Consider the following 144,179-nt stretch of genomic DNA (forward strand, 5'->3'; position numbering starts at 1 on the left):
AAATTCAGTATGGAGCGGAACACCCACGATACCTAAATACAATGAATTTCTAATTATCATGTTGTAAGTAGTGGGCCCGCCTTTAGGTCTCTAATTATACTGCTTGACACACCCTCATAACATTCTCAGGTGTGTCAGATCAATTTAAGTGGTAATGTCATAGACATTCATAAATATGATAGATGATGATCTTTCGAAAATAAATACGCTTTGTCCGGTACATACGGTTTCATACCCTATCTAACAACAAAGCGGCTTTCCATTGCAATCACCGGCGCGGCAGCTCATGATTAAGGACTCCGGTTGGGTCTCAAACTAGTCAAGGCACTCCCGATAAATACGCGTGAGTAAACCGTGGTATCATTTAATTACAAAGGGGTTTGACCTATTATCTAATAAGTTTTATAGAAGTTTCGACAAACTTCCGAAAGTAATTAGATTATTCATATAACTTAATAATACCTAATTATTACCAAAATCATTAAGTTTTACGTAAACAACTAATGATTTTAAATTGAATTATTAATTTATGTAGGTTTTAACACTCTCAATCACTTTACTAAATGTCCACTTAATACAGTCAATAAGTTACACATCTCCTCGCTAACGATGACGAGTCACTCAAATGTATTGAACTGACAAGTCAAAGGGAAATTGAATATCATTTTTTTTTTATTTTACCAGCTGTTTCACCCGCGTAGTATTTTTTCCTTTTTTTTTTCTTTGCCGCCATTTTTCCATATTTTCTCACCCTTTAAACCTTCCCTGGACTGGTACGAATATTTAAGACTAAATTAGCCAAATCCGTTCAGCCATTCTAGAGTTTTAGCGAGACTAACGAACAGCAATTCAATTTTATAAATAAGAGAAAAGAAGAAGAATGCTTGTTCGACGCGGGGACCGAACCTGCGACAAGTCGCGTTAAGTGTTTTTGGCGTGGTAACCTCAACCACTCGGCTATCCGTGCAGTCATTTCTATGTATTTGAAGTTTTCATTCAGTCTATTAGTCGCTTTATAATAATATATCGCATTCATAAAGTCAGTTTTTTTTTAATTAAAACGTATTTTTCTATAAGCGAAAACGTCATCATCATCATCACCTAAATAACTTTTATTTACATTAAATGTGACGTCAATAGATTTTAGGCTTTACCAAAAAAAAAAACCCGAAAGAAACCGTATTATTTAAATAAAGTAGACTAAACTTGTTTTCGTGTTTAACGGCATTTATCATAATTAATTTGAAAAGCTAGCTTTGGTGATCAATGCTCGTTCTCTGTATGAGAGGCCTGCAGTGGGACAGTTACAGGCTGGTGTTATTAACAGCTTCGGTAATGGCGCCCCACCGTGGGGCAGCTCACAAGCGTGGTGATCAATGCTCGTTCTCTGTATGAGAGGCCTGCAGTGGGACAGTTACAGGCTGGTGTTATTAACAGCTTCGGTAATGGCGCCCCACCGTGGGGCAGCTCACAAGTGTGCTGATCAATGCTCGTTCTCCGCATGAGAGGCCTGCAGTGGGACAGTTACAGGCTGGTGTTATTAACGGCTTCGGTACTCCAAACATGCGCCTTCTCCCCTCCATTATACCACCACTATAGGCGGCAGAAGCAAACACTACTCACATATCCTAACTTAGTAGGTACATTTATAATAAGAAATCATAAAACAATTTACAGGCAATCTGTAGTTACCTCCTTTTACTATTAAATACGAATAATAAACAAATAAAATCTCAACCACTTCGCACTTTCCAAGGTCTAACTCAAGCCTTAATCAGACTGTCAGCCATCGCGTCTTAATGTAACAATATGTTTGTGTGAGCGGGACAGAGCTATACACTTCATATAGCGCCATCTCTTTTATACACCCGCTATATATAATGTTGCTTAGATACGTGGTGGTAGACACCCTGTACCTTAAACCGAGTCAATTTTTATTATTTTTTAAAACAAAATGTGGTTTTCAAAACTGGATTGCTTTGTAAAAAGTAAAAGAAAATGCTTAGTAATATGAGTATCTTATTATTTCTGTTTCGCTCAAATGAATATTATGTTTTTTTTTGTGTAGCCTGCATTAGATCCCACTGCTGGGCAAAGGCTTCCCCCGTTCTCTTCCACACCTCTCTATTTTGTGCAAGTTCCGGCCACGTGCGCCCCGCGTATTTGACTAGATCGTCACACCACCTTCGTCGTGGTTAAATGTTAATTATGTTTAAGGTCCGAAAATATTACATTAATGTGTTAGGTTAGTTGGATAGAAAATTAAAAACGACCTCATGCAGTATCAACTAACTACAATAGCAATACAAAAAAAAATCAGAAAAAAACTCAAGTTTTAGAAACTAATCTGTACAAATATGTAAAGCTGAAGAGTTTGTTTGATCGCGCTAATTTCAGGAACTACTGGTTCAAATTGAAAAAATATTTTTGTGTCGAATAGACCATTCATCGGGGAAGGTTTTAGGCTATAAACCATCACACTGCTGCACTGCGACTAATAGGAGCTAAGAGACAATGGAAAATGTGGAAAAAACAGGGCGGGTATAAATTATAACTTATATCTTAACAGCTAGTTTTAATATAATCGGTAGCCAGACCGACAGAGATACTTTCGCATTTATAATATTAGATTGGATAGATCGCCACGAAATATGCCTAATCACTATAGTTTTTTGGGCTAAACCCAAAGCGTAAGAACGGAATCCTATTACAGAGGGAAAATTAAAAGATAATATGTTTCTTTTTTCGCTATAAAATAAAAAAAAAACAAAACAACGGAAAGTAAATATATTTAAAAGTAACTGTTTCCATCGAACAACAACTTACCTGAGTCCCATACATTAAAATAACTCATAAGGTTCTTTTTTGTCGCTTTATAATTTGGGATTCCCCGGGGTTTCGCGCGAGTCTGAATCGTACGTGGCCAGTTATAAAAATAATCGTTTACAAAGTAGATGCCAGTATATATACACTTAGGTTAAGTACTTTGAAACAAAAATAATAATTGAAATAAAGCATCAAAAAAATTATCGAAATTGATCGTCTGAAAGTGTGCTCAAAAATTTGTAATATCATTAGTTATAGTTGTATATTTGTACAAACAAATTATATATAAATAGGTAAATTAAATAAATCACTCATATATTAAAAAGTAATCGTGTATTTCTCACATTCCTTAAATCTATTTATCGTATAACAAAATTGGACAATCCCTAATTAGTCTTTGTGTATCATTGATTAACCTCCGTATACAAGTTACATGTCTCCTCGCTAACGCTGACGAATCCCTCAAATGTATTGAACTGACAAGTCAAAGTCACGTCACTTGACGAAGAGGAATGTCATTCACATACAATTGAGGTTTTCTATTCGTGTTTGTCGTTGCAGTTTTATCCAAAGACTTGTGAGCGAGGAGCAGGTTTGATCCCAACGCAAGCATATGTATGTATATGCATATATATGTATGTACTTTCGTATTCTGACACCATTGATATACGGTGAAGAAGAACATCGTGAGGAAACCTGGATTCCAAATATTGGAATCTTAAATGGCCCACAAGGAGCTAGCGTGGTGATCATAACTCCAGCTATCCCCAAAAACAGGCCGTTGCTCAGCAGTGGGATGTAAATAGGCTGTTATTACAATCATTCTATGCTAATGCGATGTTACATTGTCTAGACACAATTTACTCACAAGAAACTAATAATTGGATTAAAAACCTATAAGAAACCATACTCATGAATAATCTGGGTTTTACCAATTTTATGACGCATTTCAAGATTGACTAAAAACAACTAACAGTGGAAAAATCTTGGTATAAACAAGGAACAGGTTAAAACAGATTGCTGACATGGCCTTTCTATCAAAGGACTTGGATGTGGGAGGTAACAGGTTCTATCCCAACGCTGGCAATAAAAGGAAAAAAGTTATTTTTTGTTTTGTCTTGAAACGCTAATCATCTTTAACGACTTCAAAAAACCCACGTCGAGGGCATAGGCTGTAGCGATATGTCGGATTTCCAGTGACCAATATCACCAAGGGACACTTCTATTGCCTACGTCAGAATAACGGGATCTTTCGCACGTGCTGTGCGCGATTCTGGCTGGGAACATTTATAATAAAAAATTGTATAGAGTCAGTGTCCAATATCTTAAGCTAGCTTAAGAACTATACCGCTATTTCGTCGAAAATGAAGAAGAAGAAGAAGACGAAAAGAAGATACAATTAGTTAAAATTTCGTGTGACGTCAATTATCAGTACAGTGTTTACAAACAAGTGACGTCATTAGCCTTGACTTTCATTTTCATCGCCATCTTTTTTGTGTTTTATTTTCGTAATCCCAAAAAAAACGTTTCATATATTTTGAAATGCAATTATAAATAAAATCACCACTTTTACAAGTATTTTTTGAGAACGCTCGAGTCCACATTTCCTATCTGTCTACCCTTAGGAATGTCGAAACAAACTCAATCGTCTCTTTCCTCTCAGGAGCCCATTAGGGCTGATGCCTGCCGGGGCAGCGGGATTGTCCGATAGAGTTACCGTGGCTCCGGTACACGAAGAGGAAAGGAAGGAACATGGGTTTTAGTCAGTAGAAGACTGACACTCTCTTCTGCTCAACCCAAAGCTAAAAGAGTCATTTGATGATCTCCCATCCGAAAAAAGGAGTATCTTATAAGTCAATACAGTTTAAGTAATTGTGATTTAAATGCGAGTATAAGTGCATTATAAAGGAATGCAGATATTTTTTTAGACTGAGACCTTTATAAAGCTATCTGATGGGCTAATTAAATTAATTTTAATTGGTATAATAAACCTATTGTTATGATTTTAACAACGCATACAGACATGTATGGAAAATCCCATCAAAATATGTCGTTTGAGTATTGACGTATAAAATTGATTGCAACTAATAGAATAATAGGTTTTTAATAAACTGATACGTTAAGTATTTAGTCATAGTCATAATGTTGTTTTAATGTTTGTTTTTGAATAAATGTTTACTGTTTCTAATGGTTTTAACTATTAAAATGTTTGTGGTGTTATTAGTAACAAAATAGGTACTACCGATCATACCGATCCCGTAATCTCCAGGGGTTTGACGTCCCTTCCACCCTATATATTCTGAAAAATATTTTTTTTTATATTGTTTATTTTCCGTTTAAATGTGTCTCGTTAAGACAATACCATGAAAACACCGCTGAACAAAGATGGCGATTACTTGATCTATTAAAAACCTGCTTGCTTGAAGAAACATCTAATTGACGACATCGGTAAACACCAGATACAACCTTTTTAGTTGTAGATACAGTATTGTAAGAAATATGCTCCTCGGTGGTTAAAAATATGCACCTCGATGGTGTTGTGCCTTATAGCTACCTTTCAGCTTAAGACCATATATTATTTATTGCCATAAATACATTCAAAATTTCAGCTCAAACCAAAATCGAAATCAATAACTTGCAAGATTTGATCACAAACAAAGGGACAGGCAAAAAAATAAAACAAATAGAAATCATCTAACATTTATACAAAAAAGCGAAACAAATAACAAGCCATAGACAATATCGTTGACAGAACAAACCATAGACCATAACCATAGACTACAAGAAATACCATATTAGCTAAACATAACAATTTTTGTTTATTCTCACTTTTAACAGTATCCTTCAAATCATGCTTCAAAATGTATCTTCTTAAACCTATACACCAGACCTGCGCGTGCGCATCGGTGTCAACAGTACTGAGATTACAATTGAATATCGCTCCGTCGTTTTCTGTCATTCGGGAGATCATTGCTTTGACATTATCGTCCCTGAATATCCAGGAATTAGTCAGGAAGTATTTGTAAGCTTCCAGTTTTTTATCTATCCTCTGATATGCTTTCACGAATCTGAAAAGAGATTTTAATGAAAGGTTATTAAAAATGTATGTATGTTTGTTCGATACGGGGTGCTCTCTGTACAAAATTAATATATTAAAAACATCTAAAAATCCACTTTTTTAAATGTCCTAAAAATTACAGCTTATCGGGAACTGCCTCGAAAGCGACTGCAATAACATTTTGTCAAAATCGGTCCAACCCGGTTTTATAGTTTTAAATTGCTTCGTCATCGGGTTTGAAGCTACATTGAAAATTTCAGCTTGCTAGCTTATCGGGAAGTTCCTCAAAATTGCAAAAATCCAACTGGAATGACAAATAAACAAACAAACAAAAAAAGGTGTATAAAATCGTGTATAAATAAAAACTCACGACGGGATTCCTTTCGGTCTCCTCCCAATGACAGCACATACACCATCCATGACATAAGCCGGTATGTAATGCAATAGCCAGCTCAACAAATGGTAGACGAAGATATTTTTAGTCTCTATCAAGTAGCAGTACCACAGAGCTATGGGCAAAGACAAACCAGGTCTATATAGTGTGCCCATAAACTTACTGTAATCTCCTGAAAAGTAAATAAACGTTGTTGTTTAATGTCGCGGTGGATATGAGGTATGGATTTGTATGCAAGGGGTGCAGGATCGATCCTCGCACACAAGTTGTAATGTCGTTAAGAAATAATTATTATTGTTCCATAACTTTTAAACAACGCCATCTAGTTTAAAAGTAAGTGTTTAAAAGTTGTGTTATGAGTCAACTGATAAACACTAACTTACCACTCTCCTTTTATACAACCTGACACAGAATAAGTATTCGTGTCCATCACACAAAAAGTTGTCTTGGGTGGGAATCGAACCCTCGACCTTCTCAATAGCATTCTGAGTCTACTTTATCGATCTATCTACTACTAACCACTAGGCCAACAGGCCAGTTAGTCAGCCAATTTGAATTTATCAATTGCCTAGTACTTATAATACAAACTTTGCTTACTTTGACACTAGATGGCGTTATGTGAAAATTGCAGAACATAAAAGAAATGTGAAAAGACCGGATAAGATATAACTTTAATTAATTAAGGAAGCAAATTACTCCATTTTCGCAGCGTTTCTTCGTTTGAAACTATATAAATAGGTATTTCTTTATTTCCTTCTTTCTCCCTCTCGGTCGAGTCCCAAGCAGCTCCAATGATTGCGTTGTTAACATATTCAAGTGGTACACCGGCAAATTTGTTTTCTAAATCGACGAAAAATACGCGTAGCACACCCATACTAGCCCCTAAAGCCATCTGTAAGAGATAACAAAAATTCAATTTGCAAAATAGGCTCCGAAGATTCGCTTATCACTAGATACTTAAATTTGCCCAAATTTTGCCGCTTCCTAAGTAGGTTCCTACTTAGATGTGGGAAAAACGGCTCAAGAAACTATATATCCATCCGGTGTCCTTCTGTTTACAATCATCATCATCATCATAATCATCCACAGCCTTTATGGTTCCACTGCTGGGCATAGGCCTCCCCTTTCTCATCATAATTTCTACGGTCCAATCATAACACAATAAAATAAGTTTATACCATGCCAACAATTGAAGTCTATGCAAACCACTAGGAAAAGAAACTATTAACTACTTAGGCCCTGGTTAGAAGACCGACCAGCCACTGCAAAAGCTAATATAAGTTTTACTTACCCCGGATATGCCTCCTAAACATGACTTCTCCAGCCACCCAGGATGAGGCTCGTATAAAGCATGAAGAACTGGAACAAAAGAGCATTATGTCCGGGAGAAACTCTACAACATGCTGCTACTATTGTTGCATCATTTCTTCTCCATAGATTGAGCTATCTGGCTGTTCTCACAGCTGCCCAGCCCCTCCAGCCAAGTGATATAATCTACAATTCTACGTTTCGATAGGAGGAGCTCATAGGCTAAGGGTCGATAGGCTAAGCTAAAACTGCACCAGTTGATCGATGAGGTTCAATTACCCTTGATACGGTCATCCCGTAGATGGGTGATCATCTTTGTCATAACGAGTTCGGTTTGTCGTTACGGGCTAGAAGTTAGAAGCTAGACAGTCCTATAACCAGTCAATTGGTGTCGTGTTGCCCAGGGAACTGGGTTGAGGAGGTCAGATATGCAGTCGCTCCTTGTAAAACATTGGTAGTTAGTTGTATCCGGTTAGATTGGAAGCTGACTTCAACATACTTGGGAAAAGGCTAATGTGACTGAAGTAACTTGACTTTGATCTGTCATCTCCATATTTGTTGATTGTTGAGATAAATAATAAAATAAATGCGGACAACATCACATACATTGTTCTGAACCCAAAGTAAGTTGCTAGAGCACTTGTGTTATGGAATTCAGATACAACGAAGGTACCACAAACACCCAGACCCAAAACAATGCAGAAATAAGAATTTTTACATTGACCCGACCGGGGATCGAACCCGGGACCTCAGAGCTAGCGACACCTTGAAACCGGTGCGTACGCCACTCGACCACGGAGGTCGTCATAGATATTACTTGGTTAGTTTTGCTGGTCATGTGGTTCAGTGTGAGTTACCTATGGGTGGCTTCACGACACAAACAGGCAGGTCAACGCCAGCATCGCGGACCACGTGCTCAGCTAGCGCCTTCGTGAATGTGTAGGTGTTCGGCCAGCCCTTGATCAACCTACGGATTAGACTAAATTAGAAATCATTACTGCTACTAGGGACATTATGTAGCCTTTAAATTACAACAGCGATTTCTAAGTTTAAAATGACAATTTCTTGTTAATTATTTCAACACACCTTGTCAAACGGTGAAAGCAAAACGTCGTGAGGAAATCTGGATCCCTAATATTGAAATATGGAAAATTTGCAGGGAGTTACGATGGCCATCAATTGACCAAAAAACTTTCAGCCCATGGGAGAAGGCTCTTGTCTTTATTAAGTGTATGGTTTTCCAATCAATCAATAAACCTTGGATATTGTGGCCCACAGCTGGACATAGGGCTCCCCTTAGTTGCGTGGTAACACCCAATCCTCCCGCGTTGAGTTCGCGTTCGAGCCGACAGCCCTTTCGGGACATCGCTTCGTCTGTTATAGTTTCCAAACACTTACCCTGGTGTTATACCATTCAGGCGTCTCTCATCCAAGGTGTCGACCAGGTCCATGAACAGTTCTGGACTCATGGGGCACGGGTAGAACTGTTCCTTCACTTCTTTGCCGACCCTCTCTCTGGTAGCATGAGTGTATGCGGTTGACACGTGGATAAATTGCCTGTTGGAATGAGAAACAATCACTTAGGTACATCTTTTCAAGTGAGTAGCTGAGCGGAAAGTGGTAATCAAGTGGTATAACTATTGGATTGCAAAGCCAAAGGTAGTTCCAATGTCTTTTTGAATTTTTATTACCAAAAAAATGTTCACATGAAAATTGTGAGGAAATTGACTTTAGATAATGCTTCGAAGATGTTTTAAGTCACGTCAGGAGACTAGGGGCGGCTTAAACTGTGACACCAGGTTGTACGTCATCCATACGGTAAAAAGAAGAATGATACAAATCTAGAGTCACCTAGGAAATATTCTGGAAGCTTCTTCACTCTAGATTTTAATCTGATAGTCGTTTCAATCTTCAGTGAATATTCTTACTTGAGTTTGGTGCAGCTCTTGGCTAACTCCACAGCTTTAAGAGTCCCCCCCACGTTGATCTTGGCTGCCACTTTGAGCGGTTCATCGAATCGGACTGTCGCCGCCATATGAAATATTATGTCAACCTGTAAACATATGAAACTATATTTTGTGTACTATTACTACCTTTCATTTCCAGTATCAAATCAGCTACATCATCACAATAACAAATTTTGGCGGAATATGTATCAAGTTGACAGGTGAAACTAAGTGAAAAGCGTGTAAAACAGCTGGTTTTAAAAATGGTCTCACTATCACCACGAGGTCACAACATCAAACACACGATGCGCAAATTGTCGCGGTTTCGATTCCCGGTTGGACAAGCATTTGTATAATCTACGAATGATTCTCCTGCGCCTGCGTGTCTTTGTATACACACAAGGATTAAATTCCTCATTGCGAGAGTTGTTTTTTTTTAAAAGAATGCTAATGTCATACTCAATAGCATACCTCCTTAGTGAGTGTGCTCCAGTCTTTATAAGACAGCCCCAGTCTGGGCTCAGCCGCGTCTCCGGACACCGGCACGATGCGCCCCGCAAACCTGGGCTTCCCTCTCACCAGGTCAAACACCTGACAATAATTACAATATTAACAACGAATTATATACATAGTTACTAGCTGTCGTCCCCGTCCTCCGGCAACCAATCAAAAACTATCCTTATTGTTAATCCTAGTTTAAACTATTTGGATACCAAGTTTCGTCTAAATCCGTTCAGTGGTTTTTGTAAGAAAGAGGAACTTACATGTGTATGCATGTAAGTTCCTCTTTCGCATTTATATTAATTACTAGCTGTTGCCAGCGTCTTCGTCCGCGTGGTTAGAACATATAAGTTGGGAATTTTTGAGCGGAAGCCCTCGAAGATGAATATATTTCCCCGTTTTTGCCACATTTTCCATTGTATCTTCGCTCCTGTTAGTCGCAGAGTGATGGTTTATAGCCTAAAGCCTTCCTCGATAAATGGTCTATTAAACACAAAAATATTTTTTCAATTTGGACCAGGAGTTCCTGAGATTAGCGCGTTCAAACAAGCAAACAAACTCTTCAGCTTTATATATTAGTATAAGTATATAGAAGTATAGATAAGTAGGATTAGGTATTTTTATAAAAAGTCAAATCGAAATTGTTTCCCTATTTTTTACGGTCCTAAACAAATGTAGTATTTTATTTAAAAATACTCACAGGATCTTGCAGAACCTCTTCTAGCCTTTCCTGAACATTTTTGCCCTTCTTAGATCTCAACAGTAAGAATATTTTCTTGATTCTACAGGCCCTGAAAACAAAACCAGCTTATTTAAATATTTTTGACATTACCACACGGCTTCTTATGTTTCAGGCTAATTGCTCAGGTCGTGGGATCGATTCCCATCCAAGGGAAAAGTTTGTGTAATGAGCATATTATATGTATTTATTTAGAAATATCTAAGTACGTGAATGAGTTACCGTACTTGTAAGCTTTGCTTTGTTTGACACTAGATGGCGTTGTTTGATCATTGTGGAATGTAATAATAGAAGTAGGTGAATAAAGATTAATTAATGATTAATGAAAGAAAGAAAGAAAGAAAGAAAATATATTTATTTGTGCTAAAAAAGTGACGCATACACACAAAAACAAATAAATTAAAATAGAAAATAAAAGGGGGAAAATATGCGTCATATTAACACAAAACGGCCGATGCTCAGCATAATGCTGAGACCCTACACAAGTCAGAGCCCCAGCGCTGATTTTCAGCACCAGCCGATGCTGACGTATAACGGCTATAGCCGGCTAACGGTGACATCACTAATTAATAAAAATAAGAAAAAGCTGGAATATAATTATATACACACTAATTATAAAATTAAAATGTTTGTAGTGTAAAAAAAATAAATAAATAAACAGTGGTGACATTCTAAATCCAAAATATTTACTAAATTATCAATTTTTTTTTTTTATCTGTACCACTTATCTGTCATAACATGAGTTGTCATGCCAAATTTAATTTATGGTCTGGTGATGCAATCAAATGAGTAAGATGGCGGCGCTTGTTATTATAAATTATTGTGTAATGTGGATTAGCGATTAAAATGACAACTTTAAGAGTTAAAAATGCTAGTTAGTCATTACACTAAATAATTCATTGTTTTAATTACAATATTTTAGTTATTCCAAAGTACAAACGGTACCGCAATTAAATACATACCTAAATTGGTTCTGACCTTTTAACCTGTGGAATATATTACATACAAGTTATGTAAATATCACAGCTTCCGTGTGTTTTTTAAACGTCTCCCGCATTAATTAATTTTTTTATTGTATCGTGAGAGGTATCACAAACATTCAAGTCACTTGCATAAAGACACCCAGACTCAGGACAAGCTTTCGTGAATCAACACTTGACCCACGCGGGGATCGAACCCGCGACACGTTGCGCATAGTGGGTTTGGTGAAGTGACCTTAGCCACTCGGCTATCCGTGCATTCATAATATGTGTTTTGCTTGTGATCTCTCCCCGGTCGTGTCCATCGCGCTGTGAGAGTGCGGAAACAGAGAGTGCAGCTGTGTTAGCACACGCGCGTGTACTTTAATATGTCCTATAGGTATCAGGTGTCCAGTCACACTAACTGCCGTCTACGACCTCGCTCTTGACTTAAACTATGAACTTAAGCAGAAGCAGAACTATTGCCTATTGGGTGTTCAGGTGTTTAGATTTTTCAAGTGCGATTCGGACTTGCTTGACCATAGGATGAAATAAGCTTAATACAGTCTCTTATAGTCCTTCTTAATAGTACTGCTCCAGTCAATCGCAGTGACAGTTCTTAATCGGAATCCATTTGGATATTCAAAACTATTCCCATAAGTGTTTATCCCTTACCTGAAGAGTTTCTCCACGAGAGCCTTCCCGAGGAATCCGGAGCCCCCCGTGATGAAGACGGTGGTATCCTCATAATACTTCTGGACGGGAGAGGTGCCCAGCTCTATCACAGCATTCATCGGCTCCTGCAGCCGACGCGCTCTCAACTCTATTTCTACTGCCGGATCCATGATCTAGAGGATTATGTATAAATATTGAATCAAGATTTCGGTCTTAAATACTGTTTTTACATCCATATGAACCAGTTTCCTTTGTCTAAACAGCGCTTGAGAATGTATTAGTCGTTGTTCTTGTCTATTAAGAAATTGGCAGTCATGAATATCTCGACAATGATTGCTCAGTCTACCCCCCAAATATCGACAACCTCGTGAGCCAAATCCGAATAAAACTAATTATAAAACTCCAAAACTGGCAGTTAAACTGAAGTGAAACTAGACTGGTCACATCTGCCTTATGACAAATGAGTTCTGGACAAATACTGGGCAGTAAGGGACAAGAGGAGACCTTGCGGCAGAAACAGAAGATGTCTAGACAAACTCGATTGTTTCACACGAAACTAGCCTCGGTTAGTAAGAAGCTGAATAAACACTGGTACTTAGCTGAATCCGGTTAGACTGGAAGCCGACCCCAACATAGTTGGGAAAAGGCTAGGATGATGACGATTGCTACTGGTGATAATAGATCGATCCCAGTACAGTATAACATGACCACTTTTGAGAAGTGGGTCGGGAACATACCTATAGTACGGCACCTCAGATTCCACAAGTTTGTACTTCAGAGCAAGCTGCTGATGGATAATCCACTGGCCACTTGGAAGACGAGAACAGCCCGAATTATTTCCTTTTGCTAATAATGAAAACACACACTGGACTGTCTTGTATATTGAAATTTCACGTGGTAATTTTACAAGGTTTGTAAAATTACGCTAAGGTAACAATGCCTAATTTTAATAAGTCTTATGTACAGCATGTTTTACAAAATAATCCTTCCTAATGGATGTATGTATGTTTGTTTATCTTCCACGCAATAACTACTGAACGGGTTTAGACGAAAATTGGTACACATATCCTAACTAATATTATAAATGTGAATGTTACTCTGTCTGTCTGTCTGTTACGCTTTTACGTTTAAACCACTGAACTGATTTTAATGAAATTTGGTACAGAGATAGAATTGACCTTGAGAAAGAACATGGGTTAGTTTTTATCCCGGAATTTTGAAGATTTCTCTTGGAAACGCGATATAACCGACCTCGACGCGCGCGAAGCCGCGGGCGAAATGCTAGTATTTCAAAATCAGGATTTACACAAAGCATAGTTTTTAGCCCGAGTTTATGACTCGCGACACTAAGGGTTCCATACAAATAGGCCAAAGAAATAATATTGTTTTTACAAATAATACATACGATCGACTTCATTGAGCCAAACTTGATGAAATACGCCAACTGTAAACATTTAAACTAATATATAGATATAGATTTTATTGATTCGTACCCAGATCTGCTTTGTTTTTGCTTAAGCCTTGTTGTACTGGGCCCTCGGCGTCTCGATTCTAACCCGCACAAACTTCTCTTTTTTTAATGTACTTACAATAAATGTAATAAAAAAAACACCCTCTACATCATCTTATGTCAATGGGTCAGTAATTTTGAGTCAGTAAAATATATTAATTGAATAGAAATCATCATAAAGACAATTCAATCAATTCCAGATTTGTAAGATCTGTTAAGGATCATAATATTCCACTGTCTCATATATGCATTGACAATTTCAGCTTAAACGAAAGTGGGGGAAAATTAATATCTAATAAAATAAATTCTCTTGTATGAATCGGTGTGCAATCAGTCAATGCCTAGTTTTGACAACTTTTCGAATTAATATAGTTGATGGTATATTAGCATTGCCTCTTGAAATTCAGTTTAATTCTGGGTAGAAAATATTAACGCCTTATAGTTAAACAAAAGCAAAGCATAATGAGTAACTTTTCTCAGGTTAAACAACCAGGCGCCACAGTTGAAAATAAAATTAAACAATATTCAATAGCAAACCATGGTCAGTGGATTTGCTCATATTAAACATCCAGGTGCTACTACCAAAATATATTTAAAGTTCCCCTTCTCTTTAGGAACATCAAAATAAATTCCACTGCACAAATGATGGAAATTCCTACTTAAACTAAATTTAGTTAAGGAGTTGATGGCGGAATTAGCTCGACTCCTACAAAATAGAATGAGAAAAACTTGTCCTAGAAAAGGAAAAATGGAAAGAGAAGGTCAAAGTCTTACCTAGAATAATTACTTTCATTCTATCAAAATGCTGGCTAAACGGACGGACGACTCTTGATCTGTAATTGGCGTTGGTTTGCAGTTGACAGAGCCGGAGGTGATAACTTATTTTGAGGAAAATAATTAACATAATAAATTATATGTTGCGTGATGAACAGGCCAACGGGTGGTATTATTTTCTTTGTATTTTAAACATCTCCCGCAGTAAAAAATTCAATCATTGTTTCGAGGAGGATTTCACAGACAATCAAATCACATGGACAAAGATCCCTAGACTTATTTAAGTCTCGACACGCCGCGCATAATAGTTTTTCAAAGGTTTAAATGCAATAACAAATACTTCATCTCATCATCAACCAAATAATATTATTAATATTCCACAACATTTCACACAACGCCATCTAGTCTCAAATAAAGCACGAACATTTGTCCTGGGTGGGAATCGAATCCACGACCTCCGGTATAGCAGTCAGGGTCACTAACAAATAGACCAACATTTCAGTTACATGTTAAGAGGAAGTTGTTCTCAATCGTCATTGTCCCTAACATGCACTTTCATTATAAACCAACACAATAAATTAAAATAATTATTAAAGGTCAATATATGCGCGACCTGCCTTCATGGACAGTCATAATGCATTTCGTTTTATAAATTAGAAATCAATAAAACAAATGACAAAAAGGTTTTCTGTCAATAGTGTTGTTGCACTCCCAGTTGTAACGGTCGACTAATAATTTTATGACATGACAGGAGCTCGTGGCTAAGCTATAACCACATAAGTGAATCGATCACAGGTTAAGCTACGCTTGACACTGCTGGTCCGTAAATATGTGACCATCTTTGTCATAACGAGTTCCTCACGGAAGGCTCGTTAAATTATGGGTCCCAGTAGTTACAGGTAGTCAGAAGCTTAAAAGTCTGACAACCAGTCTAACAAAGAGGTATCGTGTTGCCCAGGTAACTGGGTTGAGGAGGTCAGATAGGCAGTCGCTCCTTGTAAAACACTGGTACTTAGCTGAATCCGGTTAGACTGGAAGCTGACCCCAACATAGTTGGGAAAAGGCTAGGATGATGATGAGTTATGGCCTACATAGTTCTTTTAGATGTAGCTTACAGGCCCAAAGGGTTGATACACTAGAACAATACAGCGAGCGGCTCGTCGTACCGTTACAAGTTTAGTATATCAACACCATTATACGAGCAAACTGCATTACCATTCAAGAATAATAGATTTCCCTTATAAATACTGAAAATTCATTTGTTATTTATTTATATTATTTGCATTCGAATAACGTGTTGCATTGTTTTATTATTAGCCCTTTTATATTTAAAAAAGTGTGTTACAACTTAAAATTAAAGAGAAGTTTAACATTTTTGGGTAAGTAATATACTTATAATGCAAGGATATATATGTCCCACTGCTGGGCACAGGCTATCCACATAGGGAAGGTTTAAACATTGATCACCACGCTAGCTCACTGCGGGCGATTTCAGATTCCAATATTTGGAATCCAAGTTTCCTCACGATGTTTTTTTTCACCGTTTGTCAGTGGTGGCTTAGAATAATTAAAAAAGTAAATATGACTTTGAAAAACTACAATGGTACTTTGTCTGCGTTGGGATCGAACATGTACCTCATGCATAAAACTTCACTGCTGGTTCGTTCACAGTTATCAGCTAATGCAAAAAACAAGATTCCTGTTGAGATTCGAACCTAGGACCTGTGACTTGGCAGACCACCGAACATACCACTAATCTTACACTACTTTATAATCTTAATTAATTAACAGGAAAAGCCAAAATATGGATGCAGCGGCAATAGTTATTCAGAACGCTATAGATCGCCAGAAACCTGCGCAAGAGTTGATTCTTCATCACACATCACCAGTACAGCAATTTTATGATGGAAGCACAATATTCATCACTGGAGGCTCAGGGTTCCTCGGCAAGCAGCTGTTGGAGAAACTCCTCAGGTGAGGAACAAGCTTCAGACCACCGCCTCCTTAGTCACGTGACATGTATGGAGTTGACAGACAAAATCACGAGAGTAAACGGAAGGGCATAGCCGAGTGGTTGAGGTCACCACGCCATCATACTGTGTGCGACGTGTCGCAGTTTCGATCCCCGCGTTGGACAAGCATTTGTGTGACCCACGAATGCTTGTTCTGAGCCTATGTGTCTTTGTGCATGAGATTTGTATGTTTATGAAAACCTCTTGCAACACAAAGATTAAATTATTAACTGCGGGAGTCGTTTAAAAAATATATACACTAGAAACTACAATCGCCCGATACAAATCGGGAATTGTCCCGAGGAAAGATAAAATGTTGATAAAAAACTATCCTTCATGTCAATACTGGTTATAAACTATCTGTGTACCAAGTTTTGTCTAAATCTGTTCAGTGGTTTTTGCTTGTTGAAACAGGAACAAACATCCATACATACAAACTTTTGCGTTTATAATATTAGTAGGAAGTAGGATGCTTGCAATACATTCGTTTCATTGATTCATTAACATAATTGGCATTATCGGCCTAACCTTTTCCCAACTATGTTAGGTTCAGCTACCAGTCCAACCGGTTTCAGCTAAGTACCAGTGTTTTACAAGGAGCGACTGACTATCTGACCTCCTCAACCCAGTTACCTGGGCAACACTATACCCCTTAGTTAGACTGGTTGTCAGACTTTCAAGGTTCTGACTACCTGTAACGACTTTCAAAGATATATGAATAACAGCGGGGACTCACAATTTAACGTGCCTTCCGAAACACAGAGGAACTCGTTATGACAAAAATGGTCACCCGTACGAAAATGGTAACGTAGCTTAACCTGCGATTTACATCACTTTATAATACAGTCATATAATATTTTCCCTTGCAGATCCTGTAAAATAAAAAAAGTAATCATGCTGTTGCGACCGAAAAAGGATAAAACGGTGGAAGAGAGATTGAAATACATTCTAAAAGATGCTGTAAGTAGCAGAGCATAGAACAGAATTTTCTTTAGACTCGCTACGTTGTCACTAGTTCATTTCCCCAATTCTGCTATTTACAATGGCCGATGAATTAATGGAAGCAGGATAAAAATGACAATATTCGTATTCTCCAAAATTTTTTTCGAAACAGAATTTGGAAAATCTCTGTATTCCGCCCCGTACTGAATTTCCAACTATTGTGTCAATAGATAAATTATTCCGAGGATTTTCATATTCTCCTGGATAAAACTCAACTTATAAACGACTTAAGTTAAATTTATCTTAAATCTATAAAACTACATACCTAAGAAATTTAACTTGTTTCAGCTATATGACACATTGAGAGAAGAACAACCGAACTTTGATGAGAAAATAACTCCGATAGTGGGTGACGTAGCAGAAGCTGACCTTGGAATATCGGAGGAAGAGAGACAGCAAATCATTGAAGAGGTTAGTATTATTTCAGGCGCGAAAAAGATAGCAATATTTTTTTTTTATAAATAAATGCGGACAACATCACATACATTGTTCTGAACCCAAAGTAAGTTGCTTAAGCACTTGTGTTATGGAATTCAGACACAACGAAGGTACCACAAACACCCAGACCCGAGACAATGTAGAAATGTGAATTTTTACATTGACCCGACCGGGGATCGAACCCGGGACCTCAGAGCTAGCGACACCTTGAAACCGGTATGTACGCCACTCGACCACGGAGGTCGTCATATTATGAGCCCTTGAGGCACTAATTTCATATATGGTGGTTAGAGCTGCAAAATCATGACTCTACTTTAACGAAGTCGGATTACCTACGCTATGTGTTAATCCAAGGTGCAAGCTACTACCAAAGCGGCAGCACCTATATATCACGGTTCGTGAGATACAGCTTGGTGACTGATGGGCGAACAGACAACACAGCTTTGGCTCTGTCAATGCGGAACCGTTTTTCGAAAGTTCGAAATCCGAAATGTATTTTAATAAATAATATAAATAAATTTTAATAAATGCGGACAACATCACATACATTGTTCTGAACCCAAAGTAAGTTGCTGAAGCACTTGTGTTATGGAATTCAGATACAACGAAGGTACCACAAACACCCAGACCCGAGACAATGTAGAAATGTGAATTTTTACATTGACCCGACCGGGGATCGAACCCGGGACCTCAGAGCTAGCGACACCTTGAAACCGGTGCGTATGCCACTCGACCACGGAGGTCGTCAATTAATTAGATATCATAAATAGGTAATGTACATCAATTACATAAAAGTATGTAATCTGTTTGCTAGTGCTCATGGCACGAGCTTTGCTTAGTTTGACACTAGATGGCGCTGTGTGCAGCTGTGGAAAATAGGGATGACGACAAATTTTTTTGCAGTGTCCGTCTTGTATTTCTTTGTGTAATAATGGATACGTATTTTTTAATTTGTCCCGCAAACATTAATTGACCAAATTACAGTGAATGTAACTTACGCGTGACGTCACGATTGTGTATAAATTTTACCATATCGTTACGTCACAAGCCCCCTCTCCTAAACTTTAAAACAGTTAATCTTTGTCAATTCTAGTATTTCTGAAAAATGGAAAAAATACGTGTCTAATACTTTTCAATTATCTAACTGAGGGACTAATGAGATTTTTTCTTTTTATACCTAGTCGTCATCCCTATTGTTTCAAACGTCACTAACCTAGGTTATTCCTCTTTATACCTTTATATTATATTATACCTTTCCAGGTTGATATTATATTTCATGTGGCAGCTACTATTGCCTTTCAAGCGCCTCTCCGATCAGCCACTATTACCAACATTAGAGGCACCAGGGATCTTGTCAAATTAGCGAAGCAGTGCAAGAAAATAAGGTCAGTAATTTTGGTGTAGTGGTATGTCACCCTGACTGCTATAACAGAGGTTGTGGTTTCGATTCCTACCAGAACAAGTGTTTTTATGATGAGTATGATCATTTGTTTTGCGTGTGGGTGTAATTTATCTAAATTATGTAGGTATGTATTTAGTTATATCAGTACTATTACTATGGCTACAGGCTATTACTCATAATACAAGCTTTGCTTAGCTTGAGACTATATGGCGTTGTGTGAAAGTTTGGGAATATTACTTGTATTATTATTTATTATAATTAAATTAAAGCAAGAAAGTCTGACGACCAATCTTGCAGAGAGGTGTCGTGTTGGTGTTGCCTAGGTAACTGGGTTGAGGAGGTTAGATTGGAGGTAACTCTGCAATACTCAGTGCTCAGACGCAGATGTTAGACTGGAAGCCAACCACAACATAGTTGGGAAAAGGCTAGGATGATGATGCTGAAATTTTGCTGTTAGCCTATGGGCAGGCTTTGTCTTCTTCACTGTACTCATTGGCGGTAGTTTATCTATTATCCAGCTTAACTATAGATGCAAAAACTACGTCAATAACTATCTCTAAGGGTACTCTCCGGTGTTCTTGCCTATTGATGAACCCAAGTTACAGTATGGCGTTTATTTTTAGCGTATTCCCATATAATATGTAATGTGTATGTTCTTGCCAGACGTTTCGTCCATTTTTCAACTGCATACTCCCACGCCACGTATAGCCGGCGTGGTGGTGAGGTTCTGGAGCAGTTCTACCCCTGCCCCATGTCTCCAGACCTCATGATAGAGCTGGCCGAGACCCTGGACGAAAAGAGACTGAATGATATTACTGATGGGTTAGTTTTTCCTTATTTATCACTCTTCAGAGGTAGCTCGGTTTAGATTGACGTCACAGACTGGTAAAAGATACAACGGTTTTCTGTCGCTTATTTATATCGAGATGGACTTTTTCGACTGACTAGACCAGAATTTACTAGTTTCGCACCAAACCTGAGTCATCAGCTCATGAGCATGAGTACCGAAACTAGTCGGGCAATCTCGATAAAAACGCTAAAGTAAACCGTTACATCGTTTTATAATGAATATTTCTCACGACTGTTACCATAAAAATATATTTTTGCTTACTTCCCGTTTCTGTACCCCAAGGCCCAAGGATTGAAAGGAACCCTATCACTTTGGGCTTTGCTGTCTCAGGCTGAATAGATCTGACATAACAGACTGGCTAGACAGTTCAGATATTCTCTTAGGCCGAGGTGATCGGCGTTCTTCATAGCTTATCTTGACCGCCTTTTCCTTATGATTCCAGGTTAATAAAAGACTGGCCAAACACGTATTCCTTCACGAAAGCGCTGGCTGAGGAACTGCTCAGGTCCAAGGCTGGGGACCTGCCTGTCAGCATCATTAGACCCAGTGTCGGTATGTCTTCACATATCATGATATCTCCAATCATCCTACTAATATTATAAACGCGAAAGTTTGTACGTATGGATGTTTGTTGCTCTTTCAAGCAAAAACCACTAAACGGATTTAGACGAAACTCGGTACACAGATAGTTTATAGTCACGATTAACATATAGGATAGTTTTTATTTCGACTTTATGTTCCCGTGGGATCATATACATCTATTTGTTTTATAATATCTAACTTTAAAATCTTGGCATCTCATACTTCTTTACTCTCATAATATTTAACGTTTTGATAGTGACCTAAAAAGCCTTTTTTCATTGTATCACACTAATTATAAATGTGTAAGTTACCTTTTCTCGTTCAATTTTCCTTTGCATATTCTGTTGTGTATTTAGGTAGTTATTCTGTTACAAGTAAATGAATACTTTTCCACTAATGTAATTATCCTAATCTTTGTATTTTCCAGTAATATGTGCTAGAAGAGAACCGTATGCTGGCTGGATTGATAGAAGCAGTATTATGGGACCTAACGGAGTGAGTTCTAGATATAACCTCTCTTTTTAACGTAGGGATAGCCTAGTGGTTAGACCGTTGGATTGTAATATCAAAGTTAGGTTAGAATTCCGACTTACAATAAAATCTTTACGAATTCAAGTATTTATCACTTTTACAAAACAATACAAAACCTGGGGAAGCTTTTATATCTCACACCAAAAGCATTTAGGAAGCAGTGAAGAGAGAGAGAGACATTCAAAAGAAGCTAATTAGTGGAACTTAGTAGCCTCATTTGAATAAATGACTTGATTTTAATGAAAAAGATCAAACTTCAGGTAGGACCTGAATCAGCGACTGATAGTCATACTACTCGCTCTACTTACTAAATCCACCTAGACCTTTTTTTTTGCTAAGTGGGGAATCCTCATAGATTCCCGCTCCTGGAGAGAGAACAGGTAGTGTCAGACTCTTTCTGACTAAACCTGACCGCCGGTTGACCTAGACCTAACCTTTCTGTATAATTTCCAGATGATCTTAGGTTGCATGACGGGTATCATTCACGCCTTACACACAGACTTGAAGATAAAAATAGATTTCATTCCGGTTGACTACGTAACGAACGCGGCGATAGCTGCAGCCACCACCAGTGACCCTGAACCCAAGATCTACACGGTCGGGAGTAGCTCCAGGAATGATATTACATGGGGTAAGGCATCTGAAGACGGACTTGAATTTTGTACCATCTTCTTTAAAACTCGTGAAGTCGTACTTGAGACTTTGAGGGTTCCAGACAAATAGGCAAAAGGATTTTTTTTAATTTCGTTATTAATATGCTATCAGACAAATTCATATTCTTTATTGCAAATCAGCAATGTAAGATAAGATGGTAATACAATTATGATGGAAGCGATCGTGGACCCTGATGGGCTCAGCAAATGGTAAGTTAGAAGAAAGGAAGGCATTTGATAATGTTTGTCGTGGTCTTGTGGTTCTATGCATGTATTTGATTGCATGATTTGCAGGTTCGATCCCAACGCTGGCAAAGTATCAATTCAAGGTGACTTTACTACACTACAGGTTGAGGTTATCCAACCGATCCCCGTGTACGACAAGCGTTTGTGTGATCCACGAATGCTTGTCCTGAGTCTGGGTGTCTTTGTCCCCAAAGCCCCGCCCCCCACACAAGGTCCTTACTGCGGGAAACGTTTTTGCATCATCTTGCATTGTCATGTGATCAATGCTCAAACCTTTCCTTTACAGGAAGAAGGCTTTGCCCAGCAGTGGGACCTATATAGGCTGATATTATTCATTTATTTTTGTTGCAGGACGTTTAACGGTTGTTTTAAAGACAGTAGCGAGGAAGACAGTTGTGTCTCCGAAGGCCATATCATACTGTTTTGTACTTCAATCTAATAACTTTTATTTATATTCAATATACGTTCTTTTGCTACATACCATCCCGGCCTATATAGTAGATGGCATTGCTGTGGTCCTTAATAAAAAACCTAGGTAAGTCTAAATATTTTAAAAAGCCATAGCGAATCAGATTTGTAGGAAAAACGGTATCTGCGGATGCATCATGTGTGAAAATTTCAACTGGGTGACTAGTATCATGATTTTTGAGATGGTCTGATGACAGATGGACGGACAGACAGCGTAACCTTTAATACCAGCACGAAACTATTTTGTTGAGTTGCAAGACTGTTTTGCTGTCAATGTTATTAAGGTAAACTGTCATCGCTAAGGTCAGCCACAAGATGGGTACGATCCGCTAAGATTAACTGCATAAAGTCGTAAAACCAATGGCGGTAGTATCTATCTGGAAAAAGCTTTGTATTTAATAATTATTTACAATTAAGCATAAATATTTTGTACTTTTAACTAAGCTGAGAGTCAAATTACTAAAAAAAAATGTTTAATTTTCACAGATTAAAGAAAATCTACGACAAAATTAACAAAATGGGTACCGTAGTAGCTTACTACACGAACAACGATTGGACATTTGATGACACCAACACTTTTAATTTACATAAAAACTTAACGGAAGCTGATAAAACTATTTTCCATTGTGATATATCAGATGTGGGATGGCAAGAACAAATCTTATTATGGACCACAGGCCTTAGGAAGTACATAATAAAAGATGGATTGAAAGGCACTGCGTGGGCATTAAAAAAACAACTGCTTTTCAAGATGGCGGCCTATTTTCTATGCGTAGTTTATGTTTACGCATTATTCTATAGTTTTCGGTGGTTTTTAAACTGTGTATTTGTGTTTTTAAAGTTTGTTTTTAATTAAATATGTTTTTTTGTGTGTTTGCTTGTTTGATTTGGTTGTAGTACTTGTAGTAATTGTAGTTGGAATATTCTAGGTTTGACCGAAGCATGAGCTAATGTGACATTACAAAAATAAAATCTCTAGAAATATTATGATTGATAATTTTGTCGTATTATAGTAAGATTCAAGGTGTAAAAGTCAAAATGAAAGATTTCAAGTATGTAAACCGTTTCCCAATAATGACTTTAGGTGCACGGTTCCAATATGACACTCTTATGGAGAAGAACTGGCTAGCAACTCTATAAGTTATTCTTTAAAAAATATATATAGGCACAAATAGTACATCATACATTATTATTTATTATAAAAACATTACTTAGTAGTTGCAATATTTATGAACTACTAGCTGTTGCCCGCGACTTCGCCCGCGTGGTTAGAAGATATAAGTTAAGAATTTTTGAACGGAAGCCCTCGAAGATTTACATTTTTCACCGTTTTTGCCACATTTTCCATTGTATCTTCGCTCCTATTAGTTGCAACGTGATGTTATATAGCCTAAAACCTTCCTCGATTAATTCTATTGAACACAAAAATATTTTTTTCAATTTGAACCAGTAGTTCCTGAGATTAGCGCGTTCAAACAAACAAACTCTTCAGCTATATATATTAGTAGTAAGTAGTATAGATAAAGATTATGCATATTTCTGAGGGTAGAAACAACTATTGACTATCATAAACAATACAACAAACTTATCTTTACCAACGACCGTGGCGCTAGCAGCGCTGTCTATTACTACAAAAGCTGTCAAATTTTGTTTGTGTTAATTTTAGTTCCAATTTCTGCCACCAGCAAAACTAATATTGTAAATATTGTAATGTAAGTTTGTATTTTTAGTTATTGAAATATTTAAATTGAATATTTGTTTTAATGGATTTTGAAGGGCAAGTGTAAAAAAAAAGTGTGTGTTTTGTTTTCAAACTATCGTAATAAACATTGTGTAAATAATCGATTGCGTGGAAAAGTTATATTATGATGACATGGAGCTGATCTGATGCTGGAGCTGGAAGGTGTTTTTGTTTGATTGAGGAGTACCTTCTCTGGCCCTAAAGCAAGCTAAAAAGCCAGTTTGAAAGAAAGTTATATAGGAATACGTAAGTATGTTTTTTCTTCTTTTTTCTCGCAGGACAAAATGTGTTAAGGGTTGAGCACGGTTATTTGACTGTTGTGACTTGAATGACATTAATCGACACGTTTAATAAAAGAGAAAAAAATACTGTGTTGAAGACAGCGGTACACCCCTTGAACGGAATTTAACTAAGATTCTACTACCCCATGCATTTCATAAAGAGTTATTATCTAAGAGAGATGCCATGTACGCCGTGTAGTGCCCTATCCTGCTCACACCTATAACATTCTCCAAGTAGTGGTATCAGGTAAGCCCTGTTCAAGGTGACCAACTTATATATAAATACAACCTGTCTCACATCAAAGCTGAACTTGAGACATCTGCCTGTACTCTCTTAATAACAGGATTGGTGCAAGTAGAGGTCGGTACAGTAAGCTACAGAATTAATGAAGTATTTTTTACCATTTTTTTTTTGTTAAGGCGGGGTAGTCCTCGTGGACACCCACTCCCTCGGAGGAGGAAATGGGTTTTATACCTAAGGCTTTTACCGACTAAGCCTGAACCGCCGTGCTACGTCATCCGCGTTGTTGTGTCGGTGTATGGCAATGCGTTGCAATTCTTCATACAAAATATTTTTTACCTACCCCAACCCCGCAGTTAAGTCTCTTATACCCATAACATTAAATGTATAGAATTTTAATTTAACATGTCTTAGAAAACTTGCACATATGCACATAAAATGAATGACCATCACCATAATCGTCATCAGCCCATATTCGTCCACTGCTGGACATAGGCCTCTCCAATTGCACGCCATCGAGATCTATCTTCGGCTGCTCGCATCCAGCTCCTGCCATCTTGCGCAGATCATCACTCCAGCGTGCTTAAGAACCATAAAAAATATAAAAACTGTTAATTAGACTGATTTTCGTTTTAATTATTTGTTGTTATAACAGAAATTCATCATCTGTGAAAATTTCAACGGGTTTCAAATTTTGGGTACGGAAATCCTTACACAAAAAAATATACAGTATCTGCTAACAAAAATATGTTTATTTCTTTAATAAGACTCTCGGATTCACAAACACATACAGATTCAGGAAATACATTGTGAACTAGCTGTTGCCCGCGACTTCGTCCGCGTGGTTAGAAGATATAAGTTAGGAATTTTTGAACGGAAGCCCTCGAAGATGAATATTTTTCCCCGTTTTTACCACATTTTCCATTGTATCTTCGTTCCTATTGATTGCAGCGTGATGTTATATAGCCTAAAGCCTTCCTCAACGAATATGGTCTATTGAACACAAAAAGATTCTTTCAATTGAAACCGATAGTTCCTGCGATAAGCGCGTTCAAACAAACAAACTCTTCAGCTTTATAATATTAGTATAGATTCCACAAACGCTTGTCCTACGCGGGGATCGAACCCGCGACACATCACGCACACAAGCTACCGTGGTGACCTTAACCACTCCCCTATCCGTCTAATCTTTAACACAAAATATAAAATAATACTTCACACCAATATTGTCGACTAAACATATTTCTTGCAGTGCAACATTTTTTCTGCTGACTATACTTGTCACACGGCTACTTAAATGGTCACCCATCCAAAATGCACAACGTTGCTTACTCGGTCAAGGCTCGATCACTTTTGAAACAAATATCATAGTGTTAAGACGAAAGTTGGGTAGGCAGATATATTCAAATTAATAATAATAAAAAATTGTGGCAAAAGTTTGAAAAATGAAGTGTTCTGTTTAACCGGTTTCAAAAAAGTGGGAGGTTTTCTTATTCTGCTGAACTTTTTGTGATATATTTAAAGGTTTATGTTTCTACATATATTTTTTATAGGTAAGTTTTAAGTATTTTTAATACTTATATTGCGTACTAGCGTTCGCTCGCGGTTCCGTTCGCGTGGGATAGTGCTGTGAAGCATAATCCTGGTTTTTTAAGTTATTTAAAACCCTTTGTTGCTTTGAATCCCTCTAAGAATATGTGTGCAAAGTTTCATGACGATCGGTTAAGTATTTGTCGCGTAAATGCGTAACAAACGGAATATTTTAAGATGTTAAAATTATGAATGTCATAAAAAAAAACATATATGTACTCGACATCAGAAAAGTAAAGTCTTAAATTACAATAATCTACATTTTAGCCACGACAGCTTTTCAAATTGTATTTGGAAACTCAACGTAATAAACGCTAACTACTTGAATCTTTGCGAGGAAATTAATGCGCCATTTCTGCCTTAATAATATTAATTAAGTATATTATATAAATCGCGAAAGTTGGTATGTATGGATGTTTGTTTCTCTCTCACGCAAAACTCACTGAACGGATTTAGACTGGTACACAGATAGTTTATATAAAATCATATAATATAAAATCAGTTTATTTCATCTCCACAAATTACAACAAGTTATAGAGTTGACGAGACAAATTGTCGGAAAATTAGTAGTTTATAACCAAGATTAACGCATAGGATAGTTTTAATCCCGATTTTTGTATTCCCATGGGATCATTGTCGATTTCCAGTGGGCGAATCCGTGGGAAGAAAACTTAGAATAAAAAAATATTATAACGCATGGGATACGGTTTTAACTTAAATACAGCGATTTTCGGCGGGCCCACGGTTAACAGCTAGTAAAAAAATACTTTCAATTAAAAAAGTGATTATAACCTAAAATTACATTACCATCGTAAAAGGCATAATAACTGAATTTAAAATAAATGATTATATAATCGATAATGCAGGTTTTAATTTATACAGCCATACTCGCTTTAAGGTTGACATGACCTTAAAATACCGATTTTTAAGGTCACGACCAGCGAAAGGTGAAATCACAATATAAAAAACAATTTAAACTTGGTCATGTCACGCATATTTAATACTTTATGAATTTACATTACTAAATATTACATATCTTTAGCGATGTCGGGTAAAAATAGCTTATGCAAAGTACCTATTTCTGTAACAAATTTCATCAAATTCGGTTTAGTAGTTTAGACGTTGAGCGTTAAAAAACATGTACACATACACACACACTCACATATTTTCGTATATTGTATTTGTATATTGTGAACTAGTGGTTGCCCGCGGGTCCGCCCGGTGCAAATACGAAAATTATCCCACGGGAACATAAAATCTTTGCTTGAAAGAGTACCTAACAAACATCTATACATACAACCTTCGCATTTTAAATATATTACGATTAATACACAGTTACTAACATAGCTATGTGATATTATGTTACCCAGTAACATATGTAGTGTTGTCAGATAGACATACAACCCCTAGACCCCTCCCACCACTCGCCCGATGTCTGTCACCACATCACCCTCACAACTCTCACACAGGTCGCTCGTCACTCGTCACTCAACTATTTCTAATTAGTTTCGTCCAGTACCGTGAGGAAACACTTCCGCGTTAACGTTGACCTTGAGAGGTCCAATCAGAATGCTGTACCCCGCTTCGTCCACCTCAGATAGTTGACAAAAACTTATAAAATAATTAACAGCTATGTTGGTGTCGGCTTCCAGTCTCACCGACAGCTGAGCCCCGTATGTTACAGAGCGACTGTCTATCTGACAACACAACACATGTTACTGTAACACAGTATCACATAGTAAGACTGCGTCACAACTGTAATTAGTTACATTTTAATGAATATTTCATTCGGTACTTAAGTACGGGTGTTTATGATTAATAAACAAACACATTTTTTTATAAACAATTAGACAAACTCTTACTAAACAAAATTACTGGTTAAGTGTGAGTCGTATTTACGAGTTAGTTCTGTAGAATAGACTAATGAAAAACAATTCGGTCGCAATACAAAATTTAAGGATCAAAATTTATTGACAAGCCTGTTGGGTTAGTTGTTAGTGAACATGACTGCTATACCGGAGGTCGTGGGTTCGATTCCCGCCCAGGACAAATGTTGTGTGATGAGCATGATCATTTGTTCTGGTGTCTGGGTGTAATTTATCTATATTATGTATGTATTTAGAAATATATAAGTAAGTTTATCAGTTGTCTGGTTACCATAACACAAGCTCTGCTTAGCTTGGGATCAGATAACCGTGTGTGAGTTGTCCCAGGATTTATTTATTTATTATTTATCACCTCACAAATATATCACCTTAACAAGTAAAACTTAACCTCTATTTTTGATTTAACTGCCTATCTATAACAGTTTTTGATAAATCTCAAAAACGTTGCTTGATGACAAACGACCGGATGGATCGACAGATACCGTCTATCGATGCCTCAGAAATAAGTTTACAGTTTTAACATTTAATTACCGAATCCTAAAATAAACTCATGTTTCATTTGATGAAATAATAACTTATCCTAATTATAGTTTTCAAACAAGAACTTGTTAAAGACACCTTTAGATGACATTTAGTTAAACCTACCGCATGTTACTTTAATTGTTAAGATTCCGTACCTCAAGGGTACCTGTATTCGCTATATCTCATGAACCCTGACTGCAAGACAGTTGAAATTATCTATTACTGCAATATTTTTTAATAACAAAAACGTACAAACGACTTTAAATAAAAAGCTAATAAATTGATAATTTAAATAGGACCAAATGACGGCTATTTCACGTTAAATGAAAAAAAGAAATAACAAAATGGCTACATCTAGTCCAAAGTTCTGATTATATAATAAAATTAATTGAATTAGATAATAAAAAATAAAGTAAAAATGCGGACATCACATACATTGTTCTGAACCCAAAGTAAGTTGCTAAAGCAATTGTGTTATGGAATTCAGATACAACGAAGGTACCACAAACACCCAGACCCGAGACAATGTAGTGATGTCAATTTTTACATTGACCCGACCGGGGATCGAACCCGGGACCTCAGAGCTAGCGACACCTTGAAACCGGTGCGTACGCCACTCGACCACGGAAGTCGACAAGCATTATGGTAAATGGTTACTATAATAAAGAGTATGAGTGATAAATTAATATGTGAGTAATTACGACCAGACAGCGATGCCTCAGTAATAGGGTTCGGTAATTAGAGCAGAGAGCCCTAATTACCCAAGAAAATGAATGCAAATTAATGTAAAATGATACCAAAGTAAAAAATTGGGTTGTTTATTTTTAAAATGATAATCTTTTATTAAAATTAGGCCGCTGGTAAAATATGCGCACACGAGTTTTATAAAAAAAATATTCTGAATTAAAAAAAGCCTTGAATTATTCATTATCTGTGCTCAGACGCAGTCGGGTTAAAAAATATTAAATCCCTATATATATAAGTATTGTTCTTGCATTATAATTCAGTATTGTTTTGTGAACACGGCGTTTATATCATGTAAGTCATTTTAATTATAATAACCATTTTTTCTCTGGACGTAAAAATAATTAGGTATAAACTTTTGTATAATATAAATTTGTGACCTGCGTGTCTGCGTGTCCTGTGGCATCATAGCTCTCGGAGCGTTGAAGCCATTTTTTTTTGTTTAAAAAGCTTTTTTTTTCTCCCGGGTGAAAAAGTAATGACTTCAAACCCAGCCGAAGGGATATGTCGGACTCTTACCTACTAAAACCACCCCTGATTTGGGTAAGGCCTTTGCCCAGCTGTGGGGAAAAGTGGGCAAGAAAAAATTTATTAAGGAATAATAGGATGAACAGACAGATAATTTCAATTTTTATATCTATATTAATATAGATAGCGAGTTATAAATACATGAGTGCACGTGATTTGAACGTGGTTTTCGCTGACTTGCAGACATTGTTTAACATTCTGCCTAATGATAAGTCTTAGTTTTATCAATAAATCATTAGAAATCACAGTTTTGTAAGATACCCCAGATAGTGATAAATGTATCTTAGATTTAATTATTTTTAATTTCATTTGACTGTGTTCGTCTTACTGCAAAGTACCATCTTCTAAAATTATTAAGGAGAAAATTTGTGAGTATGTGTTTGTTATTTTTACACGTAAACTGCTTGACCAATTTTAATGCGATTTGTGTCTGGAGTTAGTTTACATCGTTAGTATAGATAGACTTTCTCCGACGGCAGAAAGTATTTGAATCTTAAAGCAATATTCACGCGAATGAAGCCGCGGGTAAAAGTTAGTTAAATTTAGACCTAAGTCGTTGTGTATTGATAATATCGTGTAGTATACGTAACCAAGTGCTAAATTAAAGGTCTCAAGTTCAATCCAAGCAAGCTCCAATTTCTTGAGTTATTTTAGAATTTAATATCACAGTTTTCAAAATGGAGAACCTGTGCTCAATTCGTTGGTATCTTGTTAATGTTTATAACCTTAGAACTTCAGAAAGATGCACCGAAGTTGATTCTAATTTATTAAACGAAAACTATCTTTAAAAATTATCAAGTTATGCCCAAAAGTTTTTATTTAAAATCGTTTGTATTGCGTTTTTCTTGTGTCTCCTGCTTGTGATCTCTCCCCGGTTGTGTCCATCTCGCTAAGAGAGTGCGGGAACAGAGAGTGCAGCTGTGTTAGCACACGCGCGTCTACTATAATATGCAGATGGCTGGTGTGCGTAACTAGACAAGCATATTTTGATCTTGAAACGTTTGATCTAAGTCTGGGTGTCTTGAATGATTTAATGAATTCATGACCTTAGGCAATAAGTACCCTCATGATTTTAGGTTTATTTTTAGCCTATCTTGTATCTATGCGATGGAAATAAAAAATGAAGCAGTTAAAGTAATTTTCATTTTTGAGAGCATTAATTAGCATTGCCATTCAACGTGGCAATGCTGCCAGCCTTTTGGGCACACTCCCAGCCGGCAACGATGCCGATGAAGTTTTTATGCCTTGTTTTAATTATTGTTTTTTAGTGTGTTAATTTATTTAAGTGTATATATATAGATTATAAGTTAGTTGTAAATAAAAAAAAATATATATAATATATTTTTTAAGAAAAAGTCCTAAAAGCGTTGCACACCCTTTTCTACATCCTAATCTTTGAATGTCTAAAAAACCCTACTTGATAGGTAGGTTTCATAAATTTCACTCAGTATAATCAAAATATCTTCTTATATTCTTCCAGGGCATACAAAACAGAGATGGACCCTGCTCTGGCTGTGGAGCATGCAGCTCTCTCTCGCCAGAAGACCATGAATGATGCACTGGATATCGGAGACTCTCCTGTGCAGCGGTTCTATGAAGGGAAGACTATATTCATCACTGGAGGATCTGGCTTCCTTGGGAAACAACTCATTGAGAAGCTGTTCAGGTTTGCTATTTTCTTCTTCACCTTGCTCTACTTATGGTTGTAAAATAATACTGGCCTTGGAGTAGATATGTTTCTTTCTTTCTATTAGCATTAATTTATAGAACTAGTGGCTATAGCTATGTGTCTTTCTCTTGAAGAATTATCGGCAAAAAACACTATAGGTCATTTTTTAAATAAAATTGTCAGTGGGATTGTCCAAAAGGATTACCGTGGTACACAAAAGGGCAAATGGGTTTTATTCAGTACAAGTTTAACACATGGCCAGAAATCGCAAAAGATAGAAAGATCTGGAAGAAAGACAAGAGAAAAAGGCTATATAAAAATGAAAAGTCTGTCACTCTCTTCCGCTCAACCCAAAGCGGAAAGATTCATTTGATGATTTTCCATCTAAAAAAAGAACTGGTTATTCAAAAACTAAACTTTTTCTTTATATTTTTAGGGCGTGCAATATCCACAAAATGTTTGTTTTGCTCAGACCGAAGAAAGGAAAAGAGATAGGAGAGAGACTGCAGGAGATGTTTAAAGACCCGGTGAGTACAAGGGGCACATGTTGGGAGAGGCTTAAGTCAAGCAGTGGACCTCGGTAGGCTGAATTGAAGAACTACTGACTGAACGATTTTGGTGTGATCAAACTGGTCTGGAGAATCTCGTCGCTAACCGATAACAGGTTAAGCTACGCCTGACGAGGTTGGTCCGTAGATGGGTGACCATCTTTGTCATAACGAGTTTCTCCGTGTTTCGGAAAGCACGCTAAAGTGGGTCTCGGCTGTTATTAATATCTTTGACAGTCGTTACAAGGTAGTCAGAAGCTTGAAAGTCTGACAACCAGTCTAACCAAGGGGTATCGTGTTGCCCAGGTAACTGGGTTGAGGAAGTCAGATAGGCAGTCGCTCCTTGTAAAACACTGGTACTTAGCTGAGTCCGGTTAGACTGGAAGCCGAGCATAACATAGTTGGGAAAAGGCTAGAAAAATGATGATGAGCTTTGGTGTAATCATGACTATTGACATAACCAAAATATTTTCAGGTTTTTGACATGGTTAAGGAGCGAAAGCCGTTGTTTGCTGAAAGGATTGTCCCAATAGAAGGGGACGTGTCGGAATTGAAGCTTGGACTTAGCGAGAAAAACTGGAATATTATCACCAAGGAGGTATAATGATTAAAATATATTCTTGTAATAAAACAGGTCTATGTAGGAGCATCCACAGGGCAGCTTGTGGCGAGCTGTTTGTGAGTAGCGCCACAATGGAACCTGAATGCCTCAGGGAGTCACTCTTCAAGGACACTCCCAGCTCTTTCTTGCCTTAACTGGCTGGCTAGAGAGCGGTCGCTAGAGCTACGAGTATATGCTCGGGGGTCGAAGTGTCGCACCTCTCGGACTGGTGTTGCCCATCTGCTGCCTATCGTGGTGCTATTAAACCTAATTAAATGAATCCAGCAGTTTCATCGTAAAGAAGTAACAAATAAACGTTGCATATTGCATTTATAAATTGTCTGGACTTTAAAAGAGACTGCGACCCCTGAGTTTCTTTCGACATTTCTTCTCAGGGTAGTCAGACAGGAAATGTCGACTCCAGCGCTCTCAAAAACGACATATAAAAGTGTTGATATATTCTACCTGCAGAATAAATGATTTCATTTCATTTCACATTCGCATACTTTCAATATTTTCAATCGTTCTTTTATACACTCCCTTGTTTGTTAGTCGTTCCGGTTGGATTTTTGCAACTCAGTTTTTAAGCACTTCCCGAGTAGCTAGCAGACTGTAATTTTCATTGTAGCTTCAAACCCAATGACAATGCAATTCACAACAATCAAAACAACTCGACCGATTTTGATATTTTTTTATGGAGTGACATTTAAGAACATGGTTTTTTAGATATTGTAAATCTATTATTTTTTTTCAGACTGAAGTTATTTTCCACATGGCAGCTACGACACGTTTTGATGAGCCTGTCAATGTGGCGACCATGATTAATATTCGAGGAACCAGGGAAGCGATACTACTTGGCAAAGAATGTCAGAAGATCAAGTGAGTAAAGTTACTTTTAATATATAATCTAATATATAAAATTCCCGTGTCACGATGTTAGTTACCGTACTCCTCCGAAACGGTTCGACCGATTCTTATGAAATTTTGTATACGTATTGGGTAGGGCTGAGAATAGAACAACATCTATTTTTCATACCCCTAAGTGACAAGGGTTGCCCACACTATAATTTATTTTTTGGACGAATTTGTTTGTTTCCTTTTTTTATAATTTTGCATTAAAAATACATACAACTAGAAAAAAACATCGGCAAAACCACGTTTGCTGGGTCAGCTAGTATTATATATAGGTTTTTGAGATCCGACTATCGAAACGAATTGATCTAACATTCCACAACTTGCATTATTTGCATACAACGCCATCTAGTGTCAAACGAAGTAAAGCTTGTATTATGACTTGATAACTGATAAACATACCTATATATTACACCCAAACATGGATAATATGATCATGTCCATCAAACAAACATTTCACATGCTTGGGAATCGAACCCAAGACCTCAGATATAGCAGTCTGGGCCACTTACCACTAGACCGACAGGCCTGTCATACTTATCTCTATTATGTATGTATTTAATCTTGTACTCATAACCCAAACTTTACTTAGTTCGACACTAGATGGCGTTGTATGAAAGTCGTTCAAAATTATACTACATCACAAATCATTACAGGTCCTTCGTATATGTATCCACGACGTACACAAACGCGACGGACTCCAACCTTCACACGGAGGTGCTGGAGAAGTTCTACCCGAGCCCCGTGGATCCGGACCTGATGATCCTGATGGCGGAGACCATGGAACCAGAGAGACTGAACGCCATAGAGGCGCAGTGAGTTGTACCTAGATAACGTTTCGCTTTTCACGGGATAACTTTATGGGAAGAGACCCGGTCCTTTTTTCCACGTTTTTATAAACTCACTTTCTTGTTTTTTTTATCGTTCCGGTTGGATTTTTGCAATTCAATTTTGAGGCACTTCCCGATAAGCTAGCAGGCTGAAATTTTCGGAAGCTGACAAAATTTGATAAAATTTTACATTAAAAACGTGGGTACTTAGATTTTTTTATTCTATTAATTTTAAGTCGAGCACGGGGACACAGGTCCACAGGTCCTTATGGTATTTAATTCAATAGGCGTTCCTACCTACGAGTAACCTGGCAAACGGTTTAGTGAGTGATTCACACAATTTTCAAAAGATATTTTCTCTTTCGCAGGCTTATTAAAGGCTACAAAAACACGTACACATTCGCGAAGGCTGTCGCGGAGGACATTGTCAAGACACTATCAGGGGACCTGCCTATTTGCATCGTCAGACCTGCAGTAGGTAAGAAAAACCAGCCGTAGTCATTCCCATTATACGTATAGTTCCCTGAAATAGAAATCATGGGCATAGATAATGTTTATCGCATTGGAATGGACCTTGGGAACTTGGGAATTACTTTTTCGACAGTAGACTTGAATGTGATTTGTCAGTTTCACAAAATACATAGGTTAATCTATATATCTATATCTATACTCTATACTAATATATAAAGCTGAAGAGTTTGTTTGTTTGTTTGTTTGTTTGAACGCGCTAATCTCGGGAACCACTGGTTCGATTTGAAAAATTCTTTTTGTGTTGAATAGACCATTTATCGAGGAAGGCTATAGGCTATATAACATCACGCTGCGACTAATAGGAGCGAAGATACAATGGAAAATGGGGAAAATTCTAACCACGTGGACGAAGTCGCGGGCAACAGCTAGTTAGGTTATATTATTACCCAATTGTGTTAGAATGGGGGTTATGTTTTCAACTGACTGTCAACTGAATATAGGTAATATGTCTATTGCTTGGTATGCACAACAGACTAAATGATGGGGCGTGTGGTGGTAAATAATATAAAAATTATACAAACACAAACTTTGAGGAGCTCGTGGCTAAGCTATAACCGCATAAGTGATTCTATCACAGGTTAAGCTATGCTTGACGCGGTTGGTCCGTAGATGGGTGACCATCTTTGTCATAGCGAGTTCCTCCGTGTTTCGGAAGGCACGTTAAATTGTGGGTCCCGGCTGTTATTCTTACATCTTTGACAGTCGTTACAGGTAGTCAGAAGCTTGAAAAGTCTGACAGCCAGTCTAACCAAGGGGTGTCGTGTTGCCCACGTAACTGGGTTGAGGAGGTCAGATGGGCAGTCGCTCCTTGTAAAACACTGGTACTCAGCTGAAACCGGTTAGACTGGTAGCCGACCCCAAAATAGTTGGGAAAAGGCTAGGCTGATGATGATACAAACACAAACTTTCAAAATGGCTTAAAAATGCCAAAAAAAGATTCACAGGTTTTTCGTCTCATACTAGTGATATATATGGGCATCATGTCAAGCCAGTAAAATACTAGGAAAAAATATTATATTTATGTATCGTTTATATTAGTTGCCAAGTATGCTTTTTTATTGTTAATTGAGACACTGCTATTTACTATATTTTATGGGAACTATCGTGCGTCTGATTCATTGTTAAGTAATGCAACGGTACGTACGCGATCCCGCCGCGTCAGCTCATGATAAAGGAGGTTGGGTCCGAATCTAGTCGAGCGATACCGATAAATACGCGTGAGTAAACCGTTACATCGTTTAATAATTGCTTTTTACTTTTTTCAGTAATATCATCGTATAGAGAACCTATGCCTGGTTGGACAGACATGAGCTGTACATACGGAGCCAGTGGGGTAAGATCAGTGGGATCAGTATTTTTTTTTGACAAAAATTGTTGATTTTGACACTAGTTTTAGAGGCTGCTTTTATTTTAGAAATTGTTTGATTTTTACAAACACGATGAAGATTTATTGTGCTACGTATGTTATTAATAATCAATTAAAATTTGAAAGAAACAATTAATTATGCACTAGGACGTTCAATACAGAATTGAACAAAAAAAAAATTGATAAAAACCAAGCGGATAAAGTCGTTGGTACAGCTAGCCCTTTATTTTTAACTGCTAAATATTATTTTGCAGATGATCTTAGGTCCAGCGACAGGACTCATCCACGCCACCTACACAAACAACAGCGCAGCATACAGTTTAGTACCGGTTGACTACGTGAACAATGCCGTACTAGTGGCAGGGTACCACACTGGCACTAAAACTGACAAGGATATCAAGATTTATGCCGTCTCAAGTGCTAGGCAAATGTTCGTCTGGCGTAAGTTGATCTTTTAAATTGGAAGTGTGATTTTGTATAAAATATTGTATCAACGCCATCTATTATATTTTATGTGAATTATTAAGTAATTTAATGGTATTACAGACAGCGCCATCTATTGATAAGATTTTGAATTAAATTAAAATCAATTCTTTGTTTTTGTTAACTTTTTTATATAATTATATCAAATAATGTCTTCTAAAGATACATATCGCATTTGTTTGCATTCTTTCAGGTCCAGTCTATACAAAACTAAGAGAGCTTGGAAGAGTTCTGCCCAGTCCTTTGGCCGTCTGGTACGTGTACACAGTAAACACTGGAAACAAACACTTGTTTCTATTACTAACATGGCTGCTGCACTTCATCCCTGGGTTAATAATGGACGCAGCTTGTTTACTCATTAGAAAACCGCCTATGTAAGTACCTGAACATACTTTATTTTTGATCCTTTTGACCGCAAATACTCCATTTATTATTTATTTATTTATTTATTTATTCAAAACAAAGGCATACAATTATAGGTAGTCAAAAAAATCGCCAAACTGTATAACAGTTTGTTGGCGATAATAAATTTAGTTAAAACTAAGTTGCTTAAGGTAATATTGACGAACTAAAAAAATTCTAAACAGACAAATAGTTCACTTATTATAAAATACCTACTAAAATTAAGTTTAGACCGAAAACAAGATAGCATTTGTTTTAAAACGCCTAATCGTTTTGAAATACAATCGTATGGCCTGTGTTATTGCTATTCAAAATTGGCAGGCGTTTATAAAAATACGCACCAAAATAATATCATTATTTTTTGCACGCCTTTTTTTAATGATGCATGCTAATAACTTATTAATACTTTTAAATTAATTACAGGTTCACAAAAATATATAGGAAAGTCTACAAATCGTCACTGGCACTCTCATATTTCACGACGCACACTTGGGTTTTTGATGACGCGAACGCTGATAAACTGTACCTAAGTTTGACACCAAATGACAAACTGATATTCAATTTTGACACAACAAATATTGATCAAATGGAATACGTTACTTTATGGTGCGTTGGTATTCGCAAGTATTTGATCAAAGATGGTATTAAGAACACAAATTACGCGATCAGAAAGCAGTTCTGGTTGCACAAATTGCATTGTTTGGCTACGATAATATATGTTTATTTTATTTTTAAGTTTTTGAGTATTGTTAGCTATTTTATTTTGAGTATTTTTAGTTGATAAGTTATGTTATTATAATATATTTAACTGATGTGCTTTTTGTTTTATTTACAATTTTATTACAAACTTTTTTAAGCTTCACGGTTTGCCTAACCTTGATTTTTAGGGTTCCGTACGTCTGAATACAAAAACGGGACCCTTACTTACTTACTTACGGATCACTCGTGTGTCTGTCCGTCCGTCGCTTACTGTCAATTATCTCCGAATCTATTAGACCGATTAACTTGAAATTTGGTACACATATCCATTCCTGTGACCCAAACACAGAGGTGTGACGTGAGCAGATGAAATCTGTATATGGGGGGTCATTTTTGGGGGGGAAGGGGAAAATTAAAAAAAAAAATCTGAAAACTGCATCGTGTGGCATATCAAATGAAAGGTTTTATTGAGAAGATCTTAAATGTATTTTTTTGTAATTTTAAAATAAATAATTTCAAATTTATTCAAGAAAATAGACGAAAATTGACTATTCCCCCCCCCCCCTTTATCTCCGAAACTACTGAACCTAAAATTTTGAAAAAAATACAGAAATTAGTTTTCTCCTTATAGATTATAGGAAAACCTATAAGAAGTCCATGATATTAAAATAACATGGTAAATCACTCAATGTTGTGCGTACCACCTTACATTTGCAGGTGGAATGTGTGGGAGAACATATTTTTTAACTAGAAAAACATGATAGGTAACATCGTACGGAACCCTCTTCACGCGAGTTCAACTCGCACTTGTCCCCTTTTATTTATTAGCAACAACAGAATAACATGAGACATTGAGTCACCACGCCAAACACACTATGCGCGAAGTGATGCGGGTGCGATCCCCGCGTCGACAAGTATTTGTGTGATCCACGAATGCTTGTCTTGAGTCTGGGTGTCTTTGTGCATGTGGCTTGAATGTTTGTGAAAACCTCCGCATCATAATTTCGTTCTTCGCTCAAAGTCGAAAGCAACTGAACAAATTTAAGTCTTTAAATATTCATAGAAGTCCAGGTAAGGTGTCTAGCTCCACTTCAGCCTCGTTATTGTGTCACCGTCGTCTCGAGCTTTGGTTCGTTTTCGGATACCCACATTACGGACTTGGTCTTGGAGTTTAATGCCTCTCATAGCATCCCATGGCTCTCTGTACCACTTTAATCTTATGGTATTTTTCGGCATATATATGTTAACATTGGGGGAATTGAGCCGGTCGCGCTGGAGACAATATGCAGAGGCCTATGCCCAGCAGTGGACAGCTACAGGCTGGAATGATGATGGTGATGATGATATGCTAGCATTTAACATTTCAAAATCAGTAATTTGATGATAGCTAAGTGGCGCTACAATCGCGCCTGAGAATTGTAATTAAAAGAATTTAATATTCTATTAAAATTTAAAAGGGCGTATAATTGGCCTCTAGGATTTTGTATACAATTGATTTATGTAACAAAAAAAGTATTTGATATTTATGTACAGTATGTTGTTTTATATTAAGTTTTTATTAAGTTCCTCGTGTAAATTTGGCGGTAATCAAATCTCGCAAGTTAAAGACCCACTTCCCGGTTTCCGATTGAGATGACATTTTGCATGTTTATGTATATTGTGTGACGATGTGATATTATGATGACATGGAGCTGATCTGATGCTGGGAAATGGTCGCTATAAGTTCGCTATAAAACGAATTTAGAGTCGATGGAATACCGTATTTGACTAAATCTTCTTATATATGTGTCAGTTTAGTCCGTCAGATAAATTTCCAAAAATACTTTATATGTATTTTTCATTTTATCACATCAGTAAGGAAGATTTAAAGCTTATGATGATGAAATGTATCTACGGTAGTCCGGATAATCCGGATAATAGTTAAGTAGAGCAAACGGACAGTTGCAAACCCTTTTACATACAAAATCGATTATTAACCCCACCATCTATTTATATCTTTGAAATATGTAAATTTGTAAGAAAAAATACAATCTCGACCTGTTAGACACAAAAACATGTTAATGCTTCCTTCCTCACACTTGTCACTCCATACTAACAGTCCTTATGTAATGTCGATTAAAATATATAACAAATTACGGTTTGCTTAACCTTGATTTTTATTTATAAGCAACTAAAGAATAACATGAGACATTGAGTCACCACGCCAAACACACTATGCGCGAAGTGATGCGTGAGGGTTCGATCCCCGCGTAGACAAGTATTTGTGTGATCCACGAAAACAAGCGAAACAAAATTCATACACGCACTTAAAGACATTTTCATCAATAACGCCTATTACTCAATAAATGAATACATGAATGATAATAATATAGTACATAACATACCAAAAATTACATAAAACACTTCACACATCCCGATCTCCAAAAATATATATTTTAGTAAAATTATTTTATGTTTTTTATACTGATAATACCTGTTTATTTACTGTATAGATTAAGTCCTATAATATGTTCCTGTTTATTTTTAAGTAAGATACCTATTTAAATAATTTTAGTTTTTATTGTTTAAATAATTTTAGATATAAGATTAATTTGCTGTACCCTACAGGGTTCAAAAATGCTCTAACCCATTTTGTAACATTGTGGAATGCAAATAAATAATATGAATAAATTTAACATCACTTGCTAGTAAAGAGCGTACTGGTAAGTGACGTCACAAGCTATTTGAAATCACTGTGTCCTCTAAATTTTGTGTTTATGAGATAAAAGAAAGAATACCTATCCAATACTTTTTGGAAATCTCTCTCTTTACTTACCGTACGATCAAGCAAGCAACTGGTAATTAAAACTCTAGTTTTTTTAATTAATTTGCATTAAAATATTACTACACAATGTTTTTATTTTTACTAAAACCTAGTGCCCTTAAAAAGGAAGGTTTAAATGTTGTTTTTTTTTATTACAATCCTACTACTATTATAAAGGCGAAAGTTTGTAAGTATGGATGTATGGATGTTTGTTACTCTTTCACGTAAAAACTACTAAACGGATTTGAATGAAACTTTTTAACACATTTTTTGCGCTTACACTACAAACGCTGACTGAATCCTACAAGATAGATAGAAGGCAGATACATAGAAAGAAGGCAGGTATAAATAATAACTTATATCTTCTAACCACGCGGACGAAGTCGCGGGCAACAGCTAGTACAGAATAACTCGGTCAAGTGTTAGTCAGACTCGTGACACCGAGGGTTCCATACAAATAGGACAAATAAAATACTGTTGCACCTATTCCAACCAGCTACCCATCTACCCACCTTTTCCAGTGACCCAAAGGTTGGCTCGCAGCATTAATGCTTCCGCGTTATGTACCACAATATTTTACGTAAAACTTTAATAAATAAATAAAATACAAGAAAAATCACCACCAAATGGTCACCCATCAAATTAATGATTGAACAAGAATTGTTTAACTACGATTTTTATTTTTAGTACTTTTATCATCTGTGTAAATCTCAACTGTCTTGCTGTCAAGGTTCTTGAGATACAGCCGGGTGACGAACGGGAGCCTCAGAAATAGGGTTCCCTTTGAATACGAAATGTTAAACACACTCTAATCCCGTGACTTACTTGTCATATAAGAACTTCTCAATTCTTATGACATGAAATAAATTAATGAACGAATAAAAAAATAATTTTGATTTAATTAATTTACTCGATCTAAACCATTGTATCATATAACCCAGGACAGAGAATTTGCCCAGCAGTGGGAGTCAGTAGGCTTAGTAAAAAAAATGAAGAATATGTTATTTATTTTTTGTACATTTTTCTCTAATTGAATTCGAAAAACATCCTGTACAACATCGTAAGACTTATTTAAATTGGGGCAATTGCAAATTTTGAAAAATTTTGAAAATTCCAGTCCGTATTGTATTTATTCTCATGAATAACGAACAATAGCTAGAGTACTATAATTTAGGTTGTTCTCGTCTAATAACGAATACTTGCAGAAATAACCAAGTGGCCAGGATTATCCATCAGCAGCTTGCTCTGAAGTACAAACTTATGGAATCTGAGGTGCCGTACTATAGGTATGTTCCCCACCCAGTTCTCGAAAATGGTCATGTCACATTGTACTGGGATCCATCTATCATCACTGGCAGGACTCATCATCATCTTCATCTTAAATTTTCCTAACTATGTTGCGGTCAGATTTCAGTCTATCTGGATGCAGCTAAGTTAGTTTGGCCACCTCAAACCAAATCCCTGGGCACGATACCCCTTAGTTAGAGAGGGTGACAGAGTTTCTTACTTCTGACGGTAAATACTTTCAAAGATGTACAACATGTACAACACTTACACAACCATAAATCTTGAAGACGTGGTGAAAGACCGTCTGGTACCAGACGAACGGACAGACTGACAGACAGCGTTGCCTCACTAATCTTGTTACATTTTTACCCTTAGAGTACAGAATACTACAAACAAATTATATGCACATCTGGATTTAGCTCATGAGGCTGTCGACTTGCTGGAGTTGGACTCGGCAATCATTCATGACTGCCAATGTCTTAATAACCAAAAGCAATGACCAATACCATCTAAAGCGCTGTTTGGACAAAAGAAATTTGATCATATGGATGTACAACTGCATTATTTAAGCTCAATATTTATTAATAATATACTTTCCCATAACCCTCCAGATCATGGATTCAGCATTAGAAATAGAGTTGAGAGCGCGTCGGCTGCAGGAGCCGATGAATGCTGTGATAGACCTGGGCACCTCTCCCGTCCAGAAGTACTATGAGGATACCACCGTCTTCATCACTGGAGGCTATGGTTTCCTTGGGAAAGCACTTGTTGAGAAACTCTTCAGGTAAGGACCAATACGTGGGAGATGGACCAATTGGGGAAAGTGCCTCCTTTGACGTGGTACATTAGTTGCAAATTGTAAGTGTTCTTGATAAAAATAAAAAAAGTTAAGAAGCTGTTTAGAAGTTGAGTTGGTGAACCACTCGTATTTATTTTTTGACGACTTCCGCAGTAAGGAATTTAGTCCTTGTTTGCCAAGAGGTTATTCAAACATTCAAGTCACTTGCAAAAAGACACCCAGACTCAGGACAAGCATTCGTGGATCACATAAATGCTTCTCTTACGTACTATAGAAGATGTGCGTAAGAAGATCATATTATATCCTATCAGAGTCAAAAGGTTATATGGTTTTTCAGGGCCTGTAAAATTAAGAAAATATACTTACTGATGAGATCTAAGAAGGGCAAGACTATTCAGGAGAGGTTAGAAGAGGTTCTGCAAGATCCTGTGAGTGTAAATTTTCATAACACCTTTACCAAGAATTTTGACATGCACGAGCTGGTGTTTATCTATACTAATATATAAAGCTAACGAGCTTTTTTGTTTGAACGCGCTAATCTCAGAAACTACTGGTTTAAATTGAAAAAATATTTTTGAGTCATCGATGAAGGTTTTACGCTATATACCATCACGCTGTGACTAAAAGGAGCGAAGATACAATGGAAAATGTGGAAAAATCAGGGAAAATTATGTTCCGTTCGAAAATTTCTAACTTTAGCTTCTAACCACGCGGACGAAGTCGCGGGCAACAACTAGTATACTATGATACCAGCTTTATATGTCCCACTGATGGGCATAGGCCTCTTCCCGTATAAGGAAGGTTTTGAGCATTGATCATCACGATAGTTTACTGCAGACGATTTCAGATCCCAATATTAGGAATCTAGGTTTCCTCACGATGTTTTCGTTCACCGTTTCTCAGTAGTGTCATAGATTAATTAAAAAAAGGACTTAAATATAACTTTGAACAAGTCACATTGGTACTTTGCCAGGGGGCAAGGACGAGGCTATGTTATTAAAAATGAATGGTCAATATTATAATAAATTACTGTCAGGTGTTTGAACTGGTGAGAGAGAAGCAGCCCAGGTTCGCGGAGCGCATCGTGCCGGTGTCCGGGGACGTGGCTGAGCCCAGACTGGGGCTGTCTGATAAGGACTGGAACACACTCACTAAGGAGGTATGTTATGAACAGAAGGTTCCAAAATTGGTCAACCATCAATTGAATGACCGAAAATTTACGTACCATTTATGACTGAACTGGATTTTTATTCTATTTTTTGTTGTAACAAAGGCTACTAAAGTGCTTGAGATAAAGCGTTATGAAAGACATGATAGATGATATATTCAGATGATAGATAGGCAGCCAGACAAACAGACAGATAGCGGAGCCTTAACAATATGGTTTCGTTTTTACTTATTGGATACAGCACCCTAAAAATCTTTGTGTTTCATATTGTTTTACAGTTGTCCGAGAAACCCTAACTGTGTGTCCCTGCGGCTTTTTCAAAGAGCTGTGAATCTAGTCTCAATTATGGTTTTTGGGTTCCAAAAGCAAAACTTGGTATGGTATCTTAAGGTCAAGAGTCCGACTCGTCAAGACTGGTGTTTTATGTTTACAGGTTGACATAATATTTCATATGGCGGCTACAGTACGATTCGATGAACCGCTCAAAGTGGCAGCCAAGATCAACGTGGGGGGGACTCTTAGAGCTGTGGAGTTAGCCAAGAACTGCACCAAACTCAAGTAAGAATATTCACTGAAGATTGAAACTACAATCAGATTGAAATCTAGTATGAAGTAGCTCCTAGAACATTAGCTAGCACATCATGGGACGGACTTTGGATTCGCTGATTCTTCTTCTTATCGTATGGTTGATGTACAACCTGGTGTCAGAGTGTATCACGCCCGTAGTCCTCTGACGTGACGCAACACACCCTTGAAAAATTCTCAGGTGTGTCGCGCCTCACGATGTTTCCCTTCATCGTTTTTAGCAAGTGATAATTGCTTATAATCAAAAAGATACTGGAGCGTGTTATTCCGTCCTTTGACTTGTCAGTTCTACCACTATCATTGCTTATCATAATATTTACCTTCCTGATTGCTCCTCCAACAGGCAGTTTATCCACGTGTCAACCGCATACACTCATGCTACCAGAGAGAGGGTCGGCAAAGAAGTGAAGGAGCAGTTCTACCCGTGCCCCATGAGTCCAGACCTGTTCATGGAAGTGGTCGACACCTTGGATGAGAGACGCCTGAATGGTATAACACCAGGGTAAGTATTTGGAGACAATAACAGATGAAAGCGATGTCCCAAAATGGCTGCTGGCTCAGACTAAATTTGGAGGATCCACTGCTGGACATAGGCCTCCCCAATTGCACGCCATCGAGATCTATCTTCGGCTGCTCGCATCCAGCTCCTGTCGTCTTGATCAGATCTTCACTCCACCGTGCCTGAGGATGCCTACAGTACTGCCTACACTTCGTTTTTCAGACGCGGAGTTTTGGTTGTTCTGACGAAATTAAAGGGAGGCCTATGTCCAACTGTGGGCCACAATAGGCAAGGTGCATTGATTGATTGGTCGAAAACCCTACCATTAATAAAGGCAGAGGCTTTCTCCCATAGGCTGAAAATTTGAGAATTTGTGACCATCCTATCTCTCTGCGAATCGTACATATTTCAATATTTGGAATTCAAGTGTGTTGAAGTAATTAAAAAGAAATATTTCATTTTAAACTGAGAATTCTCTGTCGTATTTTGAAGGCTACATAATATTCCTGCCAGCTGCAATAATTTCTCACTTGTTTTATTTCGCAGGTTGATCAAGGGCTGGCCGAACACGTACACATTCACGAAGGCGCTAGCTGAGCACGTGGTCCGCGATGCTGGCGCTGACCTGCCTGTTTGTGTCGTGAAGCCTCCCATTGGTAACACTTACTGAACCACATGACCTGCCAAGCTAGCCAAGCAAAATCTCAACAATATCTAACGCCAGTAGGAAACACTCAAATATATATAGTAAATGAAGGTTATAGATGAAAGTCACGTTTTACTCATCACTGTACTAGCCTCTTCCCAACTATGTTGGGGTCGGCTTCCAGTCTAACTGGTTTCAGCTAAGTACCAGTGTTTTACACGGAGCAACTGCCTATCTGACCTCCTCAACCCAGTTACCTGGGCAACACAATACCAATTAGACTTCCTAGGTTCTGACTACCCGTAACGATAAACCAAACTCGTTATGACAAAGATTTTCACCCATCTAGGGAACGACCGTGTCAAGCGTATCTTAGCCTGTGATCGAGCGACTTGTGTTACAGCAACAGTTAAAGCTTAGCCATGAGCTCCTCTTATCCAAACGAAATGTCTTTTCCATACAACGATTGACGTTAAAGATATTTCACTTGTCTAGAGGGGCTGGGCAGCTGTGAGACCAGCTTGATAGCTCCACCTATGGAGATGTAACATCAGTAGCAACAGGTTGAAGAGTTTCTCCCGGACATAATGCTCTTTTGTTCCAGTTCTTCATGCCTTGTACGAGCCACACCCTGGGTGGATGGAGAAGTCATGTTTAGGTGGACCTATTGGTGTGAGTATAACTTTCCCTTGCCTAATTAAAATATAATCTACTTCAACCTAAAAAGCTATCGGGATTTTTTCTCCTCGGCAACATGTCTTTTTTTCAATTTTTTTCCCGCAGTTGAGTACGTATCTTGGTGTATCCTTGTGTCTCGGGTTTCACGAACATTCTTAACCACATGCACAAAGACACCAAGACTCAGGACAAGCATTCGTGGGTCATACAAATGTTTGTCCTACGCGGGCATCGAACCATTATTTACTAATGGTTATATTTCTTTCAGATTTCCGTGGGAGTGGGTTTGGGTGTGGTACACGTGTTTTTCGTCGACGTAGAAAACAAACTGGCAACTGTACCACTTGAATATGTTAACAACGCAATCATTGGAGCTGCGTGGGACTCGACCGAGCGGCAGAAAGAAGGAAATAAAGAAGTACCTTTGTATATAATTGCGAACGAAGAAGGACTTGTTAAATGGAGTAAGTTTTTACTTAATTTAAAACGTATCTTTGCCCCGCGGTTTCACGCCTTTGAAAACGTAGGTCCCTCTCCCGGTGCCTTTATATTATTCGGGGCGGAGATCATCATCATCATCTCAGCCTATCGCCGTCCACTGCTGAACGTAGGCCTCCCCCAAAGAGCGCCAACCATCCCGATCCTGGGCAGCCCGCATCCATCCGCTGCCAGCTACCTGGGCGGAGATGGATCCAACAAATCACAATCGTAACAAAAGTCAGGATTACTTACATCACATTAGTTAAGAGATAAAAGAAATATGTAGCCAGGTGCCAAACTAATAGGCAGTGTTAGCAATAGGATTGGCCCTTGACTGTCCCGTCGGTTTAATGGTCGCCTGACAGCCATACCGGAGGTTGTGGATGCGATTCCCACCCATAACAAATATTATTTTGTGTGATGAGCACAATCATTTATTCTGTACCCGGATTTAATTTATCAATATTATGTATTTAGAAATATACAAGTATATTTATCACTTGCTTTTTCTACTCATAATACAAGCTTTGCTCATTTTAAAACTAGATGGCGTTGTTTGAAAGTTTCGATCTAATATTATTATTTCTTTTTCAGAGGATTACAGTAAATGTTTGTCCGAAGTCTGCGACCCTGCAGGAGTACCTTCACCTGTCTCCCTATGGTACTGCTATTTGTTAGAGACCAAAAATATCTTCGTCTACCATTTGTTGAGCTGGCTTTTGCATTACATACCGGCATACATCATGGATGGTGTCTGCGCTGTCATTGGGAAGAGACCGAAAGGAATTCCGTTGTAAGATTTGTTTTTTACAAGCCTTTTTTCACCTGTCCTTTTGTCTGTCAAATCTGGCTAGTTAAAAACATCGAATAAGAAATTTAAACCTTGTGTCGCGGGGGGTTTTCTCAAGCATTTAAGACACATGCACAAAGACACCCAGACTCAGGACAAGCATTCGTGGATATCACAAATGTTTGTTCCAAGCGAGGAACGAGCCTGTGACACGGCGCGCGCTCAGTGGGTTTGGCGTGGTGACCTCAACCGCTCGGCTATCCGTGCACTCGATTGAGTTGAAACTTTGCCTGTATATTTGATAATGTAGTATTATGATAACGTATGTACTTACCATGCAACCCAGCGCTGTGTGGGTGTAAAGTCACTAGCATTTTACCTGAAGAAACAAACAAAAGGCTATGACAGTTTGAACCTTGTGACATTAGTGATTTAACTATCCTGTTGGTCTAGTGGTTAGTGACCCTGACTGCTATTCCGGAGGTCGTGGGTTCGATTCTTAACCAGAACAAATGTTTGCGTGATAAATCTATTTCTTTTGCTGTATTTGGGTGAAAAATAAATTAATTTACTTGTTCTTTTTCTGGATGTCAATTATCTTAATTATGTATGTATTTAGAAATACATTTATAGGTTGTCTAGTACTCATAATACAAGCCTAATTTGAAACTAGGTGGCGTTGAGTGAAAGTTACATAAAAAAACTATAACAAAATCTCTTTTCTTTCAGATTCGTTCAAGTTTTTGAGAGGATAGACAAAAAGGCCGATGCCTACACATACTTTTTGACAAATTCCTGGAAATTCAGGGATCATAACGTCAAAGCAATGATCTCCCGAATGACAGAAAACGACAGAGCGATATTTAATTGTAATATTAATACAGTTGATATTGATACACATGGCGTTGTTTGGGGAACAGGCTTGAGAAGATATATCGTCAAAGATGGCTTAAAAGGCACGGTTCAAGCAGCGAAAAAACAAAAATGGCTGAAGTATGCAAATATGGTTTTTATTGCAGTCTATGTTTACGGTCTATGGTTTGTTGTGTCAACGTTATTGTCTCTGGTTTCTTATTTTTTTAGTTTCTTTCTTTAAATGATATTTTTTACGGTTTTTGTCCTTTTGTTAACAAAACCTTGAGTTTACGATTGACTGGCCTTGTGGTCTAGTGGTTAGTGACCCTGACTGCTATACCCGAGGTTGTGGGTTCGATTCCCACCCAGGACAAATGTTTGTGTGCTAAGCACGATCATTTGTTCTGTGGCTGAGTGTTATTTATCTATAATATGAAGGTATGTTTTTAGATAAATACTTAGAACATTTTCTTAAAAATATTAAATTTTAAGCAAAAACGTTGTTAAGTTCGCGAATAAGAATAAGAATCATTTTTAACTTTGACCAATTTAGTTAAAAAGGATAACTAGATGTTGAATATTTGCAGCCATTTTAAATTAAAAAGCTAGTTTATTTATTGAAGGTCTTGCAACAATTTTTTATCATTAATTATATATTGTCATGGAATGAAAATTCATATGTTTATTTATGAACGTGTGAATGCAACGCCTGACGTTTATCTTTGAGCAAAGACGCCAGTACTGCAACAGTTGCTGTGGTTAAGATTAAAGGTTCCATGCAGGGATTTGCATACATGAGGTGCAGGTTCGATCCCAACCCAGGCAAAATACCAATGTGACGTTTACAAAGTTATACATACATTTTAAATTAATCTAAATCACTGCTCAAATAGTGAAGAAAAACATCGTGAGGAAGCCCGAAATCGCTTGCAGTGCATAAGTTTGATGATCAGTGCTCAAATCTTTACATGGGAATAGGACATAATTTATACAAATGTTGGCTGGGTGTAATTTATTTATAATATTTACGTGTTTAAAAATACATAAGTAAGTAATTTTGCTTCGCTTAGTTTGAGACTAGATGGCGTTGTATGGAAGTTCTGGAAAATATAACGCTTTCTACATAATACATGACGTGTCACGATTTTAAGCAAATTTACTCTCCGTTTGCAATTTGGTCAAACTAACGATAGGACAGCTATCAATTTATAATCACAAAATTATTACAATTATTAATCGAGGTTGTACGCGGTAGGTCAGCTTGTAAATTATAAAGATAATGTTTGTTAGATTGTGGCTAAACTATAACTGTATAAGTGGAGCGATCGCAGGTTAAGCCACGCTTTACGCGGTTGGTCCGTAGATGGGTGACTATGGTGGAATATATCTTTGTCATAACGAGTTTCTCCGTGTTTCGGAAGGAACGTTAAATTGTTGGTCCCGGCTGTTATTCCTACATCTTTGACAGTCGTTACAGGTTGTCAGAAACTTGAAAGTCTGACAACCGTTCTGACTGAGGGGTATCGTGTTGCCCAGGTAACTGGGTTGAAGAGGTTAGATAGGCAGTCGCTCTTTGTGAAACACTTATACTTAGCTATATCTATTTATACTGGAAGCCTTTTCCCATTAGTTGGGAAAAGGCTAGGATGATGATGATGAGTTTGTGATCTTGTAGGCCATCTCACGATCTGTTAAACTAATTTTAGAAATATACCTATAACTAATAGAATGGCCTGTTATTTGTTAATGTGATAGGCTTCTGGCTTATACAATATGTTAAAAAATCTGTTAGATAAATTAAGGGGTTGCAGTGTAGGGTAAAATGATTATGTATGGTCTATTGGTGTAGTGGTTAGTGACCCTGACTGCTATACCGAAGGTCGTGGTTTCGATTCCCACCCAGGACAAATGTTTTTGTGATAAGCACAAAAAAATGGTCTGTATCTGAAAAAAATATTGGTGTCATAAGTTTGTTGCGTCTGTCTATCAATCTGTGTTACAAGTTTGTCGTGTCATTATCATAGCCAGGGCCGGATCTAGGGGCCCGCTTGGTTCAAGTTATTTTCATTCAGTGAAAAATTTATCGAGCTTTTTTTTGGTGGGACCCTGGTCATAGTGGGCCCCTAGGCACTGGCCTAAAGTGCCTTATGGATAATACGGCACTGATCATAGCTTCCTAAAGGATTGAGCGATTTCAATTTAATTTGTTTGTTATAAGGGTGAATTATGTGCGACTGAACTTCATCATATTTGATGAATATCTGATTCGAGTAGGGAATCAAATGAAAGCGCAATAAATTAAAATATTGGCTTTGTAGTCGATTCGCCCGAATTTCAGAAAAATTAGTACAATAATAGTTTCGGGCGAATAGTGCATTACAAAATTTTGGTGTACCGGATTCGCCAACTGTTAAATGTGTCTCGGGCGAATCTGCCCCTAAAAAATATTCAAAAATTAAAAGCAGTCGATTCGCCCGATTCGGGAGAGTTAAATTCGGGCGAATCGACTACTAACCCAAAATATTGATGACTTTATCAAGAGAGTTCTTAGCTAATAGCTTCTTACGATATATCGAATATTACAAATCATAATTTTCACAGCAATAATTATGAAAATTTTCTACTATAAGATCTTTTAAGTAATATTTAAGCAGTGCCGTTTTTTAATCATGTGGTGAGGAAGGCGTTAAGCATGGATGTGGATGGATATAGGGGAAGAGGACGACCAAAGAAACGATGGATGGATTGTGTGAAAGACGATATTGCTGCAAAGAGTGTTCCTTGTGAGATGACGGCCGATAGGAAGGTATGGAAGAAGATGACATGTTGCGCCGACCCCGAATAAAATAATTGGGATAAGGGCAGGGGAATGATGACTTAAGCAGTGCCGTCAACAGACAATAAATTATTCATAACTTCACTTTCACTTGTTTTTTTATTTATTTTACTTGGAAAAGTACCTGCAATGTTTATAAATAACTAACAATGTATCTAATGTTTATTCTAAAGCCGGGGCTACACAAGTACCGAACTTCATGATGTTTAGTTTAGATATGAAACGGATAATGGCCGATGTGCTGGAGCTAAGCTATAACCGCAAAAGTGAATCGATCACAGGTTAAGCTTGATGCGGTTGGTCCATAGATGGGAGACCATCTTTGTCATAACGAGTTCCTCCGTGTTTCGGAAGGCACGTTAAATTGTGGGTCCCGGCTGTTATTATTACATCTTTAACAGTCGTTACAAGGTAGGCAGAAGCTTGAAAAGTTTGATAACCATTCTAACCAAGGAGTATCGTGTTGCCCAGGTAACTGGGTTGAGGAGGTCAGATAGGCAGTCGCTCCTTGTAAAACACTGGTACTCAGCTGAATCCGGTTAGACTGGAAGCCAGGATGATGATGATGATACTGGACAGCTTTGAGACAGTGTGTTGGAGAATTAACTTAGCCTCTTAAAGCGACATGGAAAATGATTTTTATTGAAATGATTGGTACTGCATCTGGGCTCCAATTCTGCTATTTACAATGGCCAATGTATGAATGAAAATTGGCTTAAAATATCATTTTTGTATTTTTTCCTGCAAGATAATTGGAAATTCAGTACGGGACGCTACACCCAAGATCAATACAATTAACTTCCAATTATTGTATTGGCAAAATGATTAATAGAATAGGAATAATTTCAAATTTAATCCAATTGCCATTGATTAGGGCTCTGATCCATTTTTAAGCCCCGACGAAAAAACGTCGGGGTGTTATAAGCTTGACGTGTGTGTGTGTATGTGTCTGTCTGTGGCATCGTAGGTGCCAAACGGGTGATCCGATTTTAATGCGGTTTTTTTGTTTTAAAGGTATATCAGTCGAGAGTGTTCTTGGCTATGTTTGGCGGAAATCGGTTCAGGTCTTCAAGGTCATCAGGTCGTTTGTTAGGTGAGATAGGAATGTTACACGCTCAGTTTACTTGCAAGCATACATATGTGGGAGCTGATATTTAACATAGTCTTCTAGAACCACTGTGCTGGTCTGCTGTTAGGGCTCGATGGCAGGAGACGTAACCCTGGTCTACCTTCTAGTAAACCCATCGAGTTTGGGCTCATTGAATTTGTCTTGACTAGTTCTCTTCATGTTTCTAATTAAGGTCGGGGGTTTTTAAATTTTCGATTACAAGCGGTGTGATCGTGGCTAACTAACTTTACAATACCTAAATTAAAAAGGGGACAAGTGCGAGTTGAACTCGAGTGAAGAGGGTTCCGTACGATGTTACATATCATGTTTTTGGAGTTAAAAAATATGTTCTCCCACACATTCCACCTGCAAATGTAAGTTGGTACGCACAATATTGAGTGATTTACCATGTTATTTTAATATCATGGACTTCTTATAGGGTTTCCTTTAATCGATAAGGAGAAAACTAATTTCTGTATTTTTTTCAAAATTTTAGTTTCAGTAGTTTCGGAGATAAAGGGGGGGGGGGGGAATGGTCAATTTTCGTCTATTTTCTTGAATAACTTGGAAACTATTTATTTTAAAATTACAAAAAAATACATTTAAGATCTTTTCAACAAGACCTTTCATTTGATATGCCACACGATGCAATTTTCAGTTTTTTTTTTTTATTTTCCCCTTCCCCCCCAAAAATGACCCCCCATATACAGATTTCATCTGCTCACGTCCCACGGTCATTATTCGTCATTAATCGGTCTAATAGATTCGGAGATAATTGACTGTAAGCGACGGACGGACAGACACACGAGTGATCCTATAAGGGTTCCGTTTTTATATTCAGACGTACGGAACCCTAAAAACTAATGTTTTAGTGACGTTTGTTATTACAGACGCATTTTTATTTATTTATAGAACTGATTAGAATCATTGATTATTCGTTGTTTACCAGTATATTTGAATATAATTAAAGGCCATTGGTACGATTATATATATTTGTGTAACAGAATATGTGTTATATCCCATAGTCCTTATACTTATTTGTAATGGCTTGGTAACAAAATTCATTCAATGTATGCAATAATAGCCGAGTGGTTGAGGTCATCACGCCAAACCCACTGTCCACGCGACGTGCCGGGAGTTCGTTCCCCGCGTAGGAAAAGCGTTTGTGTGATCCACGAATGCTTGTCCTGAGTCTGGGTGTCTTTGTGCATGTGATTTGAATGTTCTCTTTTATTGCTTGTTATTATATCTGTAAAAACATCCACAGTTTAGCTATCACAGTTCATGAGAGATCTTAGTGACGGACGAAAAAGCAGACGAACGGACAGCGGCACCTTAGTAATAGTCAGAACGGTTTCCGTTTTCACGCTTTGTGTAGAGAACCCTAAAAACTATCTTAGGCAATGTCGTGGTGGCCTTGTGGTTCAACGAACCGGTTTGTATGCAAGAGGTGCAGGTTAGCAAGAAGTCACATTCAGCCATCTTCTCTATTGAAATTAGGGTGTTTTTTAATCTCAATAGCAGGCGCCGAACATGCTGAAGGTCCAGCCTCTATATTAGATTTGACCAACCTCAGATTTTTCATGATCTCGTCTATAATGTTCGTATGCCCACAGGCACAATGTAGCGAACTTCCTGTAAATCTAACACCTCTTGTATTGTACACCTGCATTGACGAATAAAAAGATTTGTAGGTATTTGTATTTGTATCCTCGCTAAAGAATGCAAATTCCTACCTAGGATGTTTCGCGAGGCTATTGAGATTAAAAAACACAATAATTTCAATAGAAAAGATGGCTGGAAAATATCACCTAATTGGGACAAAATAATTAAATGCACTTTCTTAATTGTTTTAAGGCGCCACTGACAAACGGTGAAGGAAAACATCGTGAGGAAAATGTATGGCCAAATATTGGAATCTGAAATCGTCCGCAGTGAGCTAGTGTGGTGATTAAAGGTTGAGATTCCCTAGCAAAGTTCCTTAGGTTTGGTTAAGTACCTAACCAAATAAATGGTTAATCATTTTTTTGTTTTAAACAAAATAGCAATTTAAAATAATATTCTCTAGAAATTATTAAATATCGTCAACATCTAGTCTCAAACTAAGTAAAGCTTATATGTACAAGACAACTGATAAACATACCTATACTATATAGATATATATATATTACACTTACACACAGAAAAAAATATCATACTCATCACACAAACACTTATCCTGGGTGGGAATCGAACCCACGACCTCTGGTACAGCAGTCAGGGTAACTAACCACTAGACCAAAATGCCAGTCTAATAACAACATATTTTTCTAATGAAGTCTCTACTATATCCAAGGCTGTTGAATAGCTTAGACACCTGAAACATGATCGATTTTTTTTGGTTTTTAAACTCCCTTTAAAGGAATGTAACCCTTGTGTCGCGGGGGGTTTCACAAACATTCAAGTCACATGCACAAGGACACCCAGTCTCAGGACAAGCATTCGTGGATCACACAAATGCTTGTCGTACGCGGGGATTAAACCTACGACACGTTACCTTCAGTGGGTTTGGCGTGGTGACCTCAGGCACGCACGTCATTTGCCGGCTATTTTTACAGACTGAGAATCAATTTATTCTGAATATTCAGGTACATACATACTATTGCATAACGTACTAGGAATATTCTAGTATAGTGAAATTTAATCTACTAAACAAGTTACGATTATCTTCAGGCAGTCAAAGTCAAGAAATTATCTAATGATTACCACTTTGGGTTAAGTGGAAGGGACAGTGTCAGACTTTAGTGACTAAAACCTACACATACTTCTTCTTTTGCCCTTTGGGTACCTTGGCTGCGGTAACCTTTTCATAATATTTTAAGCGAAGATCTAGGGTTCCGTTCCTGAAAGGGAACCCTTTTACACAGTCTCTGCTGTGTATTATCATGTTATTAATCATTCAACAATGATAGATAGACAATTGAAATTTTCACAGATGATGTTTCTTATTGTTGCTATAAAACAGACACTAGACAGAATAAGTTAATATTTAAGTACATCTTCTAATATATAAAATTCGCGTGTCACAATGTTAGTTACCGTACTCCTCCGAAACGGCTTTACTGATTTTTACCAAATTTTATATGCGTATTCAGTAGGTCTGAGAATAGAACAACATCTATTTATCATACCCCTAAGTGATAAGGGATGATCACACTAAAAAAAATATTTTATGTTTTGGACGAAATTGTTTGTTTTTTTTTTTATATAATGTGGCATTAAAAATAAATAGAACTAGAAAAAAAAATTCGGCAAAACAACGTTTGCTGGGTCAGCTAGTTTTCTATAAATTTGACGAAGCATTCGTGGATCACAGAAATGCTGGTCCTAAGCGGAAATGAACCCGCAACAACTCGCAGTGACCTTGGTGTAGTGACTTATGTATAGTAAGGTATACGTACAATTAAATAATCCAATTTTCAATTTTGAATATGAAATTATTTTGTTTACAATAACCAATAAATTACCTAAAACGTAACCGGAAGTCTTGGCAACTGTTCGTTTAGCCTAATTATTACATTTTCATTATTTATTCCAATATTATTTCCTTCCGTTAAACTTTATCTAGCAAGGTCTCAAAACAATATTTTATTCGTATCACTGGATAGCACGTAGACGAATTGTAATCGTTTACTAAATACTCTGTGCGGTATTAACATAAATGTATATACAGGTTGTTTCTTTTAAACCTTTATTGCGTTCCCGTTGACCATGGAAAGAACTGGGCACAAACTCCCCATTCACAATTGGATTAAATTTTAAATTATAAGTATTCTGATAAGTGATATGAGCTGATAAGATAATTCTTACTCTGGTTTCTCTGCGCCACCTCTTGGTTGACTGGTAGAGATTGCCTGTGGCATTAAGTCCGCCATTGTACATATGTGTATAAAAGTGTTAAATAAATAAATGATTCATTATATTGTTGACAGTAAGCATTTCGTCCTGTACAGACTTTTCAACACTTAGGAGAATACGAATAGTATTTTAATCCAATTTCCATTAAATCATTGGCATTCGTAAAGTGAGATCGATGTGCTTAAGATTACTTTAGGTTCCAATAAGTTACAATTTTCACAAAAACAAACCGACTTCAAATGAAATGGTGATAATGGGACCACACGGGAAGCACAAGCTTTCAAATAAAAAAAGAATCATGAAAATCGGTTCACCCAATCGCAAGTTACGAGGTAACAAACATAAAAAAAAATACATTCGTATTGAGAACCTCCTCCTTTTTTTGAAGTCGGTTAAAAAAAACCGTAGCAAACTCACAAACTTTACTTCTTCATAACTTTAGAATAGGTAGATAACAAACACCTAAATCAATTGCATTTTTTACATCAATAAGTTTTAAAATACAATTTTCAAACACCCTGTAGATAGCACTCAATAAAATCGGGAATTGTATTTTTATGTAAAACCACAAGTTACCCAGACAGTGTTGTGTGTAAATCCATTAGTGGCGGTTGGTAATAATATCATTCTTTTCTCTAGTCGGTCTAACAATAGACCAACACTAAAAAAAACAACTGTTTTGAAAGGAAGCAACAGTTCAAAAGTTAATTAATTAACTTATCAGTAAGTGTTTATTGTATTTTAATTGGTTAACCGGATATTTTAACTGTGATATAACCACGTTATAAACGAAATTGCAAGTCAAACTCTCAAACTAATTTGATTTCGTTTTCAATTTTGAATGAATTAGATTCAGTCTAGGGACCCAAATCCACTATTGACATACAATGGCCGATGAATGATTGGAAATTAGATTAAGATTAAAATTAGAGTAGTCGTATTATTCTAAGTATTTTTCCTGACACGATAATTGCAAATTCAGTACGGTACAGTCAAAAATCCAATTGCCATTAATTAGAAATCTTAATATATATAAATCTCGTGTCACAATTTTTGTCCTCAATGGACTCCTAAACCGCTTAACCGATTATAATAAAACTCGCCTACTCGAGATAGGATAGTTTAAATCTCAAGTTATTGTCGCAATTTCTTCTAACCACGCGGACGAAGTCGTGGGCAACAGCTGAATGACATGTGAATATGTGAATGATATTCCTCTTCAACAAGTGACGTGACTTTGACTTGTCAGTTCAATACATTTGAGTGATTCGCCAGCGTTATCGAGGAGATGTGTAACTTGTCCAATGTGATGGTTTATCACGGAATGAATGTGCCGAATGTGGTTTATATCAGGGCACTTAAAATGTCTGTCTGAGGAGCTCGTGGCTAAGCTATAACTGCATAAATGGATCGGTCAAAGGTTGGCTGGTACGCAGTTGAGTTTGTCACAACGAGTTCCTCCGTGTTTCAGAAGGCACGTTAAATTGTGGGTCCCGACTGCTATTCATACGTCTTTTACAGTCGTTACAGGTAGTTCAAGCTTGAAAGGTCTGACAACCAGTCTAACCAAGGAGTATCGTGTTGCCCAGGTAACTGGGTTGAGGAGGTCAGATAGGCAGTCGCTCCTTGTAAAACAGTGGTACTTAGCTGAATCCGGTTAGACTGGAAGCCGACCCCAACATAGATGGGAAAAGACTAGGCTGAAGATGACTTAAAATGTCTGTCTTTTAAAGACATTATACTGTTCTTTTCTTCTCTAGATCATGGATCCGGCGGTAGAAATAGAGTTGCGAGTGCGTCGACTGCAGGAGCCGATGAATGCTGTGATAGACCTGGGCACCTCTCCCGTCCAGAAGTATTATGAGGATACCACCGTCTTCATCACGGGGGGCTCCGGCTTCCTCGGGAAGGCTCTCGTGGAGAAACTCTTCAGGTAAGGAACCCCTACATTCTATCCTACTAATATTATAAACGCGACAGTTTGTATGTATGGATTTTTGTTCCTCACGCAAAAACTACTAAACGGATTTAGATGAAACTTGGTACGGAGATAGTTTATACGTACCTTAGATTAACACATAGGATGTTTATGTTCCCGTGGGATGATTTTCGATTAAAACTTGGATACAAGTAGAATTATGTCAATTTTCTATTTTGGTCGTCATGCAGATTAGTGAATAATAATGGATACGTTTTTTCGTGCCGCAAACATAAATTGATTAAATTACTGTGAATAGAACTTGCGCGTGACGTCACTTCTCTGTAAACAATTTGCGAAGTTGTTGCGTCACAAGCTCTTTTAAACTTTTAAGCAGTTTCTCTTTATCAATTTTGAAAATTTTTGTTGTTCAGATAAAGGCAAAAATGCGTGTCTAATATCTTTTAATTAGGTATCTAATTGACCGACTAAATGACTTTTACTTTTAGGCTATATTTATTAAAACCAGCAAAGAACGAGTCAGAATTCCTTACTACCTGCGAAAACGGGAATAACCAAGTTTATTATATGGGAGCCTTATTAAGTATTTATTTTATTCCGTTTCTTAGTATTGTTTGTCAAAACAACAACAGAATTACATCATCAGGGAAAATTTTAACAGCTGAGTCAGTGGAGACAGTGGAGTCTAAGTTATAACGGGACCCGAAAACAGAATATATCTTCGTAGAAACTATCGAATTATCTAGACAGCCGATGTTTTTTATTTATTTAAATTGTGTTTATTACACTTGTTTGAGTCTGTACCTAATTAATTTAATTTGCGTCACTATTTAACCGTTTTAGATTTCGTTGTTGAGTTCAAGCTAATAATTTAGTGTAAGAATTTATAATTAATTTATCGGGTGACGGGTTCAAAGACAAGCATTTTGATTGTTTAGTTCTAGCTGTGATACAGTTTTATGACGTAGACACTTAAATAATGAAATTAACGTTTGCCAAGAAATAAAACATGTTATATTCTAAATAGAGTATTTGACTAAAATAATATAAATCTGTTTAGTGCGTCAGACAGATTTCTAAAAAACATTAAATTTATTATTGGGTCTAAAAACGTCACTTGCTAGTAAAAAGCGTACTGATAAGTGACGTCACACGAGATTTTATCACTGTATCTTAATTTTGAAAATTTTACAATAGGTTATTGTTAATTATTCAAAAAAGGGACGCATAGTACAAAATTGACTATGGATAGGAGTTCCGTACAACTATTCTAAATAAAATACATTAAAAATAAAAATGATCGTCAAAATTAATCTTATGAAATTTGTGATCCAACCAACAGTTGTGTGACATCGATTTCGGCGAATAAAAATATATATATTTTTTTTGGAAATTTTCCACTGCTAGCTATCACGATTTCTGACATACCTATTCCTGAGAAACACCCTGTCATAGTAAAAAACAAAAGGGAGGTCTGTGTCAAGGTTGTGCCCGGATGGCACGGTTATTTACAACGTTTTTTTTTTAATTTATTTGCCTGAAACTGGTTATTTTAAAACTGCCTCTTATTTTCAGAGCCTGTAAAATTAAGAAAGTGTTCTTACTCCTCCGATCTAAGAAGGGCAAGACGGCTCAAGAGAGGTTGACTGAAGTATTACAAGATCCTGTAAGTATCACTTCAATATTATAAATAAGTGTGTTTTGTTACGTCTTCACTCCTAAACGGCTGGACCGATTTCGATTAAATTTGGTATGGAGATAGGTGACGCTTTGGATTAGTTCATAGGATTTTGTCAAATTTTGTTGAAGGATGTTTTTGATTTTTTAGATATAGCCTTCATCTAGTGACTGGACTGTTGGTCTGGTCTAGCGGTTAGTGGCCCTGATTGCTATACCGCAGGTTGTGGGTTCGATTCCCAAACAGGACAAATGTTTTTGTGATGATCACGTACAATTATTCTGTGTCTATGTGTAATTTATCTAAAATATATATGTATTTAGATATATATATATAAGTATGTTTATCAGTTTTCTAGTACTCATCAGAGACTAGATGGCGCTGTGTAAAAGTTATGGGATATTATTTTTATTATCTAGGCCTGCAAACAAGCAACAAACAGTTTATTATGAAACAAATATCTACCGATAATATAGTTAAGAAGTTTAGCGTGGGCGATAAGGGGCCTTGTTAATTTTCGTTCTTCGAAGCAGGCCTAATAACCTTGAATGATATTTATTTCTAGGCTTTTGACCTGGTGAGAGAGAAGCAGCCCAGGTTTGCGGAGCGCATCGTGCCGGTGTCCGGGGACGCGACCGAGCCCAGACTGGGGCTGTCTGATAAGGACTGGAACACACTCACTAAGGAGGTATGCTATTTTGATAATATTGACTGCACAGATAGCCGAGTGTTTGAGGTCACCACGCCAAACCCAATGCGCGACGTGTCAATGTTTGTGTGATCCACGAATGCTTGTCCTGAGTCTGGGTGTTTTGTGCATGTGACCTGAATGTTTGTGAAAGCCCTGAGATACAGGGATTTTCCTTGAATACAATGAATATTCATTAAATCATACAAGCTTGTAACTGTGAACGTGTTAAAATTAAACTATACGGAATTTTCTCCAAGTCATTATAATATATGTATGTATATCACTTCTAACCTAGTTAGGTATATGGCTGTTGCAAGTTCGAATGCACGCCCCATATTTGCGTATTACCGAGTAATTATTTTGATGCTGTAAACGGTGAAGGAAACCAAGCCTTAGAAACCAAGTTGATCACGGCAACCAATGTCGGTTTATGTCGGTTTCAACCAAAGCCCTGAGGCACACCTTACTACCGATCAAAACTCTCAATTGTATTAAAATGATAATTATTTTCTATGAGTCGTGTGAATTTTGCTAATTTTTTCAATAGAATAACAATAAAACATTGTTTCGGTCAGAATTAACTCTCGTCCAAACAAGCTGACTGCGGTAACCACTATGGTTGTCGTGGCGGTTAATCCTATTTCGGCAACCAATGGTGCAGGGATCGCACCTGTACTATTGGTTGCCGAATGTAATAATTACCATTTTTTTGTATATGTTTTCAGGTTGAGTTAATATTTCATATGGCAGCTACAGTACGATTCGATGAACCGCTCAAAGTGGCAGCCAATATCAACGTGGGGGGGACTCTTAAAGTTGTGGAGTTAGCCAAGAGCTGCACCAAACTCAAGTAAGAATATCTACCGAATATTAAAACGACAAATAATGTTATCACCGTCAAAAAAAAAATACCTCACTTTTATATCTGAAGCTGTGATAGCCTAGAAGTAAAATCGCACGATTGTCCAGTCATAGATGTCGAGTTCGATGAAGAGGCATGCACCGACTTTTTTAATGCCGTGTGCCATGTGCGTTTTAGAAATACTAAATGTCACTGCTTCCATGTTTCGGATGGAACGTAAAATTTTAGTACGATTCCGGATCTCTCGCCAATCGTGCCGGATTGTCAATCAGGCTATGAAATGAAGAGTGACCCTATGACTGCGCACACGCTTGTTTACCATTATATGTCCCGCGTAGCTGATTTTGACTACTAACTGCAGCGGCCTAAATTGGTGGTTACAAGAAAAAATGTGCTGTAAAATTAGCTTTAAACGTAAGGTGTGCACGAACTACATGTTAAAATAAAATCTTACATTCGTTCATCTATACTAATATTATAAAGAGGAAATATTTGATTGTTTGTTTGACACGAATAGGCTTCGAAACTACTGATCCGATTTGAAAGAATCTTTCACTGTTGAGAAGCTACATTATCCCCGCTGAACATAGGCTATAATTTATTTCAAAAATATTAGGGTTCCGTAAGAAAATTGCGATATTGTAACCAAAGATGACATAACTTATATCTTCCAACCACGCGGATGACGTCGTGGGCAACTGCTAGTTAATTCAAAAAATAAGTCGCCTACCTTAATTGTCGCCATCAAAACGTGCAACAAGTGCAATGGACAAATTTTAACGCTCGGTCACTTGCGTTGCGAACCTTTTTTTTTTTGTTACTTTATTTGTATTATATATTATTACCTTTACCTACAGACAATTTATCCACGTGTCTACGGCATACACTCATGCTACCAGAGAGAGAGTCGGCAAAGAAGTGAAGGAGCAGTTCTATCCGTGCCCCATGAGTCCAAAAATGTTCATGGACCTGGTAGAGTCATTGGAAGAGGAACGTCTCAATGATATCACACCAGAGTAAGTCGACTTTATTATAAATCTACTAGTCTCAATCCGTTCTATTAATATTGTATACGCGAAAGTTTGTATGTGATTTAGGCGAGACGTGGTATGTACACAGATATTTAAAACATAAAAGACTCACCTGAGTCGACAGACAAACTGTTAAGAACGGTTTTGTGGACCTAAACAGGGTGGAAGGGATGTCGTACCGATCCCGTGGTCCAGGGATTCTGGACATGATTCCAGACCCCCTACGTTGGAATTTTTCATCGGTCAAAATTACATTGCTTTCGCGTTTCTTTTTAATTAATGTCAAAGACATTATCTGAGAGTCAAATGTAGGGTGACGCAGATATAAAGTGAAGTGATTGTATTAGCAAGTTGTGACGTCACGTCACGACGATGTTGAACGGCATAAATTAAGCTTATGCACGAAACGAATTTTAGTGAAAAGACATGCTCTTTTAAGTGGTAAATATGCTCTTCCTCTTTTAATATGATGTTATTTATTGATTCTTCGTAGGTTGATCAAGGGCTGGCCGAACACGTACACATTCACGAAGGCGCTAGCTGAGCACGTGGTCCGCGATGCTGGCGCTGACATGCCTGTTTGTGTCGTGAAGCCTCCCATAGGTAAATATGCAAGTGCAACTGAGCTATAAAGTATATATTAGAAAGCCATGCCTGGCTTACAGGCAGCCTTCACCGCATCAATAGAGATAATATTCAACTAAATTTGTTAAGTGTGACAGACAGATTTCAAAAAAATAATAATAATACAAAGGTATAACTGGCTGGCTAGAGAGGGGTCGCTAGAGCTATATGCTCGGGGGTGGAAGTGTCTAATGGCGTAATAACGAGGAAACCCGCTCCGGGTCTGTGACCCGCGATGGTGAAATCGGTGTCGCACCTCTCTACACCCCTAGCCGCTCGCACTGGTGTTGCCCACCTGCTGTCAATCGTGACGGTATCATAGGGGGCCCATCTAGTGAGTGGCGAGTCACCGCCTGCCAATTTATTTACATTACCATGTGTAGAGAGGCAGGTGTCATAGTTTTCTGGAAAATCCAACTAACTGGTCCACATAACTTATCATAATATAATAGCCTAATTGTTCATACACACATTCTTGCAATAGTTTTGTATCTACTTTGGATTCTTCATGTCCGTTCTCCCATAGAGCGGAGGTGAATGATCCCTAGTAGATACCCCATCACATATTAGATTAAAATTCTCAACAAGGCCTCTACATGTTGGACCTGTGTCCCCGTGCAAGCCTTTAAAAAGGACCGGGTCTCTTCACATGAAGTGATCCCGTGACTATAAAGAGATACAAAGGTACTTTAGAATGAACTTTTGAAATGTTGATTATTTGTATATTTTTGTTTCAGTTCTTCCTGCTATGTACGAGCCACACCCTGGATGGCTGGAAAAGTCATGTTTAGGAGGACCCAGTGGAGTAAGTACCACTTACATAAATAGTGGGTTCGATACTGCGTCGTCAAGACAACATATCACTATTGCTGAAACGTGAACTTTTATACTTACTTACTCCATTGGCTCGGCGACCAAAAATGTGTCTTAACTCCTGATACGAGAGAGCGCCACATTACCCGATCCTTGGCCACTTCTCGCCAGTCATCGGCATGAAACGCCCGAAGATCCGCCTCAACTGTATCACTCCAGCGATACCTGGGTCGGCCAACAGAGTCTACCTGTTGGTCGTCCCACGCTCTCTTAACACCACGACCTCCCATCCTTTCGACGTGGCCGAGTCAACGGAGTCTGTGAGCTTTGTCTTCTCCAATGATGTTGGGATTGGCTACTCCTATATGCTAATTATATTCTTATTTTTCTTCTAGATTGTTTTGGGCGTGGGTTTGGGTGTAATACACGTGATTTACGTCGATCTAGAAAACAAATTGGCAACTATACCACTTGAATATGTCAACAACGCGATTATAGGAGCTGCTTGGGACTCGACAGAGCGACAGAAAGAAGGAAGTAAAGAAATACCTATATATATGGTATCAAACGAAGAAGCGCTTGTTAATTGGGGTAATTTATACTTAATTACAAGTTTTTTGATATTAGTACTAGCCGCCCCAACAAACGTTATTTTGCCATACAAATAAATAGGGAATAAAATGGGGATCGGAAAAATAGGTCTCCAATTCTCAGATCTACCCAATATGTAACAAAAAATTTAATGAGAATTAGTCGAGCCGTTTCGGAGTTCAATTTCGTACACCGTGACACGAGAATTTTATACATTAGAACATCGCCTTTGAGTAAGCCTTTAAAATGACGGCTTTACGAGAATCGAACAAAGGTCACTGACTGAGAGTTCAAATTTCTACATTACATTTATTACACGTCTGACTGCTAGTGAGCTGTGATTATATTAATAAGTTTCTAATTATATCTTAATTTTGCAGGATATTACAGTAAGCTTCTGAACACCGTCTGCCGACCGATAGCTACGCCCATAGCTTTGTGGTACTGTTACTTAATAGAGACCAAAAATGCCCTGGCCTACTGGTTGTTAAGCTGGTTCCTGCATTACATACCAGCCTATGTTATGGATGGTATCTGCGCTATTATTGGAAAGAGACCGGAAGGAATTACTTCGTAAGTATTCTTGGGGTATACCGATTACCGAGGTCTCTAGCATAGGGAAGGAACGGAAAAATAGATTTAAGTAATCTAAATACCCACGTTTTTAAATGCCACTCCATTTAAATTTTATAAAAATTGGTATAGCCATTTTATAGTTGTAAATTGCATCGTCATCGGGTTTGAAGCTACTCGGAATTTCAGCCTGCTAGCTTATCGGGAAGTTTCTCAAAATTGAGTTGCAAAAATCCAACCGGAACGACAAACAAGAAAGTGAGTGAATAAAAACGTGGGTAAAATACCAAATTGTATGACTAAAGACGGTGGAGGTTTAATGTTATCCTAATTGGTTCAAATTTCTCCATTAATCCGCTCTGTACGAGCGATCTAATTTAAATGACTTGAAGCTAGCACTCACTAGCGACAAACCAGTTCCAATATTGTCTTGTAATTTAAACGAAACTGATTATCGACTACGACGCGTAGGGTTCAAAGTTCTGAGGTAAAAAACATGAAAAATATGGCCGAATTGAGAACCACCTTTTCGAAGTTGGTTAAAAATTGTTTCGTTAAGTAGTAACATTGTCTTGTACCCCTTTTGTCGGTGAACGCTGGAACTTTTCGCTTATTAAGTGTATCCATTTATAGTTATTTATTATAACTGACAAATCTAATACAAGTATTCCTTTTCAGATTCGTAAAAGTTTTCGAAAAGATCGATAAAAAAGTGAGTGCCTACACATACTTTTTGACAAATTCCTGGAAATTCAGGGACCATAACGTCAAAGCGATGATCTCCCGAATGACAGAAAACGACAGAGCGATATTTAATTGTAATGTAAACAATATTGATGTCGATGAGCACACGTTGGCTTGGTGTGTGGGTATACGAAAGTACATCTTGAAAGATGGGCTTAAAGACAGTGCCCAAGGCGAGAGAAAACAGAACATGCTGTGGATAGCCAATATGGTGTTTATTGCTGTCTATGGCTACGGTCTATTGTACCTTGCGAGGACTATATTGTGTTTAATTTGCTACTTCTTTAGATTATTTGTATAAATGTTAGATTTTTTATTATTTGTTTTATTTTTATTACCTTTTAATCCTATGGGGACAGCAATGCTCCTAGTAGTATGACTGCGATGTGAAAGGTTCGAATCCCGGCTGAATAAGAACAGTATAAACTCAAAAATAGACTTTATTTGTACATATAAATCTTAAATTAATTATAATTATATCACTTTTCTCAAACAGACTAGAGATGTGACGAAAGTGAAACTACATATCGATAATAGTTTAATTTACCAGCCATTAAAATGGATTAAATATTTTGATGTACTGTTTCTTATATGCTCATCTCTCTAACTCATCAGATTCATAACGCCGTATTTAATAGAGTAAACGCAGACTTTTTCGTTTGTATCGATAAATCGATATAGATCGCCACATCACTACAACTTTAATACTTAAAATAAGCCCACAAACATCTTATAATAGGGATGATGACTTTTTCAATATCTTTTCGTATTTCTTTATTGCAAACATAAATTGATCAAACCATCTAAATATAGTAATAGACTTGCCTTGACTGCAAATTTGCAGTTGGATTTTTTATGCTCAGTCATCATTCCTATTATATTTTACATTAAGTTTTAATAAAAGCAGGTAGTAAAGACAGTTTTATATATTTACAAAGTGATGGCAAGTCAATATAGATGCTTTTCATTGCATACGTTATACAAAGATCTTGATACCCTGTCCGTTCTATGTTGAACTTTTTGACAGATTGTATTTGACGGGAAAACGTTTCTTATTCGCTTTTAATCGATTTTCGATCATATACATTTATAAAATTTTAATAAATTACTTTGACGAAACTAATATACATACTATCTTATTGAATAGTTAAGGTACGGTATTGGTAAACTACATTATCAATATTTTTGGTACAGCCAAGAAATTCAAATTTCATAAATCTTTCATAACCTATTCGCTGTGTTGTATAAGACATCTGTCAAAAAGATCAACTTATAACGGACAGAGCATATCGTAGATTCAATCAGTGCGAAAACGACAAGCAAGGAAAGCCTTATTTTAAAACAACGTCACTGTATATTATAATACATAATATTATCGTTAAAATTTGACTACACAACATGTGTTTTTAATAGTAATTACATTTGCTTAACTAATTGCAATTAAAATATCTTTAAAAACACTTCTAGTGATACAACAAAATTCATATTTACACTGTTCACCTAAAAATTAAGAGAATTCAAAGTTTATTTTATTTCATCTTTTATTTAGCCCACATCCCACAGTCGGGGAAAAATTTTGATCGATATGCCTATTATTACCTCCCAGTAAGTTTAATTCATAGGACCCTGTTTTTTATCAAACTACACATCTACTTAATGATTTTTAAAACATATATTTACAATATGACGTAAATGGCAATTTATTAAACTAAAAAAACAAAGGGTACTTAACTTTGAAAACGCCTTCGTATCTCCGGAACGGATGAACCGATTTTGATGCGGTTTTTAGACATTTTCATCTGTATAAACCGTTCTTTAGCTGATAGTGCCTAAATTACAAATCTTTTACTTAACTTTGAGTATCGTTTGAGTATACAGAGTGTTTAGAATACGTCTTCATTGGGAGCATGTCTTCAGTCGGTTTCAAATGTAGTTTAGACTCATATACCTCTTTTACCAAGTCGGCTAACTCGCCGGCGCCGTAGCCGAGTAATTGTTGTAGATCGCAAACGAATTTGTAGACAAATCTGTAATAGAAATGTTAGAATTTATTAAAACATTAAGCTAAATACACTGAGCGACATGTCCTAGGTTCGATTGTAGCATTCGTGGATCACACAAATGCTTGTGTCTGATGTCCTGAGTCTGGGTGTCTTTGTGCACGTGACTTGAATGTTTGTGAAATTTACGCGACGAGAGAATTTATATTGAGAATATCGGATTTTTTTAGTTAGTGATCATTTTAATTTAAAAGTGATTACAGATTTCGTGCTGCACATTAATTCTCTGTACGTCGATCAGTGTGGTACTGTATTATAACGCTAATCTATACTGATACATAAAGCTAAAGAGTTTGTTTGTTTGAACGTGCTAATCACAGAATAGAACAGAGCTAATCAAGAACTACTGGGTCAAATTGAAAAAATATGTTTGTGTTCAATAGACCATTCATCGAGGTAGGTTTAAGGCTGTATAACATCACGCTGCAACTAATAGGAGCGAAGATACAATGGAAAATGTGGCAAAAACGGGGAAAAATATTCATCTTCGAGGGCTTCCGATCAAAAATTCTAACTTATATCTTCTAACCACGCGGACGAAGTCGGGGACAACAGCTAGTTACTGTATATGTCGCGCAGTTACGATAGTACGGAGTGCGTGTGTACACTGCGTACCTCTTGCCGGCCACCTTGGCGATCATGTCCCCGTCGTAGTAGTAGCGCAGCGCGCGCGAGAGCTTCTCGTAGTTCATGGCGGGCTTGTGCTTGCTATAGTAAGGCTATAGTATGGTGAGTACCTCTTGCCGGCCACCTTGGCGATCATGTCCCCGTCGTAGTAGTAGCGCAGCGCGCGCGAGAGCTTCTCGTAGTTCATGGCGGGCTTGTGCTTGCTATAGTAAGGCTATAGTATGGTGAGTACCTCTTGCCGGCCACCTTGGCGATCATGTCCCCGTCGTAGTAGTAGCGCAGCGCGCGCGAGAGCTTCTCGTAGTTCATGGCGGGCTTGTGCTTGCTATAGTAAGGCTATAGTATGGTGAGTACCTCTTGCCGGCCACCTTGGCGATCATGTCCCCGTCGTAGTAGTAGCGCAGCGCGCGCGAGAGCTTCTCGTAGTTCATGGCGGGCTTGTGCTTGCTATAGTAAGGCTATAGTATGGTGAGTACCTCTTGCCGGCCACCTTGGCGATCATGTCCCCGTCGTAGTAGTAGCGCAGCGCGCGCGAGAGCTTCTCGTAGTTCATGGCGGGCTTGTGCTTGCTATAGTAAGGCTATAGTATGGTGAGTACCTCTTGCCGGCCACCTTGGCGATCATGTCCCCGTCGTAGTAGTAGCGCAGCGCGCGCGAGAGCTTCTCGTAGTTCATGGCGGGCTTGTGCTTGCTATAGTAAGGCTATAGTATGGTGAGTACCTCTTGCCGGCCACCTTGGCGATCATGTCCCCGTCGTAGTAGTAGCGCAGCGCGCGCGAGAGCTTCTCGTAGTTCATGGCGGGCTTGTGCTTGCTATAGTAAGGCTATAGTATGGTGAGTACCTCTTGCCGGCCACCTTGGCGATCATGTCCCCGTCGTAGTAGTAGCGCAGCGCGCGCGAGAGCTTCTCGTAGTTCATGGCGGGCTTGTGCTTGCTATAGTAAGGCTATAGTATGGTGAGTACCTCTTGCCGGCCACCTTGGCGATCATGTCCCCGTCGTAGTAGTAGCGCAGCGCGCGCGAGAGCTTCTCGTAGTTCATGGCGGGCTTGTGCTTGCTATAGTAAGGCTATAGTATGGTGAGTACCTCTTGCCGGCCACCTTGGCGATCATGTCCCCGTCGTAGTAGTAGCGCAGCGCGCGCGAGAGCTTCTCGTAGTTCATGGCGGGCTTGTGCTTGCGCGCGCCCCACAGCCGCGCCACGCGCTCCGGCTCCAGCAGCTTGAACTCGCCCTCCGTGCCTACAGGAGGCGCAATGTAGACCAATATAGAGTTGGAAAAGTTTCCCCAACAGCGGACAAAGTATGCCCAGCCGTGGGAAAATTTAGCCCAACAGTGGGAAAAGTTTGCCCAATGGTGGGGAAAAGTTTGTCCACAGTTGGGCAAATCGTAGGACTACGTGAATTTAAAGTTTTTCGTATCAGTCATAGAATTTGGACAAATTTCAGAAATAACTTGAGTGACACGCGTTTCGGAACCCACACAAACATATATTATTATTTAGAATCTACAAACACATACACATTTTTGCCGAATTTATGCTCAGCACTGGGCAAAGTCTACATAGAAGTGGTCAAGCAAGTAAAGCATCATCATAATCCATTTACACAAAGGTAAAAAAACGGCGGAACTTTGGCAAAAATCAACTATTCGGCGTATATTTTGCCCAAAATAGAAAAGACACTCAAAAAGCCACCCCACGCCGTCAAAAACCCTTTGCCCAACAGAGGTCTAAGCGTGGGCAAAAATTTCATCCCAAAATTGGAAATATACCATAAACTTTCACTCACCATGCCATCGTATAACATCAAAATACTCTGCACTCGTCAGAAGCTCCAATAGGAACTGCCACAGCTGAATCTGGCCGTTGTTGCCGTTCCGTGACGTCATGTATGACGACATATCCTCTTCCGATTGACGGAGTACTACCTGGTGGGGGGGAAAGGGGGACAAAATCATCAAATCTATGTCGAAAGGCAAGTTAAATTGTGGGGTCCGGCTGTTATTATACCCATCATCACATACATCATTGACAGTCATTATAGGTAGTCAGAAGCTTTAAAGGTCTGACGGCCAGTCTAACCAAGGGGTATCGTGTTGCCCAGGTAACTGTGTTGAGGAGGTCAGATAGGCAATGGCTCCTTGTAAAACTCTGGTAGTTAGCTGAAACCGGTTAGACTGGAAGCCGACCCCAACATAGTTGAGAAAAGGCTACGATGATGACGATGAAATCTATATACATTGCTGTATTTTTTTTTAAAAACGACTCCCGCATGATACACTTTATTTCTGGTGTCAACTTTCCAATGACAATGACTGGACAAACACATAATGCACTCTCAACTATAAAGAGAGGATGTGTTCGGAGCTAGATAGTATGTGATATACAAGAAACTAACGCGCGGCCGCGTCTGCTCATGATTAAGGACTCCGGTTGGGTCCGAACCTAGTCGGGCGATCCCTATAAATACGTGAGGAAACCGACATAATTTAATATAAATCAATAAATACGGACAACATCACATACATTGTTCTGAACCCAAAGTAAGTTGCTAAAGCACCTGTGTTATGGAATTCAGATACAACGGAGGTACAACAAACACTCATACCAGAGACAATGTAGAAATGTGAATTTTTACATTGACCCTACCGGGGATCGAACCCGGGGCCTCAGAGCTAGCGACACCTTGAAACTGGTGCGTACGCTACTCGACCACGGAGCTCGTCAAATAAAACTAACCTGCTTCGGTTTCTTCTTGATGGCCGACTGCGGTACTTCTAAAGGATCTTTGACTGGTTGTTCATCGTTCTGTATGACCGCTGTAACAATAATCAATCTCAGGATGTACTAAACCATTTTTGATAATCATTTTATTGTATTTGTGAGTGTAATCCTATTATCTTATTATCCTATTAATTACATTATTAATATAATAATTGAAAGTTTTTATGTATGGCTGCTTTTTACTCATTCACGCGAAAACCATGGAACGTAAAAACCAGATGGATTCAACTTTCTTCGAAATCCACATTCCTGGATAAACAAATAGGAAAGTTTTGTACACTTGAGCCCTGAAGAAAAATACCCCTGTCGACGTAGAGTTTAGATGTTATCATTTTTTTTTCTAGCCCACTGTGTCCCACTACTGGGCAAAGGCCTTCCCTAAATCCTTCCACGATTCTCTATGAATTCACGATGTTATCATATTAAATTTGAATTACTAGGAAACGATTTTTTTGAAATTTTTAGAATTGCTATTAGAAACCACTTAGTTTTTTATATGACTCAGTTTAATGCCGGTTATTCTCCATAAAAAATGTAATTTTTAACCGTTTTTTTTCTATTATGTCGGTGTGTTTTCTAATAGTTTGTTTGGTTAACTCACTTACCTATAAACTTGCATTTTCTAAGTAATTCGAAATGTGTCCAAAATATGTCTCCTGGATCTGATGGTACTTTCGCTCTAAAAATAAATGAAAACAAACACTTTTTACCAACAAATGACTGTAACAGTTTTCATGAGTTTATTTGTTGTGTAATACAATCTAAGCTTAGCTTGTACAATTTTATGAAGACGACTCTCTTTTTAATTAATACGTATCATTATTTAAATTATAATTCATATATCATGGGAAGTTTTACAAACATTCAAATGACATGCGTAAAAGCACCTAGACACAAAAAAAAGCATTCGTGAATCACAAAAACGCTTGTCCTATGCGGGGATCGAACCCGCGACCCTTCGCTTTCTGTGAGTTTGGCTTGGTGACTTCAACCACTCGGCTATCTGTAGAGTCATATTGAAACTAGATGGCGTTGTATATAATTCTTGATACATTATAATTACTTACTTAAATTCCACATTGCTTATGGTACACAGTTCATCCCCGCTTATATTCCAGTCAGATAGTTTAATACCGATGAGATTGAACCGACGGACAGCCCACTGGATCCATAACTTGACATGCTGGACTGACCTGAAAAGCAAATACAATCTATACTTCCATACTAATGGTCTAAGAGCCCGTGAACCCCAGACCTTCGTTATTTTATAAAAGCTGAAAGTTTGTCAGCGCATACTCCCAACACAGGTAAGAACGATGGACCATTATGAAGTTTGGGTTATAGTGGCTTAGGCAGGTAAACGGTACTAAAGGTGTGTAAAATACCGATCTAAATTCGTCAAATAATAAAGTGCGATTTTTTGATATTATCTTCAGAATATTATTAAAAATCACGTTATTCATTGCCAGACACTTAACATCGTGGCAACCCCTTGCCAGACACCCTTAATGTTCATGAAATTATAGTTTAACTTACGTTATAGTATAAAAGCTGATTTTTATAAATAATACTTGGGTAATAAGTAGATGATGTTTCCTCATTAGCCAGACATTTTTTATAGTTCCAACCCCTTGCCAGACAAGCATGTAGGGTAGCTGTAGGAGCGAGCGCGAGGCAGTATGTATATGAGTGAGTGCGAGTGAGATGGCGAGTTAAGTCTACCGCGATCCCTCACTGCGCAGTTGTTATTTCTACTGCGCATGTATTGTTTAGTACTCAGTACATGTTTACATCAGCTAAAATAATATAATATAGCATGATACGTAGATTATATTTTTACAATTTGTTTATGTGACTTTTTAAATTAAAGTGATTTTGTATTATAAAAACAAATCATAGGTGAAACATTAATTTGTGTTATTTGCAAAAAAAAGTAGTGACAAATAATATTTTATAGTATGACTAGCTGACCCGGCGAACTTCGTACCGCCTTAGCGTAGCTTTGATGCACTACTTTATTTTGTATAGTTGACCTATCTTAGGTATGAGTACCTATTAAATTTAAACTGGAATCTATAATATTCTCCATATATAAATTAATCCCTATTTCCCTGGTCTCGCCATAATTTATCAACCCGAGAATAATGGATGGGTACTCGAAAATAATCAGTACCATTTTAAATGGTTTGAAGGTGATCAGTTACCAAACTTCGTTAGAGATTCACTGAAAACTGTCTCAGGTATAACTACTTCAATCCATTTTACATTTTTTTTAATACTTTTAATCCCAATTACTTTTTTACATTTTTACAGAAACTGACGCAGAAGAAGAAGACCAAGATATCGAATGGAGTAACAGTGACGAAGAAAATGATAACATTGATGATGATAATGAATAAATTAATATTGTCTTTTATACTCTATAATAATATGTAATGTCATCAATTTATTTTTTTATCCTCAGTAATAACTTGTAGCATCATTAACCTATTTTTAATTAAATTTTTGAAAAATATTTTATTTTTTGGCTTTTTTTTTAAACCTGTTTTTGATAAAATAAATTAAAATTTTTAACAATTTAAGGTAATTGTAGCATCGAATGTCTTTCCTTAAGATGTTTTTAAAATTTACATAAATCTGCGCCAAAAAGTTTATTTGCATGAGTCATTCATAATTCATAATTAATATTATTCTTATCATTTATAACGAATATTTAATTAATAATAATTGAAGATAGCACATATTATTGTTTTAGTTGATGTAAGCATGTATTAAATACTAAACAATACAAACGCATCTCACTCGCACTCACTCATATACATACTGCCTCGCGCTCGCTCCTACAGCTACCCTACATGCTTGTCTGGCAAGGGGTTGGAACTATAAAAAATGTCTGGCTAATGAGGAAACATCATCTACTTATTACCCAAGTATTATTTATAAAAATCAGCTTTTATACTATAACGTAAGTTAAACTATAATTTCATGAACATTAAGGGTGTCTGGCAAGGGGTTGCCACGATGTTAAGTGTCTGGCAATGAATAACGTGATTTTTAATAATATTCTGAAGATAATATCAAAAAATCGCACTTTATTATTTGAAGAATTTAGATCGGTATTTTACACACCTTTAGTACCGTTTACCTGCCTAAGCCACTATAACCCAAACTTCATAATGGTCCATCGTTCTTACCTGTGTTGGGAGTATGCGCTGACAAACTTTCAGCTTTTATAAAATAACGAAGGTCTGGGGTTCACGGGCTCTTGCTCTATAATATTATAAATACGAAAGTATCTATGTCTATCTGTCTGTCTCGCTTTCACGCCAAAACTATTGAACCGACTTAAATGAAATTTGGTACACCGATAGTCTAGAGCTAAGAAAGGACTACCGCTACTGTTTAACTGAAAAAAAATTAATGCCGTACCAACCGCTGCATAACTTCTTGTTGTAATAGCGGCAACAGAATTTGTATGTTTTTATTTTTTTAAAACATTCCATGATTTTAATTATTTAATAAAGCAATGAACTCCCGAGTATTTATCGGTATTCTCGAAAATCATACCAGTAAATCGTTAATTCTAAATATATTTTTTTAAGCTTTGGTTTGGTATATACGTACCATTCAGCTGGATCATCTGGTATCCGTATCCGGTGCTCGCTCTTGAACTGCGCGTCCACCACCCACTTGACGGCCGCGGCGTGCGAAGCTTGACTCTCCGCTTCTTCCACCCTCTCCGCCAGATGCTCTGTCACCGGCAGCTGTTCCTCTAACTCTAGAACTGAAAATAGAAACAGAAAACTTAAAATTACCAGTAATTAGGTGTCACGAATGTCAAGTGTGACAAAAGTTGTTGCGAATGTCTTGAATACTACGAATACGAAGTGTGCAGCGAACGTCAAATGCTACAAATGTTTTTCGATAAATATCTTGTGCTACGTTCGACATACTGCGAATTTAATGCTTGTGTGCTACAAATGTCAAGTTCGCTACGAATATCAACTCAAAGTTAAGGTGAATGTTAAATTAACTATATTGCTACGAATTACCTACGACCCAAGTATGCTACGAATACCAAGTGGTCTACGAATGTAAAGTGTGCTACGAATGACCAAGTTTATCATTAACATCCTTGGACAATCCTTATCACTTAGGGTTATGAAAAATAGATAGTAGCTGATTCTCAGACCTACTGAATACGCATATAAAATTTGGTAGAAATCGGTAAAGCCGTTTCGGAGGAGTACGGTAACTAACAATGTGACATTATTGTATATATTGGAATTAACTCACAATCTTCATCCATCTGGTTGGGCAGTTGCACCAGCTCCTCATCCGGCTTCAGAACATCCAGGATGTTGATCTTCCTCTCCGATGCCCTGATCTGTATGTTCACTTGTACCACACCCTCACCTCTTATACATTGTTCCACCAAAGTCTTGTGGTTTTCTAGCTGAAAACATATAAGACTGTGATAGTGGGGTTGCAGAAGACAGATGAGGACAGGTTTTGCTCAGCAGTGGGACATTTAGATGAATTGCTTTAAACAAAATTTCCACATTGTTATTTAAGATACATTAAATTTTGAACCATCCTTATAATATTACAAACGCGAAGGATTGTAACTATGGCTATGTTTGATAATCCTTCATGCAAAAAGCAACTTAATAGATTTGGATAAAATTTAGTACACAAATGGTTTATCAAATAAAATTATTATATACCAATATGATTTTTTAGTTTAAGAGTTTCTTGCTTTTTCTTCTCCATAGAAATGACACTTTGGAACCGTGCAACTAGTCATTATTTTAACGTTTTAAAAGTATCTGGAAAAAGGCATAGTTGAAAAAAAAACTTTTGATTTTGATTTTATGGTTCCATGTGAACTTTTATGATTTGTAGCAGGCAGAGACGCTGACAATAGCTAGTTAAGTATAAATATCTTACCATCTTAGCATTCTGCAGCCAGAATGTGTAGTCAGATAGGTCTAGACCGAGTCTCCTCTCTAGCATAGCTCTGAGCCGCGAGAGATTAGTTCTTATATCCATTAGTTGTACTATGACCTCATCTGTAATTAAGAGTCCATTAGTATTGCGGCAGATTTGGCTGTTTGATGTGGAGGTCTTGTTTTTTTATGTATGAATTTTTAAGTTCTATTTTCAGGTTTGATTCTATTTAATGCAGGTACACACCATACTTAAATATTTCAAGAAATCTGTGAAGGAAATCTATGTGAGGAAGCCTGAATTCTGAGAATACTGGTAAATGAACGCAGCACCTTGCAGTGAGCACCAATTAATCATCATAAATGCCCAAACTTTTTTTATGGGATGAGGCATAAGATTTAAAGATAGTATCAATAATTTCAAATACAGCATATAGCATAGTCTTACTATGGGATTTTAGCCCCTCAAACTATTGATTGCAATATTTCTATTATGAAAACTTTTAGTGAAACGGCTAGAAATATGCAATATTCCATTTATATGGCCAGATGCCATAACAAATAAAATAAAATTACAGATAAGATAATACAAACCACTAGATTCTGTACTTTGCATGGTATCATCTTCATCCGGGGTATCGGAGAAGACCGCTAGCGGTGTTTGTAACATCTCGCTACCAGTTTGCATAAGACCTGTAATGAGAAAATGTGCATGTATATTTTTTTAATGTGTGCCGCCATTAAGCATTTAACCCTAATATTGCAACACACAATCCCACACACAATGGTGGGTCATCCATGTCTAACATTAGACTCTGATGCATAGGTCCAGTGTGGATACTTATTATATGTGTAATGAATAACTGTGACCGGCACAAAGTTAAATAATATTACTAATTCTGAACAAAAAATTACATGTTTATCCTTGTTTACAATAATCATATTAGAATTAATCATAACATATAAACTCCATAGTAAAACTTATAAAATCTTATTAACTTTCATTTTAATGTGGCGTCTCAATGAATTGAACGTTATTAAGATATAATAGGCAAAGGTCTTCGGATATTCAGAATTTGTTATTGTGTATTAACGAAACAGGAAAATCTAGTGATTATCTGACAATGGTTTTAAATTAGTATCAAGACGGAAATACCAATCAATAGCTACTACGAACCTGGTTAAAAAAGAAGCAAATTTATTAAATAAAACTTACCCAAGTCCGATTCAGTAACATATTGAGGAATAATTGATAAAGGGTCAGCTTCTACAGCATTTTCATCAAAACCTGTATCTCCCTGTTCCATTTTTATAGACCGAACATTTAGCAATTCGTTTAGATCCGTCACTTCCATTTGCACTGCTATATACACTGACACTCGACACAGTAGTTTGTTCCAAAGTATTTCTAATGAGAAAAAATGTTTATGAAGTAAATAATCAAAGTTTGAGCGGATTTGAAATTTTTAGGAAAAGGAAATCACTCCAATGTCCACTTCCGCGTGCGACAAAAACGAAATTCTATAGACAATTTGTCAGTTTCTGACAGCGCCTTAGAAATTTCCATTTGTTTATGGTCGCGCAACGCATTCGAAACAAACATCAATAATTCGTATAAAAATAATAAAATTGGATACCGTTCCCTTCAATGATTAAATATGAGCATGAGAGGTTTTTAAAGATTTCTTTTTCTTCTTCGATAGGTCATAAATGGAAAATTCCTATATTTCAGGACTTAAGTTTTTAGGTAACTGATAGAACGTTCGATTCCACTGACTTTTAACTTGGCCATATTCAGCCTCAAAATATCTCAAAAAAGTATGATAATGATCGTGATAAGAAAATAATTTTATGTGTAATAGTATTGGTTACAATATAAATAAAAAAACCGTAAACGACTCAAGTCGATAAGGTTACGAGCCGTTTTTGAGTTGACTGCCTTAATTAGACATAACTTAACATAACAAATAATATCTAAAAATATATTTATCTTACAGTGTGAAGAAAGACTAATTCTTGACTTTAATACGATACTAGCCAAGTATTGATGTCTTGTAATTTTACTTAATTACAAAACATCAAAATCAAATCACTACTATATTCAGAGTTTGATCAGACTCTAACAGACTAAAAAGACTAATATTCTGAATCAATAAAAAGACAGAAAAATAAAAATTGTCGTGTTGTCAAAGAGTTTGGCCAATACAGGCTTAGCTGAATGTTGAAACAACAATTTTTATGAAATTATCAGTAAACGAGGATACTAATCAACCGGACCATGTAAATTAAACATGCGATAATAAAATAGTGCAGCTTTCAAGTCATACACTCCGTGTAAATCGAACATATTTGTGGTTAATCGCGTAAATAAAATCTACCAAGTATGGATGGAACTTGGGTTCTTATTTTACTTGCTTTGGTAATGTTAGTGGGGTCCTATGTAGCTGGAAGTATACCCCTGAACGTTACCATGTCTGAGGTAAGGAACACTTTTCGTATTTGATGTTTTAAGGCTACTTAGATGCATGAAATCGTAGTCCATCTGTCATCCATAAATTTTTGTTGTTGTTGCAAAATTTCAACTATTTGCCTGAATTTGTTAACACTTAGTTGCGTTATAAGTATTTCCACGACTGAAAATTGCAACTAATCAGGTTGTATGATAAATTAAAATCATAAACGCTAAGATTTATGAATGTATGAATAAATAATTAGCAAAAAATTAAGTGCGTATTTTTCATGCTTTCGTTTTCATACGATATTTTTATTCCTTTATTGATACACAAAGCTCAACGAATACATAATATATTTTAATCTATTGTTATATTTGTTACAAAGGTAAAAGGGAATGAAACAACTTTCTAAAAAACTTATGTAAAACACTTTTTATTTTGAATCAATAAAATAAACTACAATAATGTGTTTATTGTCGAGATTGAATGAATTGTTTAATTTTATAACTTATTTTATAGTAGTTCTATGACCAAATTTCAAACCCAAGTCAGTTTCATTGGCCCAGATAAAGATTGAAAAAAATGGAAGGAACAGTAGAGGCCTCTGCTCACCAGCGTTTCAAAATGAGCTTAATATATTTATTTATGCTAACACAGATTACCAATTACGTTAACACAGTAAATGATGTTAATTTTCCTTGTTGCAGGACAAGCTCCAAAAAGTCACGGTCTTTGGAGCCGGCCTCCTCGTAGGCACAGCACTAGCGGTGATCATCCCGGAAGGTGTTCGGTCCCTATTCAGTGAACGATCACACCCGACGGTGGTCACAAAGGACTTCACAGCGGAACCTCCAAGTCACGATGATGATCTGCATTCTGTTATAGGGATCTCTTTGGTGTTGGGTAAGTGGTTTTATTCTTCTCTATATAATATATAAAAACTAGCTTTTCGCCCGTGGCGTTGCCCGCGTCGAAGTCGGTTCTATCGCGTTACTAAGAGAACTCTTCAAAAGTCCGGGATAAAAACTATCCTATGTTCTTTCTCAAGGTCAACTCTATCTCTGTACCAAATTTCACTAAAATCGGTTCAGTGGTTTAGACGTGAAAGCGTAACAGACAGACAGACAAAGTTACTTTCGCATTTATAATATTAGTAAGGGTGAATAGCTATTTGTCTTACTAAAACTCGAGAACGGTTGAACTGATTTGGCTTATTTAGTCCAAGAAAGATTTGAAAAGCGAAAAAATATGGAAAAGTAGCAAAAAAATATCGTTTTAACTGCATTGTTAGGCGGTACATAGTTTACCGGCTTATCTAGTCTGTACTAAATATTAACTGTACTAATATTATTATAGATATAATTTAAGGTTTTGTTATTTTGCAAGTGCTAAATTCACGAAAAATACGCCCGATTTCAATAAATTTTTCAATGTTATATAGCCCATTTATAGAGGATATGTTCTATATACCATTATGCGGTTTTCCTTCACTGTTTTTAGCTGTACATCGTTGCAGAACCTTACTTCTTTGCAAGCAAATCAATACAGTATCCGTCTCTTCCAGGGTTCGTCTTCATGCTGCTGGTCGACCAGATGTCGACGAGGTTCAATGACCAGAGCAACCCAGTTGAGAAGAACGTCACCGCAACCGTGGGACTGGTTGTCCACGCGGCAGGTCAGTATCTTCAGGAAAACCGTCAGTATCAACCTGAATCAAAAGTCTTTTCCGCATGATAAGTCATCAAATGACCCCTTCCGCTTTGGGTTGAGCAGAATTGTCAGACTCCTACTGACTAAAACCCACCCATGTTCCTTCCTTTGCCCTTTGTGTACTGGGATCACGGTAACCCTTTCGGACGTTCCCGCTGCCCCGGCAGGAGATGTAAAAAGCGTTGGCCTCCTCGCCTCATACGGGACCACATTGGGGACACATAGAGCACTATTAAATGATGTAACGGTTTACTCACGCGTATTTATCGGGGTAGCCCGACTAGCGACTCGCGAGTCGAGTCAGTTCGACTCCCGCCGCGTTTGCTCATGATTAAGGACTCCGGTTGGGTCCGAAGCTAGTCGGGCTACCCCGATAAATACGCGTGGGTAAACCGTTACATCATTTAATAATGAATCAGTCTCACGATAGTTGTTATAAAAACATAGAGCACTGTATGTGGTCCCCCGCCATGGGTCCTATAATCGGACGTGTCGTGGGTTCGAGCCCCGTGTAAAACATGCATTTTTGTGATCCACGAATACTTTTTTTTTAAGTCTGGTAACCTTGAATGTAAGTAAAGACACAACGATTAAATTCCTAAGTCCGGTTGCCGTAACCAGAAAAAGGCTTTTCAAAAAAACCTTCGGATTCTCGATCGAACTGGATTTTTAGGTCGTTTTCAAATTCAAAGTAATTTAGACTCAGTCTTAGCCAGTGCATATCAAAACCCAGTCTTACAAAACACACACGTGATACACGAAATAGTTAAGCAATCGGAATTGAGTTTATCTTCGTGATCAGAAAGCGTGCCTTGTTATGATTTTCACCCTGATAACTGAATTACTAACTTAACATGTACTCATGTGTTATCAGAACGGTTTATGTAATACCTATAGTTAATGGCACGTGGCTATGTAACAGCTGGATCGATTTTTCACGGGTTAAGCAACGGTCGAGGAGGTTGGTCTGTGGATGGGTGACTGAGTAATGAAGGCATGATAAGTTATGGGTTTTGGGTGTTTTTCAAGTATAAAAAATACGTAATTCTAATCGTAACGCTGTCTGTCTGTCCGTCCGTCACCAGAGTGTATCTCATGAACCGGAAGATAGTTATAGATTTTATTGATATGTATTTCTCTTTCCGCTATACCAATAAAATATAAATTCTAGTCTAGGCAACTGTTGATATTTTTATTAATTCGTTGAATGAGCATTTTTTATAAATTTTTGACATTTAATTCTTCGCCTATTTGTACGGAATCTAAAGTTTCGCGAGTCCAACTTGCACGTAGTGGTTTTTCGTATATCTTTGACAGTCTTTATAGGTATTGAGTAGTTAGAAGCCAGTAAAATCTCAACTAGATCTCAAAACTAATGCTGTACTTAATATTAAATGCATTAACGCACAAAACCTTGGCTGACTCTGATTAGATAAATAAGTGTTTGTCATACAAATAGTACAACGTATTTGATAGTAGCTGCTATCTTACTTCCGCTGTTGTGTTACCTAGTACGCAAAAGCGATGCGATAGCGATCATTTTGCGATGTCGCTTTTGAAATGACATTTGCTTTTTATGTATACGGAACCCTATTATTAAGGTACTGCTGTCTGTCCTGATTGCTGTCTGTCTACCCGTTGCCAAGCAGAACGTCATGAATTTTAACGTATTGCCACATAAAAATGGCTCCCGCTGTAAGGAATTTTATCCTTCTATCGCGGGGGGTTTCACATGACCTGTTACACAAAAGTTTGTCTATCGCGGGGTTCGAACCCCTACACGTCGCTTGAGACAGAGGGTTTGGCGTGGTGACTTCATCCACTCGACTATTTGTGCATTCGAAATGCCATTCAATACACACCAGGCTTATAAATATCTTATACAGAGAACCATGTTTATTCCTGTAATTCGAAATAAAGACCAATCAGAATGCAGTACCCCGCTTCGTCCATCTCAGAGAGTTGACAGAATTACTCTGAGTATTAAGCGTCTATGGATTTTATGGTCATTCAGGCAAGCATTTGTTGGGCAAAAAAAGTCTTGTTTTTGATAATAAACAATTTTTATTCATTGATTTATAACCATTTAAAGATTAAAAGCTATGTAATAACAGTTCTTTATATGTACAATCCAACGCATAGGCGAGCTTACTCTTTACATTAATATCGTTCTTATTGCAAAGCGCTTAAGTTAATTATCGTACTTATTTTCAACCAATACAATTGGGTATATTGTACGGAATAGTAATAAAAATACAGATTGTTAGTTTTTAATTTCATCTTTAGTCACAGTAATTGCTTTTTTAATTGTTATTTTATTATAGCAATTGTGGTTGAAGAGGGTAGGCAGAATAATAGCTAATATATTCGTAGCATAGGCCGTTGTCCACTGCTGGTATCTCTTAGTAACTTAGCCTAAAGGAAGGCGTTAAGTATGGATGTGGATGGATATAGGGGAAGAGGACGACCAAAGGAACGATGGATGGATTGTGTGAAAGACGATATGGCTGTAAAGAGTGTTTCTTGTAAGCAATATCTGTGGAGTCCAGTAAGGCTGATGCCTGCCGGGGTAGCGGGTTGTCCGAAAGGGTTATCGTGGTCCCGGTACACGAAGGGCAAAAGAAGGAACATCGGTGGGTTTTAGTCAGTAGGAGTCTGACACTCCTTTTCGCTCAACCCAAAGCAGAAGTCATATGGTGATTTCCTATCCAAAAAAGGGCAATGATGGTGATATAAATGTAACTACTTTTTTCCTACGTTTTTATAAACTCGCTTTTCTTCTTTGTTTGTCGTTCCGGTTGGATTTTTGTAACTCAATTTTGAGGAACTTCGCGATAAGCTTGATGAAATTTTCAGGGAAGCTTTAAACCCGATTGCAATGCAATTTCTCTCTCTCTCTCTAGCCCATTGTGTCCCACTGCTGGGCAAAGGCCTCCCCCAAATCCTTCCACGATTCTCTATGCTAGGCCGCATGGAACCAGCCTGCGTGGTAAGCGTTAAGGTCGTCTCGCCACCGCTTCCTAGGTGACAATGCAATTTACAACTATCAAAACTGAATCGATTTTGATAATTTAAATAGAATGAAACTAAAAAACGTGGGGTTGTAGATACTTTACATCTATTAATATTATTTTCTTTTCTTTTGTCATTAGCGGACGGTATAGCGTTAGGTGCGGCTGCGACGACGTCACACGCTGACGTTGAGCTGATCGTCTTCTTGGCTATTATGCTGCACAAGGCGCCCGCGGCTTTCGGCCTGGTCACTTTCCTGCTACATGCTGGATTGGAAAGGTTAGTATGCTGAATGTAACTGACCGTAAATTTTGAAATGAAACGACTTTTACGGATTTTATCGCGGTTTAATTTTTGGTTTTAGTTCCCGACGTTTCGACACCTTTGCAGGTATCATGGTCACGGGCAGACTCGTCGTTTCATTTCAATGTCTAACATTCGCGTAAACCTAAGAAACCACTATGACCGTAAATTTATTGTGAAAATTGTCTTAGAGTTGCAATTTTTTAATTTAAGCAATTTTTTTTAATGAGTACTGTGAGGTAAAAATGTTGAATATCATATTTATTTATATAGATTTTGTAACGTATAAAATATGTTTCAAGTTCCTAATTTTAACAAGATAAATTCGAAATCTCTGACAATAACCCAGCACATATTTGAAATGGTTCGACCTATTTTTATCAAATATTCCTAAGAATATTTGCACATAATTCACCTTTAGTATAATACAAACAAAATTGAAATCGCTCAATCTGTTCGGAAGCTATGGCTATAGTTGGTCTAGTGGTTAGTGACCCTGACTGCTATACCGGAGGCCGTGGGTTCGATTCCCGCCCAGGACAAATATTTGTGTTATATTAAGCAGGATCATTTGTTCTGTGTCTGGGTGTTACTTATCTATATTATGTATGTATTTAGAAGTATGTAAGTATGTTTATCAGTTGTCTAGTACTCATAATAACAGCTTTGCTTAGTTTGAGACTAGATGGCGTTGTGTGGGAGTTGTGGAATATTAGAATAATAAGACTTCTCTGTTTTTTTCAGGAATAGGATAAGAAAGCACCTGTTAATATTCTCATGCGCCGCGCCTTTGCTCGCGTTGCTTACCTACTTCGGTATTGGCAACGAGAGCAAGCAAACGCTCAGCGATTTTAACGCGACTGGTAAGCAATTATTTATATTTTATCCTATATTTTAATCCTGGTTATAAACTAATTTAACTTTTAATCTATTGTAAGGCCACCCAGACGAGAAAAAAAACGTAAACAAGCGGACCGTTACTGAGTTACATTGCGATAGCGAGGGACTATTATCCCTGTACTTAAGCTGTCAGTACGGCAGTTGTCAACATTTGGTCCGCCATGTCGTGAACAAGTTCATTCCTTAATTTTTTCTCAAATAAAAATATTATGAACCCCTAAAAATCTGTTTACATTCTTTATCTCGTCTGGTTGACCTTACTATAACTATAAACTATTTTTTTTGCACATACGTTTTAATATTTATTTCGTCTATTCCAGGTATAGCCATGTTATTCTCGGCCGGCACCTTCCTATACGTGGCGACGGTCCACGTGCTACCAGAGTTAACCCACCCCCAATCCCACACCCATTCCCTCCTCCCGATGGCGGACGGTGTGATCCCCAAAAAAGGCTTCGGCGGACTCCTTCTATCAGAAATGATTATTTTAACTGTCGGGGCGTTAATGCCCTTGCTGTTGACTATGGGGCATAAACACTGATGAACATACGAGGTTTGTGTGTTAGTCTTAATTTTAAGTGGAGTTTTAAGCAGCTGTTACTGTTTACCCGTTAAGAATGTATTGGTAAAATGTCCAGTGTGAATGTCTTTTCAAACTTCAAAAAATAGGAGGCTCTCAATTTGTCTGTCTTTTTGTATGTATGTTGCCTCAAAACTTTGGACTGGATGAACCGATTTTCGTGATAATTTTTTTAAAGTGATATAGCTGTCATTTAAATCCTATACAAAATTCATCAGGTTTAGCTCAGTAGTTTTTATTTGAAGTCAGTAGTTCATTTTCAAGTTCAATGAAAAGACAAATTGAGATCTTAGAACTTTACTTAACTCAGTATAGTTCTTGTATACGGCTTTTTTAAACGTCCCAGAGCCTTTCAAACATATTTGACTCAAACTCGCAATTTAGGTTTTCATCAAACTCGTTTGATCGTTGACGCATTGGTTTGAAACGTTTTGTTGACAAGCATTTTAAGTGAAACAGAAATATTGATCGATATACAAGCTCAAATGTATCAGTGACATGTCACGTGACTAGTTGTCACTGACATCAGTGATAGCCTAGTGGTAGGATTATGGAATTGCCACATCAAAGGTCGTAGGGTCATATCCCGATACGCACTAATGTCTTTTCGAAATCATGTGTGTATTATAAAGTAAAAATCACTTGTTGAAAACGGTGAAGGAAAACATCGTGAGGCGCGACACACGTGAGCATGTTTCAAGTGTGTGTTGCGTCACGTCAGAGGACTACGGGCGGGTTACACTCTGACACCAGGTTGTACATCCACCATACGATAAGAAGTCCTTGAATTGTGAAAAAGAAATGTCACTTTCATACATTTGTCTTTTATTCCGTTTTGTTATTATGAAAGCTTATTGAAAAGTTAAATAGAAAAAGCCTCTTAATTTTAAGTTTTGATCGAATGAAGCGAAATTCCAATGTATAGAATAGTTGATTAGATTAAATTTCGATTTTTAGTCGATTATCTATCAGACTAACTGAATTAGTCGATTAAATGAAAAATATAGTTTTGAACGTGGAGAAAAACAAATAAAAATTAAGATTTGGACTTTATTACCCAAATTGAAATATAGCTACAGCTGTTATCGATATTGCAATTTGCCAAATCATAATTGAAATTGATAAATCAAAAAGACATATTAAGTATACAATAATATAAATGTTATATTATTATCATAACTTTAGTAAGGCGGAATCATAAATTTAACAATGGTTTACACGTCTGCTCATGATTAAGGACTCCGGTTGGGTCCGAAACTAGTCGGGCGATCCCGATACATACGCGTGATTCAACTGTTATTGAATAAATTATAAATTTATAAATGCTATGTGCATTGGGTTTAGTTTTAGCAACCCCTCGCAAACTAACGACTAAATTACAAATTGCAGAAATCATTTAATTAAAAAGATAATACATTTGAAAATGCGATGTGAAATCTTGATTTTGTTAAGTAGAAAATTTTTACTAGTAAAATAAAATTGGTTGAAAATTGTTGCCAAGTTAAATTAATTAATTTAATTGCCACATAGAAATTTCAGTTATATTTCATTTATTTTGATGTTTGTGTGAATGTAGGCAGAATTTAACCAAGTACTAAAAAGGTAGTAGTTGTTATTTTTTGAACCAATTGGTGATTAATACATACTCGTGAATTAGCACACTAAGTACTGTATACTTAGTGTCAAATAAATAAATAAGCGCTTTTGTATATCACCAATAGATAATTAAATTAAATCACCATATTGTCTAAATTTGGTGATTGCGTAATTATTGCATTTTAGTAAATGACAAAATATTTGTACTGTATGTTCTAGAACTCATTACCGTTTAAATATAATAGCTTTCTAGTAGATAAATTGTTGAAGATATAATGATTTTATTTTTATAATCGTTACTTTATTTTTCACTGTTAAAAATAAACTTTAGATGAAATCGCTATAATCACCATGTAGTTCAAAATCTTAATAAATAATAATGAGGATTAATTCCACCAGGGATAGTGTTACAAGACACGGCCCATCTGCAACACATATTATAGTAGACGCGTGTGCTAACACAGCTGCACTCTCTGTTCCCGCACTCTCATAGCGAAATGGACACGACCGGAGAGATATCACAAGCAGGACACACATTGTCACATGCCTTCCGTAACACAGAAGCTGTAATATACATATATTATATAACACACTTTTGTGTTTTAATTGAATACACGTTTTTGAACAACCTGGTGATAAATTTCATTTTAAAAGTTTAAATAACATACTATTTTGACGAAATGTGAGAATTAAAACTATCAGTGCTTGATATAAACTGTTTAGAGTCAGAATCTTGAAGTTGTCAAAGCGAGATGTTGCTATAGGAAGAGTATAGCTTTCTCTCTTCCACAACTGCGACAGTTCCATTGGTAGACTTTAGTTTAGGCTGATATTATAATGCAAGAATGAGTCCAGTCTTTGCCTCAAAATATAAGTGATTAAATGAAACCTAAGATCATAGACAACTTGATGGAAGTGCCTTCTGCAGCATTCCAGCTTCTGTAGCCAAGTTACACATCTCCTCCCTAACGCTGACGAATCCCTCAAATGTATTGAACTGACAAGTCAAAGTCACGTGACTTGTCGAAGAGGAATGTCATTCATATACATTTGAAGTTTTCTATTCTAATGCGATGTAACATTGTCGAATCAAATTTTAAAACAGAACCAAACCACTTTCTGGATATTTTTCTAAGTTCTTGTCTCTTTTGCATGTGACTTGAATGTTTGTGAAACCTTCCCGATAATAGAAATAAATTCCATAGTTTTTTCAAAGTAGATGGTGTCCTCCTATTACCGACACGAGGCTTAAACGGCACTTCCATTTATTCCTCTTATGTTCAACAAATGTAACGGACAAATTGTTGTGCGATTAGTTTTAGAACTAGTTTAAAATAATATCGATTTGAAACGTTCTTGGTCGATTTATTTATTATCTACAAACCCCCGAAGCGAACAGTCGGTAAATAGATTAGAAAAATCTAAAACCCAAGTATTTATTAGGAATATTCGACTGAATTGAAAATGTTAAAACGATAAAATGACATCAAAGTGCATATAATGAACAATTCAGTTTATATTTAAATTTTTCTTTCATCTGTCAACTGAAATTGTGATTCATTTAAAAGTCAGCGGTCACTGGCAAACAAAATAGTTGTGCAACAATCTTGCAACTATCTTTAAACTAAATTGTTTTCTTGGCGACATTTCACAGATCATAGCTGCATCGTTGGCGACAAAACAGTTTCGTTTTCAGATAGTTGCAAGACTGTTGTGCAACTATTTTGTTGCCAGTAATCGCTAGTTTTAAAATGAATGTCTGGTACCAGTATCAAGTTGTTGGATTGCAACTCAAAATGAAAACTCAATATATTTATTTCTATAGAATTAAACATTTTATTTTTTAATATAGCAAGATTTTTTCTGTTTCTTTTATAATAGAAAATTATATTTTAGTGAAAATTTTAAGTAGACGATGAAATTATTTTTTGTAGAATTCTCTCTTTGAATTTATTTTAATATTACTAATAGGCCTATTTGCCTAGAAAATAGAAATAAATATATAAATACGGCTTATAAAGTTGGCTGTGTGGTTATTACTGAATTTTTATGTTTAATTATATTTTTTGTCTTATTTTTATTTTTAGTATAATCACTGCCCAAATTTCGATCTAGCTAATACTCCTTAAGTTCAAAATACCTTCAAAATAGGTATTTTACGAGTATATGAAAAATTCCACATACTATTAAAAAAAAATTGATTTTCTAACAATCAAAGAAATTGAAAAGGTTTCTTATATCTTGATTTTGGTGAAAAGAACTCTAAAAATAAAAAGAAATGTCTTCGAAAATGTATAATCTCTTAGAAAAGTATGTTTTTGTCTGTAAATGTCAGCAATAATGTGCCAACATGGCTTTTTTAATATATGTATGCATAAATATGTATAAATGTACAATGTCTTGTTGTTTCTATGTAAATAATTAATTTGTATATGTGCTGTACCTACGATTATTTTGTAAATATCAATAAAGTGCTTGTATTATAATATTGGTATTTTATTTTATTTGTTTTACAAGTGTTTCTGTTCAAAATGTTGCAAGTTAAAAACTGGTTTTGCTGTGAGTGGTTAAGGTGACCACGCCATATCCACTGGACGGGGCGTTTTTCGGGTTCGAGCCCCGCGTATGACAAGCATTTGTGTGATCCACGAATGCTTGTCCTGAGTCTGGGTGCGTGATGCGTGTGACTTGAATGTTTGTGAAACTCCCGCGACACAAGGATTGAACTGCTAAAACGCAACTATTGTATTAAAAGAAGTCTGGCATAGCAACTAGTGCGTTCTGTCAGGATTTGCAGGTTCTACCTATCTGAGGTTAAAATATTTCGATTGTATTATTTTGTATTTAATTGAAAATTCATAGAAGTTTACCTGTGTCGGAGGCTATAGTCTTCATATCGGTGACTTGTGTTGCCAAGCAGAAAAAGTGCCTATGGGTGTGTTTTAAAGAAAAAAACAGTATATAAAAGATATATTTCCAAACTTTACTAACTGTACTATCTCATATTACTATTATAATCACAATCTAAATATTAACTTACATAAAAATCTTACAATAAAACAACATTACTAGAAAATCAAATTTCTATTAATTTCTTTGTTACAATTACGAAGAATACTTTATTTTTATTTATAATTAACTTAATCACACGGCTTTGCTCGCTAATACATAATTGATATTGTTTACGACTGGGTATATAAAGTATAAATATATTAAGATTCATGAGATATGTATATAAATAAAAAAACATTTTTTCCCAACATTCACTTTCATGGATGTCGGTTATATCTAACCAATTTTATCAAAATTTGTCCAGCCGTTTGAGTGTTAAGAGGTAACGAACATACATACTCAGCTTTTGACTTTATCTTCTGAACAATACAAATTGATAATGAAAAACTGCTTAAAATATAGGTTATTAATACACATAAGTCACGCGTAAATTTCTGTCACTGTCATTTAAACAAATTTCCATTGCGGCATAAAATAAAAAATACGTTTCCAATGTCAATATCTAATTAAATTACCTGACGGAAATTAAAAATATATACACGGTGATTTTTTAGTCGTCTTACAAAAGAAGCCCAGTTCATGTATCCGACGTAAAATACCCCTAGGCGCGATTTTTATTTTTTTATCATCAACTAAGATAATAAGTACGAAGAAAAATTGAACAAGAGAAATCTAAAATATATTCTTAAAAATGATAAAAACGCCGCCGCCCGCTCCCCTCACCATTGTTACAAGGCTCGGACCGCGATCGCAACAGAGCTGTGTTTCTAAAAAACTACGAATTGCATCATAATATTGAATAAAAATTGCATTTTAAATTTATTCAAATCTCATAAATACCTATTTTTTTATCATGAACGTGTTCTAGTCATTGGATACATGAACTGGGCTGCTTTTGTAAGACGACTAAAAAATCACGGTGTATAGTCATACCTAATTGAGCAATGTTTTAATAATAATTTCTTATTCTTATGTCTTTTTAAAGTTAAAGCTATTTGTCTAATCTCAATAACTTCTATTATGAACAGTTTCACTTAATATAGTGCCATCTATTGAGCGTTGGAGTGAACTTTTGAGGCAACTTCAAAAAAATTGTGTAATACGGATACACATTATGGTATAAATAATGTTATTTTGTACTTCACTATGAACTGCTAATTACGTCTTGTTTTTTGTGGAATGTTGAAGATTAATACTTACAATAATTATCATAGAATAAAAAAATATCACTCTGAAACTTTCGTTCAATCATTGCATCTCTATGGTATCGTCTATTTCATAATATTGCACAATTGTCAAGGCGCCGCCTTGAGGCATGAGCTACACAGGATCTGCGTAAGAATTGACAGTTACTATTAAAAGGCAATCATTTATAAATATTATAAAACTATTTAAAATCTCAAACCCTGAAATAATTCAATTATTATTTACAAGAACATTACTCTATAATCCCTGCAAATTTCTAACTTTTTAATCCGCCATTTTGTCGTCCTAAATTGACAGTTCTTATTCTATTGCAAGCAGTTTTCAATGCTGTTTTACGAGGTTATGACGTCACTTCTGCTAAATGCGTCAAGCCTTCTGTATGTTAGTAATTTACAGGGATTATAATTTAAAGTTGATTAACTTAGCGACCTAATACTATGGAGAATATTGGGCGGAGAAGGAAATAGGCTAGATTTAGGACTAGAACTAAAGTAACAGCCTTCAGTGTCTGGTGGAGGTAGTACAGTCTGAAACAATGGGGTTTAGGTTATTTTACTGAAAAAAATAGTACATGATGTATTAAAAAATTAAACTGCCCGACTAGTTTCGAATCCAACCGTCCGACTAGGCGTAATTAATGTGCTGAAACGGTGGTAGAGTCATTACCCAAGCTGTTCCAAACGAGTCGGGCAAATCCCATAAATACGCTTAAGTAAATCGTATTATCATTTAAGTAGCCCCCACAGATGTTAGAAATTTGTTTTAGAATAGTAAAAGCATTTTATTTTCTTACTTGTTCCACTTCTTCCTAGCTTCAGGTAACGTTGACAGGTCATCCTTGATGAGGTATACTCGTAAACCTGAAATATAAATACAGTCTTGAAACATCTTCAATTTGGTATTTTATCGACGGTGTGGCAGCATGGTCTTTCGCGAAATAACAACACCTCGTCCATAACTGCTTAGGCCTATTTTACTTCACCAACCAATAAACTCAGTCTACCACTATTCACTGCTGGACTTCTTCAGTTCTGCCACAGCATTAGGTCCTACGAGTTCCGCTTTCGGTCCGAGCTTTATTTTTGAAAATATCAGTCTATCGAGCTGAAGGAAGATCTTTTCTATTTATACGGCTGGAGAATGCTCATAGATATACCTCCTCGTAGAAGGAGGCCGGTACTATCTGACTATTACTGACTCAACCGCCATGCCTCATCTCTAAAAGAATGACACTTCATCACGCACCGACCGCAGAGCACCTTTCAATATGGCAGGAGGACTTCCTGCACTATATTAATCTTCACATCTAAATCAAATCTGGTCTTAACTCACCTACTAAGAAGGTTTCACACATATATTCCCACGACATTTCTCCCATGCTGAAAGGGAATACAGCTCGATCCTCGTCAGATAACGAGCTCCACATGTTCCTGACGTTCATGTCCGAGAACTTCCAATCTTGAGTCGAGAAATAAAACAAAATGTTCGCCAGCTTCATCACCTTCGAGTACAGTTTCAACATTCTGTAACAAAGAAAATATTGTGTCAGCGCCATCTATTGGCCGCAAGAAGAGTTGCAGTTATTCATGATGGTCACTAGATGGCGTTATTGTTATAGTTCTTCGTCTAATAAAATTGGGATTTCGACTGGTTTCGAAATTGTCAAACAATGCTGAAAGATTCTAAAAAGATTCTAATACTTACGCTCTTCTTTTCCCCGTGAGTGATGAGTAGGTATCGATCAGTAGAGCAGGCAAGTAGTGAAGGAAGAAGTTGTAGAATAAGAAGAGATAATAGTTGTTTGTCGGATTTAACCCGTAATACCTGAAAATAATAATATTTTGTGGTTCTTATCTTTGAGAGCTTGATCTAATCTGATGATATTTAGCTTTTGAGAGGTTCACTTGATTCATATTTAAATGATAATATGTAATAATAATTGTTTCATTTCAGTATTTATGTATTGCGATTTCAATTTTATGAGAATTTCAATATCCATATTTCAATTTCACAACGTATCGCGGGGATCGAAGCCATGATACGCCGCGCAAAGTGATCAGCTGTGGTGACCTATATCAGTGGGTGATTGGCAGTTATGTTTGTCCGTTTGACCGGTCTCTGTGTATGTGCCAGTGGCATGGTAACTCTTGAACTGCTGATCCAATTTTAAATATGTCCTAGGAACGCTCCGTTACCTTTTCAAAAAATATAGATTTAATTCGGTTCAAGATGGTCTTAACTCTATTTAACTTACCATACAGCCTTAGTTGTGGGTTTATCGATGCCGTACTTCCGGTTCTTCTCAATGAAGTCCCACCAGGTGACTGGGTTTTGTGCCCCGGATACGAAGTTGTAGATCGGAATATTGGATGTTTGACTGAAAGACGAGAATAGATATTGGTAAGTTGTATAATATACCAAAAATCATCTAAGTGCGAGTAGTACTTGTTGTCCATATTAACAACGAAATTTAAAGCAACATGTTACTTTAAATATGGGATCCTACTTAAACCTCATCTAAGATCGGTCTTACGATTGTAACCCATTTTTAGGGTCCGGAGAACAAAGGATAAATCAGGGTTCTATAATTAAGACTATTCATCTGTCATCATCCTGTTTTTCATTATTATTTGATACGTTAATAATAGTAATATCAATTAACATTTTTTTTTTCGTCATTGGAATGTTCCGGAACCCTTTTTCGATGCCAATTTGTAGCAAAAGCAGTTATACTAAATAAAACTTACTTCTCCTTATAGTTCTTCGCAGTGTAATAGGCTGAGGTGAGGATAGCGTTGACACAGAGGTCCACTGGTACCATGTCGGCCACCTTCTCCTGGTCCATGTACATGGTGCGGAGAACCTGAGAGGATTTGGATATACTATAGATTAATAAATGACGGACTGACAATTTGATTGTTAGGTTATAACGCACGAAGTCATTTGCGTTAGGTTTAGTACAAACTGTTAGCATAATGATAAAAGTGGTGAAGGTAAATATTGTGGGGAAACCGTATTGTGTTATGCTTTATCCCTTTTTTAAGTTTTATCATATCAGCCTAAATGCCCCACTGCTGGGAATAGACTTCTTCTCATTATATGGAAGCTTTAGGGAAGGTTTTTGCATTCATTACTAAACTGGCTCACTTCTGATTTCTATATTTTGAATCCAGGTTACCTTAAAATGTTTTCCTTCACCGTTTGACAAACTTTGTCAAGTTTTTGCCCGTATTGGGATCGGACTTTTAAGTTCTTGAAACTCAGTGTATCATCAGTAATTATACTTGAAATCGGAATATATTACTCACCCCAGTGCCAATACCAACGACGAGTCCCGTTGGTCCATAGACACTGTCTGTCCATCCTCGGACCGGCTCTTCATATGTCGATACAACTGGAGAAGGAAAAAACATATTAAAGTTTTGAGAAAGAAGAATAAATTATAAATTTAACAACGCCATCTAGTGTCAAACTGAGCAAAGCTTATATTATAAGAACTAGACAACTGATAAACATACTTATTTGTGTCTAAATACAAACACAAAAGAAGCCGCAGAACTAATATTCTTCATCATCACTAGACATCAGATAAAAAATTGTCCTGAGTGGGGATCGTATCCAGTATGGCAGTAATTGCTAACTATCTAGACTCTAGTTCTCTATCTGGCATGTTGCTCTAGTGACTAGGACGGCAACAGGAAAGTTTATTCCCGTGTTGTTGACATCAAAAATGACATCTCACCAATAGACGGTCTGACGATGCAGATTGGAAGTCCTTCACCATATTTTCTGACAGCTTCCTCTGCTATTGCCTTCGTGAAGCAGTAGGTGTTGGGTCGTTTGCCAAGAAGTCTAAAAACAATATAATTTAGATGATAAAGATATTTCATGATCATGTCAAGAACAGGTATGATGGCAATGTTTTTTTAGTGTCCCTCTTGTACTTAGTTCAATTCATCAGCTATATAAAGATGAAGAGTTTGTTTGTTCATCGAGGAAGGTTTTAGGCTATATAACATCACGCTGCAACTAATAGGAGCGAAGATACAATGGAAAATGTGGCAAAAATGGGGAAAAATATTCATCTTCGATTGCTTCCGTTCAAAAATTCCGGACGAAGTCGGGGGCAACAGCTAGTTATAGATACGTAGTATTTCTTTTCACCTCCCAACATAAATTGATTAAATTACGGTGAATGGAACTCACACGTGACGTCACAATTGTGTATAAATTTTACGGCACAAGCCCCCTCTCCTAAATTTTAAAGCAGTTGAACTTTGTAAAAAAAAATACATGGCAAATACTTTTTAATTGTCTGAGGAACTAAATAGATTTTTACTTGTTATACCCAGCCAGCATCATCACCATCATCCACAGCCTTTATCCTCCCACTGCTGGGCATGGGCCTCCCCTTCCTCGTGCCAATTTCTCCGGTCCTGTGCAAGCCTTATTCAGACTCGATCCGAGACCTTTACTATGCCATCGACCCATCTTGCTCCCGGCCCCAGTCGTCTACCCTATCATAATTATTATCAAAGACTTACGTCGGCAGGATGCTCTCAATCAGCTTCTCATCAATCTCGGAGATAGCTTCCAGCGCCTCCACTGATATCGGAGGGTCGTAAAACCTGAACAAATAATTAATTATTGAATGAGATGAAACGTTTATAATGATATTCTGTCAAATGATTAAATTATGAGATTCCTAATATTTCCTAATTTAGTTATTAAGGCCAGCATGCATTGTGTATTACTTAAAGATAATTATTAAGTAATTCAAAATAAGCATAGGTCCATCTTCCGTTTCTCTTACTCTCAATTTGACACAAATCGAATTTTATCAACTCTATCCAAAATCAGACAAATCACTCAAGATTGATTCCCATGCATTCAAATACTCGATAATAATAACCGTCTTTCTGACACAGCGAAAAAAGCCAACTTTTTCGAGTGTATTCAATACTCACTTCTCTTCAATATGTTTGACATGAGTGTTGGAGAAAGCTGTTGATACGTGAGTGATAGCCTTCAGATTCCTGCACTCCTTGGCCAGCTTCAGAACCTCCTTCGTACCCTTGACGTTGATAGCCGTCGAGACTGATAACTTTTCGTCAAACTTCACTGTAGCTGCCGCGTTGATTATTATAGTTACCTGTAACGATATCTATTGGTGAAATTTTGTACTATACAGAGCCATCTAGTGATGGTTGGAAGAAAATCTGCGCTTTTTGTTTTTTTGAAAAATGACCTAAGAATTATGATTGTATTTATTCTGTATTTATAGAAAAGTCATTAATTATTTACTATTGTTAAATTATTTTGGAATAATTAAACTCTAATCTCAATATAAAAAGAAAAATATACATTATTTACAAAGCGTCAAAAAAGACATCTTCATCCTTGCCAAAGTCGGGAAACGTGCCCAGTTTTATAGTTTTAAAAATTAAAATATTAGTTTATAAACTAAACTAATATTTTAATTTTTATTTTATTTATTGTAAAAAACGGACTCTAATATTAGTACTTACTTTGTTCGCTAGCGTCTTCCTATCCTCATCACTTATACCTAAGCCTGGTAGTTCCATGTCACCAAGTATTGGGACCACCTTGTGTATGCCTTTAGGGTTTTCATCGAGCGCTCTTTGAAAAAGCTGCAACAGAAAAATGGTTTAGAAAATTGATAATAGATGGCGTTGTTATTGTAAAAGCTGCGCCATCTGTTGCCGATTTTGAAAATCAGAGTTTTGGTATAAAAGTGTTATTTTTCAATGGAATTAAGATCGAGTTGGTACTCTAGAAACTGACACTAGACCTTATTGGTGATGTGGAGTTGGTCATCATCATCCTAGTATTTTCCCAACTATGTTGGGGTCTGCTTCCAATCTAACCGGATGCAGTTAAGTACCAGTGTTTTACAAGGAGCGACTGACTATTTGCCTTCTATTTTGAGGTTATATATACTACACTATGCGTTTAAATATCAGACCTTGCCCTAGACAGAGCCTAGTTTTATTGCCAATAAACTAGTTATAAAATAAGTTTTCCTTTTTCCTTTTACCTTAATACTGCAAATCTATACTAGATTTGAGTGATATTATCACTGGACTGTCAAAACATAACGTAGATTCAACTCTTGACACGCATGAATATCTTTTTGGATTCATGAGTGTAGTACAAAGAAATTATCATGACAAACGATGTAGGAAAACATCGTGAGGCGCGACACACCTGAGAATGTTTCAAGGGTGTGTTGCGTCATGTCAGAGGACTACGGGCGGGATACACTGTGACACCAGGGCCCCAATTACTTGGAAATTCATTGTATTGACAGTGAGTGTTCCCCCCGTACTGAATTTCGAATTATTATGTTGGTAAAATGCTTGGGAGAATACGAATAGATAGAATGATTGACAGACACACCACATAAATACAGGATTGTTACCAAAAATATTATAGATTAAATAAAACTAAAAACCGACGTTCTTAAATGTCACTCCATTCAAATTTTATCAAAATCAGTCCAGCCTTTTTAAAATGGCAAATTGCATTGCCATCTCGTTTGAACCTAACCTGAAAATTCAGCCTGCTAGCTTTTCGGGAACTGCCTCAAAATTGATTTGCAAAAAACCAACCGAAACGACAAACAAACAAGAAAAGTGAGTGTATAAAAACGTGGGAAAGTAGCACTGCTATTTAATATCAACACAGTGTCATTTTAATATAACTTCCACTCTTACATAGGCAATTGTTAATAACGGAATTCGGGCCCAGGTTATACATCAACTATACGATAATAAGGTTTAAAATACTTACAAATTCATCCAACATCTCGTGTAATCTCGCCCTTGCATCTTTGCCTTTCTTATTTCGGGTCAAAACATATATTGTATTGATGTCTCCGCAAGAACGAAGAATCTTTTCTATTAGCACTGGAATAATAATAATTATTTAATGTATAATTACATACTGTATAGGTATGTGTGTGTGTGTGTGCTGATAAGTTGTGAAAAAGGATTTGTTGTAATCGAAAAAATAGCACTGCTGTTTTAATATCAACATATGCTTAGCTTTTTCGCAACTAAGTCCAATCTAACCGGATTCAGCTATGTTTTACATCTTTCATACTGCTATTACATTCCATGACAGTCAAGTGTTTTTGGACGTACTGAGTTTAAGTTTGGGTGATATTCGTTAAACTTGTTATTATTGCAGATTCTAGCTAACAGGAGATAGTCATGATGGGTGATGGATTATCCCCATCAAAAAGTATAAATACAAAATCTAAGAAACCTCCGACACATATATACATTTTTATTTGTCATAATATAAAGTTCCGTATAAGTGAAGCTATTACATTTGATACCCATATTTAGGTAGCTAAAGTATAACAAAATGTACATATAAGAAGCCATCTTAGACCGATATTTATCTAACCCAGCTAAAACACGTTCGAAAAATTCACTTTTTGAGTATGAAAATAGAAAATCTGAATCTGTTCATCCCTTTACGAGATAAGATGCTACAAACACAATCATTCTTCAAACTTCTATCATGCCATCGTTTTAGCATTTCGGGTCATTTTACTTGAACGTATTAGCTCACTGTACCTTAACAAACATTTCTGAAGAGTTAAGAAACCGATTTTAAACTTACTCTTAAAAAATACTCACCAATTCAACTTTCAATAAACAAAACTAAATCGAAATCGGTTCATCAGTTCGCGTGCTATGCTACAGACACACGCGCGTTTACCAAACACCTCGTTGTTGCGTCGTGGGCGGGGTGGGGGGGTTAGGTGGTAATTAATCTGTCAGTCTATTTAATTAGTTGTCAAGCCACAACTTGCGTAAACAAAGGTTAAACTAATTGATCTGTATGACGTCACTCACAGCAACATTTTTAGAGTCCCGTTTTGAAATAAAACTCGTACAAATATTTAAAGCATTAAATAATAGCAATATTTTGACAATAGATATGGAAATTCATATTCAGTCGTTTTAAATTCCATTCATTCCAGTTACTCCCCTCAAATTAATTTATCGAAATCGGTCCAGCCGTTTTTATAGTTGTAAATTGCATTGTCGTCGGGTTTGGAGCTGTCGTGAAGATTTCAGCTTAACGGTAAGTGCCTCAAAATTCAGTTGTGAAGTGATCCAAAAATACAAACAAAAGTGTTTCCAAATAAACTTGGGAAAATCTAATACATTATGATTTCTGTTTTGTTTTTAAATATCGTAAAACAGCAAAACTGGTGTTCAAACACAAAAAGCATGTATTGCTGAAATAACAGTATGATTCCGGCCAGGATCGAACTGGCGGCCTTCTGCGTGTAAAGCAGATGTGATAACCACTACACCACGGAACCAGGTGGCAATTGTGGCGAATTAGTTGATCTAATATTGCTTGTCATGTTCATTTGACTTTTCTACATTTTTATTTAACTTTCACAGCAACGCCATGTAGTCTCATACTAAGCATAGCTTGTATTATGAGTAATAAAAACCTGATAAAAATGCTTTTTTTTTTCAAAAAACATACTAGAGAAATTACACCCAGACACAGAACAAATGATCATGCTGATCACGCAAACATTTGTCGTAGGTGGGAACCGAACCCACGACCTTCGGTATAACAGTCAGGGTCACAAACCACTAGACTAACAAACAGGCCAGTCGAATATTTGTCGACTTTAATGGATTTTCTCTGTATTTTATTAATTATGACTATCTGTACCTAATTAATATCATTTGATTTATCCTAATTTTACACTTTCGTCTGTTTATCTTCAAAATGGTGTTGTTTCTTTGTGAGTTTTCGTTATGTACATCAAAGTTACTAAATTTATTTTTAAGATGTGTATTTGTGATAAAACGTCCCACAGCTGGGCAAGTCTTTCCCACTTTTCTGTCAAGAGTAAATATTGTCTCTATTGTATAATTCTATAAGTTTTAAAAAATAACTCAAATGTATTAAAGTTGCACCGAAATGTATTTTTCATAGCTTAGCTTAAAAATTGTGAAGGTTAACGATCCCGGGCGACACACTATGTCATACAAAAAGCATTCAAATCGACCCAGCCGTTTAGGAGATGAGTGACATACACACATACAGTACAATTTACTTGTATACATATAAAGATTACTAATAGATTTTGATGTATAGGGTGTTTGAGAAGTAAATACATACGCCTTTTTTCTTCACAGTTGGGCAAAATAAAACAAATTTAAAAAAGCATTAAATTTTAATTTAAGTAACTAACACCACTAAAGAATGCTTTTATAAACAAATAAATTAATTAGTTTAAATTGTTAATTAGAGAAAGAAGTTTAATTTTAACAAAATCATTACTTATCATACCCAAGCAGACTCAATTTTAAGACGCTGTTAATTCTCTTGTTGTCTCTTTTGACTTTCGAGTGATAGAGACAGTGACATTTACCTAAAATGGTCGAATACTATGACTACAAGAGCTATCTTGTCTTTGTTACGTGACAGTGACAACCTGTCTCTAGTTTTGTAACTAATTGAACAGTTAAAAAGTAATTTCAAGTTATCAAGTATATTTTTCCGTAATTTAACTGACGTTTTTAACTGACAGTTAAAATTAAACTCCTTTCGTTAATTATCATGCAGTTAACAGAATCGATTTTATATACAATCACAGGACAACTTTTTCGACGACACGACTGGCTTTCAAACTGATCCTTCCGTCTGAAAAACAATAAAAAAACATTAGAATATACATAGAAAAAAATATTAAAACATAACCTATGTATTAATCTAAAATTTCAATTATCTCCACATAAAATTTTATCAAAATCGCTCTAGCCGTTTAAGAGTAAAGATTTTATGTTTCCATGGAATCATTTTCGCTTGGTAACGGGCAGAGCCGCTGACAATAACTATTAAATCATATTGTATCAATCAAATCATAATTTATAATGCAAAAAATAGCTTACCTCATCAACAAACGCCTTGGAATCCCCAAACAAGCATGCAAACAAAAACACACACGCAAAAAACGCAAAAACAACATTATTTTTTATGGAATGGGTAAAAGCAATGCCATTGCTTATGATTATAATAATACTTAATGATTTATTGAGCATTCACCTTTGCACACACAACAAAAAATCGGCAACCATGCAATTTATTAAAATATCTGTATTATTGAAAAAAAAAATTTGGTGGTGAAGAGCAATGCAACTATAATTTACTATAACTATTATTTAATGTGGGGCCTGAGCTCAAAAAAAAAAATATTAGGGTTCCGCACTCAAAGGGATAAAATTGACCCGTATGATCAACGCTGTCTCTACGTCTGTCAGTCCGTTAGTCATTAAACTGTATGACATAAACCATAATAGTTACTTAAATTTTCAGCAGATTTGAAGTTCCACACAAAGAGCATATATTCTTTTGTCATACGGAACTCTTTACACGCGGTTCCGACTCGCTTTTAGTTGGTTTTTAAGATTTGACCTTTGAAAATTTTTCGCGTGTCTTTCCTGCCTCGGATTCGAACTAGCAACCTCTAGTAACGTTCATTGAACCGCAAGGTCATACAGAGATAGAAGCGGGAGTAATTTTGTGTTAACTGGTATATTAAGTTTCTTATTCAGACAAAATTACTCCCAACCCAACACTCGGATCTGTTTTGTTGCAATTGAATAGAATATAATCTATACTAATATATAAGGCTGAAGAGTTTGTTTGTTTGTTTTAACCCGCGAATCTCAGGAACTACTGGTCCAAATTGAAAAATTATTTTTGTGTTGAATAGACCATTCATCGAGGTAGGCTTTAGGCTATAAACCATCACGCTGCGACTAATAGGAGCTAAGATACAATAGAAAATGTGAAAAAAACCGGGCAGATATACCTAAATTAAAACTTATATCTTCTACCCATGGGGACGAAGTCGCGGGCAACAGCTAGTCTAATAATATGTTTAGTCTGTCCGAGAGATTTCCAATAAATACTGAATACGTATTTTCCATTTTACGTCATGATCAAAAAGTCAGGAAGATAAAAAGCACTTAAGCATGGTAGTAGGGGCTACTAACATCACTTGCTCGTAAGAAGTGGTAAATGACGTCACACGAGATTTTAAATCACTCTATCCCCTTATTAATGAGATAAAATAAAAAAAAAACAATTTTGTCAAATAATCAATTGAGATCGATTTGGTACTCTGGAACGCATGTGGTAAGGAAGGCATTAAGCATGGATGTGGATGGATATAGGGGAAGAGGACGACCAAAGAAACGATGGATGGATTGTGTGAAAGACGATATGGCTGTAAAGTGTGTTTCTTGTGAGATGACGGCCGATAGGAAGGTATGGAAGAAGATGACATGTTGCGCCTACCCCAAATAAAATAATTGGGATAAGGGCAGGGGAATGATGATGAATGATGATGAACGCAACACTAGCGCCAATTCGTGCAGTGGCTAAAGTTGGAACTACACACGATCGACAGCTAAAGTCTAATATAGAGTAAAATGTAACGAATTTATCAAGACACACACACACATGCATATTTTTTCAAAATGTCACACGTAACCAAAAGTTTCTAGAATTTTATTTTCCTGTAATAGTAATAATTAACGAGTAACTCATTTTATAAAACAAAGACCTTTTTTCGAAAAGACATTTCAGTATTTCAATTAAATTATTCTTTCCATTATTTTAAAACACCTTATAAAAGAAGTTCACAAGTTATGTTATTGATTTTATATTCTTTAATACGAATACCTTACATCAGGGGAAGCCCCGTACAAATTGTATTTAAACGTCCAACCAGTTCATTGCCTGATAAAAAAATTAATTGTCTGAGTAATCCATACCAATATTATAAATACGAAAGTATCTCCGACTATCGGTCTATCTGTCTCGCTTTCACGTAAAATAGTGAACCGATTGTAATGAATTTTGGTACATATATAGTCTGGAACGTGATAAAGGACATAGGCTACTTTGACTAAAACTTATGATGTGCTTTCCGAAACACAGTAACTATGATATATATTTTTTTTCATACTTTTCAATTATCTATCTTTATTTACAATTTTACAGAGTTAAATATTTACAAGTTAAAAAACAAAAAATTATTAAATTAAAGCATCAAAAAATTCATCGGCATCGCTGCCGGCTGGGAGTGTGCCCAAAAGGCTGGCAGCATTGCCACGTTGAATGGCAATGCTAATCCTCTGAGCGAGGTAAAAGCCAGCCTTTGGGTCACGAGAAGTGTCAACGAGACGCTTTGCTAGGTCTTTAAAAAGCGTTTTGGCACTCGGCCCCCACGGCCCAAAAGTTTCACTATGATATTTATTTCTAAATAACACATTTTTTTAAAAAAGTCGGTGCTTTCGTTGGTATCGAACTTGAGACGTTCAATTGGCAGTCTCACCACTAAGCTATCACTTCTTCTTGCTTTTAAGTGTGTTCTACACACAAATGTATAATTAAATACGTTTGATCAATCGCAAATAACTTATCCCTCAGTCTTTTTTCCAGAAACTTTTGGTGTCAAAGCCATGCCACTTACCTTTGCCCAAAAACCCAGTACCCCCAGTCAAGAACAAGCACTGGTCTTTATAAAACGCTTGGATCTCAGTCTTTGGCCCTTTACCCTTGGTCAGCTTCTGTTTTTCTTCTTCCTTAGCGTCCAATTTGTCTTCTTCAGCGTAGTATGTGTCTTTGTGATCAGGAACGAATTCATGGTCTTCCGAGAAGTCGAGGATGGGAGCCGTTGGGTTCATTTCTTGATTCTCCACATCGGTGATGCGGACTGTGTTTTCTAACTCCTGGAAGATGGAGAGGAATTGGAGAAGTTGCTTTAATTGTTAAGGTAGGTTGAGATAAATAAGTGGTGTGATCGATGGACTGATAAATAAAGGAGTTAGGTTTGAATTGGCGTTATGTGAATTTTAATAATACTTTAAATGTCACAATCTTTTCATGTTTAATTGATAAGAATACCTAAGGTTGGTGATTTTTTTTTCTTCTTATCGTATGGTTGATGTTATAACCTAGTGTCAGAGTTTAATCACAAACTAAACGTTGAATATAAATGTTAAGACACATTCGAAGGGCCACAATAAAGGAAGAAGGGTGAGTTTTAGTCAGTAGAAGTCTAATCTAAGGTTAGTTAGACACTACCTACCGCTTAACCCAAAGCACCACTTGTAATTTGATGGTTACCCATTTGGCGAAAAAGGCCTCACTTGAACAATTCTAGGTTTACCTATCAGTACTCACATGTAGGTTATCCTGTAACTCCTTGCTGAGATTCCTGACATTCTCCAGCTCTTTGATCATCTGTGCCGTGGGCTTGCCATAGACATCGACGTCTATTTTCTCTCCCTTGACCGTCGCTGCCACCCATTTCTCCATTTTGTCTTTGGTTAACGGAGTCTTCGCTAAAGGCGATTCGTGCGCTGTCGTATTCATTCTGAAACAAGGGAGAAAATATTAAGTTATGTTTCTTTTGACTTTAGACCTTCGCTTATGGAAGGGCTATTGGGTTTTTTGAGCAGAAGAGAATGGAGTTAGAAACAAGGAACAGGCCAACGCAGTTTATGATCATCATCATCGTCATCATTCCCCTATCCTTAACCCAATTATTATTTACGATCGGCGCAACATGTCTTCTCCTTCCATACCTTTCTATCTGACGTCATCTCTCAAGAAACACTCTTTGCAGCCATATCGTCTTTCACACAATGATCTAAGAAAAGAGGCAGGGTCTCACATGCGGAAGGCGGGGTACCGGTTGTTGAGGCGCAACTGTTTTCGTTTTGTATCGAAACGATCCCTGCAGTAAGGAATTTAATCCTTGTGTCGAGGGTCGTAGCAGAAACACAATGACACCTGGATTCAAGACAAGCAATTATAGATATCACGCAAATATTTCTCCTATTCGGGGATTGAACTTTAGACACGTCTTGTGACGGGTGGAATTGGCGTGGTGACATCTACCACTCGTTTATTTATGCAGTCAATTTCTATCAATCAAATCTTGCCTGAGGCGTATGTCCAGCTGTGGACCACAATTAGCTGAATTAATTGATTGCAATTCTGATATGTGACACAGTGTTACCCAGTAACATGTGTTGGGTAGTCAGATAGACAGTGGCTCTGTAATATACGGTGTCAAAATGACGCTGCACGAATAGCCGAGTGGTTAAGGTCACCATGCCAAACCCACTGTGCGCAACGTATCGCGGGTTCAATTCCTGCGTAGGACAAACTGAATCTGATTGTGTTTTTGCATGTGACTTGAATATTTGTTGAGTCCGTCGCGACACTACGATTGAATTACTTACAGCGGAAAGGTAGTGTATGTTCTTTTCCATGACAATGGCTATATGCATGCTAAATTTCATCCAAATCCGTTCAGCCGTTTTTGCGTGATTGAGTAACAAACATCCAAACATCCACACTTAGTAAGGAAAGCTTAGGATAATTCTATTCACATATATAATTACAGACTATGGAAAATAAAATAATAACACAAACATAAATAAGTTACTATTTATTCCATGCTCTTAACATTACATACATCATACAACGTCATACAATCAAGGACGATGATGTATGGCTGAAGCATGTTTTCCTGTATGTAGATAAAAAACGGATTATGATGTAGATATAATTACTGTATAAATTCAAAGTCATACGCAATGTTACTTTATAATCTGTTTGAAGTATACGAAGAGGCAAAAAAATGGACGTTGTAACACTTGTAACTCTTCAATTGTGGCAGTATGATAATATCCTGTCCAATTTCCTGTCGGCTTCCAGTCTAATTAGAATCAGCTAAGTACCAGTGTTTTACAAGGAGCGACTGCCTATCTGAACTCCTCAACCCAGTTACCTGGGCCCTAAGTTAGACTGGTTGTCAGACTTTCTAGCATTTGAATACCTGTATGTAATTTATGACAACAATGCATAAAATAAGAGTAGTCGTGCCCTTCATTTTAAAGTCAAAGTGCCGAAATATAGAGGAACTCGTTAAGACGGAGACTAAAATAAAAATCAAAAGTCACCCATATCGGGGCCGACCGTATCAAGCGTAGCTTATCCTGTGATCGGTCAAGGTGTGCGGTATTTTGTTTAGCCACGAGCGCCAGACTTAATTTTTAAGATTAATTGAAGATTTTCCTATATTCAACTGTCTGATGTCCACCTATACAGTCTACACGGTATATATCAACGTCTGCTATTGACGACTGCTGCAGTAATATGTGAACAAACCGATAAAGGGGTTATCGCAAATAAGATTACGTCAGGATGACCCCAAAACACTTTCACAAAATACTCACTTATTTAACTTTAAAACTGGTTTTGCTTGCCTTTTAAACAAAACAAAGATTGGTAATATACAGTTAGCAAATAAATGTAATGATTACAATTATTAAGTTTATTTTTAAGCTCTATGTAAAAAACCTAATGTTTAGTTTGCCCAGAATTGGAACACAGTGGACTGAATAATAAAAATCTGCAACTTTCATACAACGCCATCTAGTCTCAAACTAAGCAAAGCTTGTATTATGAGTACTAGACAACTGATAAACATACTTATATATTTGTAAATACATAAAGAATATGGATAAATTACATCCAGATACGGAACAAATGATCGTGCTCATCACACAAACATTTGTCCTGGGTGGGAATCGAACCCACGACCTCCGGTATAGCAGTCAGGGCTACTAACCACTAGACCAACAGGCCACTAATAAAAAATAAAACTTGTCTTCCGTATGTTGATAATTTTCTTTATACTTATGCTGTTGACTGTACTATGACAAAACAGTTTCTTATTAAGACCATACTCAAAAACCTTGAAGTTACTTTCGACGTAAAAATGCAGATATTGAAGGTTATTATAAAAATGTGTTGATCAAGTTAACTAAGAATATATTCGTATACTTACAAGATTTTATTACAGACAAAGGGACAGGCAAAACTGAATGAAAGCAAAATCGTCTCTAGTGTTTTATAACAGAGGCATGTACTTAATCTATACTTCTATCTATACTAATATATAAAGCTGAAGAGTTTGTTTGTTTGTTTGTTTGAACGCGCTAATCTCAGGAACTACTGGTCCAAATTGAAAAATTCTTTTTGTGTTGGATAGACCATTCATCGAGGAAGGCTTTAGGCTATAAACCATCACGCTGCGACTAATAGGAGCGAAGATACAATAAAAAATGTGAAAAAAACAATGCAGGTATAAATCATAACTTATATCTTCTACCCACGGGGACGAAGTCGCGGGCAACAGCTAGGTGTGTAATATAAGCTGGACTATTACCGCGCTGGAATGGACTATGGCACGTTAAATTGTGGGTCCCAGCTGTTATTCCCACATCTTTAACAGTCGTTACAGGTAGTCTGAAGCTTGAAAAGTCTGACAACCAGTCTGACTAAGGGGTATCGTGTTGCAAAGGTAACTGGGTTGAGGAGTTCAGATAGGCAGTCGCTCCTTGTAAAACACTGGTACTTAGCTGAATCCGGTTAGACTGGAAGCCGACCCCAATATAGTTGGGAAAAGGCTAGGCCGATGATGACGCTGGAGTATTACCAACACAAATAAATTAGGTTACCAGCTCCTGTAGCCAAGGCATACATTTTATTATTATTTAAAAGATCCACTTGCTAAGTACTACGGTGACAACTTGATAATGATTGGTTTCGACGCATTCAGGAATTTAATACTTGCGTCGCGGGGGTTTCAAAAACATTCAAGGCACATGCACAAAGACAATCAGACTCAGAACAAGCATTCGTGGATCACACAAACGCTTGTCCTACGCGGGGATCGAACACGCTTCACGTCGCGCACAGAGGGTTTCGCGTGGTGACCTCAACCACTCGGCTATTACAGAATGTACATTTGAACGACGGACTTATTCAAACCACCAATAGTTATTGAGACTCCTTGCTTCTACCCATACTTGCACATTTTCTGTTGACCTTAACGATTGTAGAAATATCCCTTGCCTTAAACGACAGGTAACCGCGAAAGCCAAGAAGAAGACGGGCGCGTCGTCATGCGCACCCGTTCTTATGAGGAGTGAGGGGTTGGCTTTTTACACCTATCCCTGAGGAGTCCAAAGGACTAGAGCCAGCCAGTCATGCATCCCGTGACTCTGGCTAAAGCAGTAGAAGGGGTGTTTTTAGTCGGTGGAAGTCCGACATATCCCCACGCCATGCCCTCGACGTGGGTTGAAGACATTATCGTTTTAACCCTGTAAAAAGTTGACTGAGAAAAATAACCTTTACTAGATAATTCGTGGACAGATTTTCCGAACACTTAGTTTCTAATACGCCGTGACATACAAACGGCTTGTATCAACAGTCAAGTTAAATACAGTTGGAGCTTGGCTAATATTTATTTTGCTGTGTTAACTGTGAAGGCAATCTTATGGTATACAGTCACATGGTAAAAATTATGGTGTTTTCGTTGTAGTACGAATATATACCCTATGGCTCATATAGGACCTTATTATGGCTCTATTTGTCGTGTTGTCACCAGGCTGTATCTCATGAAGTGTAAACAGTTGAAAACTTCACAAATGAGGTATTTCTGTAGTTGCTATAACAACAAATGGAAATAAGCATTGAGGTTATGCAACTGTTAGTACCGTCATAAAAATGATGGGTGGGCTATTGGTTTTTTTAATCCCATTTGAAGATATCCCTCAGTGTTGCGAGGCCAGTCTGGGTTTTTTTTACCCTGGTAACACCAATTATATACAGGAAACAACGTAGGTAAAATTGCAGGGCGCTATTACTTAGTTGCAAATAAATATGCAATGCTTATTAAAATAAATATTGTGACACTAAAGACAAGACATTAAAGAAATGCTTTGTAAGTGGAATAAATTGACCGCGAAACAACTTATGTTATTTGTCTAATTGCAAATGATTATAACTTAACTATTGTTTTTAAATGATGTTATTGTTTATTTTATAATGTTAAGGTTGCTTTGTATTATATCCGATTTCCGTACACATTAACTAAATATAATTCTAAAAGAGCTTCGGTAATGGCGCCCCACCGTGGGGCAGCTCACAAGCGTGGTGATCCGTGCTCGTTCTCTGTATGAGAGGCCTGCAGTAGGACAGTTACAGGCTGGTGTTAATTGCCATCACCAACCACTACTATCTTCTGTTAGCTGAGAAAAAGAGACGGAACATAGCTTTATCTCTCTCTCATACTAATATTCCTTTTCAAGACCACATAATGCGGGTAGATAAGTACATAATGGCAACAGGAAATGCAAGTCGACTTAATGATCTCCTCAAGGCTCTATGCAATAAAAAAAGTAAAAACCCACGCGAACAACTAGCAATTAATATCTCCAGTATTGCTTAAGTAAATAAATAATGCCAGCCTATATATTCCCACAGCGGGGCAATCTGGGCATAAGCCTCTTTATGATCACAACGCTACCTCTCTGCGGGTGGTTTTACATTTAATTTATCGATTCCAGATGTTCCCACGAAGGTTTCCTTCACCGAGAAAGTAGCTAAGTACATGCACATTTGAAAAAAAACACCTTCCTTGTTTTGAGATTGAACCCGTACCTCATGCATAAAAAAAACTATTTTTCTAAGTAGCCGCAAGACTACTCAGAAAATACAGTATTACAAATAATTTTCTTTTTCTTCTTTACCGATGTAATTTAACAACGATTGGTACGAAGATGTTGATTATGGATGTCGAGGGATAAAGGGGCAGAGGACCCCCAAGGAAACGATGGATGGATTGCGTGAAAGACGATATGGCTGCAAAGAGTGTTGCTTGTGAGATGACGTCAGATAGAAAGGTATGGAAGAAGATGACATGTTGCGCCGACCCCGAATAATAATTGGGATAAGGGCAGGGGAATGATGATGGTACGGTCATCAATTAGATTGGTAACCAATTTGTTTATATTCCTATTTTAGAGGTATTGGTGTCGCAAGTCCAACTAGCACAGAACTGGTTTTTTTTTAAAGATTATTATGACATAATTTATTATGCTCATTAATTGTAGTGCCAGTCATGGTGTATAGTTTTATTATATTAAATTTAAATATGAATCATGATTCATGACGAAACTAAAAGAAATATAGTATCATGGTGATAATGCATTTGTTTTTTTTAAGTTTTTTTTTGTTTGAATATTCTTTTTTAACTAACTATTTTCAAAGTTACTTTATCAAATTTATAAAGGTGACTACGACAGTCACCTTTTGAGACTGAGGGAGTCGCAAAAAGTACTTAACTACGAAAAGACCAAATTTATTTATTCAATATTTTATAACTTATTTAACTTAAATTAAACACCAGCCTATACACGTCCCATTACTAGGCTCAGGCCTCGTCCCGTATATAGAAAGATTGAGCATTGATCACCACGCTGCGGGCGAATTCAGATTCCAATATTTGGAAAATCCAATTTTCCTCACCATGTTTTTCAACACCGTTTATCAGTGGTGTCTTAGAATAATTAAGGTACTTTGCCTGCATTTGATCGAACCTGCCTCCTCGTGAATACAAATGTATGCATGAAACCGCAAGGCCATCACGACAGTTATTTAACTTACGTGGTCAAAAGGTTGGTGACTCTAGCAGTGACGTATTATAATGCCATTCTTATGACGTCACATCTTGACTTAATCATCCTTAATTAAATAAACAACAAAGACAATCGCAATTGGCGTTTGATCAAACAATACTTTATAGACAGTAAAGTAAATAGAAGACCTTGTTTTGATGAAACAAGTATATAGTGGTTTCTTAGGTTTACGCGAATGTTAGACATCTAAAACCAAAAATTAAACCGCGATAAAATCCGTAAAAGTCGTTTCATTTCAACGAAACAAGTATATTTGGAGTGATTTAAACAAGTCTGAAATTTCGCTGGTGCGGATATACAATAAAAGATTAAAAGAATCTGAATACCCATGTTTTTGAATGTCACTCCATTAAAATAGCCCAAAAGAATGAGTATTAAGAACAATAAAGATTTTTACGAAAATGTCACAAGTTGGGTGCCAATAGAGGACGTCAATGACAATCGATGACAGACAGAAAAGCTTTTGTAAAACCTTTAAGGAACCCTAAAAATCTGGTCAAACATTCACAAGATTGATGCTCTTTTAGGCAATATTACGTCACAATAACGCAGTCGCGAATAAAAAACTTCATATGTATGAGAATGACATTCCTCTTCGACAAGTGACGTGACTTTGACTTGTCAGTTCAATACATTTGAGGGATCCGGCACCGATGGATGAAAACAATCACCAACTGTTTATGTAATTCTATCGCGTAATAGCTAAACACGTGTTTAGCTTGTAATTATAAAACATATATAATCATTGTGTATTGTGTGCAATGATTCTTACAAGGTCGGGCGTGATTGCTCAATCCGGAAATATTTATCAATTATTAAGCGTTTTTTTAAGAAAGTTCTTAAGGTAAACCTTAATTAAAGACTTATTTATAAAATCCTACTAATATAATTCGGATGTTTGTTCCTCTTTCTCCACAAGACTACAACCACAACATCTGTCTGTACCCATGTTTAAAGCGAAACAAATGATTTGATTTGATTTGAAGGCCTGCAATGGGACAGTTACAGGCTGGTGTTATTAACAGCTTCGGTAATGGCGCCCCATCGTGGGGCAGCTCACAAGCGTGGTGATCAATGCTCGTTCTCTGTATGAGAGGCCTGCAGTGGGACAGTTACAGGCTGGTGTTATTAACAGCTTCGGTAATGGCGCCCCACCGTGGGGCAGCTCACAAGCGTGGTGATCAATGCTCGTTCTCTGTATGAGAGGCCTGCAATGGGACAGTTACAGGCTGGTGTTATTAACAGCTTCGGTAATGGCGCCCCACCGTGGGGCAGCTCACAAGCGTGGTGATCAATGCTCGTTCTCTGTATGAGAGGCCTGCAATGGGACAGTTACAGGCTGGTGTTATTAACAGCTTCGGTAATGGCACCCCACCGTGGGGCAGCTCACAAGCGTGGTGATCAATGCTCGTTCTCTGTATGAGAGGCCTGCAATGGGACAGTTACAGGCTGGTGTTATTAACAGCTTCGGTAATGGCGCCCCACCGTGGGGCAGCTCACAAGCGTGGTGATCAATGCTCGTTCTCTGTATGAGAGGCCTGCAATGGGACAGTTACAGGCTGGTGTTATTAACAGCTTCGGTAATGGCGCCCCACCGTGGGGCAGCTCACAAGCGTGGTGATCAATGCTCGTTCTCTGTATGAGAGGCCTGCAATGGGACAGTTACAGGCTGGTGTTATTAACAGCTTCGGTAATGGCGCCCCACCGTGGGGCAGCTCACAAGCGTGGTGATCAATGCTCGTTCTCTGTATGAGAGGCCTGCAATGGGACAGTTACAGGCTGGTGTTATTAACAGCTTCGGTAATGGCGCCCCACCGTGGGGCAGCTCACAAGCGTGGTGATCAATGCTCGTTCTCTGTATGAGAGGCCTGCAATGGGACAGTTACAGGCTGGTGTTATTAACAGCTTCGGTAATGGCGCCCCACCGTGGGGCAGCTCACAAGCGTGGTGATCAATGCTCGTTCTCTGTATGAGAGGCCTGCAATGGGACAGTTACAGGCTGGTGTTATTAACAGCTTCGGTAATGGCGCCCCACCGTGGGGCAGCTCACAAGCGTGGTGATCAATGCTCGTTCTCTGTATGAGAGGCCTGCAGTGGGACAGTTACAGGCCGGTGTTATTAACAGCTTCGGTAATGGCGCCCCACCGTGGGGCAGCTCACAAGCGTATTGATCAATGCTCGTTCTCTGTATTAAAGGCCTATCACTGATGTTTACATAATACATACACATAAAAAGTAAAATTTAACGCTTATTAAAGCCAGAAAACAAACAAGACAAGGTCGCTTTTTATAAGGAAATTAACCATAAGTTATAATGTAATGGAAGTTATCTAGTTTTGAGCAAAAAAAATAAGAATTGCCACTTGAAATTATACAGTCACATAATTTTAGCCCTAATAAGTTAATAATTAACTTTGAATTAAACAGCACCTTTATTACAAAGAAATAAGGTTGAAAATGGCTATGACATAACCGATGTTTTTTTTGTTTATCATTCCAGTCATGGTATTTAACAAATGTTTCAAATAAAGGGTTATAATTTTGACACGCTTTGTAGCCATAAAGGTTTATGAGATTTTAATGGAAATCAATTATACATATTTCACTTAAGATCTGTCGTAACGAAGGAGAAAAATATGCTTATTAAATTAAACATTTATTTGTAGCGAAAGCAATAGAGGCTTTATAAATATATTATTATGTATTGTTTATATTTACTTTTGCCCGCGGGCCTGCCCGTTATAAATTGAAAATGATCCCACGGGAACATAAAATAGCGATAGAATGTATAAAAACTATCCCATGTGTTAAAGTTAGTGTTTTTATAATAACTATCGTGAGACTGATTCATTATAAATCGCGTCTCATGTTTAAGGACTCCGGTTGGGTCCGAAACTAGTCGGGCTACCCCGATAAATACGCGTGAGTAAACCGTTACATCATTTTATAAAGTTAGTGTTAATCAAGTTAAGTCCAAAAACCGTTTTTTCAAAATTTCATCAAAATTTATCCAGTTTTTCAAGAGTGAAAATGTTACAAACACACGAAAATTGGCCTTAAGTATCAATTCTTAAAACCCTTAATTAAAAAATGATTAGAATATTATAATACAAAAAAGTTATATTCAAACACCTCTACCGTTTAACTTAACAGTTAAGTTTACATAATAAAACGATTATCTGACACACGTAACGTGATTTAAAATAGACAATGCAATGTCAAAGATGTTCAGACCACCCAGTTAAAGTACAACAAGGCGCCGACAAACGGTAAAGGAAAACTTTGTGATATAAATAACCGAGATAGTTAAGACAATAATGACTGCACGGATAGCCGAGTGGTTGTGGTTACCAAGTCAAAGCCACTGAGTGCGACGTGTCGCAGTTTCGATCCCCGCGTAGGACAAGCGGTTGTGTGATCCACGAATGCTTGTCCTGAGTCTGGGTGTCTTTGTGAATGTGACTTGAATGTTTGTGAAACATCCCGCGATACAAAGATTAAGTTCCTTGATGCGGGAGTAGTTTTTTAAATGTTTATGAATTTTTTTTCTAATCTCTTTCAATTTAATACTAACTTTAAGTATTATAAAGTTAGTTGTGGATGTGAACATCATCTCTCTTCCACATCTGTTTTCAAAATTCATAATAAAATCCTACTACTATTATAAAGGCGAAAGTTTGTAAGTATGGATGTATGGATGTTTGTTACTCTTTCGAGTAAAAACTACTGAATGGATTTGAATGAAACTTTACCACAATATAGCTTATACATCAGAATAACACATAGGCCACAATTTTTGAGGCTTCTAAAGTGAGGTCGTAAAAAAACACATTTTTTGCGCTTACATTGCTAGACTAGACGGGACGAACCTGAAGTCCACGCGAACGAAGTCGCGGGCAAAAGCTAGTAATATATATTCTACAAATTCACACAGCGCCATCTAGTCTCAAACTAGGAAAAGCTTGTATTATAAGTACTAGAACTGATAAACATACCGAAACCGAACCCACGACCTCCGATATTGCAGTCAGGGCTATTAACCACTAGACCAACGAGCCAGTCATACTTGATATTGTTACCCATGCTAACTTTGGGTGATATCTTTCAGGTAAATAAATATCCTATTAGGCTAACAAATAACATAGCTGTCTATTGATAAAAGTATTTCCAAAACCGGTTCAGTAGGACATGAGATTAACACAACAATATTACAAACTAACAAACCTCTTTTAATATGTGTAGATTAATTCATAAAAAATGTGTGGGTTTACCCGTGATAGCATGATAAACACACAAATAGTTTTTTATAGATTATTATTCATCTTTCAAATTGATTGTACTCTGTTATATTCAAAGATCGTCTTATGACCTTTGTACCATGTTTCCGTGTGTTAAATTTAAAAGACAGCTGGTTCAATAAACTTGTTACTGGATGGATGTAAATAAGATTTCTTGGCACGAATATTTTTTTGGTTGATTTTTCCCAAGCTATGTTGTGGGCTGAAGGTCTTAACGGATTCAGCTGAGCCTCGTATGTTACAGAGCGACTGTCTATCTGACAACACAACACATGTTACTGTAACACAGTATCACATCGTAAGATGGTTGGACCAACATTTTGTTTTGTTTTCGGAAAGTTTCGACCAAAAGAACTAGTTAGTTTTTTTTTTTATTCGGCTATAATATAGTCGAGTACGATTTGACTAATAAAATGTATAAATTCAATTAATTTTTATTTAGTCTGTCACATAGTTTTCCACAAATTTATTATACACGGTGATTTTTTAGTCGTCTTACAAAAGCAGCCCAGTTCATGTATCCGACGTAAAATATCCCCTTGGCACGATTATTATTTTTTTATCATCAACTAAGGTAGTAAGTACGAAGAAAAATTAAACAAGAGAAATCTGAAATATACTCTTAAAAATGATAAAACGCCGCCGCCCGCGCCCCTCACCAATGTTACAAGGCTCGGACCGCGCTCGCAACAGAGCTGTGTTTCTAAAAAACTACGAATTGCATCATAATATTGAATAAAAATTGCATTTTTTTTTTTCAAATCTCATAAATACCTTTTTTTATCATGAACTTGTTCTAGTCATTGGATGTAGTGTATAATATGTCAGTTTTAAATTTCAAATGAAAAAAATACGAAGAGAAAAATAATGGCTAGTAACGACACATGTCGGTAGAAGGAATTAAGATGCTATTCTTTTGCCTATTATGTACGGAACTCTCCATGTCGCGACTCGCACTTGACCGGTTTTCAAACATTCTTTAATTTGTAAATAACATTAACTTTTATGCATAAAGTATTAGATACAGTCGAAACGAACAAAGAACATTAATATTTAAACTATTTAAAAGACAATATAAATAAAACAGTAGTTCGAGGGTTAGAGGTTAAGCGACCTTATCAAGGTTAGCCTTTCGATGGGTGACGTATTTCCTGTATAATTACGATTTAATTTTATTCTTTTGAACCAAACACGTGGTTTGACTCAAACAAGTTTGATCGTTTTACTCAGCTGATTTGAAAACATTAGCACCAGAACCAGGATTAACACATATTATAATTTTATCCCGATTTTGTGTTTCCATGGGATCATTTTTTATTTGTAGCGGGCGGACCCGCGGTCGAGAGCTAGTAAATGTTAAAAATAACAGATGGAAAAAATAAACTTGTAAAAAACAAGTCTTTGTTATGTTCTCTATGGGTTTTCCATGGGATATTTCGAGTTTTTAATCGACAAAGCATTGTCACTGTTCAATTAATGATCTACGTATAATCTAGTGGTTTTTTCCTACGGAATGACTAAACATTAATTGATTAAACTTTGATATTCTTGTAACAGAACAATGTTACTTATAAATAAACATAAGTTGTCAAGTTTCATGAATAACTGTTACGTGTTAACTGTTGATAGTAGATGATAGTTATTTATTATACAATGAAGTTAAAAATAAGGCTTTTTTTAGGGTACCGTAACCTGTAATAGAAAGACTCTTGTTTTTGTGTAAATGAGGCAGACACTACATTGCGTGTAACGTTGTCTCTCTTTTACAGCTGTATCTGTAGTTTCTTCGCTGTCTGTCTGTCTGTTTGTCTATCAGGGCCCCGGTTTCGCCATTTAAAATGGCCGGTATTCACCTACCTAATTTAATCGAAATCGTTTCACCCGTTTTGGCGTGAAGAGACAATAAACAGCAAACATACTCACATACATTCGCTTTCATATAAGTGTGATGGTAATGTAACACTTGAGCATTTAGAAAACAATGCAACGCACTTTAAAATTATCTAGTATAGTATAGCAAAGACGATACGGAACCGTATGCATACAACCCCAACTCGCATTTGACCGATCTTCAGATAAATGACTTGTCTAAAACGTTACATTATCTATATTTTCACATTAACATTTGTAAAATAAAACTTGTGGTAATGACCCTAGGATTGTCGAGTCAAAGGTCGTAGGTTCGAATCAGCGCACGCATCAATGACTTTTTTAAATTCATGTGCGTATAAGATACTAATTCTCACTGGGAAACACAGTAGTCATGTTTTTTTTACCTTGAAAGTATTATTCATCCCCGTTTTACTATATTTCCTTGCTTAAGTTTAATAATTTCTTTTTATTAATCAGAGATAGGTACTTAACATAAAATAAAACCTGCTAAATTCGAATTGAACTCATATACCAGAGGTTAGGCACCCTTATCTTCAATAACTAGTCAAGTCTGTGTCTTACTTATGACATTGACAGTTCCCTACAAATATAATAAAGTATTTGAACTATCTACAAATCACAGTTTCTAACTTTCTAAGACGCATAGATAAGGGTTTTAAGCTTTGGTTACGGTATCCTAAACGTCGATATCTGTCTTCTATAATACATTAACTGAGACAAAAAGAAAACCGTGCAGTCGGAAACTAAAGTCGATTACCAAAATGCCTTTATAAAGAGTATTTATATTTCAGTGATATAGAAATAGTAATTGTTTTAACTATACTAGGTGTCAAACATGACTGCACGGACAGCCGTGTGGTTGAGGTCACCACGCCAAGCCCACTGAGCACGCCGTGTCACGGGTGCGATCCCCGCGTAGGACAAGCATTTGTGTGATCCACGAATGCTTGTCCTGAGTCTGGTTGTCTTTGTGTATGTGATTTGTATGTTTGTGAATCCCGACGCGATAGAAGGATTAAATCCTTTAATGTGAGAATCGTTTTAAAGTTAGCTGATATAGCAATACAGTGAAGTATCAAATGTGATTGTAAACAGTTTTGTAAAACAATTGCTGTAACTGACTTTTATTGCTGACAGTACTATAATCACTTTCAAGTGCTTCTTTGTGTGACAAAGTAAATTATTTTAAGGATTGATAAAATTAAAAATTAACTATTATGGACTATAATTCTTAAGAAAATAATAATTTTTTATTAACACTAGTTGTTGCCTGCGACTTCGCCCCCGTGGGTAGAAGATATAAGTTATGATTTATACTCCTATTAGTCGCAGCGTGATGGTTTATAGCCTAAAGCCTTCCTCGATGAATGGTCTGTTCAACATAAAAATATTTTTTCAATTTGAACCAGTAGTTCCTGAGATTAGCGCATTCAAACAAACAAACAAACTCTTCAGCTTTATATATTAGTATAGAAGTATAGATTATTGATATTGGAAAATCGAAACTCGGTCTGAATATTAAGTTTTCAAATTGATCATTAGTATCATAACACAATAAGATCAAAATTAAAAAGCTTTCTTTTACTGTAATAACAGAACGCAAAACTTTAAGCATAAAAAAAAACAATCTCCATAAAGAATCCTTTGTCTCTGGATGCCTTATATTTTTTAAAGCAAAGGTCACAACGCATACAGCCAAACAGAAAATTAAAAAGAAAATGTCTTACCTTGATAATTTATTTCACTATTTACCTACTTGTAACTTAAAAATCACTTGTTTTATAATAATTATTGTTTATTGAAACACGTCTGTAAAGCACGAAGGTTTGGCGGCTACTATACTTCAAGTGCACTTAATATGGCAAATAGGCACTACTGGACCTTAAGCCAGGGAAGCGAAACATTCGGTGCGATGAAGAATATATTTTTTATGGTAATTTTTTATGTTATGCACATTATAGATTAAATTCGGTTTATGTTATCAGGTTGTAATTCTTCTAATATATACATTTTTCTATAGATTTAGGAATGTAATAAAGTGTACTAAGTAAATAAAGAGCCAAGGGCCTCAAAAGGTTGAATTTATTGAATTAAAATCAATTGAATAACAACAAAAAATAAATATATAATAAACATACATACAAACAACAATAATAAATATAAATAATATGAGAGTACAGAAGAAAGATCAAAATAATTGATACCACGTTTGTATTTATATGCGATTACAGATTTTATTTAGAAAATAAGGTGTTATCAAGTGATTTTTTTTTATTTAACCGATGTTTTACCCATTATGTTTGATTTTTTTTTGCGATTGAAACACAGTTGTCGGCAAAACCTCCTGGGTCCAAATTCCGCTATTTACAATGGCCGACAAATTAATGGAAATTGGATTAAATTGACACTATTCTTTATGTCATTAGCATGTTGCCAACATAATACAACATAACACGTGTTTCGCTCCGTAGCAGAATCGGCATCCTGGTAATGGGAAAAGGGGAGGGCAATACCGGACCAAATAAATATGCTAGTCTAATAATTATTTTTCAGCTCATTATATAAAAACATTTCTTTTAAATATAATGTAACGCATGCACCTTAAATCTTGACCCACATATTAATTACATTTAAATCGTTCAGTGTATTATTTTGTTTACGCGACATAAACGTTCATTATGTCATTATTAATTATCAGATTCACCTGGAATAAACTGCGACCTAGTTAAATCTCTTTATATGGAAGTTTTTAAAATTGACCACCAACCGAATTCAAAGCGGTTGATTCCACATTTCGAACCCAGATTTGTCAGCGATTACTAACTAAAATACAACTTTTCCTTTTTTTATTTAGTCATTGCTGTCCCACTGCAGGGGCAAAGGCCTACCTTAAGTTTTTCTACTTCGTCCGGTTTATTGCTTCTTCTTTCCATGTTTTGTGGTATGCATCCACCACGTACAAAATACAATTGCAATCGGAAATAACTAAATATGTTTCACAATATAAAAACAGCTTTCAAAAAAAAGTATTGAGAAATATTAATCGTAACGATGCAAAACAATAATTTGATGACGACCAAAAGGTTCACAATCTCTGCCAAGGCAGCCTACGTAGTGACGTCATAGTATTCCAGATCAGCAAACGTCGGATATGTGCTGTGTCACGGTTATATGTGAAAATAGTACCTTCTTACAACTTCCTAGAATTTTTTTTTATAGTTTTTGTTTTTCTGAATGAGGAAAAATTCGTATAAATATCGTTCTGGAGAAATAGTTACTGTTTAAATTCGTTTAAAAGGTTATTTAAACTGAAATTATGAACGATTTGGCAGATAATCCAATTGTAATGCGTCAACCGATTGGCTAGCTATACACCATGATTTTTTCGACGTCTTACAAAAGTAGCCCAGTTCATGTATCCAATGACTAGAACACGTTCATGATAAAAAAATAGGTATTTATGAAATATGAAAAAAAAAAATTCAATATTATGATGCAATTCGTAGTTTTTTAGAAACACAGCTCTGTTGCGAACGCGGTCCGAGCCTTGTAACAATGGTGAGGGGCGCGGGCGGCGGCGTTTTTATCATTTTTAAGAGTATATTTCAAATTTCTCTTGTTTTATTTTCTTCGTACTTATCTTAGTTGATGATAAAAAAATAATAATCGCGCCTAGGGGTATTTTACGTCGGATACATGAACTGGGCTGCTTTTGTAAGACGACTAAAAATCACCGTGTATAATATAAAAGTAATAATATTATTGTAGTTCTGGACACCAGCGTCTGATATAAAGATACAGAGTTTATGATTTTGGGGCGCTGTAGCAGTCTCAGGAATTATAGATTACGATAAAATGTAATATAATATTAAAATGTAACAGGGCAGGGCTTTTGCCTTAGAAGTCTATTTCTTTATTTTTCCAGGTTTCTATACACCCACTTCTTCTCGATAAGATAGCAGTATTAAATTTTCAGGGTAGCTTCAAACCCGATGACATAAAAACTACTAGACCAATTTTGATAAAATTTGCATGGAGTGACATTAAAAAACGTAGGTTTTTAGATTTTTAAATCTGTGTCGCACGGGCTCCAACTTTACAGCAAGAGACACCGCGCGAGCACAACTATTGGGGGTGCCGGATTGGTGAAAAATGAGAAGGCCCTTGTATAAACACCAAACTCAATTTATTGACGCTCAAACAGAGGATACAAAACGTAAACAAACGCAGTTTGTTTACGTCGACTATTTCGTAGGGCTCCGTTGATGTCCTTTAGGGCTTCGCTGATGTCCCGGGGCTCCTTCGTTGTATCCGAGGCGTCGCTGTTGCTGAAGTCTTCGAGGGCTTCCTATTTCTTCCTGTTGGTCCGCTCTTCTTGCTGTGTTGCCGCCGAATGTGTCGACTCTCGGTGTGGGCCGCATTTTATACAAATTCGGGCCCCGAAATTCCCCCGCTCCCATTGGCCGACCAATAAGATCGCTCGCTTTTCGACCAATAAGAGCGGGGGCGGGGCCCGCGCGCGGTTTTTTCCTTAAGGTTAAGTACGACGATACTTTACCACACCGAGAGCCGTTTACTTAAAATGCTATTTTCTATTTAAAAATGAATTACAATAATATGTTAACTATACATTTTCTGAATCATTACTTAGCCTATAATATGAGAAAAATATAATTTTTACAATATTCCTATCTTACAAATATTCACAATTTACGTATAACTTTAATTAATTCCGGCTCTCCTATTGGTCGCTGTTACTGGAATGTTTTCCAATAGGAGGCCGGAGTATACTAAACAAACAATAATCTAATCAGACTCTAATTTGACTTAAACTATACTTAAACCTAATCATATAACACTAATCACAAATACTGTTCATTGTTTACACTTTTTCTCTTAAACTGTTCACGCTGTCCCGCACAAAATCTGTGAATTATTAAGTATATCAGTTTTTTTATATTTTTTCTACTTGGGAATACTTTTATTGCGTAAATATGCAATGAACACCAAGTATTGTGTATAAATAGCACTTATTATACGATTCTTGACAAACCATTGCGTGTTTGATAACATTTTAATTGTTATTCAATTTCCTCATTATGATCAATGTGGCTTTTATAAAAACTAGGGAAATACACTGACATTGGAATTATCCTATAGCCTTTCAAGTAAAGAGATGTTTATTGTTTTTCTTCCCTGTGTTGGTGTTTGGCACGATAGGAGGCCTATGGCCAGCAGTGGGAAGACAAAGGCTATGGAAGATGATGATAATGAATTTAGTGTAGGTTTTCAGTCTCACTAGATTCATGTGAATCTCGTATGTTACAAATTAACTGTATCCAGACTAAAGGCCACTTGTATTTCTTAAATTTTTTGCAAGGTTAGCCTATTATTATACGTTACCATGCCAAACGTACGTAAACAATGTAAATGACTAGAATTTTACTTTTTGAAGTCTATTTTGTTATACTCACCAATTTTGTTATACTCACTAATTTTGTTATACTCACTAATTTTGTTACTTTCTAATTTTAAACATTTTATAATTTTTTGTACTAACACTCTACATGAAACTCACGCTTTTACACAATACCAAACTTATATTATACACATAACACTTGCTAAATTACACGATAAAACACAAACATATACATATAAAATAAAACTTATACAAAAAAACATGCACACCCTTTTTACAAACTCATACAATACCTACCAGGTTATTACAGCTAATACGAAAGCTTTAATAAATAGTACAATAAATACATTAATCATGACATTCTTGTCTATAAAACTTAAATATGCTAAAACACATAATTTATTTACTACTCTTTTGTATAATTTTATAAATCTGTCTTTACGTGGTTCTAAAATAAAAGACAATTTAAAAACGCAATCACAAATAAATAACTTTAAAATTCGATAATTTAATAAATAACACTCTAAACATAGACTCAGTATCGGTGTCAGACTCAGCCACTTGTGATTTAGATAACTGTGTTCCCGCTAATATCTTGCTAAATCAATCACTCAAAATTATTAATCAGAACATAAGAAGTATAACAAAAAATATATGTGGTTTTGAAACAATACTAAGTAGAACAAAAATTGACTGGGACATCATTACTCTAACGGAATGCTGGCTTCCAAATACTTTTAATATTCCCCCTCTTAATGGGTACAATTCTTTTAATACCAAAAACAATCTTACTCAAAATGAAGGTGTCGTTGTCTACGTGCACCAAGAACTTAATGTTTCGGTAGAAGAACCACCACTTATAAATGCAAATTGTCTCCAGATAATAATTGACCAAAACACTGTGCTACTTGCTATATATAGGCCACCGGGCGTTAAAGATATTACCAACTTTCTTCAGTCGTTAAATACAATCCTAACCAGTATTGCACGTTATAATAATATTATAGTCTGTGGAGATATTAATATCAATATTAGTGATGAATGTCGTGACTCAAATAAATATGAGTATCTTAACTTACTAGCATCACATGGTCTTCTACCTGCCCACACGATTCCCACAAGACATAACACTTGCCTTGACCACTTCATATTAAAAACTCAGCGCCCTGCTTCTACTCTTGTTGCCCACTCGTCTCTTACAGACCATGAAACAGTTCTACTGTTTCTTGCTAAAAAAATTACAAGGAAAATTGCAAAAAGAACAGTTATACGTATGAACTCAGAACAGTTGGATAAGGACATAAAGCAACTTGATTTTAGTGAAGTATATAACTCTAAAGACCCCCATAAAGCCGCAGACGTATTGATTGGACTAGTAATGCAAGTGATTGATGCAAACTCCAAAACAGTTAAAGTCCCAAATCGTAAAAAAGTTATCAAACCTTGGATGACCCCAGGCCTTCTCCGCTGCATAAGACATAGAGACAACCTTCATAGAAAGACTAAAATAACACCAAATAACGATATATTAAAAATAACTTTCAGTAGGTATAGAAATTTTTGTAACAAACTATTAAAAAAATTAAAAAATGATTATGAGAAAAATGAATTAAATAAAGCCGGAAATAACCCAAAACACCTGTGGACAGCAATCAATCAGATAACTAACAGATCCAAAAAGAAGGAATCCCCTAATAATTTGCTGAAACTGTCTAGTACACCCGAACTATCGTTAAAATTAGTTAACAATTATTTTGCTGAAATTGGCAAAAACCTAGCAGAAAAAATAGTGTCTTGTAAACACAAAGCACTCGGAAAGCACTGCTCTCAATCCATGGCACTCTTGCCGACGGACGAGACTGAAGTCGCAAGGCTGATAATGTCTCTACGAAGCAACTGTGCGATGGGCTGGGATGGAATATCGAGTGATCTTTTAAAGAAACATAAGACAGCTATTGTACCACCACTAACTTACATTTGCAATTTGTCTCTTGAAACCGGCAAATTTCCAAAACCGTTTAAAAAGTCGATAATACATCCAATTTATAAGAGTGGGGACAGGAATCGCGTCAACAACTACAGGCCTATAGCTGTGCTATCCGCCATGTCTAAAGTGCTGGAGCGGATCCTAAATAATAGACTTGTAGACTACCTAGAAAAGAACAACTTACTTTCTGAATCACAGTATGGTTTTCGGGCTGGTAAATCAACGTCTGACGCAATTCATGAATTAACAAATTATATTGTTACAAATATAGACAAAGGTCAGAAAGTTCTTGGCATATTCTTAGACCTCGCCAAGGCCTTTGACACGGTTTCTGTGCCTATCCTAATAGATAAGATGGAGAATATGGGCATTAGAGGAACACCACTCCAACTTTTTGAAGACTATCTGAGTGAGCGTGTTCAGTGCGTTAAGGTGGATGAGTTCATCAGTAGTGAACGAATTGTTACATACGGCACCCCTCAAGGGAGCGTGCTCGGACCTACCCTCTTTCTCATCTACATTAGCGAGCTGGGCATGCTCTCTCTACCTCAAGGCAGAATTATCGGTTTTGCAGATGACACTGCTTTATTATTCAACGCCGACTCTTGGCCAGAAGTTTATACCCATGCTCAAACGGGCTTCAACACCGTATCAAAATGGCTTAGAAATAATATACTGACCCTTAACGCTGACAAAACGATGTATATCACCTTTTCCCTAAAGAAGAACGATACTCCGATGTCCAATCAATTTTTACTGACAGCTCACCTGTGTTCGAAACCTCAAGATAATACTTGTACATGCATCTACCTAAATAGAACAGACAGTATAAAGTATCTAGGAGTACAAATCGACAGCACTTTAAGATTTCAGCAACACATAGATACACTCTGTGCCAGATTACGGAAGCTGATATACGTCTTCAAAACCTTAAGAGCAGTAGCTGATGAAAACTGTAAGAGATCAGTCTACTTCGCGCTGGCTCAGTCGCTACTTTGCTACTGGCGTCACTATCTGGGGTGGGGCTCCTAAAACATCATTAATTGCACTCGAACGGGCCCAGAGAGCAATTCTAAAAGTTTCCAATTTTCTACCATATCGCTATCCTACTGAAGACCTATATAAATGCTCTAAAGTTTTAACGGTGCGTCAGCTGTTCATACTTAACACTATCTTAAGGCAGCACTCTCTTCTCACCTACCAACCCTCCTTGGCTGAAAGTAGAAGGCGATTCAATCCTGTAAATCGGCATGGCATCTATCTCAAAACCGCTTTTTCTAACCGCTTTTTCTGCCACCTTGGTGGATTTTTATATAACAAAATAAATAATCTTCTAACCATCTATAACCTAAATAATAAAATGTGTAAAAAAAAGTTAAATTCATGGCTTTTACAATTAAACTATATCGAAACCGAAAAGTTACTCAGCATACCAGTCTAATTCCTGTCTATGTACTATGTACAACTAGGTAATGTAATAAAAACATACATATTCTCGTTTTGTTTTCCTAATTTTAATTACTTTGTTTTATTAGTTTAAGTAAGTAAAATTTGTTAACTAACATTACTTACCGCAATAATAGTTATAGCACAAAATTTTGTAAAAAGCAATAATGGCTAAAGGGTGGAGACCTGGTGACCTGAAATACAGGCCCATAAAGCCTAGCTTAGGCACCAGTCTCCCACAATATACTGTTTACTTTTATTTTTATGAGATTCTAAAATGTACATATATAATGTGTTTATATTGTGGTGAGAAAATAAACGTTTATTATTATTATTATTTATTATTAAACCCACTGCGCGAGACAAATCGCGGGTGCGATACCCGTGCATCACAAGCATTTGTGTGATCCACGAATGCTTGTCCTGAGACTGGGTGTCTTTGTGCATGTGACTTGAATGTTGGTAACACAAGTTTTAAATTCCTTTGTGTATGAGTCCTTAAAAAAAACTTTTATAATAGTCTTTATGACACTTCACTGTTCTTTGTCTACTCGACTAATTAAAATATATTTATTAACAATTGTTTGGATATAATACATAATAGAAAAACTTCAATCTTCGTTATAATCCCTTTGTGCCCCTTTGAATCCCTCAAATGTATTGAACTGACAAGTCAAAGTCACGTCACTTGTCAAAGGGGAATGTCATTAATGTCTGTTTTTTTCTAAAGCCATGTAATATTGCTATCATATCACTTTATTACCTTAACCTTTTAGTTCCTTAAGAAAATCTAAATAAAGGACTTTTATTAGACATTTTAACAAAAAACTAATTTCATCTACATAACTGCGACATGTCGTTACGTGATGTGTAAGGGAATTAATGTAAGTATCACATCGTGGAAAAAATATGTAATATAAGTACTAGAAGGGTATTATTATACTTACTAATATAGTATTAGGAACATAACCACAGGATTGTCAAGTCAAAGGACCCGGGTTCTTTTCTTATGTAGTGTGCTTTTAAGAAATAGCTATCACAGCTTCCGTGTTTCAGAAGGCACGTGACAATGTTTCCTGCTTGTGATCTCTCTCCGGTCGTGTCCATCTCGCTATGAGAGTGCGGGAACAGAGAGTGCAGCTATGTTATCACACAGATAGCGAACTGCGCTACTAGAGGGCGTTTTGTTGGCGGGATTGAAACCACCTGAAAAACAAGCAGACAGACCCCTATTACACCGGCATCTTGCTTCTGAAACTGCAATAGACCTGCCATGAGGTTAGCCTCCTGGTTTCCAAAATAATATCGGCGAAATGTAACGAAATCGTTCACTGTTTTCCACTTCTGTGCAGGTGTCCCCGGAACTTACGGAACTGGTTAAAAAGTCGACCACACGTAGTGACTCCTCATTATGCTACTTCAAATTTTAAACATATCAAGATATAACAAAGCTAACTGGAATCGATAGAACAACTTCGGTCGTTTTCGTCTAGTACAAAATCCGTATAATGGACAATCATATGGTTCGATCAATTAAAGTTCCATCTCCTAACCTAGCGACGACAGCGTAAAAAACCATAACATAAACAACAGATTTTTTAGTAACAAAAAACCTCCTTGGATAGTTTTTATTGCATGCCTATATGGAAAACTCACAGATATGGTAAAAAAGACAAATAAACAAACACCGGAATTTACAAATCAATTTAATTGAGAGGCAGAAATGTATTCAAGTATTATTAATTTTTGTGCTAAGGTTCTATTTTTAACTTATTATTTTGTATAGCTGTTGCCGGCGACTTCGTCCGCGTGGTTAGAAGCTATAAGTTAGGAATTTTCGAACGGAAGCTCTCGAAGATTAAAATTTTCCCCGTTTTTGCCACATTTTCCATTGTATCTTTCATTTCTATATAGCCTAAAACCTTCCTCGGTTAATGGTCTATTGAACACAAAAGGATTTCAACCAGTAGTTCCTGAAGAGTAAGGGGGAGGCCTTTGCCCAGCAGTGGGATCTAAAGCAGGCTACATAAAAAAAAAAAGTTCCTGAGATTAGCGCGTTTCAAACAAACAAACAAACAAACTCTTCAACTTTATATATTAGTATAGATATTATAGATTTGTTGTTATAAAGTCTTCTAAACAAGTATATGAAGCAAAAACTAAAAGTGTTACTAGAAGTGTTAAAAGTCACTAGTATCTAGAGAGTTTAGACAATGTTACATCGCATTAGTATAGAAAACGAATAGAAAACTTAAATTGTTTCAAGTGATATTCCTCTTCGATAAGTGACGTGACTTTGACTTCGTCAGCGTTAGCGAGGAGATATGTGGTTTACGGTTATCCTTAGAGACAAAAATTTTATGATGAATTCATGACGTCGCATTATTATATCTGATACCACTTCACCTTACGACCGAGACTGCTAACTCCAATAATAGTGATGATGACAATTTTTTTTGCAGTGTCCATCTTGTAGTTTTTTGTATAATAATGGATACATATTTTTTAATTTGTCCCGCAAACATAATTTGACCAAATTACAATGAATGAAACTTAGGCGTGACGTCACGATTGAGTATAAATTTTACCATATCGTTACGTCACAAGCCCCCTCTCCTATACTTTAAAGCAGATAATCTTTGTCAATTCTAGTTTTTCTGAAAAAGAAAAAAATACCTGTCCCTTACTTTGGGGGACAACTGAGGGACTAATGAGATTTTTTCTTTTTATACCCAGTCATCATCATTTCTATTGTATAGCTTAATTTTTTCCTTTAATTCAGCTCTCCATTTGATCTAGGGCCCCGATTCTCTATTTTCGATGGCAATGAATGATGACAATTGGATTTAATTTGAAACTATTCCTATTCTCTTTAGCTTTTCGCCAACACAATACTAGTAAATGGAAATTCGTAGGATTGACCGCCCCGTACTGAATTCACAATTATTGTGTTACAAAAATACACTGATACGAATAGTGCCAATTTAATACAATTTCTATTCATTCATCGGCCGTTAATAGCAGATTTGGGGCCCTGAAATATGTGGTATTGATTGAACTAACCATCATTGGCCTAGCCTTTTCCCAACTATGTTGGGGTCGGCTACCAGTCCAACCGGTTTCAGCTAAGTACCAGTGTTTTACAAGGAGCGACTGCCTATCTGACCTCCTCAACCCAGTTACCTGGGCAACACGATACCCCTTGGTTAGACTGGCTGTCAGACTTTTTCAAGCTTCTGACTACCTGTAACGACTGTCAAAGATGTCGGAATAACAGCCGGGACCCACAATTTAACGTGCTTTCCGAAACAAGGAGGAACTAACCCTATAAACCAAATTTTAAAAGACTGCTTTATTTTGGTTGCGTTTCCTTGAACATTCAATCATAGTGCGTAATTACGTATGTCTTCTCATTCTTATTTCTAAAAATATTAGTCTAGCTGAAACTCGAGAACGGCTGAACAGATTTGGCTAATTTAAGTCTCGAAATATTTGTATCAGTCCAGGGAAGGTTTAAAAGGTGAGAAAATATGGAAAAATTGCAAAAAAAGAATTGTATTTTTGTCTTCATTGTTATGATAGACTGTTAGGCGGTACGTAGTTCGCCGGGACAGCTAGTATGTAACAATTTTGTATTATATTGTGAAAGAGGTGACAGCTGGCTTGTGCCGTGGAGTTTGATCCGCCATTTCAACTTCAGTCAAAGCACTTAAGAAGTGGTGAACTGTGGGTGATACGGGGTTGTGCCTCCATTATATAATTCATTGATGATGATTTTATTTCATTTATGATTTGAAACCAAGATGGAGAAGCGATCTAGTTTATCCGCGTCGTTACGGATAGTCAGATTCTAGAGAGTCTGACAACCAGTCTAACTAAGGGGTATCGTGTTGCCAAGGTGATGCCCAGGGTTAAGGAGGTCAGATAAGCAGTCGCTCTGTAAAACACTGGCAATTAGCTGAATCCAGTTAGACTGGAAGCTGACCTCAACATAGTTGGGAAAAGGATAGGATGACTTACTTTAAACCCCTATCATCAGCCGATTTTAAAACACCAATCGCAATACTATTTTTCTACATTCCAAGTAAGTTTTAATTAAAATGTTATATGAAAGGTTAATTCACGTGACAGACTGAAACACAATGAATTATATATGTGTATAAATTAAACTAAATTAAGTGCTAAGGTCACACTATAATGTATTGAAGTTTAATACCGGTGTTTAACTGTCAAACTGCTGAAAAAAACTATTTTGAGCCTAGATATAAACAGCCGGAAAAGTGGGAGCTATATTGATGACATAAGGTTTCGTAAAAATAGGAGAAAAAAATGTTCGCCGTTAAAATTCACGACCGTAACGTATCGGCTTAATAATTAATAATAATCAATCTGAAAACCTACGTTTATGAATGTCCTAAAAATTTATCAAAGCGTTCAGCCGTTTTTGTATCTGTTTTGGATTGTCATCGGGTTTGAAGCTACCCTGAAAATTTCAGCCTGCTAGCTTATCGGGAAGTGATTCAAAATTGAGTTGCAAAAATCATACAAATCATGACAAACAAACATACAAGAAAGTGAGTGTATAAAAACGTGGGAAAATCAATGTCAGTCAGTCTGAGAGTCCGGAGCAACGGCTTCCATCGACTTTTCGACCGAGTCAAGCGAAGCTTACCATTCATAATTGGTTGAGGTTAAAGTTTACAATTGGGCTCACATAATAACGATTTAGACCATGATCAGTTTTAATGACATCATGGAACAATTTGAAATCGACATAACTTCTCAATAACATAAAAATCTAGAAACTGATATTTTAAGCTCCATAACGGATATTAAAATATTAGTCATAATATTGACTAAGTATTGTAAGGATTGCATAAAACATAGACAATAGATATAACATTTTTTTCATTGTTTTTTAATGTCTATAATGCTTTTAATTTATTGGCAGCTTGGTTGTTCAAAACTTCGTAATAATAAAAAATGGCGCACCGACCCCGCTCTAGGCACAGGCTCTGCTCATATACTTACATACTTTTTATTAGATTAGTAAGATTTCAAAAAAAAACGTGACGTATGACAGTATATTTTTTATAATAAAGAAGTTTCACTTCAAAAAGTCCTATTGTGTAACTTCCAAGTCGGTTTCAATATTAGGAATCCAGTCTTTCTCTAGATGTTTTCCATCACCATTTGTCTGTGATGTCTTAAATTAATTAAGAAAATACATATAAGTATCTAGCTTTGAATAAGTTACATTGTTTCTTCGCCTGCGTTGGTACACAAATCCATAGGATCGCAAATTAAAAATGAAAGATATTTTGAAATATCCAAAATCACTTTAAGTAGAATCTGCAACATATTTCCCGTCCCATGAACAGTTTGACAACCTGTCAAAAGGTCAACTTAGCACGGAAAGAATATACGGTAATTATACTGTACCAAATTGTAAATGTCACTCAGCAAGTTTTGATATTAATAAAATAGAACCAAAATCTGTGACTTCCTGACGGCGAAAGAAGATATTTTTAATTTTTGATTTCCGTATGGACAGGAAATACCTTGTACTTGCCATAAAAACCTGTGTCTACATATTTTAATTGTATCAGTTCTAAATGATTGTAAAAAGTAAAAGGAGTACAGAAACTGAATAAAGCGACATCTAGGGGCAGCAAGGTAAACTAGTTCGAATTTATCGATTGCCAAGTTCGTGTAGTTCTTAAGATGCTCAATAGATAGCACTAGTACAAACTCTACAATTAAATTTTGACAGACTTTCTCATTAAATAAATTTATCTCCCAATCGAATATAGTAAAAACAGAAATTTGTTAAAAAGGCACTTGAATATTTTACGATTATAAAATTATTTATAAAAACCTTTTTACACTCCTTTAATATATATAATACACAAGGTACAACTTAAAAGTTAAACAAACAATTATACAAATCAAACTAAATTGTAATTCTAATCGCTCAATCTATTTGGGAGCTATGATGCCACAAACAGACATACTTCAAACTTATGACTCTCCTCTTTTTGCGTCAGTCATGATAAAATAAAATACTTACTATCGATATCGATCAATGAAATACTATTGGGTAATTTAAACATCGACAATTTTAAGGCTTTTTGGTGCAATATGTCTACTTCGGTTTACAATAATAAAATATTATAACCATCTTGACCTTAATTTAGTTACTTATTCGGCAAGCCGCAGGCGATTGCTTAAACACTTCAATATAAATGAAAACTAGTGAATTGACTTATTAACTGAATGACAGACACATTTTTTAAAAATTAAAAAAATAACCCTGGCCGTGAAACCTTCCACTTCCACAATTTTAAATATCTAGATCGATTTTTATCCAATACATCTCCAATCACTCATAATTTATTCACCTATAATAAAAAACAAACTAAATTGAATTCAGGAGCTATGATGCCACAGACATACAAAGAAATACACAGATAGACAGGCACATCAAACTTATAACGGCCATTTTCGCCTGTCTATCACCATGCTTAAGGCATGAGAGATGCCTTATTCATTATAGCTAAATAATTCATTTTTACCGGAGATGTATTGATTTACGATTGGCCAGTTGGTCTAGTGGTATGTGGCCTGACTGCTATACCCCGCGGTCGAAGGTTTGAGTACGAACCAAGACTGCATGTAGGTACCTACTTTTCTTAGGCTTCCAAATAAGTTTTTTTTTTCAGTAAAATGTTCTTGACGATTTTTTTTTTGTAATACGATAAACTTGAAGCATAGTGATGTGAAAAAGTAATTACTCAAAAGCTCACCCGTCGATAACACATTTTTTTTTAATTTGACAGCAAGGCCATCGTGTTGAATTTAAAAAGCTAAGCTAGATTTATAAATGTATCATTCCATGCATAAACATAGTGCAATCTCAAAACTTTCTCTAATTTTAGATTAAAATTAAAAATAAACATTTTTTTAAAGCAAATATTTTTATCGATCAATCATTTTATATTAAAATTTGCAATTTCGCCACTCACTATTTACTTAGTAAGACTTGTTTTCACAGATATGAAAGTAATGAGGAAATTTCTAAAAAAAAGTGTTAAGTCCAAAGGTCACTGCATAAAACAAAACTTTAACTCGATGTAATTAAGGTACATTATCTAATGACAAGCCATTAGCTTTATGAGGCTCAAGGGTAAGGTGCAGCAAGAAGTGAATGGGAACCAACACATACAACTTAAATGTACAAACAAATGCACCAAACGATAATAAACTTTACGTCAATAGGAGAAAGTTTAAAATCAAGTGAAAGTCCTTGAGTACTTAATTCAAAAAGTTATGAAATCGTAAACACATGGGACATTTGCCGTTAGCCGCAAATGGTGAGAAATCATGATTCATGGTAAAAGAATTTGCATTTTATGACGTAACACTAAAGTCGTAATTCGAATGCTAATGGCATGTACTTATAACGTTCTAATGACGGTGAAAGTTACGCTTGTTCCTTGTTCGTATTCAGTTTGGCGGTAAAACTGGTCGCCGTTGCATGTTTATATTTTTTAAATTACGATTTTAAAACATGGCGTCCGCGTCGTGATTTTATATAATGTTTTTATTGAAAAATTGAGTGATTATTGAACTATTTTGTGTTGTGTTAAATGGAAATAAGTTTCAAAATGTCTTTGGATATGTTGACATACGCTTTTCTACTTTCTTTTGGTGAGTTGTATTCAAATATTGTGTAAGCGGCTGTTACGATAGGTCAGGGAGTAATGAAAAATTATAATTATAACATTTGTATGCATTTTGTTATTTTCCGCGGATGTTCCGGTCAAAGTTACGAGGTGTTTCACAATAGTATTATTCATTAAGTATTTTAATTTAATTTTCCGGTGTTAGTAAAGTATTTTGATTTTAATTCTTAATGACTTAATTATCTTTTTACAATAAGTGCGTAATTTATAATTATTTATTTCAAAAATGTTTTAGCTGAGTGCATATTAAAATGCATTGTTTTGGTGATTTTTTCTGATTCTATATATGTATTCTATATCTATCAACTCTATCATTAGTGGAGAGCGGATTCGATGTTATCGAGAAATCCAAACGTCCATATTTTACATAATTGTGACACCTTGAGTTTTTTGAAAGTAAATTATTTCATTTCCTGTCTCATGTGGGAATCGAACCGGTGCATAAAATATAGACAGGAGTCGCAGGTTCGAGTCTTGTCTGAGGCACTCTGATGTTTAAATTTGTTAGTTGTGTTGATAAAAAATATGCACCTGCAACATATTTTTTTACTAAAATCATCAAATTGATTTGTCATCGTCAAAACGGGGTAAAAAATGGGAACTGAAATCAGAATCAGTTTTATCTCAAAACCATAACAGAAAAAAAAACACAGATCAAATTGAGAACCTCCTCCATTTTCAAGTCGGTTCAAACCTCAAACACTTGGGTCGTGTTAGGTCACAATTTGTAATTTATTAAAATCTTTAAGTTATATAAGAAAACTCGTATTTTGTCGTTAACTTAGCAAGTAGGTCAAACGGAATCCACTAGTTAGGTAACATGACTTGATGTTCAACATAAAATTTAATGTTTTTTCAAGTTAAATATGCACTTTCTTAAATTCTAAGACACCAGTCACAAACGGTGAAGGAAAACATCGTGAGGAAACCTTTTTTCACCGGATAGGAAATCATCAAATGACTCCAAGTGAGCGTCAGACTTCTACTGACTAAAACCCACCCATGTTCCTTCTTTTGCTCTTCGTGTACCGGGGCCACGGTAACCCTTTCGGACAATCCCGCTCGAATTAATAGATACGCATTGGGCCCCAAGTCAGCTATTTACAATGGCCGATGAATAAATGGATATTACAATAAATTTGACACTTCCTATTTTCCTAAGCTTTTTGCTAACACAATACCTCTCTCTTTTGTCTCCCGCTTGCTATGGAGGGAAGTGGAACATTTTTTCTTACTCCTCCTCTTTACTATTTCTGATTAATTTCGTTGCGGGTTCCAAGGCAGTTAATTGTTCCCCCTGGGACACAGCGAACTTAAGTGTTTCGGTGGTTTTCGTTGGTTTCATTGTAGATCCTGGCTTACAGGAGTTGCAATGACGGGCATGTGTGGCGGGCTAGTCCCATTTAAGAATAACACAATACCTACTTGGAAATTCAGTACGGGGAGGCACACTCTATACGTGAGAATACGAATAGTGGTGTGACTTGTCAAACGCAATAACGTAGCAATTAACAGCAATAATTGTGCAACTATTGCTCACACTTTTCTTATTATGGGTGTCTTTGTGCATGTGATTTGAATGTTTATAAATGCAAATTATAAGTATGAGACAATACAGTAAAATATTATGTATCTGAAGAAAATAATAATATGTAGAAAGTTCATTTTCATCGATTTTCCTATAGGATTCCCCAAATAGGATTTTCCCGTAGAAAACCGTGGCCTATGTGTTAATCCAGGGTATCAGCTTACTCCGCACCAAATTTCATTAAAATCGGTTCAGCCGTTTTGACGTGAAGAAGTAACATACATACACACTCACAAACTTTCGCCTTTATAATATTAGTGGGATTAGTGGGATGGGATGGGATAATTACCACGCTTTTAATAACTGCGCTTGCATGTTTGTAACCGACTAATTTGGACTTGATTTTGACCCAGTTCAAACGGTCAGATTTCGTTTAAACTTCGTAGACTTATTGAGGACCGATGACAATACAATAATTTCTCTTTCATGACCTTGTAATGTAACATTCGTACGAATGCTCTCTGCTGTGTTCGGCGCCATGCTCACAGCGAGTGAACACTCACCTGCTTCATTGTTTCTGTTTAAATATCGGAGCTCACACATCGGCCGCGCTCGTGCACGCGCTCGACCAAATGTTCGGCTCGTGAAAGAGTAGGCTCGGTGTACTGTTGCAAGTGAATCAAAGTACAGAATGTGTCAATTATCAACTTCAAAGTTTGGTAATATTGTGTAAAATGTCAAGAAAACATAACCCAGTAGCTAAAATAACTTGTGAAAATATGACACTCTTATCAAATATTACTAAATTCAGCGCAGTGCAGTATCTTAAAGTGTTATTTGTGCAAAACATGCTATTTGGAAATATTATGAAATTCATCCTGCTAATGTGTCCACAAGGCTTGATAATATATAGACGGTTATACGGAACCCTTCGAGCCTGAATAGGCTAACCGACAAATTACAAAGTACAATCATCTGTTGGACCACAAGAGTGCACGGATAGCCGAGTGGTTGAGGTCATCAAGCCAAACCCACGGAGCGCGAGGTGTCTCAAGTTCGATCCACGCGTAGGACAAGCTTTTGTGTGATCCACGAATACTTGTCCTGAGTCTGGGTATCTTTGTGCATGTGACTTTAATGTTTGTGACACCCCCGCGGCACAATGATTTAATTTCTTAGTGCGGGAGTCGACTTAAAAAAAATCACAGCTCGTAACATGGTTTCAACAGACGAATAACAATATTTAAATATTATTTTGTGGTAAGAAAAAAAAAATCGTCGTTCTCTATATGGCACGAAGCCTGTGCTCAACAATAACACATCCAATTAAAAGCTGCTATGAAAAAAGCGTGATGATGATGAATAAAATAGATTTAAAACATCTAAAAACCCACGTTTATGTCATGTCACTCCATTAAATATTTAACAAAATCTGTCCAGCCGTTTTTATAGTTGTAATTTGCTTTGTCATCGGGTTTGAAGCTACCCTGAAAATTTCAGCCTGCTAGCTTATGGGGAAGTACCTCAAAATTGAGTTACAAAAATCCAACTGGAACGACAAACAAACAAGAAAGTGAGTGTATAAAAAAACGTGCGAAAATCTTCCATCTGACAACCCTACATAAGAGTTATGTGCCACTGGTTAGGTTTTGAGCACAAGGTTATGTGATGTAACTGTTTGTAGCACTTACTATGTACATGATACAACGACAGACAATATGCAAGATCGGCACTTAGCTGAGTGACGTCAGCCCAGAGGTTCTAGGTCACTACCTCAAACGGAGAGTGCGCGACGTGTTAAGGGTTCGATCCCCGCGTATGACCAGCAGTTGTGATCCACGAATGCTTGTTTTAAATCTTTGTGCATGTGAGTTGAATGTTTATTAAACACCCACGATACAAGAATTAAAAAAAAATCTTAAGAGCGGGAGTCGTTAAAGAATGGATTCCTGATTTTCCGTATATTGCAGTATTGAGTATAATGATGAATACAACATGATAGCTATAACCAACAATGTGCTATGCGATAGCTGCGTGTCTTTTATTTTCAAAATTAAATCAATCAAAATCAAAAGACGTATCTTCAAATTAGGCCACTGAGAGCTCTTTTTGAATCTAATTCATTTCATTCAACTGGGTTGAGGAGGTCAGATAATCAGTCGCTCCTAGTAAAACACTGGTACTTAGCTGCGTCCAGTTAGACTGGAAGACGACACTAACATTGTTGGGAAAAAGCTAGGCCGATGATGACCCGGAGTCATTCATCCTTCAACGTTTCTGAGATAAACTAAATAATAGGCATTGCCTTCCACTAAGCAAAAGCCTTAGCATGTACTGGAGGAATAAATATTGACTGGCCTGATGGTCTAGTGGTTTGTGGTCCTGGCTGCTCTACCGAAGGTCGCGGTTTCGATTTCGAATCTAGGACAGGCATTTGTGTGATGCTCAGAGATTGGCTCCAAGTTTTGGCTATCTGAAATTGTTCAAAACATTTATATAGTTCATTATTAACCTTGTTATTATCATTCTCACGATAGTTACTATCAAAATTAACTCTATTTTTTGTCCCCAGCAACCGGAGCATTGGGCTCGGTGATCATCCCAGAAGAGTTACCCTCGCTGCTCTCCGTAGCCTACTCCAATATACCGCCGATCAAGAAAGGTAATAACTACATCACATTTTATATCAAAATTCTCAATAAGGCCTCTACACGTTGGACCTTAGTCCCCGTGCAACCCTTTAAAGAGGACCGGGTCTCTTCCCATGAAGGTATCCCGTGACAGAGAAAAGATTCTAGGCCATAAATTCTGCTATTTACAATTGAAGGATGATTGCAATAGGGTGTTCGACTAATTTAATAATATTACTTAAACACGTTTTATCATTTATCACATTATTAAAAAGTATGGATTTAAAGCACTTAAGATGATGAACTGTATGGTAATGGGGCTAGTAACATTGAATCACTTGCTAGTAAAAAGCGTACTGGTGAATGACGTCACAATACATTTTAAATCATTGTATTCCCTAATTCCCTACATTTTTTGCCTTCTGTCTAAATTGAGGTTTTCAGATAGGCAGCCGCTCCTTGTAAAACACTGGCACATAGTGGAATCCGGTTAGACTGGAAGTCGACCCCAATATAGTAAAAGGCTAGAATTTTTACATAATTCCACCACTTATTAACACTCGTTCCTTATATTTTCAGGTACAGATTCTCGCGTGGGTTTCGGCTTCGCCTTCGGCAACCACGCTGACTTCCAAGTCATGTTCGAGTTAGGTCCACAGACCAATACGCAGAATCTAAGTAAGTCTTACTTCTAGCTATAGAAACTATCTGTCTGAGTCTTTTGCCAAGTCTTAAGTATGGGTTATGAGAGAGATGAAGTTATATGCCGTGTATATATATAGCGCTGTCACTATACCGGAGGTCGTGGGTTCGATTCCCACCCAGGACACTGGTTCTGTATCTGGATGACATTTATCTATGTTATGTATGTATTTGAAAAGTCTAGTACTCATAATACAAGCTTTGCTTAGATTGAGACTAGATGGCGGTGTGTGAAAGTTGTGGAATTCGGGTTTTTGATATTTAAATATAATATTCCGTAAAACTAAATAAAATTTATTTAGTTCACTCGTCCCTTTTTCTGTAATATTGCAAGTTAAAGATCCACTTCCTGCATGAATATTTTCTTACATAAAAATGCTTAAACATCATGACTTTGTGAAATGCTTGAGCATTTTTGTATATTCTTTATATTTTGTACTGTAAAACGACCAAAAAAACGTTTTACCCCTGAGAAGAAATGTCGAAACAAACTCAGGGGTCGCAGTCTCTTAAAGTCCAGACAATGTTAAAATGCGAGTAAAGTGTATTTAATAAAGAAATCAATCTTAGGAATCAATTTCTTTGGAGCTCTATTCCACCAAAAAGCATTAAAAAGCTTGATTTTTGATCTTCAAGCCTTTTTCTGTAATAGCGTCTTACAGAATGTAACTTGTATCTTACCTTACATAGGTTGTTTACTAATTATTATTTATTAATTATAATGTTTGCCTTTCCCAGCGGGCCAAGGTTTCCAGTCCAGTTCCTCCAATGCCAAGCGGCAGGCCAACTCGCCGCCGCCCAAACTACATAAAAACAAAGAAAAGGTAATAAAAGCAACCTCGATTTAATAAACTGCTTAAAAATGCTTTTAAAACTTCCAAAATGAACATGTTCAGGGAAAAATTTTGATCGAATATTTAGAGAGTTTAATCCCCAGTAAAATAAATCAGCGATACCTGGGTCGGCCAACAGGGCCTTACAATCGAACAAGGGTCCGTCCAAATACATATACTTACACCATAAAATTCTTTATTTTCCAGTACCAAACAACAGACGGTAGCAACTACCTCCAAAACTGGGCGCAAAAAATGAAATACCCGCCAAAATCGAACCAGCACCACTCACCCAGACCAGGGGAGGTTCCGAATCTAGAAGAATCCATGGTGGAACTTATCAAGAACGAGAAAGGAGAATACGAAATACACCAGCCACAGCCCGGCAACCTCCCGCAGAACATTCTAGAAGATCTAAAGAAGTTATACAAGCTTAAGAGCGAAGTCGCCAAGAAGATGACTGCGCAAAATGCTGCAAGTAGTCAAAGTGCAACGTCGCAAAATTCTGCAGTTTCGCAAAATTCTCAAAAACGCAGTGAAGAGGAAGTCAAGAAGATAACGGAAGACCTTTCTAATGTAGATTTGGATTGAGAATGTTTTTTTTTGTATGTTTTTGTAATAAATGGGTTTTAGAATAGTGCCTTGGTTGTTTTATTTGTCTTTCTATATAGTGGAATGTAACTTGAAGAAAAATCAACGATGTTTAACAACTGCTAGTTTAACAGTTAGCGATTAAAAAGTCTCGACAAAGAAAATTAAGTGATCGCAGAATCAAGTGACTTCAAAAACGCGGGCCCCTAAAAATCAGGTGATGTAAGAATCTCGTGACGTCAAAATCTCATGACGTCAAATCCAATGACGTTAAAATCATGTCAGTTTTTGGAATTTGAGTTTTTTAGTCCAAGATTACTCAGTGAAATAAGGGCTGAACAGATTTGGCTTATTTTTAGTCTTGAAATATTCGAGAAAGTCCAGGGTTTAAACGGTGACAAAATATGGAATAGTTGCAAAAAAAACGTGGTTTTAGTCTGCATATTTAATTGTTATCAACGACTGTCACAAAAAGTCTTTATTTTTCTCATCATCGGAAATTATGGTTACACTAGCTGTTGCCCGCGACTTCGTCCGCGTGGTTAGAAGATATAAGTTATAATTTATACCTGCCTTCTATCTATCTTGTAGGATTCAGTCAGCGTTTGCAATGTAAGCGCAAAAAACTGGTTTTTACGACCTCACATTAGACACCTCAAAAATTGTAGCCTATGTGTTATTCTGATGTATAAGCTATATTGTGGTAAAGTTTCATTCAAATCCATTCAGTAGTTTTTACGTGAAAGAGTAACAAACATCCATACATCCATACTTACAAACTTTCGCCTTTATAATAATAGTAGGATAGTATAAGTTTTGTACATGACACATATACACAGAGACTGGAGTCTGTTTTAGGTAAACCCTGTGTCACAGATCACCAGTAATACACATATAGGTATTTTGTATTTAACTACAAACTATGAAAATTTAGAAAAATAGAGAGAGAGAAAGAGAGTAGTGAAAATAATTTAAAATATTTATAACAGTTAAAAAACGTTTTCAACATTAAAAGAAAAAAAAAACAAAGCATCTTGAAAATAAATAAATAAATAATAAATAAATGCGGACAACATCACATACATTGTTCTGAACCCAAAGTAAGTTGCTAAAGCACTTGTGTTATGGAATTCAGATACAACGAAGGTACCACAAACACCCAGACCCGAGACAATGTAGAAATGTGAATTTTTTACATTGACCCGACCGGGGATCGAAACCGGGACCTCAGAGCTAGCGACACCTTGAAACCGGTGTGTACGCCACTCGACCACGGAGAAAATGAAGTTTTTCAACATTATCTACAAAACATTATATAAAGCATCCTTTGACAAAGGTGAATTATGTATCTATTTACTATAGTAAGTTTATCCTTGTAAAGAGTTAGAGCCCTTCTCTTAATCAAGGCTTTTATTAATTCCCACATTTATGTTTTAAACTTATAATCAATAAAATGGCTGTCCGTGGGAAAACTGGACAATTGTCTGTTTTGTTAGTCATTTCGTTTTGGCATATTGTGTTAATTGTCTGGGTGTCTAAACGTGCTTGTTGAAATGTTTAGGAAAGTATTTTTGTGTGTTTTTGTGATTGTTTTGAAAAGTAAGTAAGGTGGTTTTGATACCTAGCTTTTTGGATTTTAGTAGTTTTTAGTAGTAGTTTTTTTATAAAGATAAATAAAAAATAAGTATTTTTATAAGAGCTAAAGTTGGTAAATATCGTATTTTTTATTTCTGTTTAAACTAGAGACAACTTTGAAATGCAACTAATTACATTTTTTTCATTGCACTAAATATTATATTTTTACATTTTATTTACAACCTAGATCAATATAACAACACTTAAAATAAAATTTAAGAAAAATACCAATTAAAAAGAAACATATACATGGGTGTTTGTGGTGCCTTCGTTGTATCTGAATTCCATAACACAAGTGCTTTAGTAACTCACTTTGGGTTCAGAACGATATATCTACTTATGTCATGTCGTCCGCATTTATTAAAAAAAAATCCATGAAGCTATTCTAATCTTCCTTTCCTTTCTTGTTTCGTTTTAAAAATAAATTTTCTTCTCCTCCTTCGGTATAGTATTAGAGGCAGACACTATATTCCTGGTATCCCCGAAGACGTGCCGGCTGGCTTCGCCGCTATCTATGGCTTCGCACCACCGATCACTAAAGGTACCATAGCTTAGGGTCGTAGTTCAGTTAAAGTAGTGTAAGGTCTAGAACAGAGAATAGTGGCAATGATTGCCGTACCAGAGGACGTGGGTTCGATTCCCACCTAGGACAAGTTTGTATGAGATAAGCACGATGTTTTATACCATGTTTTGGGTGTATTTATTATGCATTTATGAAATCTAGTTTACTCCATTAACTTAATTTACACATCAGTAATAGTCGTTACAGCCGTTACAGGTAGTCAGATGCTAGATAGTCTGACAACCAGTCTTACTAAGGGGTATCGTGTTGCACAGGTAAAACACAGGTACTTAGCTGAATCCGGTTAGACTGGAAGCCGACCCCAACATAGTTGTGAAAAGGCTACGATGATGATGATGACTATGTATTTTGCATTAGAAGCTAAATCCGTATGGTCCCTATTTTTAGAACCTAAACATAAGATGTATAATTTTTTAAGTCGCGATTTTTTTGTTTATTTGTTAATTGTCTTATCTTATTATTTACTTTAAGGTAATGACCACCGTTTCGGTTTCGGCTTCCGTTTCGGGAACCACGCGGATTTACAAATACTTTACGAGTTCGGACCTCAGACTGTCACGAAGCCGTTACAAGCTTCTAACAGTAGTATACATCTATCTTCTTATCGTATGGTTGATATACAACCAGGGCCACAATTTTGCTAGTTTATCATGGCAAATGAATGATGGCAATTGTATTAAATTTGAAATTATTCCTCTTCTCTAAAGCATTTTGCCAACACAATAATTGAAACTTAATTGAATTGACGTCCCACACTGAATTTCCAATTATTGTGTAGAAAAAAGATAAAACGAAAATTGTTATTTTAAGCCAAATTTGTTAATTCATCGGCCATTTTAAATAGCAGATTTGGGGCCCTGGTGTCAGAGTGTAGTCCTCTGACGTGACGCAACACACACTTGAAACATTCTCAGGTGAATTAATTTATTCACGAGGTTTTCATATTTTTGCTAACTATTTTTGATCTAAAATTGACCTTTTATGTGCCCATGTATTAGAAAAGGCATTAGTGCGTCCCTGATTTGAACCTACCACCTACGAATTGATAGTCCAATGGCTATAAAACTAGACCATCACTGCTATGAAGCTTGGATGAGAGTTCTAATTTGGTTAAAAAACATAACTCCCTCATTCAGAGATTTTATATTTTTGTCGCGATTTCCATTAAACCACCATTCATCCAAACCAGACAATGAAATGAAACTACTTTTACGGATTTTATCGCGGTTTAATTTTAGATTTAGTTCCCGACGTTTCGAAACCTTTGCAGGTATCATGGTCACGGGCAGACTGAGATGGCGTTCGTCTTGACAGAAGATGTTGCTCGTTCTACCTTCATATTTTAATTAATTATTTGTGGTCCGAACTACGCAGTATGAGCTCACTGTGTCTTGATGTCTTGCAGCGCTGCTCTTGGGTTTGGCCTTGAGTTTATTTATTATTGGATCCCAAGTAGGTGATATCTTCCAGCCATCTTCTCTATTGAAATTAGGGTGTTTTTTAATCTCAATAGCCTCGCGAAACATCCTAGGTAGGAATTTGGATTCTTTAGCGAGGATCTGTGGTTGGTCAAATCTAATATAATGGCTGGAACCTTCAGCATGTTCGGCGACTGCAGACTTCGTTGAGCGG

General features: G+C 36.7%; 10 protein-coding genes, 1 long non-coding RNA gene and 1 other non-coding gene across 14 annotated transcripts in view; 8 read left to right on the forward strand and 4 right to left on the reverse strand.

The window, feature by feature from the left end:
• Window positions 1–5,514: 5,514 nt before the first annotated feature.
• Window positions 5,515–12,762, reverse strand: LOC113502710 (fatty acyl-CoA reductase wat-like). The gene is made up of 10 exons (XM_026884362.1): window positions 12,407–12,762; window positions 10,734–10,824; window positions 10,004–10,123; window positions 9,515–9,639; window positions 8,985–9,143; window positions 8,444–8,553; window positions 7,570–7,637; window positions 6,975–7,170; window positions 6,255–6,450; window positions 5,515–5,894 (listed from the first exon to the last, which is right to left on the reverse strand). Exons 1-10 carry the CDS (start codon window positions 12,574–12,576, stop codon window positions 5,528–5,530), a joined length of 1,602 nt encoding a protein of 533 aa, XP_026740163.1. The 5' UTR covers window positions 12,577–12,762; the 3' UTR covers window positions 5,515–5,527.
• Window positions 12,763–16,257: 3,495 nt separating this feature from the next.
• Window positions 16,258–22,416, forward strand: LOC113502622 (fatty acyl-CoA reductase wat-like). The gene is made up of 8 exons (XM_026884274.1): window positions 16,258–16,664; window positions 17,572–17,662; window positions 17,993–18,115; window positions 19,403–19,527; window positions 20,208–20,366; window positions 20,837–20,946; window positions 21,404–21,471; window positions 21,961–22,416. Exons 1-8 carry the CDS (start codon window positions 16,495–16,497, stop codon window positions 22,228–22,230), a joined length of 1,116 nt encoding a protein of 371 aa, XP_026740075.1. The 5' UTR covers window positions 16,258–16,494; the 3' UTR covers window positions 22,231–22,416.
• A 2,221-nt stretch (window positions 22,417–24,637) lies between these two features.
• LOC113502711 (fatty acyl-CoA reductase wat-like) lies at window positions 24,638–38,530 on the forward strand. Its single transcript, XM_026884363.1, has 11 exons — window positions 24,638–24,861; window positions 31,888–32,073; window positions 32,513–32,603; window positions 33,100–33,222; window positions 33,980–34,104; window positions 34,794–34,952; window positions 35,336–35,445; window positions 36,764–36,831; window positions 37,119–37,305; window positions 37,541–37,721; window positions 38,173–38,530. Exons 2-11 carry the CDS (start codon window positions 31,904–31,906, stop codon window positions 38,528–38,530), a joined length of 1,572 nt encoding a protein of 523 aa, XP_026740164.1. The 5' UTR covers window positions 24,638–24,861; window positions 31,888–31,903.
• A 4,603-nt stretch (window positions 38,531–43,133) lies between these two features.
• On the forward strand, window positions 43,134–48,208 carry LOC113502716 (fatty acyl-CoA reductase wat-like). Its single transcript, XM_026884366.1, has 9 exons — window positions 43,134–43,322; window positions 43,675–43,837; window positions 44,374–44,496; window positions 44,939–45,063; window positions 45,434–45,592; window positions 46,136–46,245; window positions 46,840–46,907; window positions 47,182–47,377; window positions 47,988–48,208. The coding sequence occupies exons 1-9, from the start codon at window positions 43,153–43,155 to the stop codon at window positions 48,188–48,190; spliced, it is 1,317 nt and encodes a 438-aa protein (XP_026740167.1). The 5' UTR covers window positions 43,134–43,152; the 3' UTR covers window positions 48,191–48,208.
• A 9,052-nt stretch (window positions 48,209–57,260) lies between these two features.
• LOC113502620 (fatty acyl-CoA reductase wat-like) lies at window positions 57,261–66,741 on the forward strand. Its single transcript, XM_026884269.1, has 11 exons — window positions 57,261–57,602; window positions 58,640–58,812; window positions 60,394–60,484; window positions 61,062–61,184; window positions 61,913–62,037; window positions 62,907–63,065; window positions 63,574–63,683; window positions 64,442–64,509; window positions 64,913–65,108; window positions 65,489–65,681; window positions 66,360–66,741. The coding sequence occupies exons 2-11, from the start codon at window positions 58,643–58,645 to the stop codon at window positions 66,724–66,726; spliced, it is 1,602 nt and encodes a 533-aa protein (XP_026740070.1). The 5' UTR covers window positions 57,261–57,602; window positions 58,640–58,642; the 3' UTR covers window positions 66,727–66,741.
• A 106-nt stretch (window positions 66,742–66,847) lies between these two features.
• LOC113502621 (DNA-binding protein Ets97D) lies at window positions 66,848–78,379 on the reverse strand. 3 transcript variants are annotated; one of them, XM_026884270.1, is made up of 11 exons: window positions 78,062–78,379; window positions 77,440–77,538; window positions 76,847–76,968; window positions 76,193–76,352; window positions 75,521–75,680; window positions 72,964–73,089; window positions 72,502–72,575; window positions 71,852–71,931; window positions 70,902–71,040; window positions 70,199–70,352; window positions 66,848–68,452 (listed from the first exon to the last, which is right to left on the reverse strand). In XM_026884270.1, exons 1-11 carry the CDS (start codon window positions 78,198–78,200, stop codon window positions 68,275–68,277), a joined length of 1,431 nt encoding a protein of 476 aa, XP_026740071.1. In that variant the 5' UTR covers window positions 78,201–78,379; the 3' UTR covers window positions 66,848–68,274. The 3 variants fall into 3 exon arrangements, 2 of the variants coding, with proteins under 2 accessions (XP_026740071.1, XP_026740074.1); XR_003401371.1 differs by having other exon boundaries at window positions 68,370–68,452; window positions 69,101–70,352; XM_026884273.1 differs by lacking the exon at window positions 66,848–68,452 and adding an exon at window positions 68,462–68,498.
• Window positions 73,940–74,267, forward strand: LOC113502625. The gene is made up of 2 exons (XR_003401372.1): window positions 73,940–74,136; window positions 74,210–74,267. It is a non-coding gene; the product is annotated as an uncharacterized LOC113502625 (long non-coding RNA).
• Window positions 78,380–79,009: 630 nt separating the features above from the next.
• LOC113502623 (zinc transporter ZIP9) lies at window positions 79,010–86,500 on the forward strand. The gene is made up of 6 exons (XM_026884275.1): window positions 79,010–79,324; window positions 80,006–80,201; window positions 80,863–80,973; window positions 84,161–84,299; window positions 85,068–85,186; window positions 85,544–86,500. The coding sequence occupies exons 1-6, from the start codon at window positions 79,229–79,231 to the stop codon at window positions 85,762–85,764; spliced, it is 882 nt and encodes a 293-aa protein (XP_026740076.1). The 5' UTR covers window positions 79,010–79,228; the 3' UTR covers window positions 85,765–86,500.
• A 5,037-nt stretch (window positions 86,501–91,537) lies between these two features.
• LOC113502619 (fatty acyl-CoA reductase wat-like) lies at window positions 91,538–119,492 on the reverse strand. The gene is made up of 15 exons (XM_026884268.1): window positions 119,176–119,492; window positions 104,881–105,073; window positions 104,168–104,426; window positions 98,431–98,546; window positions 97,146–97,268; window positions 96,585–96,769; window positions 96,162–96,245; window positions 95,360–95,469; window positions 94,926–95,011; window positions 94,365–94,480; window positions 93,872–93,994; window positions 93,322–93,441; window positions 92,950–93,140; window positions 92,411–92,477; window positions 91,538–92,144 (listed from the first exon to the last, which is right to left on the reverse strand). The coding sequence occupies exons 2-15, from the start codon at window positions 105,070–105,072 to the stop codon at window positions 92,039–92,041; spliced, it is 1,878 nt and encodes a 625-aa protein (XP_026740069.1). The 5' UTR covers window position 105,073; window positions 119,176–119,492; the 3' UTR covers window positions 91,538–92,038.
• Trnav-uac lies at window positions 99,910–99,982 on the reverse strand. Its single transcript has one exon. It is a non-coding gene; the product is annotated as a tRNA-Val (tRNA).
• A 13,995-nt stretch (window positions 119,493–133,487) lies between the features above and the next one.
• On the forward strand, window positions 133,488–140,329 carry LOC113502624. The gene is made up of 5 exons (XM_026884276.1): window positions 133,488–134,010; window positions 138,146–138,235; window positions 138,783–138,881; window positions 139,644–139,729; window positions 139,946–140,329. The coding sequence occupies exons 1-5, from the start codon at window positions 133,950–133,952 to the stop codon at window positions 140,327–140,329; spliced, it is 720 nt and encodes a 239-aa protein (XP_026740077.1). The 5' UTR covers window positions 133,488–133,949.
• A 1,453-nt stretch (window positions 140,330–141,782) lies between these two features.
• Window positions 141,783–144,179, forward strand: part of LOC113502717 — a 3,022-nt gene continuing 625 nt past the window's right edge. Inside the window, exons 1-3 of the mRNA XM_026884367.1 lie at window positions 141,783–141,820; window positions 142,414–142,505; window positions 143,019–143,129. Coding sequence (XP_026740168.1) covers window positions 141,783–141,820; window positions 142,414–142,505; window positions 143,019–143,129 — 241 coding nt within the window. The remainder of the gene's footprint in view (window positions 141,821–142,413; window positions 142,506–143,018; window positions 143,130–144,179) is intronic.

Source organism: Trichoplusia ni, chromosome 17, assembly GCF_003590095.1.
Source record: "Trichoplusia ni isolate ovarian cell line Hi5 chromosome 17, tn1, whole genome shotgun sequence".
Classification (NCBI taxonomy): domain Eukaryota; kingdom Metazoa; phylum Arthropoda; class Insecta; order Lepidoptera; family Noctuidae; genus Trichoplusia; species Trichoplusia ni.

Excerpts from the sequence above, each read along its gene's own strand:
- LOC113502710 (XM_026884362.1), bottom strand. The coding sequence starts at position 12,576 with ATGGATCCGGCAGTAGAAATAGAGTTGAGAGCGCGTCGGCTGCAGGAG. Across the intron at positions 7,638-8,443 it reads TGTCGTGAAGCCACCCATAG|TTCTTCATGCTTTATACGAG; the intron begins GTAACTCACACT and ends CTTTTGTTCCAG. Across the intron at positions 7,171-7,569 it reads GTTTAGGAGGCATATCCGGG|ATGGCTTTAGGGGCTAGTAT; the intron begins GTAAGTAAAACT and ends TATCTCTTACAG.
- LOC113502622 (XM_026884274.1), top strand. The coding sequence starts at position 16,495 with ATGGATGCAGCGGCAATAGTTATTCAGAACGCTATAGATCGCCAGAAA. Across the intron at positions 17,663-17,992 it reads AATACATTCTAAAAGATGCT|CTATATGACACATTGAGAGA; the intron begins GTAAGTAGCAGA and ends AACTTGTTTCAG. Across the intron at positions 20,367-20,836 it reads CTGAATGATATTACTGATGG|GTTAATAAAAGACTGGCCAA; the intron begins GTTAGTTTTTCC and ends TTATGATTCCAG.
- LOC113502711 (XM_026884363.1), top strand. The coding sequence starts at position 31,904 with ATGGACCCTGCTCTGGCTGTGGAGCATGCAGCTCTCTCTCGCCAGAAG. Across the intron at positions 36,832-37,118 it reads GTACATACGGAGCCAGTGGG|ATGATCTTAGGTCCAGCGAC; the intron begins GTAAGATCAGTG and ends ATTATTTTGCAG. Across the intron at positions 37,306-37,540 it reads TAGGCAAATGTTCGTCTGGC|GTCCAGTCTATACAAAACTA; the intron begins GTAAGTTGATCT and ends GCATTCTTTCAG.
- LOC113502716 (XM_026884366.1), top strand. The coding sequence starts at position 43,153 with ATGGATTCAGCATTAGAAATAGAGTTGAGAGCGCGTCGGCTGCAGGAG. Across the intron at positions 43,838-44,373 it reads TGGTGTTTATCTATACTAAT|GTGTTTGAACTGGTGAGAGA; the intron begins ATATAAAGCTAA and ends AATTACTGTCAG. Across the intron at positions 46,246-46,839 it reads TGTCGTGAAGCCTCCCATTG|TTCTTCATGCCTTGTACGAG; the intron begins GTAACACTTACT and ends CTTTTGTTCCAG.
- LOC113502620 (XM_026884269.1), top strand. The coding sequence starts at position 58,643 with ATGGATCCGGCGGTAGAAATAGAGTTGCGAGTGCGTCGACTGCAGGAG. Across the intron at positions 63,684-64,441 it reads TGTCGTGAAGCCTCCCATAG|TTCTTCCTGCTATGTACGAG; the intron begins GTAAATATGCAA and ends TTTTTGTTTCAG. Across the intron at positions 65,682-66,359 it reads AGACCGGAAGGAATTACTTC|ATTCGTAAAAGTTTTCGAAA; the intron begins GTAAGTATTCTT and ends ATTCCTTTTCAG.
- LOC113502621 (XM_026884270.1), bottom strand. The coding sequence starts at position 78,200 with ATGGAAGTGACGGATCTAAACGAATTGCTAAATGTTCGGTCTATAAAA. Across the intron at positions 75,681-76,192 it reads CAACCAGATGGATGAAGATT|TTCTAGAGTTAGAGGAACAG; the intron begins GTGAGTTAATTC and ends TTCTATTTTCAG. Across the intron at positions 71,041-71,851 it reads TCAAGAAGAAACCGAAGCAG|GTAGTACTCCGTCAATCGGA; the intron begins GTTAGTTTTATT and ends CCCCCCCACCAG.
- LOC113502623 (XM_026884275.1), top strand. The coding sequence starts at position 79,229 with ATGGATGGAACTTGGGTTCTTATTTTACTTGCTTTGGTAATGTTAGTG. Across the intron at positions 80,974-84,160 it reads ACTGGTTGTCCACGCGGCAG|CGGACGGTATAGCGTTAGGT; the intron begins GTCAGTATCTTC and ends TTTTGTCATTAG. Across the intron at positions 85,187-85,543 it reads CAGCGATTTTAACGCGACTG|GTATAGCCATGTTATTCTCG; the intron begins GTAAGCAATTAT and ends CGTCTATTCCAG.
- LOC113502619 (XM_026884268.1), bottom strand. The coding sequence starts at position 105,072 with ATGAATACGACAGCGCACGAATCGCCTTTAGCGAAGACTCCGTTAACC. Across the intron at positions 95,012-95,359 it reads CATCGTCAGACCGTCTATTG|TTGTATCGACATATGAAGAG; the intron begins GTGAGATGTCAT and ends TTCCTTCTCCAG. Across the intron at positions 93,995-94,364 it reads GCGAAGAACTATAAGGAGAA|TCAAACATCCAATATTCCGA; the intron begins GTAAGTTTTATT and ends CTCGTCTTTCAG.
- LOC113502624 (XM_026884276.1), top strand. The coding sequence starts at position 133,950 with ATGGAAATAAGTTTCAAAATGTCTTTGGATATGTTGACATACGCTTTT. Across the intron at positions 138,236-138,782 it reads TATACCGCCGATCAAGAAAG|GTACAGATTCTCGCGTGGGT; the intron begins GTAATAACTACA and ends TTATATTTTCAG. Across the intron at positions 138,882-139,643 it reads GACCAATACGCAGAATCTAA|CGGGCCAAGGTTTCCAGTCC; the intron begins GTAAGTCTTACT and ends TGCCTTTCCCAG.